Genomic DNA, 144179 nt, shown 5'->3' on the forward strand with positions numbered 1-144179 from the left:
CGTAATATGCTCATATTGCGGTCACTGGTTGTCCAGGGTTGCAAGTTCAGGTCTTCACCTTTCGAGGTGAGTGCTTTCTAACTTTCTGAATAACAAAAAAGAAATGTTTATATATTATTGTGCAGCATGAAAACAGTAATACGAGTGCGATGCACTAAATATCTTGCTGCATTAGTGTTGTCACGTTTGCACTAGGCAAAAACAATACAACATCACCGAGCGAGGTGGCGCAGTGGTTAGCACACTGGACTCGCATTCGGGAGGACGACGGTTCAATCCCGTCTCCAGCCATCCTGATTTAGGTTTTCCGTGATTTCCCTAAATCGCTTCAGGCAAATGCCGGGACGGTTCCTTTGAAAGGGCACGGCCGATTTCCTTCCCAATCCTTCCCTAACCCGAGCATGAGCTCCGTCTCTAATGACCTCGTTGTCGACGGGACGTTAAACACTAACCACCACCACCACCAATACAACATCATCTTGATAGCCTGTACATCTGTAGCTGTCGAAGACACTGCCTGCTGCACCCATTGACATAGTATCAATTCGAAATTAGAATTATACATTAAAACCTTCAGCTGCTGACGGGTGTTGATATATATCAACGAGGACAGGACGAGGACAGGCGAAAATTTGTGCCCCAACGGGGATTCGAAATCGGAATCTCCTGCTTACATGGCAAACGCTATATACGGAGGGCACAGAGGATAGCGCGACTGGATGGACTATCTCGCTTACGCCTCCCGCGAGACCCACATTCTCACCTTATATGTCTACACAACTTTCCATACTTAAAATTTGTGCCAAATCTGAATGGTTGCCTGCCTCTACCTCGGATTTCAAGTGATATAAATAGGAACTAAACTCATTAGCTTGTAATGTTCTAAGTATTTCTGCTCCCAGTCAATGCAGTGGCAGCTGGCGACAGCGCGTCTTTGAAAGGCGAGGTTCCCCAGTGCTGAACATTCACATCGGTTGAGGAAACATATTCTGCCTCTCGCTAGTATAATGGAGAAGTGTCAACATTGTAGAATAGTTTGGCAACTACGTGAGTCGATTTACTTCCTGGTTTCGTTCAGAATTACCTTGGTAAATTCACTCGATGTTTTCTTGTCATTTGATTAAATATTCTGGATTTTTCTCGCTTAAGGGATGACAATGAGCCAGCAAATTCATGGTTTTGGGACCAGGAATCTCGTTCCAACAGGAACTGCAGCTTACTTCGCCGTTTAAGCTGCGAATTCTCTGTTTTAGCCATCACTGGGGGGAGGAGGGAGGGCTGTTTGACAACGCTGTGTGCTAGCTTAGCGGTAAAGTCAGTAAAGTGTTCATCCTTAAAGCAGAAGAATGCGTTAGTTTTCGGTTATAATCTCCCTGGAGACAAGGTTTTTGCTTCTACTATGAAGGAGCCACTAACAGTCAGACCGACAATAAATAGAGAAATCCTTTGACAATTTCTCCCGCATAAGTTTTGAGGCTACCTTGGGTCTATACCCTGTAGATCTAAAGCTGAAAAATTTGCTCAACTACACATTTATTAGTGCCTGCTTTTTCTGCCTCTGTCAATCTTATTGACATAATTGTGGCTCTGAATGGTTTGTTAAGTGGATTTTCTTCTGTATCTAACCCTGCTTCTATGTTCACATACTTTCGTGGTAGTCCTGTAATGATGCTTCAGTATGATTGTGGGTTGCACGTAGTGACAGACTACTTCTAAACCGACAGTGCGTATTATCCTTCTAATTCGTGACAGTGTGGGGTACTTTCTTTCATTAAAAGTCTCCACATTATCCAAAACAGTGTGGCAGTGTTCGAATAGTTTCTAGACTTCACGTCTGTAGACAATATGTCGATATCACTTCGCCTCCTTGCATGCTGATTTAACAGACAGTAGAGCTGTGCAGTTTGCGTAACAATGAGTAGAGATGTCTCGCAAAATCCGTCACTGACTGTACATTGCATTAACAAGTACTTACTTCTCGTTTTTCTAGTTAAAACTTCTCGAAACCTGCCCTTTCAGTCCTGAAGACGATTTTGGTGATAAAGAATCACCTTGGTAGTAGAATGAAATTCTCACTCTACAGCTGTGGGGACGGAGCGTGAGTCGTGCTTGGGTATCTCAGTTGGTAGAGCACTTGCCCGCGAGAAGCAAAGGTACCGAGTTCGAGTCTCGGTCCGGCACACAGTTTTAATCTGCCAGGAAGTTTCAAGAATCATCTTGCCTCACACCTCTTTCAATTTCCTATTCCTCACTAATCTCATGAAGTCTACTGGAAGGTATAATATTGGCAAGTACGAGTGTTCGACGCAAATAGGTAAACGCCGTGAGAACTGCATGTTTGAACATAAAAGCAGATGCTAGCCAAGTCTGCAGACGGTGCTTTTGCATTTGACCATGAACGGCACCTTCCGCAGCGACCTCAAATCCGATGCAAGTGCCAGATGCAGTCAGAACAGAGTTCTGCATAGTTGCGAGTGCATTATATCGGAGCTAAGTGAATTCGAACGTGGGTGCAAATTGTTGGTGCTTCCATAATTAAGGTAGCCACAGTGTTTCGTGTTGCCTGAGGCATTGTACTGAAGATCTTTACCACATATAAGGATAAAGGAAATACATCTTTCACTAAGACACAACACAGAAGAAAGCGTGCAGTGAGTTAGGATGACAGATGGTCATTGAAGAGGATAGTGATGAAAAATAACAGGACGACAGCTTCAAAAGTCACTGCAGAACTGAATGTCGCATCTGAAAACCTTGTCAGCACTATAGAAATGCAAATGGATTTCCATACATAGGGAATTGTGCGGCGAGCTGGAATTCCAAAACCACTCACCAGTGATGCAAGTGCTATAAAAGGAAAACGTGGTGCCGAAGCAACAAAACCAGGACTATGGAATAATGTACCGACTTGTAAGGCAAGCTGTTGTAACACGACCTTGTTATCCTGGACGCTGGGACTGGGACGGAGTTAACATCCGAACTGGTTCCACACACGTTCTGTCGGAGAGTTCTGGGGGTCTTGCTGGCCATGGAAATATCTCAACATCCTGCAGACAGATCGCGGGCACTCGTGCCACGTGTAGAGAAGCACTGACCTGCTGAAAAATGACACCTAGATACTGTCGCACGAGAGGAAACACTTAAGATCGCAGGATGTCCAAGACATGCCGTTGTGCCGTTAGAATTTACTCAATCATTGCTAACCGAGATATGACCTCATATCCAATGGCTCCCATACCGTGATGTTAGGAGGAACACCGCTGTGCTCCCTCAACGCATGAGAACAGTAGGACTTTTCCCCAGGCAACAGCCATACTTGCAAAGAATGGTTACATGAAGTAGTGCAGAACTGCACTTCATCACTGAACACAATGCAGCTCCATTCATCAGCAGCCCTCTCTTCCCAGTCAAGTGGTCACTCCAAGAACTGCCATTTGTGTTGTGGTGTTAATAGCAGACTGCACATGGACTGGTAATTCTCTAGTCAGGCTACTGATAGTCTCCAACCAATGGTGAGGTAATGTTGCAGGGAGTCCGTTGCTTGTTTCGGGATGGCATGTGCAGACGTAAAGGGGTTATGAAGTGGTTAGTTCAAAATATGGTGATCCTACCTTTTGGTAGTCAGATATGGTCAACTGGAACCTTGATGACGAATTCCTATTCAGTGAAATGTCTGGGTAGTCACAGCCAAATGCCTCCCAAATCTGCATACTGCACAATTTGAGCACCTGGCCAAATGAGGAACTACAATAGGGCCCATTTCAAACTCTTTGCGGTGCTCATAATACTGTATCATATGAGTACACGGCATGTGCGTCGTTCACAATTACTACTCAAAATCTAATTGTTTTCACGTCCCTTACATGTCATACCAGCCTAGTAACAAAACTAACGCACTCTAGAAGCCGTCACAGAGACCAACAATTTACATACCCGCCACTGGTGTGTAGGTGTACAGAGTGACACTGATATTCAACCATGTCTTCTGGGTGCTGTTTTCAACAGGTAATGTAGTCGTCTGATAACATTTACTTTTCTGTGATTTATCATGTAAGCAACATTTATGTTTCTAGAGTTCATGTGGAGGATCTCAGACCCTGTTGTTCAGGGTCAATTGCCAGTTTACACCCCGCATCAGAATCTTGTTTGTGTATTTGTATAATTTGTTTTCATCGACTGATGAGCTCACCACACCGATGAACGACATCATTATCTGCATGTGTGCTGCTCAGAGCGTCTCCTAAATCGTTTATATAGATTAACAATAGCAGACAGATTATAACACCTCCCTGCGTAATCACAGAGTCACAGACATTCAGTATGCAATTCTGAAGTTCAGTTTTTCACTTTACTCCAGCTTTAATTGTATCTAATGACACCTATCATCCAAAAGTGCCTTTACTTTCTTTGTACGTCTAATATCTTTACCCAACCCGGTCTTTACTTACATTCATGACTTTATAAGGGATTAGTTATCCCTCGAGGTTTCATATATTTAAATTTTACTTTAAATTTGTGGTAACATGTCCTTCTTGTCATCAGGTAATGTATACCATCTGGCCATAACTGACATTATTAATATTTCTGATTCATCTCTTGATATGCACAAACATTTACGACATCTAGAATATGGTGTGTATCGAACATGTTTTTTTCTTCTTCATACTATTCTAGCGATATTTTTGTGCTTAATTCTTATATCCTCTTGGAAAAAATATCTAAACAGTAGTTTTTTTAGTTTAGGATATTGTCACATTGCTAACATAAACTGTTTGAAACTCTAGTCTGTTTTTAAGATACCTCCCACCATTTTCTATTTTTCAGCTCTTTTTGCTCTTGCAACATCTTCTGCAGTTTGTGGAAGCACTTCACTTCTTTCATTGGTATGTCTATACGACCTTCATTTTCTAATATATTTAACTTGTTCGTTAATGTTTTATGCTACACTTCACTATTCTTAAATAATTTCTCATAAAGTGTACTTTACACTTACTGCTTGATAACTTTTGTTTCCTTCCTAGCTTTCTATCTATTTTTATTTGTACTGCACATAGTACATATTTTCTTATAGTTCTCACCAGAGTTCAATATTTTACCACTTGAAACATAGCAAACTAAAAATTTCACAAAAACCACCCAGAAATGCAATTGGATGACTAAACTGATTTGCTTTCTTGATCAGTTCTGAATGAAGTCAAAATTGCTGAAGTAAAAATTACTTGAGCTCTTCCCATCTGCAGTTGTCATGTGGTGTTCAGTTAAATACTTCATACAAAGAGCACCATGCTTAAAATAGTTTGAGATGGACTGAAAAAAAATTTACTTCCTGCTGACTGGTAAATATTATCCCAATTACTCTATGACATGGTGTGTTTTTACCAGCAATCTATGTTCAGTATTGCTCTATCAGTATCTCATTTACTTCCTTTGTTATACACCACAAACTCTATTTAGTGGGCACTAGCTGAGAAACCCAGCATTGCCCAGGTATTTATTTATTCCAGTCTTATATTAGTCCCTCTCCACCTCTTCCTCTCTCTACCCATTTCCACTTGCCCACTCACCCTGCCCATCTCATCCTTTCCCCTGACTCTATCCACTTCCTCCTCCCCCTCACCTTATCCAGCTCCTCCTCCCCTCTCTCTCTTTATCTACTTCTCCTCCCTCCTCTACCCATTCCCCTGCCCTGCCCTTAGCTCCACCCCTCCCCCTCTCTGTGCATCTCCACCACTCCCCCCTCCCCACTCTGCATCCATCTTCTCCTGCCCCTCTCTGTCAATCTGCTCCTTCCCTCCATCTGTCTCCTCCTTCCACTCTAGTTCCAACTCTTCCTCCCTCTCTTTGTCAATCTCCTCTCCCCATTCACCTTCTTCTCTTCCCTCTCTCCATCCATCTCCTCATACCCGTGTGTGTCTCCTCCTTCCCTTCACTGTCTCTCCATCTCCTCAGAAAATAAACCTGTTTTTATTAAATATGACGTGCTCCCACTATTATTTAGCGACCTTGATGATTTTACATGTGGAATTTCGTGGGAAGCGATTTTTTAAAATTTATTTATGACTAGTTTTGAGTTTAATTTCCTGTAATACACTCCTGGAAATGGAAAAAAGAACACATTGACACCGGTGTGTCAGACCCACCATACTTGCTCCGGACACTGCGAGAGGGCTGTACAAGCAATGATCACACGCACGGCACAGCTGACACACCAGGAACCGCGGTGTTGGCCGTCGAATGGCGCTAGCTGCGCAGCATTTGTGCACCGCCACCGTCAGTGTCAGCCAGGTTTGCCGTGGCATACGGAGCTCCATCGCAGTCTTTAACACCGGTAGCATGCCGCGACAGCGTGGACGTGAACCGTATGTGCAGTTGACGGACTTTGAGCGAGGGCGTATAGTGGGCATGCGGGAGGCCGGGTGGACGTACCACCGAATTGCTCAACACGTGGGGCGCGAGGTCTCCACAGTACATCGATGTTGTCGCCAGTGGTCGGGGGAAGGTGCACGTGCCCGTCGACCTGGGACCGGACCGCAGCGACGCACGGATGCACGCCAAGACCGTAGGATCCTACGCAGTGCCGTAGGGGACTGCACCGCCACTTCCCAGCAAATTAGGGACACTGTTGCTCCTGGGGTATCGGCGAGGACCATTCGCAACCGTCTCCATGAAGCTGGGCTACGGTCCCGCACACCGTTAGGCCGTCTTCCGCTCACGCCCCAACATCGTGCAGCCCGCCTCCAGTGGTGTCGCGTCAGGCGTGAATGGAGGGACGAATGGAGACGTGTCGTCTTCAGCGATGAGAGTCGCTTCTGCCTTGGTGCCAATGATGGTCGTATGCGTGTTTGGCGCCGTGCAGGTGAGCGCCACAATCAGGACTGCATACGACCGAGGCACACAGGGCCAACACCCGGCATCATGGTGTGGGCAGCGATCTCCTACACTGGCCGTACACCACTGGTGATCGTCGAGGGGACACTGAATAGTGCACGGTACATCCAAACCGTCATCGAACCCATCGTTCTACCATTCCTAGACCGGCAAGGGAACTTGCTGTTCCAACAGGACAATGCACGTCCGCATGTATCCCGTGCCACCCAACGTGCTCTAGAAGGTGTAAGTCAACTACCCTGGCCAGCAAGATCTCCGGATATGTCCCCCATTGAGCATGTTAGGGACTGGATGAAGCGTCGTCTCACGCGGTCTGCACGTCCAGCACGAACGCTGGTCCAACTGAGGCGCCAGGTGGAAATGGCATGGCAAGCCGTTCCACAGGACTACATCCAGCATCTCTACGATCGTCTCCATGGGAGAATAGCAGCCTGCATTGCTGCGAAAGGTGGATATACACTGTACTAGTGCCGACATTGTGCATGCTCTGTTGCCTGTGTCTATGTGGCTGTGGTTCTGTCAGTGTGATCATGTGATGTATCTGACCCCAGGAATGTGTCAATAAAGTTTCCCCTTCCTAGGACAATGAATTCACGGTGTTCTTATTTCAATTTCCAGGAGTGTATATGTTAACGACATACACTCAATCACTTGAAAATGGGATAAACGGCCGAAACCCGGGTCGTAATTTAATGAACAACAACACGGTCAAAAGGCTGTGTGTTCATTTAAAAATTATTGTATGACTGTTGCTCAACAACGTCAACAACTGTTACCTCCCTCTCCTTTCTCTCCCCACGTTATCCCTCTCACCCCAACAAGAGTATGGTTGTTCTTACCCCAAATGTATCTCTATCCCGACTTTAACTAATATGTATACCAAATTAAACTAAAATTATTTCAGGGGTTTCGGACAATCTTTGCACCCTTGGCTTTGCTTGGATAAGAACATTTCGGATATACGAGGTGTGATCAAAAAGTAACTAGAATTAATTTCGCGGTCTTGATACATCTAATTATTAATTTTTTTGATCTTGTTGTCACACATATTCCTGATATATGTTTGGACATCAGGCGTTTTGAGCATGTAGGTTACTGTTGACAGTCGAAAAAGTTATACTTTTTTCGAGTGGTCAGTTAATTTTAACTTTCGAGAAAGATGGATCAAAGAATTAGCATTAAACATTGCTTGAAAATGGAATGAAGTGCAGCACCGCAATCGTAATGTTGTCTGTCTCTTTTGGCCAATATACTACGAGTAAGACAAGAGCTTAAGAGTAGTATAAACGTTTCAAAGAGGGTCGAGAAGATGTTGAAGGCGACGATCGCCCTAGCACATCAGTTAATGACGACAGTGTGGAAGAAATAAACAAAATGGTGCTGGAAATTCGCCGAATCACCATCAGAGATGTTGCTGATCATGTCGAAATATCCTTTGGCTGATGCCAAGCAATTTTTTCACATGTTTTTGGCATGAAACGTATGGCAGCAACGTTTGTTCAGAAATTGTTGGATTTCGACCGAAAACGACGTCGGTTAGACATTGCTCAGAAATTACTGAATGAAGTCAACAACCATCCACAGCTTTTAAAAATAGCCCCCTGCCAACGGTTTCTATTCCCGAAGCTGGAGAGAACCATCAAAGGACGTCTTTTTGTCAGAGATACAAACAGGATCGCTAGAAGGAGGTCGACTCCTTAACGAAAATTGACTTCCAGTAGTGCATCCAAGATCGGAAAAAGTGCAGACATAGGTGTATTATATCTGAAGGGAATGACTATTAAGGCGACAAAGCAGATGTTTATGAATAAAAATTCTTTAACAATTCCCGTTATTTTTTATCACACCTCGTATTTCACACATATTTAAAATATTTCACGAGTATTTGTACACATACTTCACCTATGTGTCTAGCGAATTTCGCCCTGCAGTTTAAATTTCACGCAGCTTCGTGTTGTGCATTCAGCGGCATATCTATAGATATATACCGTCTGCAAAATGGTTGCTAGTAATGAAACAATAAATTAAAACGTCAAGCATGATGCAGTAGTTACGCACGCATTCAGTGTTTATGTCATCACACCTCTTGAACTGTGTGTCATAAAATTGCTCTGAGCAATGGGACTCAACTGCTGAGGTCATTAGTCCCCTAGAACTTAGAACTAGTTAAACATAACTAACCTAAGGACATCACAAACATCCATGCCCGAGGCAGGATTCGAACCTGCGACCGAAGCGGTCTTGCGGTTCCAGACTGCAGCGCCTTTAACCGCACGGCCACTTCGGCCGGCTGTGTGTCATAAAATGATACACTACTGGCCATTAAAATTGCTGCACCACGAAGATGACGTGCTACAGACGCGAAATATAACCGACAGGAAGAAGATGCAGTGATATGCAAATGATTAGCTTTTCAGAGCATTCACACAAGGTTGGCGCCAATGGCGACACCTACAACGTTCTGACATGAGGAAAGTTTCCAACCGATTTCTCATACACAAACAACAGTTGACCGGCGTTGCCTGGTGAAAAGTTGCTGTGATGCCTCCTGTAAGGAGGAGAAATGCGTACCATCACGTTTCCGACTTTGATAAAGGTCGGATTGTAGCCTATCGCCATTGCGGTTAATCGTATCGCGACATTGATGCTCGCGTGGGTCGAGATCCAATGACTGTTAGCAGAATATAGAATCGGTGGGTTCAGGAGGGTAATACGGGACGCCGTGCTGGATCCCAACGGCCTCGTATCACTAGCAGTCGAGATGACAGGCATCTTATCCGCATGGCTGTGTCAACAGATGGGGGCGTTTGCAAGACAACAACCATCTGCACGAACAGTTCGACGACGATTGCAGCAGTATGGACTATCAGCTCAGAGACCATGGCTGCGGTTACCCTTGACGCTGCATCACAGACAGGAGCGCCTTCGATGGTGTATTCAACGACGAACCTGGGTGCACGAATGGCAAAACGTCATTTTTTCAGATGAATCCAGGTTTTGTTTACAGCATCCGTGTTTGGCGACTACGCGGTGAACGCACATTGTAAGCGTGTATTCGTCATCGCCACACTGGCGTATCACCCGGCGTGAGGGTATGGTGTGCCGTTGGTTATACGTCTTTGTCACCTCTTGTCCGCTTGACAGCACTTTGGACAGTGGACGTGTTACGACCTATGGCTCTAACTTTCATTCGATCCCTGCGAAACCCTTTATTTCAGCAGGATAATGCACGACCGCATGTTGTAGGTCCTGTACGGGCCTTTCTGGATACAGAAAATGTTCGACTGCTGCCCTGGCCAGCACATTCTCCAGATATCTCACCAATTGAAAACGTCTGGTCAATGGCGGCCGAGCAACTGTATCGTCACAATACGCCAGTCACTACTCTTGATGAACTATGGTATCGTGTTGAAGCTGGATGGGCAGCTGTACCTGTACACGCCATCCAAGCTCTGTTTGACCCAATGCTCAGGCGTATCAAGGCCGTTATTACGGCCAGAAGTGGATGTTCTGGGTACTGATTTCTCAGGATCTATGCACCCAAATTGCGTGAAAATGTAATCACATGTCAGTTCTTCTATAATATATTTGTCCAATGAATACCCATTTATCATCATCATTTCTTCTTGGTGTAGCAATTTTAATGGCCAGTAGTGTTTATTTTTCTTGGTACATTCAGCAGCATATGTAGAAGCTGTTCGCGCAGTGTACTAGGAATAGTTAGAAGCAAAGAGCTAAAAATTAAAATGTCATGTATGATGTGGTAGTTCTTCACGCATTCAGTATTTATGGCGTCATATTTCCTGAACTGAGTGATGTCGACTTCGTAACTTTTCTGGTATATTTCATTGTACATATGAATATTCCACATGTTGGTAACTTGCTTTATGTGAATACCGTCTACAAAATACGTCACGAATACATTTAGTATCAAAGAAGAAATAAATTAAAACGTAATGCTTCGTGTAGCAGTTTTACAGAGTGAAAACCGAAAATGTAGTAAGTAATATAATTTTTCATCATTTTTTTGGAGGTCGTCAGCGAGAAGAAGTTTCGTAGGGGTTTGAAGTTATGTGTGAAGTTTGTTTAAAAGTCTCTCAATTACTGAATAAGTATGGGTACTTTCGCATCATGGGCTACACTGCTTTTTCATCCCCACACCTTTGACACATGGGTGAGTTGTTACCCCACAGAGATTCTTTGCAGACAGGAAGTAACGTGCGTACCAAATTTAGTTGAAATCGGTCCAGTGGCTTAGGCCTAACCTACCGATTATAAAAATATCAGATATAAATGAAAGTGTGTTAGATTGTGTATCAATTACAACGTTAAAATAAAATCCCACGTTCAAATCAGTTAAAATAATCTCTTCTGTGATGATCTTGGTGTGATTCCTAAAACCAGACAAATTCATTTAATTAACACTTGTTTCCCTTGGATGCATCTGAAAATCTCGATCTGATAGAAAATGTAATTCTTGTCGTGAATGCATGTTTACAGCCACCTTAGTTGTTCTGGAAAATATTTATGAGACATCTATGCTGAAAGGCCAGCGAAAATTCCATGCACCATGTATCCTGCTGTTTTGGTCAGGAACAACAATACTTCCAGAATGAGATTTTCACTCTGCAGCGGAGTGTGCGCTGATATGAAACTTTCTGGCAGATTAAAACTGTGTGCCGGACTGAGACTAGAACTCGGGACCTTTGCCTTTCGCGGGCAAGTGCTCTACCAACTGAGCTACCCAAGCCCTGCTCACGCCCCGTTCTCGCAGCTTTGCTTCTGCCAGTACCTCGTCTCCTACCTTCCAAACTCTACAGAAGCTCTCCTTCGAACCCTGCAGAACTAGCACTCCTGAAAGAAAGGATATTGCGGAGGCATGGCTTAGCTACAGCCTGGGGGATGTTTCCAGCATGAGATTTTCACTCTGCAGCAGAGTGTGCGCTGATATGAAACTTCCTGGCAGATTAAAACTGCACTGCACTTGCCCACGGTAGGCAAAGGTCCCGAGTTCGAGTCTCGGTCCGGCACACAGTTTTAATCTGCCAGGAAGTTTCATATCAGCGCACACTCCGTTGCAGAGTGAAAATCTCATTCTGGAAACATCCACCAGGCTGTGGCTAAGCCATGTCTCCGCAATATCCTTTCTTTCAGGAGTGCTAGTTCTGCAGGGTTCGCAGGAGAGCTTCTGTAAAGTTTGGATCGTAGGAGACGAGGTACTGGCGGAATTAAAGCTGTGAGGACGGGGCGTGAGTCCAACTGGGTAGCTCAGTTGGAAGAGCACTTGCCCGCGAAAGGCAAAGGTCCCGAGTTCTAGTCTCGGTCCGGCACACAGTTTTAATCTTCCAGAAAGTTTCAACAACAATACTTGGATTTCATTGTAACATCAATTAAAAAGACTGAAAACAATACTTTAACCAATAATGATTCCCTTATTCTAGTACCCTTACATTAACTGTTTGAGTGTAAAATTTTCAAACTTCAATAAATCTTTTACATAAAGACTTTTTTATTAGTAACCATTTCTTCAATTGTTAGTTTACGTTAACCATTTGTTTCTTAGACAAGTTAGAATCTAATATCAATGCACATCAGCTTACAAATTGTTTATGCTTCAAGTTGCGTCTGTGTTAATACGAAAGTGAAAATGTTATGCAGTATATGGAATTATTGGTGTGTTATCTCCAACAGACTACATATCTTACACTAAGAACGCTCTTACCGTCTACTCAGCTATTTTGTATCAGCGATTTTCTGATGCCTTTTTTTGCCTTCATGATGTAGTACTTCAGGATACTAGCAATATTTACAACAAATTTGCGTTATTTTGCATAATTTCGGAAGTGAATTTAATAACAGAAACAGATAGTACCTTGCTGAGACGACGACTACTACTACAATTTTTCCCAGCAGTCAGTAATTGTCCATTAAATGCGAGGATTGACTGAAAAGAATGCCTCCACCTTCGTATGTCTCCAACAGTTGGCAGCATTGGTAGGCGGCAGGTACTGGCTTGTTCCGTAGCCTCTGCTTTACAGCTCCAGTTGGCGGAAGCCTTAGCATTGAATGGTTGTGCTGTTACAGTGTAAAGCAGTGAACCCTGCGCAGACGGTCGGTCAATGCGATTTAAGCAACGTGCTGTCATTGAATTCTTGACAGCAGAAGGCATCAGCTCAAAGGAGATTCATCAGAGAATGAAAGCAGTTTAAGGTGATTGTGTTGATATGACTCGCCCAGAAAAAGAAATCCAAGTCGCAGCCCTCAGCTGGAAAAATCATGGCCACAGTGTTCTGGGACGCAGATGGTGTTATCCATGTTGATTTTCTTGATCATGGAACAACAATAATTCAGAGTTATAACAATGTACGCTTCCGCGGCCGGTGGCATAGTGATTAAAATTCTTCTGGGTATTATGCCGCGTCATAGCTAAAAACTAACAACAATAATAACCTAAAACCGACGTTTCGGCCGAATTGCAACGGCCTTCCTCAATAATTCAGTGTTAATTCACAACGCTGCTAACTCCGAAACGACGGCTAACAAGGGTCTGAAAGGAAAAGGGAAATGTTTTCCTGCAGTATGACATGCCAAACCACACACTTCATTTGCCATCACAGCAGAACTTCAGAGACATACGCCATCCTCCATACAGTCCAGATTTAGCACCGACTTCCATCTGTTCCCGATAATGAAAGGCGATCAGCGGGGACATCATTATGCTTCTGATGAAAACGTTAAGAGAGCTGTGAGACTGTGTTTGCAGAAACAATGTCGACTTCTCCCGTGACGGCTTCGGAAAATTTGTTCATCGTCGACAGAAATTTATCCAATTGGCTGGTGATTATGTGGAAAGGTGAATATTGGTAATTAAAGATCACATTCTAAGCATTATTTCTGCGTTTGATCTATTAAAATATTCCCATCCAGACCCAATTAACGAAGGTGGAGGAATTACTTTTCATTCAACTTTCTTCGTAGAGTCAATATTTACCTGGGATGTCTTCTGCATCTACTGTCACTTTCCTGTTTGTATCAATGTGGTAAGTCTGGTTAAATGTAGGAATATATGCACAGTCTCCCAACACATTACTGTCAAAGATGATACGAGGAGTATAGGATGTGTTTAACTGTCCCCTTGTGATAAGAAACCAGTGGTTGGAAATAAATAGTTCAGGTAGCACATCTAGATTGAGCAATATACCTGAGGCATATGTTTATAAACTTTAATATTTTGTAACTGCCTACAGAATTGAGACTCTTGGTGCTACCTAGGAAAATAATATGTACTTGGCAGAAATATGCCCACAGTGAAGGTTATCACTGTTCACGACTTACCAGAGGTGAAGCATTTCTCCTCATGAGCTATAGACATACATTTAATGTGTAGTGCAGGCAGGTGTATAGGTAAATACTTTACTACAGGCATCATCCTATATGGATTTATCACCGCGGATAGAGACATACAAGTCAATCACAACACAAAGAACTGGCAAAGTTCTAAACAATGCATTTATTTTCCTGAGATAGAATGAATGGTGTTGGATCATTTGGGAATGTAATAGATGCTCATTAACTTGCCCATGAAAGACAAAGTGGAGCAGATACACATTTGTCATTAACAAGGCAAGAAATGGGCACAAATACCTTGAAACCAAAGTGCAGGTCTTTCATTAGAGACTTCTACCAACTGTACTGATAAAATGTGACCACTTTTAACCGTGGTAGTGTTTCAAATTTCTCTAATGGCTATGGTAGTAATGAAGCAATGCTGTTATGCTATATTCTAAGATCAACAGCAATCACTATTACCTTGCCAGCTAAGTTGTACTGTATCAATTAATAGGACCTTATTTGAAGCCACTTCATTACCATGTTACACCACTCCACTTTCGATATTAATGTCCATGACATATATACTTCTGAATACAGAATTAAAAATGGAGATTATTCAAACTTGGCGAGCGAAGTCACTGGATCTCACTCATGCTATGTATATATGGCTTTAGGAAGTAGTGTGTGTTTGAAATCCCAATAGAAACCAAAGAGGAACTGATTGACACCAGATAGGCTGCCTCTTGCTGCCCAACAGGTGTACATATTTGATGAGCACAGAAAATAAACTGTGTTGTATTGTAATGCATATACTGTGACTAGGAGTGATGACTTAAGCTAGCTCGTCTCAAAGTGTAAATTGCTAATTTTGACTGAGCTTAATTTCCATATCCAACAACTAGACTGAAATCCCAACATAGTTTACACTTGTCTCTGATGAGTACAATGTTGGCCTTAAAAAGAGACTGCATTTAACGGAAATTTTATGTATCACAGAAATGCTACACAATGTCATATAGGTGTGGAATGCAAGTCTGAGAAGTAACATACATTTAGCCTCACCAAGAGCACTGAATTTTACGCATTCTACAGTACCTCCGTACAACTCAAAATCTTATCAAAAAGCAGTGATAACTAAGGAGAGCATCAGTCACTGAAGACAAGTAGTTGTTATTGAATGTTGTATTACCTTGCCTTTCTCCAGGCTGTTACAAGTCTTGCTCATATAATATTGTAATGGTCATAAAAATATCAATCGCAGAACAGAAATTTAGGAAACTGTTCGCAGACACTCTGGCTTAGCCAAACATTTTATTCTACTTATTGATGCGCCTCTTGTTTTAATTTTGTGTTCTTTTTTTCCCTGATAATAAGAAACAATTATAGCTGCTTAAAACTGGTTCAGAATGCATCAGTCAATTACTTTCGCACCACATCCTTTTTTTCCTATCATGTGGATTCTGCATGTGATATGCAGCATTTTGATAGTATTGTCTATGCCATTTTTCTCATGAGAATATTAATGACTTGTTATTTTAATATCGTCCCACTTGTGTGAAAAAATATGATAAGAGCAGCATAAAGCATCCTTGTTTTTCCATTTCTACAAGTAATTACAAAATTAACATAACTTCAAGCTGCATATACCTGAAGCACTCGATGATGATACAACCAACAGTACATATTTCTGTAAACTATTTTGCCCATTGTGTTCATTTTTTTTCTATAATTGATGTTTGGTTGGCATAGCTAGTAGCTCATTTGGCTATTTAATACAGTCTGTCCTACACTTCCTTTCATAACTGGGAAGTGAAAATATTTGTTTGAAATTGTGTACCTACACAGTTACAGTTACTTTAATTTCTCTCTCTTGACATCTGGTGCTACCTTCATTGACCCCAGAACGTGGTCTGTGCAGAACAACTCAACTATTTCAAGTAATATATGGTACTTGAGGTTTTGGTTGGTAATAAAAAGAAGATTTTATAAATGGGATGGTGTGTGTACCATATATTTTTATAAACAATCTACCATACAAAATGTACATGTTATTTCAACTAATATGTATATATGAAGTATGATACATGGGCTGTTTTACAAAAATGCTGTAAGGTAAACTTTTTACACTATTTTATTATATATATGCAAAAATATTGCTAATTTTCTTTTCATAAATTATCTTTCTATGCATAATATATTTCAGTGAGGTTGTACAAAATATTCACATAACAAAAAGCACAGAAGGATCATTTAACAAAGCACTCAAATCATATAAATCAAAATAAACAAACAAACTTGTAATAAATATTTTAATTGTACAAAAAATGACAAAAGCTGTCTTAAATTGTATACAGAACATATATAACTGACTTAGAATTACGAATTGAGGTTCAAGAACCTAAGATTTACAGCTCGAAAGTCTTAACAGAAAAAGAGTCAATGGAAAAGCAACAGTGCAAGACTGGCATACATCAGGTCAGCAGTAAAATAACTTAACGGTACTTTTGTGCATATCCGCAACTTCTGCCTTTAGTAGATGACCTCACCAAAAACATAAATGGTTTATATATATATATATATATATTTATAAATCACATAACAATAATATAAAAACATAGGATTATAATGTACAAAAGGTGAGCAAAATACTGGGTATGACCCACTTTACAAAGGCTGCGAACTCAAACACAGAAACGTCATCTCACATTACTAATAACGCATTTTCTTCTCTTTCCCTTAAACAATTGTGACAACGTTTGCAGGTCAATGCCTAATTGCTCTGCTATCACAAGTAACTCAGCTCATGTTAAGAAACAATTTTCTCCTCTCTTCTTTTGGCAAACTCAACATGACAATGAAGCTTTTACTTTTCTACTGACAAGCCAGTTCACTGGACTTGTTTTCTATATGCACACATTTAAAAATGTGTTGAGAGGAACACGCGGTAATATGCAGGCTATATACTCCATCAAGAATTTTTTCATATACAACTAGAGAATTGGAAAGATGTTCCATTTAAAAAGGAATAGCACACATATTAAGATAACAGGTCAACAGGTATATACACCACATATCGTGTGTCATCATTATTAAAATACTTGTTCCACACAAAGATCAGAAAGTTCCATCAATTAAACTTTGTGCTTTTATATCTGCCTAGCTGTCTATCATACAAGTGACTATAGTTATATGTTAAAAACATGATACATAAGCATATAAGAGATTTCCCACATATGTATACCTATGATGGGGAGTTACAAAAATCATATTTGAAAACACAGGAACATTTTTACAACTTCAAAAAAATCAAGTACACAGATAACCGAAAGTCCCACCTATTTATTATTCAGATACATAACCGTACTACATACATTCTTCTCTAATTATAAGTTGTTATTTGAAAGAAGAAAATATCAAAACCATGTTAACTTAAACAGTAAATCAAATATATATATAGAGTCAAGGTGGCTAGTGTATCAGGAACTATCCACCACAAAGCTCTTATGTACTATGCAATCTTCCAATATTGAATACACACATTCATACAAGAAAAACTCCTGACTGTGCTTTCTCAATTTTGTACACCCTCTTTTTACCTAGTTAAGTACCAATATTTTCATTTACTGTTCTGCCAATTTCAAATGCAACATGAACACAAACAGTCCATGTATGATAACGATGCTAGACTGATGAACTTATTAACGATAATGACTTATAATGACGTATCATGATATGTGAGTATAGTTCCTGTGAACACTGAAGGTGTTCATCCGTACGGTGCACTTCCAGTTAGGCCTTATTCTTATCATACATGAGGACAAATTTCCACAAATCACCTTTTCTTTCTAGCATTTGCTTAACCTCTTTCAATTTTCACCAGTCTGAACAACAAGAAGAAAACAGATTGGTCACCCGAGACAGGTTATCACAGCCAGATAGTAGTTTTCCTCAGAGCACGTGTATTTGAGTATGGCCTTAATATTGCCTGTGGAGCAGGTCTGCAGGCTCTAACAAGGAGTAAAGACAGCAGCCAGTACCGGAACTAGACTCGATCGACATGATACACGCTTTCATAGAGATCAATGTGGACTAAGTGAAACGTGCACCGAAGGGTGCAGCCGAACACATACATCAAGGTTTAAGCTTTTGTAGACGTACGTACATTACAGACAGACGCCGACACGGCGGCTACGAGGAACTCTCGACACTCGAATGCGACATACGAAGCTTTACCCTTGAGCAATGTGTTACCGTTTACAGTCATAGTGCATAAAGACATTAAATTTACAACAAATGGGCTAGTTTAGTTCTTCCATTAAAACAGTGGAAATAACAAACAAATCCCACCATCCAGGGTATCCATACGTACGGAGTTCGCGCAGCAAGCTCACGGAGTTCAGCGTACTGTAAGCTCAAGCACAAATGTCGTAAACAGAAAAAACTGATCTATTAGATTACACTTTGTACATTAAGAATGAATACACTCTGTCGTCCAATATTAGAATTCGTATATAAAAGTAATGTTCCTAAACTAAAAAATTAGAGATGTGCCGTAACATGCACAAAGCAGTCTACTAAGAGAAAATAATATCGGTAAAAAAGCTTAAAACCTGACGTACGTGCAGAGCTTCGTGTTACACGAATACCGTACACGTACGGTACGTAATAAACTGGCGCACAAAATGTAGGCTCGAAGTCGACCGGAGAACGAAATAGAAACGACAAATGCGGGCCGGCAAAAGGACGTCCCGCGCCCGCGCAACAGGGAGGGTCGGTCGTGCCTACATTTTACGCATTACAGAAAGGTCGAGTGAAAGTGAGGACGAGCGTCGGTGGCGTGCCTCTGCATCGTCTAAGTAGTGGCCCACACTCCGGGAGGGCAGTGGCGACGACGGCGGCAGCGAAGGCCGACAGCTCAGCAGTAGCTGTTGTCGACCCACTCGGTGACGCCAAAGTCGGACAGCATGTCCGTCATGTCGGGCGTGCACGAGAACTCGAGGTGCGAGCCCGAGCTGGAGCTGGTCGTGTCGAAGGAATCCAGGTCGTTGGTGAAAACGTTACTAAAAGTGTCCAGGTCGACCCTGAAGTCGGGCGAGATCTGTAAGAGGTCCGTGAGCGAGTCCAGATCGGCGAGGCTCGGGTTCTCGACGGCGCCGTGCTGCTGCAGTTGCTGCTGCTGCTGTTGCTGCTGGTGGTGGTAGTGGTGATTGTGAGACGAGGGCGCGACGTCGGCCACGTCGGGCACGGCCGGGTCACAGGACACGTCAATGGGCTCCTCCTTGATGGTTATCTCCTCGTACTCCATGGGCTCCATTTTGACGGGAGCCAGCAGGGACTTTATGTCTGGCACGACGGCCGGGGACGGCGCCGCGAGGACCAGAGAGGGCAGGCGTGCCACCGCCACGGGCGTCACAAACTTCGTGTCCAGGACGGCGACGGATGTCGTCGACGACGCCTCGTCGTACAGCGACGCGCTCTCTGGCGAGTCGGGGGTGTCGCAGGAGGGACTGGACGGCACTTTGGCGGCAGCGTTGGGCGGCTGCGGGGCGTACTGCAGCAGTGGTGGTGACGGCGGCTGCTGCTGTTGCTGCTGCTGTTGTTGCCGGGCGGCGCGCACCTCTTTGGCCTTGCGGTCGATGGCCAGCTTCACCTTGAGTGCGCTACTGCCGCTGCTGCGACTCAGAGGCGGCAGGATCCTCACTCCGCCCCTGGATGCCGCTCCCGATAGGCCCTCCAGACCGTTGTTGTTGGAATCGTTCCTCTGGGTGGGCACCGACGTCGCAGTCGACGTGACCCCAGCGGCAGCCGCGGCTGCTCCCGTCACCGCCACAGACGTCGCGGCGCACACTGCGGCAGCGCTCTTCTTGCTTTTCTTGGAGGGCGACGCGCTCTTGGGAGGCGGCTTCACGGCCTTCTTGCGCGGCCGGTACTTGTAGTCCGGGTATTCCTTCATGTGCAGCTGGCGCAGCCGTTCTGCCTCGTCGATGAAGGGTTGCCGCTCCTCCTCTGAGAGCATCTTCCAGCGGCGGCCCAGCCGTTTCGAAATCTCCGCGTTGTGCATGTCTGGCTGCTGCTCGCAGATCTTGCGCCGCTCGATCTGTGACCACACCATGAAGGCATTCATGGGTCGCTTGATGTGGTTCGGGTTGTTCTTTTTGGTCTGCAACAATAAAAATAAGGAACACATAAATAAATGCTCCCAACAAGAGGGGCTTGTTTTATTATTTAAATATATTTCTGCTATTAACACCATGACTTATAATATATACATATATTATATACCGGGTGATCAAAAAGTCTGTATAAATTTGAAATCTGAATAAACCACGGAATAATGTAGATAGAGAGGTACAAATTGACACACATGCGTGGAATGACATGGGTTTTTATTACAACCAAAAAATTACAGAAGTTCAAAAAATGTCCGACAGATGGCGCTTCATGTGCTCAGAATAGCAATAATTAGCATCACAAAGTAAGACAAAGCAAAGATGACGTCCTTTACAGGAAATGCTCAATATGTCCACCATCATTCCTCAACAATAGCTGTAGTCAAGGAATAATGTTGTGAACAGCACTGCAAAGCATGTCCGGAGTTATGGTGAGACATTGGCGCCGGATGTTGTCTTTCAGCATCCCTAGAGATGTCGGTCGATCACGATGCACTTGCGACTTCAGGTAACCCCAAAGCCAATAATCTCACGGATTGAGGTCTGGGGGCCTGTGAGGCTAAGCATGACGAAAGTGGCCGCTGAGCACACGATCATCACTAAACGACGCGCGCAAGAGATCTTTCACGCGTCTAGGAATATTGGGTGGAGCGCCATCCAGCATTTTGGTTCTAATAAAAGCCCATGTCATTCCAAGCATGTGTGTCAATTTCTACCTGTCTATCTACATTATTCCGTGGTTTATTAAGTTTTCAAATTTATACTGACTTTTTCATCACCCGGTATATATATGTAAAAATCATTCGTGAAATGTGTGCTGTGTGACAGAACTTTGAAGTACTTTAAATGTTCTACGATCCAACGTGACAATGGTTCCAAGGATAATTTTTTTTAAGCCACAGTCAACACCAGACATGTATCATAGAAAAAGTATTACACAGTGCTAGATCGTAAATTCGTACTTACATATTATAAATTCGTAATTATTCCGACCGTTTTCGGTCTTGACCATCATCCATAAGCTATATGAACGCGGTATGAAGAAAACAAATGTAAAAATGTACTAAGTCACTAAACCAATCTTTAATTGGTCATAGCGAAAGAAAAGTTTCACTGTTTATCTTTCGTAAGTACCAAATTACGTCTACTTTATTGCATGTGCTTTTGAATTCGTACGTTGTTTACATTTTGTTTTCTTCGTTTCACGTTGGTATAGTTCCAAAAGAACGGTCGACGACTGAAAACCGTCGTAATAAAAATTAATTTACAATAGAGCACTGTGTCGAACGGTACTACCACTTATGGTAGTCCTAGCGCGCAAATGTTTTGAATGTGTGTGTGTGTGTGTGTGTGTGTGTGTGTGTGTGTGTGTGTGTGTGTGTGTGTGTCCTGATCTGCTACCAATTTCGATTATAAACGAACATCCTGGGGCACGTGGACGATCTCCTTATCCCCGTCTGAGAGAATCGTCAGTACTGGACAATCTGTTTTAAACTAGTTACCTATGAGGTCAATAATCTGCTTCAAAGAAACTTAGTTCTCGGTATTAACACTTGTTATGAAACCAATGTAAATTATGGTTTGCATCCAATTGAAGGACATTCATTTAACATTTGTTGCTTTAGCAAATAATTCGAAACAGAACGGTATCATTGTTATCTATGAGGGAAGTGATTCGCTTAACAGCTGTCAAAAATATTCATAACTGCTACAGAGCACCGTTTGTTACTACACCATCATCGAATGAAAAATTGTTATATTTAGTAGAGTTAAATTTAATTACTTGCTCCACCTTATGCGCAATGAATGTCTGTGCACGTCTTGCGGGATTATTACGAAGTTTTCAGGTAAAGAAAGTAGTGGTAAATGTTAAACGAGGCAAAGATTAAAAAACATGCACTCCCGTTACTTTCCCTGTATTGTCTTAGGGGAAAAAAAATGCATGAACGACAATCACCAGGGAACACCAGTGCAGAAAAACACTAATCTTTGCCGGACAAGCAATTTGAGGAAAAATTCTCGTATTACCAATGGGACTGCGCAACACCCAGTTCACTTCCTTATTCATTACAGACATCCGCTTAAGAGCTGCGGCTACACCAGTGCAAATGGAGCACACGTTCAATATGCATACGGTGGCGAAACGACGCGGCCTTCAGAAGTTCCAGAGTGACTCCCTCGCCGCCTGAGTATTCAAATGTGCGTACCGCGACCTGTGCTCTTGCTTCATTAGCATCCCATTGCGTAAGACAAAACATGACCTAATTCCATGACCCAATTATTCACAGGCTTATGAAAATGTAATGAGTAGTGTATGCACGTCCTATCCCATCCCAGCAAGTAATGCGTCTCGCGTACCAGACGTGCCGATCCCCCCAGCCCGATTGCGATACGACTTACGTAACGAGGTATGGCAGAGTACAGGACAGGCGTAGTAGCAGCTTGTCACACTTGAGCGGCCGATGTGGCTTCGCGGGATGGGCAGTAAAAAAAAAAAGTTGCCAGCCGAAAATCATAACATTCCCACCTAGCTGACAAGTGTGAGCCATGCCGTAGGAAAGATGTTGCCTTTCATTGATATCCTCGATACGCTATCAACTGGTGTTCCATTTCCTGTTCTATTCCTGAGGATCGTAGAACGCAACCACGCTCGCAACACATTCGTGTACTGGCAGGAACAACTGCTCCAGGCGGAAACGCGAAATTTTGCTACCTGCGATCAACACGTACTGTAGTGTCGTAATATAACGGAGGTTAAATACGATCAACAGATCGTATGTCAACAACGAAACCACAGCCAATCAACGCATCCATACAGTATAGTAACAATAGCCCCGTAATATATGTAATATTCCGCCTTTTGCGACTATAAAAGTGTTATTTACGGTCATGCGTGTTTCGCTTTATTTCAAACCATCTTCAGTGCTCAGATTTTTTGCTTCCTACTGCATTCCTGACAATGTTCCACACGCTATATATATATATATATATATATATATATATATATATATATATATATATATATATTCTTTCTAAATGTCTCCTGTCTTGGGGTTAATACTGGAGAACTTCACAAGGAAAGCTCTTCTCTAGAATCCTAGTAACACGTTCTCAACTATTTTGATACCCAAACGTCTCCCTGTGGTTTGAGACCATCTACTCAAAATGTTCACCTTATGCAATTCACTGCCAGCCTGAGGATGGCAAATCAGAAATTACTTCTGTGACCTTGTAAAATGACCGGCAACGTGTTTTCCTTCTGTTGTTCAATGTTTCAGCTTATTTACTACAATTGAACAAGCAGCCTGTGGTCGAATGGTCGACTTGAGGCCGCAAGTGGCGGAGCACGTTTCGACAGCGCTCATAGCGCATTTCGCTGACCGCGAACTTGTTTTGCTCTCCCAGATTTATTGCGAGGCGTGTGTCAGTCGCTGAAACCTCGCCGCAGCGCTTAGTCAAGCGCAGGCTAAGGTCGCTCACCAAGCGATCGCCGATCGCCGGATAGCTATCGCAATTTCGAAAGGCCCAGGCGGGGAGATAATGCGAGATACAGACACGCAGACCAAAGTATCAATTTCCGATAGTTTTTCCCCACGGAAAATAAACGCACCAATGACTCGCTGCCCGCGTGATCACGTAATTTCAGCTTTTGCAGCAGATTTATGTGTAAACTGATTGCAGCGCGTCACGTCGGCTGACACGTCAAACGTCACGCTATAAATGTTTTCTCCTCGTATGGGCGATACCCCTGTATCGTCAGACTACTACAGACGTGACAGTGACTAAAAATCAAATAACTAAATGTTAGGGTCACAGGTGCTTCTGCAACAGCCTAGCTTAGTTTCAATACACACACACACACACACACACACACACACACACACACACACACACACACACACGATTCTTGAACGACACAGTGACTAAGTAAACACTGCTCGTGACAGTCAAGAGAAGACGCAAGTTCATAGTCACTAACCACCTACGAAAAGCCTTGATTATGTATACTAATGTGCTGCATCTTTTAATACTGTCTCTTCATAGGGGAATAAAAGCAGTACTGCACAACTCTGCAGCATGTGATGACGGAAATTAACACACAGCTAAGGGTGATACAAAATCATGATTCTTGCTCGTAAACCGCCAAAGGAATTAACGGCACAACTTGACCAAAAGAAGTGATCAGTTAATAGGGCTCATCCTGAGGTATCAAGTAATTATCAGTTTGGCAATGGAGGGAAGTGTGAGCGTGAGTGTGTGTGTGTGTGGGGGGGGGGGGGAGGTTTATTAAGATAAGAAGAGCCCTGGGCAGGGTAGACCAGCGTGGGGAGCTGTATTAAATCAGTCTTCGGAATGAAGACCCCAACACCACCACAAAACAGCTACCGTACAGGAAATGCAGTGGAAGGGAAAGGTTTTCCCTGCAAGACTCCAGTTGAGGTATCATTTTCGATAATTATTTCTCGTCTCGAACTACCTTCCAGATTGATCCTTGCACTCTAGATAGGATCGTGTGCTATGTTCAAACTACCCGTAAGTTTAAAAGTACCTATCGGTCGGGAGTGGAATTCAGAACCTTACATTACATACGCACTGCTGGTAATAACTCAGCTATTCAAGTACGATCGTATTTTGCCAACTTTACAGACGCCTTCGTTTACATGTTTCTGGATGGTAGTCCAAGAAATACGCAGGGAGCATAGTTTCGAAAGTGGATAAGAGGAACTGGCAGAGCTGCGATGGCGAGTCGAGACTGAATAAGTCAGTCGGTAATGGCACTGCTTGGGAAAGACCCGGTTCAAGGTTTGAGGTTTGAGGCCTGGTCATGCACGACTGTCTTTCTCTTTTGCGCATTTCTAAAATTACATTGCTTTTTTTATAGGCCTGACAGTATGGAGGCCAACAGAATATAATCTTCACTCCAATGCTCTATTCTAAGAAGGAATGAAGGTAAGGGTTTTGATTCCGTCGACAAGGTGGCCACTGGTGACGTGGCGCAGGCTCTGATTTGGTAACATCCAGGCGTTCTCCTTCAGCGATTCTGCGAAATCATGGAAAAACCTGCATTTGGATGGCTTGACGGTGGCTTTGAACCGCTATCCTATTTAAGGGCACACAGTAATTTTGCATCGTAGATAAGTCACTCGTTACAGACTGAGTACTGGTCTTACTGTGCTAGCCTGGGAAAACAACAGGTCTCTTGTAATAGATTTGAGCTCGAGAAGCGTCAAGAACATCGCTCGTCCGTGTCGAACACGACATAACCGATGCTTCTCGCTGAAGTGCATAGTCCAGGTCGATAAGAGGACACCACCCCAGAATTGATCGAGCAGAACCATGTTGCTACTATTTTGTCCTGTATCTGCTGTGTTGCTACGTGACGCTGAAGGGTACTCGACGCCTCTGCCTTCGGCCTTGCCGAGGCGGCAAGCTGCCAGTGGGTTCGCCGAAAAAACCTCCCGCGCGCCAGCATTTTCTAATTTACCCTCAGTCCGCCGGCCGAGCTCCATCTAAACTGCGATGTGGTGTCAGCTCACAAGGCCAAGCACATTCTGCCTGACAGCCGGCAGTGGCGCCTCGGGATAAACTCCTCTCCAGAGACCCAGCCCCAAAATGGTGGGACGCTTTATTTTCGGCGTATTTTAAATTAACGCGATAGCGTTAACAGCTGGCGTGACGCTGCGGGCTTTCATAAATCTGCGGAGTGGTTAGGCCCTCGCGAAAAACAGAAACACTACTCCGGGCGTGACCTCATTCTGTTCTAGTATTCTCTCACAAGTCGGTTAGGTCGCAGTCGTTTATCTCACTAGCGTTGTAGTTAACCCTAACACACCAGCAGGCCACCAGAGTTAACGAACAGTCGAACGCCCGGTAGTCCAGACTGTACTCCTATTAAAATAGCTCTGTGATTTACATTTCACCGAGTCGAATAGTAAGTAGCCGGCCGCTAACCAATCCCAGTTCTCTCTCGAGCGCCGTGGCTGGCTGTGTTGCCCATTTTGAAGGTACGCGCAGCGCCTTGTGAGGTGTGGCTGGCTGCACGCTGGCAACAATGCCCCGGTACTGCGATCTATCCATCAGAAAGCAATTTTGATCGGAGTGTGTAAGCTGACGTCGCTGGGGCATGTTTTGCTCTCTTACCAAACATATAACGAAATATGTGACATCTGGAAAAAAACTGTAAAAAATTGAGCGCACTGGATTACATCCAGTGAATGGCCATTGCAGACCACCTAAGCAGGGAAAAAACCTGTGTATCAAGGCCATATATAAAATGCCTTATGGCTATTCAGTTGCGGAAATCTGTAGATATTCTAATGTGATAATGCGCAACCGATTTACACTGGAAAAAAAAGTTAGTTCCAATTGTGGCCACCATGTGCAAATCTGCCGCTGTGAATGCAAGGAAGACGTATAGAAATGTCTCCATATATAGCGTATTAGGTCAAACAGTGAGAAAGGTACAACGTTGATTTCATTATTAGCCACCACGTACACTATTTGTTCAACATGAGCACCGGAGACGGCGACGAGATGCTGTGCAACGCCCAGATTTGCATGTGGTGTCCAAAACTGGAACTGAATGTTTTTCCAGCGTGAATCAGTTCCTCATTAATGTATAAGGATACCTATTAAGTTTCACTACTACACCGTAACTGCACCCACACTGGACCTCCGTCAGTAGCTGCATTTTCGTAACAGCCACCTGCTACATGCTCCACAAATTTTAATTGCCTGTGTTCATAGCTCTATGTTTCTTACTATTACAACCATTCGTTCAGTTAAAAGCTCATGCTCTACTGGCAAATACATAAAGTGGATGCCTCAATAGCTGAGCACCTTCAGCAATCGGCAGTAAAGACAATTTTTACAAGAAACATCCGTCACTAAAAATCCAGCCTCCACGGAATTAAATTATCTTCACCTTAACGATAAGGAAAATGCAACGTTTCATCCAACCGTATTAAAATAATATGGTGGGTCAAACACTTGGCGCAACTTCTAGTTAGATAAGAAACAAAAATTTCCACTGGGGCTGCTAAACTGGAATGTATACTCCATCAACGCGAATCACTGACAAGCGTGCAATGTATGTGCACACATCCTTACATAAGCACACTTCCAAAACACCATCGAAACGTACGTTCCAAATTTTGTCCACCTGCGGTTGAACCTGCCATGTTTAAACATACAATGCGATTTTAGACGTATGCTAATGACACGGATGTCTGTAACCACTGGATAGGTTTCTGTGCAGAACAAAGCATTTATTAAAATCTCAAGCACAAATAGTGCTAATATTCATCGAATTTGCCGAGACTGATGTGCGACGAGACAAAGCTACTTCGCACATTCCTTTCCATTTTCTAAAATGCTGATAGATTTATGCTCGTCGTAATTCTACTACGGATGCACAATTCCTTCTCAAAACCTTGTCCTAAGTGAACGAAGAATAAACTTGGTAAGAGCTGTCATGTTTCAGCAAGGCGGCTGTGTTGAAAACCCGTGTCGTTACGGCGAATGTCACCAAAGAAAGAAAAAGCTGTCGTGACGGTGCGTTTCGTAAGGGACGAAATCTGCTAGGAGGCGAGAAGCTCGCACAAGCCACTGCAGCGTCTGGGAAGGTGGGTTTCGCAGGTGAGCTAGTGTCGCGGCAGGAGCGGTCGCCGAAATTTCGTAGCGAGACGAGCGTCTGCGACGACCTTGGCCGCGACTTGACCTCAATAGAGGTCCTCAGCAGTGCCACCAGCACCAGACGGACGCCCACGTCTTCCGCTGCTCACGCAAAACGCCCGTCTGCAGAACCGGCCCGTTGCCACCCGCTCCCACGCGCCAAGTGTACGACCACCGCACAAGGCGAGCACTAACGACTACCCAGTTAGCAGAGGAAATCTCCACCTGGCGAAAATTGGTGCCTTCGCAAAAGGCTACAGCCCATTTCTTTCCCCAGCATTCTCGAATCCGAGTTTGTGCTCCGCCTCTAACGACCCCAGTCGTCGATGGTAAGTGAAGCAGTTGCCTTCAATAGGGTTGGTCTCTCTTTTGAATGTGAAATAATCTAGAATGTTATCCCTCGTCATGCTCCGCTTTAGACGCTTCGACCATACTGCAGTCATCTGCTTTCGGATTTTCTCGTATAAACGGTAAGCTCTGTTTACTCCTTTCCTACGAGATGTAGGATATTCACGATACGAAATATGAAAGTCCCTTGACTGCATGTAGTTATCCCAACAGCGACCACAGACGATCTGTTCAAGTCACTATCGATCCGTATACGTAAATAATTTTGAGCACCAGAACCTTGTCCCTTTGACTGACTTCCAGGTATGCAAGTTCCAAGTTGAAGTCATTTCGGCGGTGGCGTGTCACTGTATCTTTCGTGAATGTAAAAATAAGGAACCACAGGTCGCGTATAATTTATTTATTTATTTGTCTAGTTTCGTTCATGAGACGCGGTATTCTCCGATACTGAAAGCGTGGCAACACGCTGTAGGTTTAAGGTATAGCTTAGCACCATCGTCAACACAACCCTAGTTAACTTTGCCGGCCTGTGTGGCCGAGCGGTTCTAGGCGCTACAGTCTGGAAACGCGCGACCGCTACGGTCGCAGGTTCGAATCCTGCCACGGGCATGGATGTGTGTGATGTCCTTAGGTTAGTTAGGTTTAAATAGTTCTAGGGGACTGATGACCTCAGATGTTAAGTCCCATAGTGCTCAGAGCCATTTTTGAACCTAGTTAACTTTCAATCATCATGTAATGTCTAATTTACCCTTATTTTCGTTGTTTCAGGCCATTTCATATCTCCGCTCCATACAGAAGTAAGTTCTTCGCCACAATGTGGAATATTCTTTTTCCTTAATGTCCTGCCGAGTATCATTATTCCCCACAGCTGCGCTGGAACTAATATCCTTGGCGCATGTACTGGAGTTGATCAAAGATATTTATATCTTTAGCAGGATTTTACTTTTCCTTCCCCCCTGTCAATTTTCACGAAGTACTATCTCACAGACATATACTCCGCCTTGTCTAGATTTACTGCCAGATCCCATTTGCTGTTAAAGCTATCTCAGTATGTTTTCCATATGCTCTTCATCTTGCCTGGTTTATCAGTTAATTACAACCGTTCCAACTTCCCCTACAGGCAGCACTTGTGTTTGCCAAGGTTGGATGTAACGTGTTTAGCGCAAGTGAAAATGATGAGTGCTTGTAGTATATGGTGAAATGTTGTGTTTGTATGGATCTCTCAATGCCATCTAAGGGGTCGCCGAAGGTGAAACTCCCATTCGACGGATGGATCGACATCAACAAGGACCTCCTCAATGTAGTAATTTAACGAGAGAGAGAGAGAGAGAGAGAGAGAGAGAGAGAGAGAGAGAGAGAGAGAGAGAGAGAGAGAGAGAGAGAGAGAGGGGGGGGGGGGAGGGAGGGAGGGAGGGAGGGGGAGAGAGAGAGGTAGATAGATTTGGACGGGAACAAAGGATACTGGTGGAGAATCCTGTAATCAGGAAGTTAACGACCCACGATTTCTCCTCTCCAGCCACTGCCGGCCAAGTACTGGTGACGAAAACATTCATCCACCACCAGGAATGGAACAGGTAAGTAAATCGGGCGCCAGTGCATGTAACTGACCTCCGCTGCGAAGGAGGGCACACACGCGATAAATTAACTGGTTGCTGTTTTACTTATCTGTCCCAAAACATGCTGATATAGTGAATTTTTACCAAGAGGACAGCTATGGCACAAATGTAAGCGAAAGAGCGGATACATACGCAGGCGTTGTCACGTTCCAGCCCGTCAGGGAGAAAGAGAGAGAGAGAGAGAGAGAGAGAGCGAGAGAGAACGCGCATGCTATAGGCAGCATAAATTTGAAAACTGAATAAATCACGGAATAACGTAGATAGAGGGGTACAAATTGACACACATACTTGGAATGACATGGGGTTTTATTAGAACCAAAAAAAAAAAAATACAAATTTATACTGATTTTTTGATCACCCGGTATTTTCAAGGGCTGGTTGCCTTAGTTGCTAGCCAACCTGTCGGGTTGTATGGTTGTGGTTGATGAAAACTTTTCGTTTTAAATGTTTCGTACAGAGCTACGTTGGACATCATCAGACGTTGCGCTCGGTTCCGCCTGGTCTTCCCGACACACTTGCCGAGCCCCAACGGAACCAGGAACACCTCTGAAGATGTCCACCGCAGCTCTGGACGAAACGTTATGAACAAAACAGTTCAACACAACATGACCATACAACTCGAGAGAGTCATCATCAGCGCTTCACTTAACGTTTAGCAAGCGAATCCGTAGATCGTCAGAGACTCTTGGGAGTACTGAAAATCTGGCACTGACCTACCTAGGACCTGTGATGCGCTGGAGGTGGATGTGTCAACGTGATGTTTGCCCTGCAGAAAGGCACCCTATGCCACTTGATCCGTATTCTGCAGTGCCGTGGAAGCCACGAGAAGGCCAGTGCACGAGCAGAGCTGCGCCTGACTCGCGCTGATGGTCGTATTCTGTTATCTCCCCATCTGTTTAACTGCATTACACCGGCGCGGTTTTAGGGCCCCTGACTCAACTTTATATAGCAGGAAGTAAAAATTTACAACCGCGCCGACGGAGACGGCGTTCTGCAGGAGTCCGCATCGGCTGTTGCAGACACGGGGGCGTCTCAACAGCGTGTTCCAGAAGCACCGCGATGTCGATCTGCGAGGCGAAACGAGCAAGAAGATATACACGCGCGCGCGAGCTTTCGATAAACATCGCAGGCAACACCTGCGACAGTGCAAAGTAAAGCGTGACTAGGCGTTTTTCCTTTGGCTATGTCAACGTCGCACACCTGGCATTGGCTCCGGAAAACTTCCCGTGCTCGACAATAAATTTGAATCTACGCAGCACTGAGACTCAAAACAGTGAACAACATTCACCTACTTTAGACTGTTACATCTGACAGGACCGTTTGCAGTTAAGACACCCAAATACACACATCTCCCAGTCCAAAAAGGCCGCGGAAAGGGCGAACGGTACCAACCGACCGCCTTCTCATCCCCAGCCGATGGGCGTCTTTGGATGCTGATATGGGAGGGCATGTAGTCAGCACACCGCTCTTACAGGCGTTATCAGTTTTCGTGACCGGAGCTCCTGCTTCTCAGACAAGTAGCTCCTCAATTAGCCTCACAAGAGCTGAGAGCACCCCCCCCCCCCCCCTGCCAACAACGTCCGGCAAACCCAGCCAAGTGTTAGCCAAGCCCAACAGAGCTTACCATCGATGATCTGACGGGAACCGGTCTTACCACTGTGGCAAGGTTCAAAAATGGTTCAAATGGCTCTGAGCACTACGGGACTCAACTGCTGAGGTCATTAGTCCCCTAGAACTTAGAACTAGTTAAACCTAACTAACCTAAGGACATCACAAACATCCATGCCCGAGGCAGGATTCGAACCTGCGTAAGCGGTCTTGCGGTTCCAGACTGCAGCGCCTTTAACCGCACGGCCACTTCGGCCGGCCACTGTGGCAAGGCCCTTGGCACCCAGATAGAGAGCACATCACAACCTATTGGCACGATACATGAGGTAACTGTTTCTCAAATAACAAATTCGACGATCGTTAATATATTCATGTCCGCTTTGCAAATTTTGGTCCCCTCAGGATTCGCTTTTCTCATCGTGTATATTCATCGTTGGGAAACAGACCACATCACTATAGCGCAATTTCTGTAATGTTGTGCCAGGACAAGTGAGGAGCTGCATTATGATAGACAGAAGAAATTTCTGGGAGTCAAAGTGGCTAGATTAGTTACTTCAAGGTGAGAGTCCGTCATGAAGTGATCTGGCGTACTGAAACGCACTATAGTTGTATATACCAATCAGGCATAGATGATGCACATGAATACAACAGAACACCTTATCATGACGCCCCGGCAAGAAACTTGTACTTCACTTTCTTTCTATCTGGGACGGGCAAGGGACGACGAGAGTTTAACATGAAGGTCATTCGCGAAGGGCAAGCCAACTGCAACTGTCTTTCTCAACGAAACTGTACCGTCGCTCGGCAGAAACACCATAACCACAACGACGGTAGTGTGACTAATTCCGCACCTTCCGAACGCGGATACCAACACCTTGAACACAGTGGACTTCAACCGAAGAAGAAATGTGACGTTTTACGCTTTCCAAATTCTATCACCAAACGCCAAGCGGCTGAATCTGAGTAGCACCTACGGAAACAACTGAGGAAGAAAGTAACTATGACCTTGGTCGTTACTCCACCCACACTTCCGCCTTAAGAGTAAGCCACATACAAGAAAGGACTTTTTGTTTTCTAGGGCATGAAAGCGGCCGTGTTCTCTTACGAGATACGACGAATGGCATTTGCCTTAAGTAATTTAAGGAAACCACAGAATACTGCGTGGCCGGTCAGAGAACGGAACCGCCTTTCTGCCGAATGCTAATCCAAAGTCTTACAACTGCGCCATATCGCTTGTATAGCCACTGGAGGATTTACTCTGTTAAAGACGAAAAAGGTTCTAAAAATAAAGTGAGGATGAAATGGCACAACTCTAGTGACCTCATATAAAGCATAGCTCGGGGGATTAAACTAGCCGATGTGGGGCAAGAAACAACCCGCACACGGCAGAAAGGCTGTCTAAATATTTTTGAATGCAAGAAACGCGGACAACGAAAAAGCAGCTGGACAGAAGCAGCTGCTTACAGCTACAAGCTATTACATATGATTGATGGTGCATGCTGCGGTGATGAATTTATGAGGTTTTTATCGCTTCGTATCAACATTTGTTTCCTGGCTATAGTTGGTGGCGTAATGGTCTGCTCTCTGGCCTGAGACACACATGCCGAGGTTCCAGTCTGATTTAAATGAACGCCGTAACGCAGTTCCCCGTGAATTTCGGCGCCAGGCCAGAACACGTACGTCAAGTGGCCATGGTTGCCGATCCAGACGGACTGCCCCTCCCTGCGTTAGACCAATCGTGATGTGATTCTGCGGTAAGGTCCGGAATCACTCACCTGCTAAAGTGAGCGCCAATGGCGTCCTCGAACGCCAAGGCCGCTACGCTTCGTTACGTCACAGAAACGGCCAGCCGGGCTCCTTGTTATAAAGATAAACGAATATGATCGGTGCCTTCTACATGTATCTATATTATGCAAGACACTATTCACTTCTGGGTCCGCTCGATACCATCGAAGAAGTATGACATCAGGCTTAAGAACAGTAAACAGTTGCAGTTGAAGGAATGACGGAGACCGAGCTATGCGATGGGCTGGTCATGACACTGCATTGGGAATCTCCAAATCCACGCAAGACAGTCCAAATGAATGTTTTCCGCAGTTCAGCAACATCATTCCAGCCAAAATGGATCCTCCTGAGCAGGTCACAACTCATTCCTGTCTCATCCTTGTTCAAACCCAGCTTGGATTCCGTCTCTCACACGCAAATCTGACCCTCCCTCCTTCAGGCGATGGGAAGGAAAAGCTATAAGATCTGTCATATAGGTCTGTCTTGTGCACGATTGTTTAAGATAGACGGGGTCTCATTATGTGAATACCCGTTATTCGACAACATCATAGCGGCTACGTCTTCAAAACTCCCTGTCAGCCTGTGCTATTTCACAATCAGTTACACTAGTCGACAAAATATAAAATATTTCGGGAGTTTATACCATAAAAATGAATCGCAACCGCCACTGTGAACTTTATAGAGAAGCACAGGCATATAGTTGTTAGCTTCGTATGCTGTCTGTGAACGCTGCACTGGGTGTAAAACAGGCACAGCCTACTCATTTCGGATACGTAGAAGTGTATTTCGTGGACGATGACTCAGAAGCCACTGCCACAAAACTCTTTACATTAACCAGGCAAAAACACAGTACAGAATGCTCTGCATTTATCTAAAAAAATTCTCTCATATAAAAATGCCCCAAACCGAACATGCATCAGAAACCCGGATGCGTTGACGTATCTCTGGAAAGCTGCATATGGTTTAGCAATCAAAGAGATAACTCGTATACAGAGTATGGCATAAAATACTGAAATGCCATTGGCTGCAGGGGGGGAGGGGAGGGCGAGGGAGGGGGGGAGGGGGGAGGGGAGGGAGAGGGAGAGAGAGAAACCAGTGGCTGGATTCGACACAGAGAGCTGAGACGAGAAGAATGGGGACATGCCTGACTGTAAAACATGAGGTGTCGTTCACTTGTCAAAGAGTGATGACACGTGAACTGCTGCCAGTAATTTCCCAATTGCTGCACCGCACGTATCTCTAAGACGGCAAACAGCAATCTGGCTTAAGTCGAGTCAGTCTATCTTCCTCTTCCCCCTCAACCGGCCACGATGCGTCCTGTTTCGTAAAGCTGTCAGCATACGGACTGTGCATTCGAACTACGAGTTCGTAGCGTCATAGCGTGTAAAAACAACATTCTGGATGCGTGCCAGTGAGATTGAAGGAATACACGTACGTCACATGCCGTCTTCTCTCTTCAGTGCAAAGGCGCGAGAAGCCATATTGGCTTTCTCTCTCTCTCTCTCTCTCTCTCTCTCTCTCCCCCTATATATATATATATATATATATATATATATATATATATATATAAAACAGAAGGTTGAGAATCTCTCGAAAGCCCATCGTTAAGTGTGTGACTTGTTGTAATAGAATGTCAGGTATTACTGTAACTTGCGAATCACGAAAGTACGCCGTTTCAAGGTAACGGCACATTGAAGATCCATCAAAAACGCATTGTTCTTTGAACAATTGTTATAATCAAATGTTAATTGATAACATATCCATGATTAAAGCTCTCAGGACATGGCAAGAGGCAAAATTTGGTAGTAAATCGTTCACAGTCGGTGTACTCTAATGTTTGAGATGATGTGTTTCTGGTTCGCATCTCATTGAAGTCAAATATTTTTTCCACTAGCCTTCGCGTTTTCTAATAGGTTCTGATACTTTCTTATTAGTTTAGCAGAAGTATGTAATTTTCGAGATGTTATATAAACGCAAAGTACGCCTTTCTGAGCAGTGAATCTGTTCCACTGCCACGCGGGATTAGCCGAGCGGTCTGGGGCGCTGCAGTCATTGACTGTGCGGCTGGTCCTGGCGGAGGTTCGAGCCCTCCCTCTGACATGGGTGTGTGTGTTTGTCCTTAGGATAATTTAGGTTAAGTAGTGTGTAACCTTAGGGACTGATGACCTTAGCAGTTAAGTCCCATAAGATTTCACACACATTTGAACATTTTTCTCGTTTCCACTGGGTTAATCAACAAGACAGCTTGCTCTACATGCAGTAAGATAGTTTGCACTTTTTTGTTTTTCACATCTAGGGATTCTGCTACTTAAAAGTAACAGTGATCAATTAGGAACGACTTTAGGGTTTTACTGAAAAGTAGAACGATGAAATACTTTTTATCTTATGTGGAGAACTATTGTAAATTTGTAAAGCACTATTTGTAATAGAACTTACTGACTGCACATGATAAATTCCTTTCTGCCCTATAACACGTTCATCGATACTGGAACTTTTATTTTGTATACTGAACGCATAACATGGCGAGCATATTTCGAACGAAGCAGGATATGAGCGTTGTAACTGGGCTAACGCAGAAATTTTACGCCCGTCCATTTCCTAAACAATGAGATCTGAGAACCAGATACAGCCGAAATCAGCCGCTGGAGCACGCTGCGATCTCACGTACCACGGCCGCGGCACACGAACCGCATGCGCACGTTGCATCGTTTCCGAGCGTTCAGCAACACGGTCTGCCTTTGACGATGGCTTAAGCCAGCGAGACCAGTACGTTCAGGACGCAGAGTCCTTGATGAACAGCTGGAACGCCAAACTGATGACCGAGCCTGCAAGGTGACGCAGCGGCACCGGCCGCAGCGGCGGTATTAGGAAAGCTGAACAGCGAACTTCCATTTCCGGCAGGCGACGCCCGCTGACCGTGCCGCCGCGGTCGCTGGCCAACTTTCGGCCCCGTGGCAACAGCGAGTTACCCACGCACTTCGCAAAGCGGATCCACCGCCTAAGCGACCAGCCTCTGGCCTATTTCGCCTCTTTTTTTCTCTCATTTCCTTGTAGCGGCAAAAACAAAACATACTTAAATGAGTAGTCATAAATTTGTAATGAGCTGTCATAAATTTCTGGAGTCTAGCTCCGGTTACCAGCCGCGTCATCAGTTTGCTCGCGACGCTTTGCAAAAATAATCTCGATAGGTTCGCCAAGGTCAGCGCGGACGTGCAGCCGGCGCTCCGGACCGACGACACTGGACGATTTATGGACGCTTATGAAGCACGACATCATCTTGTCAAAGCATTCGCGCTGACGAAATGGGGCCACCAAACTTTTAGCAAGCTACTGAAAGCAGCAGTTTCGTGTAGACATTATCTACTGTTATCAGCACGTCAGAGGATAGCGCAAAGTGAACGACCGGGGCGTGTAGACGCGGCTCGTATTGCACGATACGGCATTCTCGGCATTTGTCAAGACTGTAAGTTGAAAGGCCCAAAGTTCACTCCCAGGTTAGTCCTAGTTTCTTTTTTTTGTTTTGTTTTAGCTTAGGCCCTTACTAAACAGCAAAGTAACTGGCAATAAACGACCTTTTTTAAAATATCTGATTGCGTACTGTGGTGCTGACTCGCGTCTTAAACTTTTATAGTGGACTGGTCAAAGACCTTTGACAGCATAACACAGCTCACATCGCTTTTTTCACCTCCAGCAAAAAGCAATCATTGTCAGAGACGCCAACGGCCCTCGTGGTTCAGCGACAGCATTTAACTAAAGCCCCTCCCGGAAAATTGGTTGCTTACGCCAAGTCCTAGATAGGGACAGACATATCCTCTCAATGAACCTCTTCTAGTTGAGGCGCTGCAATGGGTCAAAGGCAGTTTTACTTTTTATCCCCCCCCCCCCCCCCTCCAGGCATTCCTGTTGCAGGTTGCTCATTTTATTCCATTTCAGTCCACGCCAATGCTGGAGACTCTTCTACCGAGGGCCTCTTAACATCAAAGCGTGTATGATAATAGAACATTCTCGTCCTCTTAACACACTAACCGTAGTACTAAACTAACAAAAGAAGACAAAAATATGCAACTGAAACTGTAAAATATATTCCCGGTACTGGTGATTGTCACTGATGAGTACATCATTATAGCGATATTTGGCAAGTCAAGATGGAGACTGTAGTACGATGCGTTCAACCTGAATTCATCCTTCCATGCCAACCGAACGTGGTAGTCCAGGGTTTAGTCCACTGCATTCTCATTCGGGAGGACGACGGTTAAAACCTGCATCCGGCCATCCTTATTTAGGTTTTCTGTGGTTTTCCTAAATCGCTCCACGCAAATGCCGGGATGGTTCCTTTCTAAGGGCACGGCAGACTTACTTTCCAATCCTTTCCTAGCCCGATGACCCTCCACCAAACCAACCAACCAAACAACCTCCCATGTCATCACGTGGAAGTCATTTAACAACCGATTTTTGGCCTGTCTTTGCGGTCTGTTTCTGTCGCTACTGTGTGAAGCTGAAGTTGGAGTTTTATGCCCCACCACCGGAATTACTAATTTAAAACATCCAGCTCGAATGTTTTGTCTATAGCTGATTGAATCGAACGTATATACGATAATCGATGACGGAGAAGCCGAAAGTCTTGGCGCTTTGGTCAACGTATGACTACAAGAAAAACCGACCAGGCCCTTCTGGTAACCAGTCTCAGACAAACACGACCATCTTCAGTGCCATTTGAATAACGCGTGGACCGCAGTGGCTGATTCGTACGTTTTGGTAACTACAGAATCTCCCGAGTAGCGGCTCGATATGTCACTATGTGATCTGATGAAGGTAATGGTTCACTGAAACAGTTTGCCAAAATAAGCAAATATTAGTAACCGTCTAGATTGTTTCTATCATTGCTAAGAAAATGGCTGTCATTCCAACACGACTTAAAAGAAATCGTCAGCGTAAGACATTTTACCGCAGTGTAACAGTCACGCTTGTTCTGTGCCAGTTCAATCTGTCATAGCTTCCTAAACAATTTTTTTATGAAGACCTATCCAGCCATATAATATTCATGGAACAGCATAAGCTTATTGCACTGATTTTGATAGCGCCTAAACTCCGTAGCTATGGTCCGGAGGATTTTTCTTTTTTTCCCCCTAAGTTTATCTCAAGGCCTTATACAATCCTTTCTAACGGGTTGCGCATCAGATCTGTCAACTGTAAAAGGGTGTGTGTGTGTGTGTGTGTGTGTGTGTGTGTGTGTGTGTGCGCGCGCGCATCATGTGATGTAGTTCAAAAAATGTTCAAATGTGAAATCTTATGGGACTTAACTGCTAAGGTCATCAGCCCTAAGCACACACACAACTTAACCTAAATTATCCTAAGGACAAAACACACACAACCATGCCCGAGGGAGGACTCGAACCTCCGCCGGGATCAGTCGCACAGTCCATGACTGCAGCGCCTAGGACGGCTCGGCTAATCCCGCGCGGCTGTGATGTAGTCTTATGTTGTTTTATAATTGTAGGTTTCTGATGTTGATGACTACGACGTTGATGAAGATGATGATGATGTATGGGAGAGGAGGGCCTTGTTGGCACAGAGCCAACCCTACAATGGCACTAAGGGGAAGGGGGGCATCGACGTAACGACTCCATCCGACGGATCGATCACCAGCAGTTTCACACATCCTCACTCCACACGAAACTGCGGAAGGGTTTGTGATCTGAATCTGACCATTGGCTGAAAGTCTGATGATAATTATTTTCAAGCACTCTTCGTAGGTCACGTGATGAGGATGAAAATTTTTTCACTGACAATTGGAACGGGGTACCTACGACTCGTGTGCCGATGCACTCTGGTGCCTCAGTTACCTCGGTTGGTTGCGGCATCGTCGTCTGTAGTCCAGTGACGGAATTGTCTTTCAACAGCAACCATTTAATGCAGTGGTTAGTATCTAACGTAGGATGAAATAGGATTCCATTCCGTGCACTATAGAAGTTAAAAATTTTGATGGAGCAGTAGTATAGAGTCACCTATATCGGATACAAAATGCGGCAGAATGCGAAGGAAATTACTCCACCACGCGCGGGAGGAGAGTGAGTAAACCCACTGAGAGGGTATGGCACGGTGAAGCCGCAGCGTGCATCCGCCCAGCCATTACCTCACCCGGATTTCTAGTTTCTTCTGCTGAAGCACGCTTTCACCAACATAACGAAGGCGTGTTCCGCTGCGCGATATGATGCTAACTGCCAAGTCGCGCTAACTGTTTTCGCCCACCGCCCAGGTCTAAGTCAGCAACCCGGACTTGCGGTTCAATCCTACGAACTGCGAATTACTGGACAGGTAAGGAATTGGCTTCCACGGACTGTGAACGCAGTATCACAAACTTACAACACACAGGAAAAGCTAATGAACACGCACAGCGTTCTTCAGCACTGACTTAAAATACTGTGGTGGACGACGGAGGCTTTATAGCTAGAAAGAGTGCTTCTTACACTGTATCAGAATTTCACTTCATTTTCCTTTCATTTTCATGTTCTAGAGGGTACTGATTATTATCAGATTTAGTGAAAGCTTCTGACAACACAACGCAATTTTGAAGATAACCGATATGAAACGCTGGGGATGAGAGATTACTTACAACGTGAAGCAGTAGTGGAATAAGGAGTGAGGCAGGGTTTTAGCGTATATACGGTGTTACAGAATCTATATACTGGGCTAGTCTAAAGACAGACAAGCAGAAATTTGCAAAGGTAAAGTTCAGGGAGAAGAAATCAAATTTTTTGAGGTTTACGGATGACATTTTGTTACAGAGGGCTAGGGACTCGAAACAGAGGTTGAACGGAATGTATACTGTCTGGGAAAGTGGTTACAAGATGAACATAACAAGAGTAAAAGAAGAGCAATGGAATGCAGTGGAATTAAAACAGGAAACGAGACTCTAGAAAGAAGTACATCATTTTCACTACAGCCGATACTTTCGTCTTGTGAGAATCAGCAACTAGATAATTCTCATTTATTGTTCCGTCTCAGCTGCACATTTTTAATCTAATTACGTGTTTCGATCATTCAGAATGATCTTCAGATCTAAATAGTTGCGTCAGTAACCCTTCTTATCTACTCAGAACCACATATCAGAAACGGTTTTCTGACGCAACTACTTAGATCTGAATATAATTCTGAGTGATCGAGACATGTGATCTAATTAAAAATGTGCGACTAAGACGGAACAATAAAAGAGAATTATCTTAGAATCACATCCATCACTTCTGCTGTTATGGAAGGAAAAAAAAACTGGTGCCGGGCGAAGTAGTGCGGCTACATAAAAGAAATGCAGACTGATGTTTCTGAAAAAGAGGAAATTATGAACATTTAATATCGATTTAAGTGTTAGGAAGTCTTCTCAAGGTATCTGTCGAGCGTCTATTCCTGACGGAAGTGAAACGTGAACGATAACCAACTACCACAAAGAATAAAGACTTAAAATGTGATGCGATGGAAGAATACTGAAGATTACATGGGTAGCCAGAGTAACTATGGGCGAGGCGCTGAATCGATTGGGGAAAGAATAAATGTGTGGCAGGACCAAGGGAAGGGGTCGGTTTGAAGGGGACAACCTGAGGTGTCAAGAAATATTATTCAATTTGGTAATGGAGGGGTGGTGTGGTTGTAAGAAATGTAAAGGGAGGCAGTAATAAGGTTCCCATGGATGTAGGTTACAGAAGTTATTCAGAGCTGAAAAGACTTGCACAGTACAGGCCCCACAACAGTCTTCAGACTGAAAACCACAACGATTCTCTTCACAATTAATAATTTTTTCATAATGCGGGGCTACAGTCATAATATATTTCTTTAAAGTCAGTACCGCAATTAGACTTGTTTATTTACAGTGTTACATTTACACACTCATGATTTCGGCTTGAAAATGCCATTATCAAGTCTTATACATTGCCTAAGACGGAGCACATTGATAATGGCACTTTGAAGCCGAATTTATGAGTAAGTGTAAACGTAACACTGTAAATAAACAACAGTCTAATGGCGGTACTGACTTTAAAGAAATCTCTTTACAATGATGGGGGCGATGTCAGTCGCAAACAGTAATAAGTTTCGAGAACAGCACAAGGGAGGCAGGAACAGTTGTATCGTGGTCCTCTGCAATTTGCCTGAGTAACATCTGCCGGGTTATAATAAGGCGTGCGTATTCACATAGAGATTTGGACAGACATTCCTAGAGAAATTGGTCAGAAAACGAATCGGACAGCCGGGGCGAAATATGGCGGATGTCAGCGGCTCCGGCTCGGGCGGCAGGTGTTGGCACGGACCTCTTGGCGGCCAGGTGGGCCCCTTCGTCCCCCCAGCCCCCCGACGACCTTGGCAGGTACACGCAAGGGCGCGCGTGACGTCGGATGCAACCCGTCAGCCGTGGAGAGCAGGCCGGGTAGCAACGGGTAAATGCCAGCTCTTTTTTCCATCTGGTTAACTCTTCACATCTCTCCGCCCTCTAGTACCACCAACATATACTTTTGACATGTTTGTTAGAGTCGCCATTTTCCGCAACAGAAATAAAACACCCACTTACGAAACAAACCTCATTTCGTGTCCCAGTATCAGTATTTAATACGGTAGACTACGTTTCGCGTTTTTAATTAAATGGTTTTTGTGTGGCTGCCCTCTAATAGCGCACAGCTGTGTCAGTACAAGTCACGAATCCGCCATTAAAAGTTTTTTATTTAAGGAATTGCACTTAATGTCGTTCCACGTAATGATTTCCGTTTTCTCTCATGCTCTCACAGGTTGAAAAATCAGGTTTCACTTCATCTACGAACATTTGACACATTTTCGCGTCTAAATTATTCAGTTTCAGGGTTCCGCATCTCAATCGGTAAAAAAGGAACCCTTATAGGGTCATTTCGTTGTCCGTCTGTTAAGATCCTTTTTTGCCACAGACGGTCAGATATACTCGTATCAAGGTGAAATTTATGTGAAATACTAATGTCTACGGTCCTTTGCCAGTGTAAAAAAAAATTAGGCTGCTATGTCAATGCAGTCAAAAAGTAAGGCTGTTAATGTCACATATATTGATACTCGCAAACTCACTCATCAAAAGCTATATATATATATATATATATATATATATATATATATGCGGAACCATCAGACTGCTAGTCCTACTAGCATTTGTCCAGTTTTTACACTTTTCCAGACCTTGTTTAGCGTGTACTGTGTAACAGCTTCAGTGATGGCCTTGCAGTAAATCAGTTTACGTAACTTTGCACAAGTGATCACAAGAGAGGAAGAAATCGTCAGTGCCGAGGAAGTTTCCAAATATATGCAAAATGAAAACTGTATAATATTCCAAAAGATTCACTGAAGCTGCCTTTCATGTGAAAGGCAAAGCGCGTCTGAGAAACTCCATGACGAAAGAGGCGTCGTGTTTATGAACAATTCTGTTTCCAGAACGAGATTTTCACTCTGCAGCGGAGTGTGTGCTGATATGAAACTTCCTGGCAGATTAAAACTGTGTGCCCGACCGAGACTCGAACTCGGGACCTTTGCCTTTCGCGGGCAAGTGCTCTACGAACTGAGCTACCGAAGCAGTAAAGCTGTGAGTACCGGGCGTGAGTCGTGCTTCGGTAGCTCAGTTGGTAGAGCACTTGCCCGCGAAAGGCAAAGGTCCCGAGTTCGAGTCTCGGTCGGGCACACAGTTTTAATCTGCCAGGAAGTTTCATATCAGCGCACACTCCGCTGCAGAATGAAAATCTCATTCTGGAAACATCCCCCAGGCTGTGGCTAAGCCATGTCTCCGAGACGAGGTACTGGCAGAAGTAAAGCTGTGAGTACCGGGCGTGAGTCGTGCTTCGATAGCTCAGTTGGTAGAGCACTTGCCCTCGAAAGGCAAAGGTCCCGAGTTCGAGTCTCGGTCGAGCGCACAGTTTTAATCTGCCAGGAAGTTTCAATTCTAAGTTTAGTGCCATACTTGTTTTTTTTCCCAGTGCGTGAGCACATTTTTCTTTACTTAGTATTGTGTTTGCTGATTCGAGGCATGTTGCCACTGGGTGATAGGTCCACAAGTGTTCAGTGTTGAAGAAATCGGCTTAATAACAAGGTGTGTGGCTTGAGAATGGGCCCTGCAGGAATGTGAGAGGGGCGAAGTACGAAAAAAAAAATCGTTTAATTCGTTCAGTTTCTGTTGTTGCACTTAATGCAGTCATGGACCATCATCCGTTTGACGGCGTCCGCTCCCTATAATGGAAACAAATAAATTAGAGGTTGAAGGAAGTAAAGACATACTACGTTCGGCTGTATCCAAAGCTGCAACAGCAGTAAGTGAATTACTCTCAACGTGTAGCGTCCTCTTCCTTACAATGACTGCGGCTACAAATGCAATGACACCACATGACACCCAAAACATTGGAAAACATCCTGGCCCGTGGAGAAGGTGATCCTCAAACCATGCTTCTTGAGTGAAGATTTCTCTTGGTGTAGATTCATGACCTCTTCAGGTCACTCTAGGCAAACAAAAGGATACACGTGATCGAGTTTGCCTGTGAGACAAGGTTGACCGATGTATCAAGACCCGATTTGACTATGTACAACACCCTTCGAGCACCTCATACAGTTTTCGAGACGCTCGTAGTCCGCCATCGACGAACGCAAAAGTGCACCGTGGCCTGTTAGTCTACGTGACTTTTTCCAACCTTCTGATGCCCAATGGCGGTGTCGCTCGGTCTATGCTCTGTGACGTAGGCACAAGCAGTCGTGCAGTGACCGTGGTTTCGATGGAATGGCAATTCACCACCGGTTGATGTACAACATTAAACTGACGCGCCTATCCTTAAACAATCCACAACCAATGGTAAACCTTCCACAGTATCGTGCTGCCAACAGCAGCTGACTCTGTCGCTTGAACTGAAGTACTCGAAGTACTCTCTGAACACGGTGGCATGTCAAAAGCCCACAAGATCCAGGCCAGTCGAAAATATTTTTGTTGTTGCTGTCCGAAAAATAGTATGATCAAGCTCTTCACACTACTCTCTCTCTCTCTCTCTCTCTCTCTCTCTCTCTCTCTCTCTCTCTCTCTCTCCGTGCCTTGTAAGGCCAAGCGGAACCGGCCGGCCACCGTGTCATCCTCAACACTGCAAAGCCTCTTCATCTTCAACCTCCATCCTTTTGAGCCAGTTTAAAGTGTTCAAGCTTCCTTCTCCCTCTCTGCAGTGGTAAGCCCCCCCCCCCCCTTCCTTCCTTCCTTCCTTCCTTCCTTCCTTCCTTCCTTCCAACGCCAAACTTATGACTGCTTGAAGCCTTAGGATGTGAGCTGTCAATCGATCCCTTGTTTTAGTAAACATAAAATATTAGAAGTTTCAGTAACAGCTTTTGATGTTCTTTATGTATTTTCTGAATCATTTAAGAGCTCTGAAGGTCTGTCTCCAGAAAAAAACCTAGTAGTGACTTCACATTGGTCGGCCGGTGTGGCCGAGTGGTTCTAGGCGCTACAGTCTGGAACCGCGCGACCGCTAAGGTCGCAGGTCCGAATCCTGCCTCGGGCATGGATGTGTGTGATGTCCTTACGTTAGTTAGGTTTAAGTACTTCTAAGTTCTAGGGGACTGACGATCTCAGAAGTTCAGTCCCATAGTGCTCAGAGCCATTTGAACCGTTTATTGAACTTCACATTGAAACTGTTGTCTCGCTATTGACAACCAAGCAAAGGCAGTTCAGACAAAAATAATTTTTGCCTTTCTACCGTGCACAGTACGTGCAACCACAAACTACTGCAGGGAGATGGGACAGCAAATGACGCAGCGTCACGTCCGACTTTGATTCTGGCGTCGACAGAGTACAGCTGTTGGTGGATGTGCGGCGTATCAGCTACGGTCGCTCTCTAGAGCGCGCGCATATCTCTATCTCTCTCTCTCTCTCTCCGGCAACTCGCCAGCCTCTCTGCGGGCGGCGCGCTGAGGCGAGAACTCGCGGAACCAGACCTTGATGTCACAGTGTAATTGCAGCCGGCACAGGCTTTACGTAACGCGGGAGCAACGACTGGTGCGGCGGTTGGTTCGCTCGCCGGCTAGCTCGGTCCGTCGGTCGGCCGCGGCCCTTCTGTAATTACGGGCTCGCGCCAGCGCACCAGCCGCCCGCAGGGCTCGCTGCCCGCCCTTGACGCGCAGTGCCATGCCCTACCCGCCAGGCTGGGCTGCGGGTGCCACAGATAACCTGCCCTGCCCGCAGTCACGTAATCCCGCACTGCCCACCACACTCCGCCGCGCCTCGCGGTGCTTGCTTTACCGTCGGGGCCGGCAGAACACTGCTCCTATTATTATTAGCATTCCGTCTTCAGGCCACGAGTGGCTTACCGGGACCATTCGACCGCCGTGTCATCCTCAGTGGAGGATGCGGATACGAGGGGCTTGGGGTCAAGAACACCGCACTCCCTGTCGTTATGAAGATATTCTTGACCCAAGCCGCTACTATTCGGTCGAGTAGCTCCTGAATTGGCATCACGAGGCTTAGTGCACCCCGAAAAAATGTCAACAGCGCATGGCGGCCTAGATGGTCACCCATTCACTTGCCGACCACGCCCGACAGCGCTTAACTGCGGTAATCTCACGGGAACCGGTGGAGCCACTGCGGCAAGACCGTTGCCAGAACACAGCTCCTGGAGTATTTTTTTTTCCAAGGAATTTTCACTTCACAACTTTGTAGTGTTTCCAAAAACATTGTACATGGCAAGGAAGTTATGTTTCCAAAAAGATTTTGGGTAGAAAAAAGAATTTTACAAGCCCAGAAACTTCGCAGGAGAATATAATTGCGTAGGCATCCGCGGCCAGAGTCAGTCGACATAAAAGTTTTCTGGGTTTAGTACCGCATCATAATGTAAAAACTACTGCTGCTATTGAAAAACCAACGTTTCGGCCAGAAGATGGCCGCTGCAATCGTTCACAGGAGAAGTTCGGATATCAAGTATTTTAGCGTGAATATTCTTGGTAAGACCAATAAAACGAAAATTATATAAAATAGCTTGTCAAGAGCAAGCACTGACCGCATTACGTAAAGTTTCGCGTTCGACTCCCATTCCAGCACAGTTTTAATATAATGAAAATTTAATTTTCTATTTTGTTTTTGATGGCGTTCGATGTCAACCTAAAACCTCTTTCTCAGTCAGATTATGAACGAGAATAGATATAGAGCAGTCTCAAATTGCTGTCATGCGGTATTCAGTTTAAGAATATTTATTGGCAAAGATACCAAAACGTGAGGATTAATCTCTACAGTAGCGGTTGTTGTTCATCGATGGGAGTTTTTTTGTACAACAAATGTTCAAATGTGTGTGAAATCCTATGGGACGCAACTGCTTAGGTCATCAGTCGCTAAGCTTACACACTACTTAACCTAAATTATCCTAAGGACAAACACACACACCCATGCCCGAGGGAGGACTCTAACCTCCGCCGGGACCAGTACATGACTGCAACGCCTGAGACCGCTCGGCTAATCCCGCGCGGCTCTGTACAACAAGGCGAATAATAAAGATCAGTTAAAACGGTAGCATAGATCAATCTAGCAGCTTTAGACTATTTAGAAACCTGAGCAAAGTTTGACTTTAACCTCTGCCGATCGTATTCCTGCTTAAAAATATAGACTTCAGCTGTCGTTTTATTGGCGACGTATCTTTTCGACAGCACAAATTTGAGACGGTGAGATGTTAGCACTAAATTCACAGCAGACAGCTCCTGTTAACGTTCGTACATGGCTGAGTGAATTCACCCGAATGATCACGCACAATAAAATTAAAAACACTTCGCTAAAACACGAGGACATCAAAATTTGCATGAAATGTTTACACGCTGTCTATAGAAGGGGACCGGAAAATGGCTGGAGGGTAGGGTAGCGCTGTCTCTCTATACAACCCCTCCGTAATGCGCTTTCATTCAGAGGGCGTTCAGCAGAGCTTCATCTGGTAATAAAAGGAGACAGCGTTTTATTTTCATTAGCCGTGCTTGTTTATCAAAAGCCTCGGTGTGCGCTTCTCCCTCTCTCTCTGTCCTAGGCCAAATCCCGTGTGATCCGCTACAGGCCGGAGCGCGGCTTACATTAAACCCCTCTGGCTACTGTGCGCCAGACCAGCGCGGCGCGGCGCGGGCCACAGAAGTCGTGGTGGGCAAATGTCCGCGTGTGGGAAGGGTGTGGTGCGGGGTGGGGCGAACTCTGGCCATAAGCTCAGAGTGCCGCCACCAACATCAAATGAAGCCGAGTAATTCATCCCATCCCTGCCAGCGGGCGCAGGCTTCCAGAACGGCAAACGCTGTAGAATCGAATACATGCTGCATGTGTGTTTCGCAAATCAAAACGAGAGGTTTCTGCGTTTCTGTAGCTTCAGGAAGACTAGAGAAAATCTGCAGATAATACGTCCAAATCCCACGCTAGGGTGGTACACTTTTCACCATCTGTTCGTCTAACCCCAGCAATTTCGAAAGACGGGAGAGGGGAGAGATAGGGAGGGGGGGGAGAGAGGGAGAGGGGGGAGAGAGGGAGGGAGAGAGGGAGGGAGACGGAGCCACGATAATGCAGGAAAATTACGCGAAAAAATAATACGTTTTTGTGCATTTGAACGCGACTGGAAACTATCAGCAGAACTATAAGATAGAAACTTCAGGGCACTAGAAGACTGAAAAATTTCCGTGCCGAACATAACTTTTTTCACTGGCCTTCCGTAGTACCGATGCCTCTGTAACCTCCGCGAGGGAGCACCACGGAGTACTTTTCTTTTGTGCCCGCGCAACTGTCCATCGCATGAGTACGTGGCATTACGTGTACAGGCCGCAAATGCGGCCCCCACCACAGACATCTGTCACTGACAAAGTAATTTTAATTGAAGTACAGCATTACACAAATTGTGCAGACATAGTGCTTATGAAGTCCCATTTTGCTATATGTGCTTTCGATGGGTGTGAAGCTTTGCTGGCCTTACTGGTAAACACGAGTTCCGTGCTTTATTTCATGAACGATACAGGTCTGTCCCTTTTCAAGAGTTTCACAGGGCAAATTTTACGAATGCACGTCAACTACGGCTACTACGAGGAAGAAATATTTAATTCTTTAAACATGTCAATTAATATGCATGATATAACGTACAAGTTACTCCAAGTTTTAAACGTCGTTCGATTTCCATGGCTCAAAATCGCTTTAAATACGTAAATATACGGTTCAGCAGAAATATGAAATAGCGCTGAAATGCACATAACTGTACTAAAAAGAAGTTATTTTCCTCAGTAACTTGGTAACAATCATGCAACGAACAAAATTCAAGTAAAATAAGAAACGTAATCTAATTAAGCTTGCAGGATAAAAAATTTGTCACCCCGTTTTGCGCACACATATGAATCGTTACGCCTTCACAGATGGCGCAGGGTTCGAGTCACGTGCTCAAACGCTCAAGGCAGTAGCGATCTGTGAGGCATTTGTGTTTCAAGCGGACACTGTACGTAAACACTGGTAAATCTGAGGATGTGATGGAGTGGCAAAATGCAACAATCTTATTTGGCTATGCCCACGGCCGTACGATGTGAGAAGCTGCTGGATTTGTTGTTGTTTCGCAGCAGACTGTTGAACGTGCTTACAAACGAGAGGTTTAACAGATAGTGCCACGTAACACGACGTCAGAATTGCGGTCGGAAAAAAAATCCTTACAAAGAGGGACCCGAGAGGAGTTTAGCTACTTGTAAATCACAATCGCTCCTAGACCCAGCCGACACTGCTGCAGGCTATGAATGTAGGTCCATCCCAACATGTCAGGAGAAGAAGACTGCGACAGAAACTGCTTGCAAAGTTCATCGAGCTGGAAGAATATGTTGTTATTCCTCTGAACACTTCCTCGCCGCCGGTCGTTGTGGCCGAGCGGTTCTAGGCGCTTCAGTCCGGAACCGCGCTGCTGCTACGGTCGCAGGTTCGAATCCTGCCTCGGGCATCGATGTGTGTGTTGTCCTTAGGTTAGTTAGACTAAGTAGTTGTAAGTCTAGGGGACTGATGACCTCAGATGATAAGTCCTATAGCGCTTATAGCCATTTGAACCATTTTGAACTACCTCGCACTACTACATCTCGACTTTCAGCAAGATCACCCGTGGGACGTGTTGGGTGTCTCTTGTTGTAAACCCTGTACAGGACTGTTTATGAACGAGTGGTAGCGTTGCCATTTCTCGAAGGGCTCTACTTTTTCTTCAACTTACGACTGCGATTTTATTCAAGTAACACTCTCTAGTTACCAACTGTATGTTTCTGCACACAAACTTTTTCCAACTGAATTACATATGGTTTTCGGTTTTTCTTTTTTCATCCCCTGAGGACAGTAAGGACACAGTAAAATGTTAAAGCTAGAAGGGCACGTCTCGCTAGCTGAAGCAAAACCCTAATTTACAAGAAAATGCTGCTGGTAAACCTTCCGGTTAGAGGTCGTGGTCCATTTAACTCTTCTGTTCCTAATGTTTCGTCCGGAACTGCGCTGAACGTCTCCACGCGCGTTGCTCCTCCTATGAGTTTTGTGGTATCGATAGTAAACAGGCCACATAGTTACAAAGGTTGGCACTACCAAGAGACACAGACGACAGCGCCCTCTAGCCGGTGTTGTCGAGGTCTACGAGCTCTGCGACTGCTTCAGCCCATTTCATCAGGTGCAGACAGCTAGGACACTTCGCTTCAGCTTCGCACCTCATTCCAAGTTATGAATTCTTATTGCTTGAGTAAAGGGGATATAAATTCATACACCAGTACCGACGTGTTTTACCTTTTCCTGATCCAACCCACGACCGCCTTCCAGGCGGGATACAAAAAGTTTGCCGAAGATGTCCATCGCAGTTCTGGACGAAGTCCATCGCAGTTCTGGACGAAAAGTTGGGAACACATGAGTTTCATGGAGGACGACCTTATATCCCGAAAGGTTTGCCAGTAGCAATATCACCCGGTCGTGAAAGCCTTCGTTCTATCGCTATAAAATTACTTTTAATTGAGCAGGAACCAGTTGTGTAGGAAAAAAAAAACAACAACAAAACTGGCAAATGGAGCGTTTAATTTCAGTGAACACCTTACTTCTGAAGACATCGAAATATAGCAAGGTGGAAATGTAGTAAGCGAGTTGGCTAAAGGACAAGGACCGAGGCAGGAGAAGCAAATGGACGCTGACAGACCTTTTAAATGGGTCTATTACAGTAAAGCGACAAGGGGGGATACACGTGTGCTGTTAGCGGCAGGGCGTCGCTCGCGATTGGCCGTACCTCGCGACCGCCGAGTCGTGCCACCAATAAACACGATTAGCGGCCGTGTGCCGCGGCAAGGTCAACCACCTCGCCTGTCAACAGCGTTCCCGGCTCTGGCGCAGCAAGCTAGCTGCCTGCTCGTGTCCTGCCCCAAATAAACACCGCAGCCGCTTCACACAGCCGCGGCGACTGAATAATCCACCATTGTTCCGAGACATAAAATACACAAGTCGTAGCTCCCCGAAATCACAGGCAATATCTTTAAGTCTGAGCAAGTAACTTGGAGACGTGACAAAGTTGAAGGATGTGTGTTTTTACGGCCCCAATGAAGACACAAGAGGCGAAGCGGAGCAAAAATTAATTTGGCTTCGTTCGGAGCAGTAAATGAGCGTGTCCTCTTGGAAGGACTCTTCTCCCAGGCATTAGTTTGAATGCAATAGGAAAATCACGTGACGGATGAACAGACGGGGGATTCCAACCTCTGTGTGCCCGCATGCGGGTCGCTTGTCTCGACCACTGCGTCACCTGACTACGTGGGGGGGGGGGGGGGGGGGGGGGGCAATCCGTGATCCCTGAGGTGATATGAATTCAGAAATCCCTGAGTTGATGTGAAAATAATTAAGCAGTTACAGGTTCGAATCCCATGGTTTGGCTACGTATTCGTATAGGACCGTCACTGGGGAATAACTTATGATTTGCCAAATACTAAAGCTCAATGCAAGAGCTGCTCATATGGTTGGAGGAGGGCAGTGTGACTCCCGTCGACAACGAGGTCACTAGAGACGGAGCACAAGCTCCGATTAGGGAAGAATGGGGAAGGAAATCGGGCGTATCCTTTCAGAGGAACCAAACCAGCGTTTGCCTGAAACGATTTAGGGAAATCGCGGATAATCCTAGTCAGGGCGGCCGGACGGGGTTTGAACCGTCGTCTTCCGGGTTGCCAGGATAATGTGCTAACCACTGCGCCACGTCGCTGTGTCATGTAGCTGGGTTCACGAAGCAGTTATCAGTAAATCAACTACCATAATGAAATCAGAACATCTGGTATTCGCTCGATGTGTTTCTAATATGCCGTTAAGCAGTCCGACAAACTTTATTTTGTATTTTCTTACAAATGTCCAGTTATATTTATGCTTCCGATATTTTTTAACTTTCTACGATAACTGCGTATGATGTGTAGCATGTACAAGGCGCTGCATTTACACGTGCAAGGTATGTATAAATGCGAAACCGTTTATGCACATATTCGTATTATCGCGTACTTTACTCTCTGTACACAGTTTAAAAGCCCCCATCGATCGTGTAGGTAAGAACTATTACAAAATGGTTCAAATGGCTCTGAGCGCTATGGGACTTAACAGCTGTGGTCATCAGTCCCCTAGAACTTAGAACTACTTAAACCTAACTAACCTAAGGACATCACACACATCCATGCCCGAGGCAGCATACGAACCTGCGACCGTAGCGGTCACGCGGTTCCAGAGAACTGTTACACAATAGGTACGCATATGGGGAGGCGCTGTCTTGTTCTTTATGACAGCCGAAGTTTTCGTGTATACACACAGGATTGGTTGAAGCTGTACCATTTCAGCATCATTCCACGCATCGAATTTGACACCTCCCATATGTGACAAGCATCCAACAGATTTTTCGTAGGTTCGATAAAAAATAAAGCAACTATTACAATTATTCTACCGCTACCGCTTGAGCCTTGTCTCGCAGTTACGCAGGGTGAGCCGTCGTAAATCGGATTTGGCATGTTAATGTGTAAGGGGTGGCCGGATGCCCTTCCTGCCGCCACCCAGTACCCCCTGGGATGGAAATAGTGTACCCTAAATGGCTGCGTCGAGTGTAATCCATGGAATAAAACGAAAGTGTTCAGATGTCTGCGAGCCGTGGAACTGAGGCGGTACATGGGGACCAGCCCAGTATTCACCTAGCAGGATGTGGAAAACCGCCTAAAAACCACATCCAGGCTGGCCGGCACACCGGCCCTCGTCGTTAATCCGCCGGGCGAATTCGATCCGGGCCCGGCGCGCCTACCTGAGTCCAGGAAGTAGCGCATTAGTGCTCTCGGCTACCCTGGCGGGTTGCAAAGCAACTATTACAATTATAATCAGGTCATAACGAATGTCAGCGTACAAGATACTAAGATATTAGGATGGGCGAAGTATTCAAAATAACGCAATTCAGGAAGAAATTTCCAATCGTTTGGCGGTTGAGCTATCCGTTCCAAATCAGGATACCAGACATTTTCAGAAGCATAAACTAACCGCTTGTTTTCAAAATTTCGCAACCGTTCAACGAGAGATCTACTAACTCTACAATGACAGTACTAAAGGAAAAACACTGCATGATATATCGTAATTTGGGAAGGGGGCGGGGGGGGGGGGGGGGGGGGGAGTCTTCCCGCCGATGGAAGAAACAACCCTCGTTCCCCGCTATTTTTTTTTTTTTCTTCTTAGTTTTCAAACGCTGTCGAGAGCTCTGAAAGTGCACTGTTATGTATCTGCTTATCACCTCATAATCTAAACGATATCAACGGACAGAATTAGCTTAACACGTCCTCTATCTACCTCGATGGGCGATTTATCGTGGTCGATTCTTCATCTAATCGCATCAGATCATTACACTTAAAGACTCTCTCCAGAAATTTCACTTCCAATCGCTGATATGACTTCGTATCGCACATCAAACTGCTTCATTACGCGTGAGTCTACAAACTTGTATGCTTTTAAAACAAATTTACTATCGTATAACTTCTGTGTGTGACATTACCTTGTACGGGGGTATGCTGAAAAGTAGTGCCTCCAAATGTTTACGTGAAAACCGAAAGCTTCTCAAATAAAACAGAAGTTATTGATACGCGCTATCTTTACCCTTCATGGCTATATATTTATTTCCCAATATAGTCATCCTGGCGATGAACGCATTTCTCCCAACGAGCGACCAGTTTGTTGATCGCGTCACTGCGGAATGTCTGACTCTGTTAACGAATGCAGGATGTTAAAAACCTCTGTGTAATTTAAAAAGCTTTTGGAGTTTTCACATAAACAATTCGGAGGCATTACTTTTCAATAAGCCCTCGCCTAAACGTAAGTCCAAATTTGGCCGCATGTAATATCTAACACAAAACGAAAAGTTTGAACTAAACACTGATGAAGAGAAGTAATTAATTTCTGGTATACGGCGGCACAGATGTACAATAACCAACAGTATTTTCTCAGATGGAATCGCAATAGCTCGCTTCGGTGAAGATCAAAAAACAACCTAACTTCGCGATCAGAGCCATCGCAGGCCTAGACTAACCGAGACTGATATCCCACCCGTTCTAGGCTTGGGAGTCGCTACTTCTCATTCATGTAGCTCCTTAGTTGGTCTCACTACGCAGCGAGTAGCTCGTTCCGAACCTCCCATCACAGATCCTTTGCAGTACCGGGAATTGGATGCTCCGCATGGCAGTCAAGACGGGTTAATGACTCGACTGAGGAGACATGGCTGGTGGGAGGAACCGTTCATGGTCAGCATTATTTATGGAGGGAACTGATAAAATAGTGACGAGTAATGAGGTTTCTATGTAAGCCCTTACAAATGTCTGAAGTAGTACACAATTTTCTCCCGATGTCTAGGTCCAGATAACCTATTCTTGGTACCTGTCTGATTATATTCTAGCAACAATTGATACACATCGTCGAGGTAACATCTGAGGTCTGGCAAAGTGACTCTAAAAACTTTTTTTTGCTTCACGACTAGTTCTATGTCTTGCTACCTTACATCACGCAGCCGTTGATGAGGCAGTCAGTTCGACCGTATATTCACAGGGAAAGAACATGATTAGCTCATGAGTCACGTGTCGCGCTCGCAAACACCATCACAGCTCGAGGCAAACATTCCAGTCGTTTAACTTGGTGAAGAGGTGTTGCCGCATCATCTGCAGTCTTTGATCTCTGCGTTCAGCCAATTACGCCACGCCGGCAGCACCATTTAGACGGAATTCCTGGTGATATATTTTCGCCCTCGTCTGCAGGCTGACGCAAGTTGAAAGCTGTACATTTAGTACCACCCTGATTTCCTAACTTTCTGAGGAAAGGGTCCACAGCTTCTGTAAGAAGTTTGAGCGTTGTCTTATTTGATTGTGGCTGTGTACACAGGATAGAACCACTACAGTTTCTGCACTGAAATTTCTTAAACGTGATTTTCTCCAAAATCTTAGTCGTATGGTATAGCCAGTGTATTAACTGAAGAGCGCCCAAATAATTACCCACAATCTCTACCGAACTACGACACAAGGAACAACTACAGACTGTTCCACAAAATTTTAATTGCCCTTCCGCTGATTTTAAACCTGAGGGCGCCTCAGGCCTTAAGATACGCCCGGGAATGTGTATTCTGCACTTATTGAGGTTAACAACATACGGAATACAGAAATTAGTAACTAACGCAAAAGACCCGCATTTACAGAACCTAAGTGACATCACTTGCCAAGAAACTGATTCTGTGTCATCTCATACCGCGAGTCACGCGTTCTTCAGGGAACGGCTACTTTCCTCCGCCACAAGCACTGCTGAACAATTCAGCTAGATGGATGTGTACGGAAATCGGCAGTTGAGGCGGATCATTCCAGCATTTACTTGAGTAAGGAACATGGCGTCCAGTGTGTCTGTTTAACCCGCGCTGTGGAAACGGTGCGTCACAAACATCCTCTACAAGGCTGTCATGTCCTCTCTGTGTTTCCCCTACGTCATGTATGAGATGAAGCTCAAGCTTCTGTTACATTCACAATCTTGATAGTCAAGAGCGCCATTACTACATAACAGAAGGTTAACGAAATGTACAGTAGAGTGTTAACACAGTACGATGGATAGTGTTTCATTCGGGGCGATTGACGAGGATTTGAACCCAGGTCCTCATGAAAGTGAGTCCAATGCCGTAAACGCTCCGCCCATTTCACGCAGTATGTTCCAAGGCCGTTGTTTACGCGTGAACGCACGAATGCTCAGAACACACACACACACACACACACACACACACACAAACGCGCGCGCGCGCAGTGCGTGCTGGCAGCCTGCGGACGAGCGCGCTAATTAAAACTCCGCCTACCTGTGGCGACGGCAGCAGCTGTGAGCGAGAGTGAGAGTCTGCTTGGAGGAAGCGGAGGTGGGAGGAGGAAGAGGAGGCAGTGGCACGTGCAGCCACTCCACGTGTTGCCAGGGCACACGTGCTGCCGCCGGGATATGGCGCTGCCCGCTGCCCGCGCCTGGCCGGGCTTTTCTTTTAATACCTCGGCGCGCCAGCACCTGTTGGCCGCATTTGATGGCCACGCCGCGGCCGTTCCGACTACACAGTTACGCACTGTTTCTCCAGTTACCAGGGGGTCTCCTCAGGCCGCGAGCAACAGCAACATCTGTTTAAGCAGCCAGTATACGCTCCTTTCTATCCGTTCTTTTGTCAAACAAGCCCGAACACAAATTTTGTCAATGTAACTTTATTTTTGAAGCAGACGCTGTTCGGGTGCACATAAAAGTGTCGGCGGCTCCTCTGCTGTATGCTGCTGCTGGAAACTCGTTTCCGTTGGCCGTAGCCAATGAGAATCGCTGAATCTAATGACTTGTTTCGGCGGAGATACGAATTGCTTACCTTCGTTTTCGACATGGGTAGCGCGATAATGGCGACAACTGATCTGGCTATTACTACACATTGCAAACTTTGTTACTGGCTTTCATGTGTATTGCTGTTTCTCGGCATACGACAGAATTTTTTGGGATACTGTTTCGTACGCAAATGTTGGCTGTGAGTTGGCAAAGCCAACAAATGTGGGATTAAGGTGGTTTAGTAGCGGACTGATCTGTAGCGTAAACGTATGAAAAACTTTGTGGGGTATTTTCGAAATGCCCCGATTTTCGAGGTTTTGGTTAGACAGGGACTTAAGGGAACAGTTTGAATTTTGTAGGATAGCCTGTTTTATATGAAAACATTCTACGCAATGTATTCCGTTATGCCGCCACATCTCATACCCCACATCATGACGACGTCACCGAACAGTTTTCTCACTGTTTCCGCCATCTTCTTTAATCATGTGACTCACGATTCGTCGTTTCACTACCCATCATTCACCGCGCAAACAGATCGCTCCTTGTACTGCCTTGTACGGTGCATTTGGCCAGTCAGAATACGCCTAACGCCTAATCCATGAGTGTTGTTTATTTATTAATTATTATCTTTATTAACACTACAAAATTCAGCGCCAAGGTAATATAAAAATCACGATTATGCGCGATTAAAAACGTGAGCTGTGAAAGGAATTTTCTGATATTTCCGTGTGTATTGTGTAATACCACATAGTTCAATCTACATATGGAAGAAGCCATGACGGATATGAAACGACGGATCAAGTGTGGGATTAAAATTCAAGGTGAAAATATATCACTGATAAGACCCGCTGATGAAGAAGAATTACAGGATCTACTAAATGGAATGAAGTCTATTGAGTACAGGATATGTTAGGACAGGGTAAGTCGAAGAAAGGTGAAAGAAGTGATAAATAGCAGAAGTGGGAACAGCGAGAAACTTAACAGTAATATTGGGGATCACGAACTAGACGAAGTTCCAGATTTCCGCTATCTAGGCAGCAAAAAACCATGATGGACGTAGCAAGGAGGACGTAAACGGAACAGCACTGGTAAAAAGGGTATTCCTCGCCAAGAGAAGTCTACTGGCGTCAAACATAGGCCTTAATCTGAAGAAGCAATTTCTGACAACTTCCATTTGGCGCACAGCATTGTATTTGGTAGCGAATGACGACTGTGGGGAAAACCGGAACGGAATACGGCAGAATCAGCTAGGAAAGGAATATATGGAAAACAATGACAAGAATAACGGCCAGGATGATAGTACACCTGTTAACACATCACGGATTAGCTTCCACGGTACTAGAGGGACCTACAGAGGGAAAACTGTAGAGGAAGACACGAGACGAACACGTCCAGCAAATAATTGATGACGTAGCTTGCTAGTGCCAAGTGCGACTCTGATATGAAAAGGTTCGCACAGGAGAGGAATTCATGGCAAGCCCTATCAAACCAGTCAAAAAGAGTGTTACCTACGTGTTGTACTGTAATGGCACTCGTAACGATCAAGACTGTGAATTTAACAGAAGCTCGAGTTTTAACTCAAGCATGACACAGGTTTTAACACCGAGAATATAAAGTCCTGTGGAGGATGTTTCTGGTGCGCGGTTTCCACAGAGCAACATAAACACAGCGACACTGGATGCCAGGTTCCACACTCGCTGCCCACGTTCGTTACGGCCTACCTCCGCTCGCAAACGGCCATGGCGCGGCGCGTCAGCGACCAGATACGGATCTCGGTCCGTAATGGCGCCGCCTTCGACACTAAGGCGGCTGCAGCCTAGGCGCAATTTCCCGCTGACCTTGCCGAATTAGCACTCATTAAGCACAGGTGTGTTCCGGCAGCTGTAAATAAGAGCCGGAATTATATAACAATTTAAGGACGCGCCAACGTCGAGAGCGGCGGCGGGTAACGACGAAGTCACGTTGGTGGTTACAAATAAATAGCTGCAGCTGCCGTGCAGTACGTTTGGTGACTTGCGACTAATCGTAACTGGCACTGCTCCCCGACCGTTGCGAGCATCTAGTAGCTGGCGGCGGGGCCTCAACCGGCGGGAGAGATATTCGACACCCGGTCGCCGCTCCACCAGATAACCTTGGAAGCCTTTCCAGGCGTTGGTACTGCGGTATGGCCTTCGCGTAGCGGTACACCGATCGGGAGTGGGAAATATCAAATGTTAGCCGCACCGAGGCGCTATATCCCCAGCTAAAAACGGCCGCGCCATCCCGGGTAGACGTATCCTGAGCGTCCGGGTGGTCTGTTGGGGCCACGCAGATAGCGGCTGCTCTTATCTAGGAATAGCGCCCGCGCTTATCTAGGAATAGACCAAAAGTGTTTGGCTTCTGGCGCCGGACCAAGCCGCCGCCGCCCACGCCGTCTCTTCGGCTGCGGCGCACGCGCTGACGGCAGCTCCTTCGACCAGCAGGCAGGCAATAACTGCGTCCCAAAGCCATCTGTCATTCGGCCGCCCCGACGACACGCAACTTGCTGCAAGTCTTACCTGTATCAAGACACATGTCACTGATACGTTTAAGAACATAACTCACTTGTCAACTAGCCAATCATTCTACAGAGCAGGCGGAGTATTTAAGGCATTGGACTCTGCATTCCGTCCGGTCAATCAGTTTTGAATTTTCGGAGCTTCCCCAAAACTGAATAAAACGGACGCAGAGTTCGTTCCTTTAAGAGGACAAGGCCTATTTCTGCGGACAAAGCACAGTCCGGCAGAATTTTTATTTTTGTTTCGTCCGAATTACACCATCTTGGCTCTGCGCACTATGGGACTTAACATCTATGGTCATCAGTCCCCTAGAACTTAGAACTACTTAAACCTAACTAACCTAAGGACAGCACACAACACCCAGCCATCACGAGGCAGAGAAAATCCCTGACCCCGCCGGGAATCGAACCCGGGAGTGGGAAGCGAGAACGCTACCGCACGACCACGAGATGCGGGCTACACCATCTTCTGATCTAAATATTTCTGAGAGTTCACTAGCAATGACTGACAATTAGACGACACACGTCGCCATAAATGAGTCCCAAAGCCGAAAATTCCAAAACGAGGGATCTCGATTGCGCTTTGAACCTAAGATTATAGAACCAAATGGTTCAAATGCCTCTGAGCACTATGGGACCTAACATCTGAGGTCATCAGTCAAATGGTTCAAATGGCTCTGAGCACTACGCGACTTAACTTCTGAGGTCATCAGTCGCCTAGAACTTAGAACTAATTAAACCCAACTAACCTAAGGACATCACACACATCCATGCCCGAGGCAGGATTCGAACCTGCGACCGTAGCGGTCACGCGGTTCCAGACTGAAGCGCCTTTAACCGCACGGCCACACCGGCCGGCGGTCATCAGTCCCCTAGAACTACTTAAACCTAACTAATCTAAGGACATCACACACATCCATGCCCGAGGCAGGATTCGAACCTAGCATCAGCGATGTGAGACGTCTTATTTCGCTACTGAATTTTTTGCATTCTAATTTTTAACTATTACAGAATCTCCAAACATCGAAGAAGAGTTCCGGGTGGTTGGTTCTCTCTCTTTTATTTTATTTATGGTTAAGCAGCAATAATTTTAACCTTTTCCCTCATTATTAGATCTGTTACTGACTACTATTGTAGCTTATACATAACTACTAGTGTTTTAATTCATCACAAAGCTTACTCATCCAAGAAAAATATTTATTACGGGTCCACACATCGTAATCACATGTTCTGACCCCAAAGCTCTCGAAGGTCGTACAATGTCACTAAGAAGGAGGTTCCTTACATAACAATGTTCTTCCACACCTTTTAACAGTCTTCTTCCGAACCCATCTGTGTGCTGCAATGATTATGCTACACAAACGTATCTCCAACGTTCCAGCAGAGCCTTTTAGTGAGGAGGCACTATTACGCAATTTCTAAGTAATGTGAATAATATATTACGTCGTGGAGATAAACAAACACAACGCCGATGCCACAATTTAGATACCGCAACACTGCTCCGATAATGCTGTTACGTATTGGCACTGCCGTACAGCGCAAAAAAATGAAAAATATTTTCCAGAATGAGATTTTCACTCTGCAGCGGAGTGTACGCTGATATAAAACTTCCTGGCAGATTAAAACTGTGTGCCCGACAGAGACTCGAACTCGGGACCTTTGCCTTTGGCGGGCATGTGCTCTACCATCTGAGCTACCGAAGCACGACTCACGCCCGGTACTCACAGCCTTACTTCTGCCAGTACCTTGGAAGGTAGGAGAGGAGGTACTGGCAGAAGTAAGGCTGTGCGTACCGTGCGTGAGTCGTGCTTCGGTAGCTCAGATGGTAGAGCACATGCCCGCCAAAGGCAAAGGTCCCGAGTTCGAGTCTCGATCGGGCACACAGTTTTAATCTGCTAGGAAGTTTCGAAAAATATTTTACTGAGCGGCAGAATTTGAGACGAGGTAAAGGATACATATCACACAAAAAGAAATCCAAACATATTTCCTTTGAGTCCGTGTTACTGAGTAAAGTAAGGCAACTTGCAAGTACATGTACGGTGTGTGTGTGTGTGTGTGTGTGTGTGTGTGTGTGTGTGTGTCTGTGTGTCAAAAAGGTGACACTGTGCGAGGCAATCGAACCAAGTCTAGCACGATGTGGGTTGAGTGATTTTGATTTATGCGTGCATCTGATTTTCTGCACTGCTACAAATTTATTACTTGCAGTCATTACACACCTAAAAAAACTAGCCAAGTATAACTCTAGTACTTTGTACCCCAGCATAGTAATGTTATTTTACAACTGTCACGAAAGAAATTTTTCTTCCTTTCAATAACATCTACGAGCTATATAAAAATGAGTTATTTATGTCTTTAGGAGAGAGAGATAACCACAAGACATCATATTCATGCGCATGTCTTAGAATAACATTGGTGACTACGTCGGTATCGCAGCTTGCTAGTTACTATTACGAATAACAAAACGAACCTGATTCCGTAACCGTCGCACAGTTACAGCGAGAAGCGTGAAAGGTTAGCCTTTCGCAAGCGCCCAGGAAACCCTTCACCGTGAACTTATGCGGTGAATCACGGGATGGAATCGCCCGTTACCATTACCAGTAGAATAATTCGTGAGGATGTCAAAAATAAAGGGAGGGAGACCTTCAGTTTAGGGCACAAGTCGCATACTGCCATGGAGGCCCCAATACCTGTAAGTTAATGGCCCTGCCACTGACCACGCAACATTCGGTAAAGATGGTCCACGAACGGTTTTTGTAATTACGCGACTAATGACTCAAATATCCTACGACCGAATGAGGACTGGGCTCAAGACTTTGGATTTGTGGGTTGATGCTTGCCCATTGAATCTGTTAAACTGATAGACAATATTGTTAACAACCCACAAAGAATATCACAAAATATCTAGCTGAACAATATACTGAGGGAGATTGATGGAGGAATAACTCATGAGGAATAGAAAACATTTGCGTAATGGTTCAAATGGCTCTGAGCAGTATGGGACTCAACATCTGAGGTCATCAGTCCTCTAGACTTGGAACTACTTAAACCTGATTAACCTAAGGACATCACACACATCCATGCCCGAGGCAGGATTCGAACCTGCGCCCGTAGCGGTCGCCTAGAACCGCTCGGCAACACCGACCGGCATTTGCATAATATTTTGCAGTGAATACATAATGTGTTGTGGGGCGATCACCCTGTTGTAGAAATAATTCAGAAGCCAAGATCGCTTAAATACTGTTTACTGGATAACCGGTTTCGACACGCTAAAGGTGTCATCATCGGATCTAATGTAGATTAACATTTATAAATCATTTGAATATAACGTACACAGGAGGCAGACCAGCTGATATTAAAACATTGTCACAGAGATAAAAATTAAAAAAAACAAATGCTCTCACGGTCATTCTATTCCATCAGATATAACTATTTGACACATAACCGCAGCTCGCCTAACAACGGTCGGCATCACACTGTCATTGATACTTCTCTGCCGGCCTGTGTGGCCGTGCGGTTCTAGGCGCTTCAGTCTGGAACCCCGTGACCGCTACGGTCGAAGGTTCGAATCCTGCCTCGGGCATGGATGTGTGTGATGTCCTTAGGTTAGTTAGGTTTAAGTAGTTCTAAGTACTAGGGGACTGATGACCACAGATGTAAGTCCCATTGTGCTCAGAGCCATTTATGTTAGAAATGCTTATGTTGAACCCCAGTACTCCGTTAAAACAATTTCATATGGTGTGATGTAAAAACAAATTTCATAAGGAGAGACAGACAGCGGGGTATTTTTTCATATTCGGATGAAAGGGTCGTTAGATTGGCTAGTGGTTTCAGAATTGAAATTTTGCACTCTGTCTTACACCATGGACTAATGCCCATACAAAATCATCAATTATAAAAGGCTCGAGCACTACCCGTCGGAACAGTCGCGACATGGGTGACCCTGTGGCAGGATATCAGGATGTGCTGGTGTGTGTGTGTGTGTGTGTGTGTGGGGGGGGGGGGGGGGGGGAGCTGATAAATGTTGCGTCCCGGCGGTAATGTTATGACAGTGGATGAGCTGGCGGGCAGAACGGCCGGTTCGCCACCGGGTGCGCTATCGGCCAGAGCCGTGTCTATTCTGGGGACCCACGGGCAGAGTGCGGCCAAGGCGCTGTGCTTAAAGAACACGCACGCGCAACGGACCGTCAGCTTTAACTCCGGAGGCGAAGCGGCGCAGGCAACCGCGCGCCGAAAACATCGGAAACTGTAGAACGCGCCGCGCGGGGAATAGCAAACACCCCCGCAATATCCCGCTACACGCAGATCGGCACGCAACTTATTCTTCGCCGTAAACGTCTTACTTGGAAAGGCGGCTGTGTGTCACGCAGAGGATCGGAAAAAGGAGACGGGTGAGGGCGGGAGGGAAAAGCAAGCAAAGGGCGTGGCGACTGTGTGGGAGGAAGAAGACAGGGGCGTCGGAAGTTGTGAGTTTCCTTTGGCGCCTGCCTGTATGCAGTAAGGGAGGGGCGCTCATGAAATGCAATGCGGGTTCGCGAGATTGGTTGGAACGGCAGCCCTAAGGTCTGCTGGTACAACACGCTGCTTTTTCTTCGCCCTTCCAACGGCCGGCAGGTAGCACGCCAAAGGTTCTTTCGTCTGAGAAGCAGCCCTTCGAACTTGCTCAAGTGAGACGCTGGTGGAGCGTTCTTTATTTCAAACCCCAGACACATCAAACGTGACCAAAGTCGCTCGAACAAGTCTCGACAATGACAATCTCTTTGTTATGCCCTAGCACTGCCGGGGACAGGCACAGGCAAACTCCACAACGCGTGGGTCTGGCAAATTACCTTGTAACACAGAATAAAATAGTTCTACTTGGAGTACTCTGTTTCAAATTCTAAAGGTGGCAGGGGTAAAATACAGGGAGCGAAAGGCTATTTACAATTTATACAGAATCCAGGTGGCAGTTATAAAGGTCGAGGGACATGAAAGGGAAGCAGTGGTCGGGAAGGGAGTGAGACAGGGTTGTAGCCTCTCCACGATGTTATTCAATCTGTATAATGAGCAAGTAGTAAAGGAAACAAAAGAAAAATTCGGAGTAGGAATTAAAATCCACGGAGAAGAAATAAAAACTTTGAGGTTCGCCGATGACATTGTAATTCTGTCAGAGACAGCAAAGGACTTGGAAGAGCAGTGGAACGGAATGGACAGTGTATTGAAACGAAGATATAAGATGAACATCAACAAAAGCAAAACGAGAATGATGGAATGTAGTCGAATTAATTCGGGTGATGCTGCGGGAATTAGATTAGGAAGTGAGACGCTTAAAGTAGTAAATGAGTTTTGCTATTTGGGGAGGAATATAACTGATGATGGTCGAAGTAGAGAGGATATAAAATGTAGACTGGCAATGGCAAGGAAAGCGTTTCTGAAGAAGAAAAATTTGTTAACATGGAGTATATATGTGTCAGGAAGTCGTTTCTGAAATTATCTGTATGGAGCGCATCCATGTATGAAAGTGAAACATGGACGACAACTAGTCTGGACTAGAAGAGAACAGAAGCTTTCGAAATGTGGTGCTAGAAAAGAATGCTGAAGATTAGATGGGTAGATCACATAACTAATGAGGAGGTACTGAGTAGAAATGGGGAGAAGAAGAATTTGTGGAACAACTTGACAAGAAGAATAGACCGGTTGGTAAAACATGTTCTGAGGCATCAAGGGATCACAAATTTAGCATTGGAGGGCAGCGTGGAGGGTAAAAATCGTAGAGGGAGACCAAGAGATGAATACACTAAGCAGATTCAGAAGGATGTAGGTTGCAGTAAGTACTGGGAGGTGAAGAAGCTTGCACAGGATGGAGTAGCATGGAGAGCTTCATCAAATCAGTCTCAGGAATGAAGACCATAACAACAACATATCATTCGGACTTCGAGATCATCGAATAGTTGTGGATTACATGATTTTTATGGATTTTCGATGTGTTACGTTCGCATGGTTTGGCGAACATTATTCTAATGTGAGAATAGCCTGTCGAGTTACACCGTAATCAACGGAAGAACGGAGGTCAGTTCAGACAGAGAACAAGCTCGCAGAAGACAAGAATCTGGAAGAAAACCATCTGGTCACTGTCATTATGCAATTGAAAGAAACCTACATTCCCATCGTTTCAATTCCCTCTCACGCCTTCTTTTACCCAACAGGCCGGGTTCTATAGTACAGCCATCATTTCCAGCTTATTCTAAGCGCAGATATTTATTTCCATCCCCTAGCCGAAGCAAGGACAGCTGTTCGAGATCATTAACATAGCACAGGCTCTTTCTTTTCAAATCACAGAGCGTTGGGTGCGAGGTTAGGGGTCCTTCCTCCAAAATTCAGTTACAAGTGTTGTAAACTTCTCTAGAAACTATTTTCCAAACAGTACTCGCCACTGGAACCAGTGAAAACATTATGAAATCACAAAACAAGGAAATTCACTCTTCTTTAAAAACCGAGCAGTGAATTTCGTGTAAAACGGTATGTGCGGAAGGGTGTCAAAAGCAAGCAACCGGATACGTTATAAAAAGAAAGTGCATCAAACAGATTAGGCACCGAGAGAAGTACGAATCGAGTGGGTTGTTTCATGGCATATGATGGCGAGAAATGCATTTGACGATGGAATGGAAGTGATGGGATCAGGAGCAAAAAATTGCCGGATGATAAGAAGAATAGAAAGAGAAGTCTTCGATGATGCTGGTTTGTGGGGCGCTGAACACCGCCCGTACAAGTTCCCAATCTTTCCATTTCCAATCTCGCCACTTCCGCTGATGATAACAACACAAGCACCCAGTGCAGAGCGAAGGTTACAGTGTGCACGGTCCTAATGGATATCATATGCCATCCTCCTCGGAGACCTGAGACCAATTCAGCCCGAAGGTTTTTAGCGTTTCCAATTGCGCAGCATGCACTTATTGCCCATATAGAACTGACAGAGCAATGGGTGTTTCGCTCACCTTGATTGGACCATTCAAATGAATGCTGCAATGGTATTCTCAAGACATCCACAACCGAATCACACACGAAACTGTGCTCGATTTATCGCTATCTACAAATCGCCATCGCCCAATCGTAACGAGTCTCTCAACATTACGTTAAGTGCCTGAAAAGTTGGGTAGACCAGCTGCAGAGAGAACCGACAGAGGCGGGATCCAGTCGTGACGCGCGAACCGTCGTATCAGCCGCTGCCATGTTGCACAGGAAATTCCCACATATTTCCTGCCGCTGTCCCACTAACATTCCGCGACACCACGCGGTCTCCAGGAAGAGAGCTTTGCTTCTCAGTCGCTGTCCGACACATTTGCGTCCAACGGTCCCTCTCGTGGCAGAGAAGGGAGAGTGTACCTATCACCTATGGGCAAATCGTTACATCATATTTTTCCGGCATAGGAAGTCCATTGTTACACTTTGATTTTATTTACTTATAAATCCTCCACTACGACTGCTTTCGGGATTGCAGCCCGATTTTCATGTGATGCTAGTATGAAGAACATACCATACAAATTTTTGTAAATTACATAAAACGATTATACTGCCATTAATTTATGTAGTACAGTCAAGACATTAATTTATGTAGTACAGTCAAGACGATCTCTATGAGTCTTGGTTATCATAAACTACAGTGTCCCTTATCACTGAAGTATATAACTGCACTCCATGGTTTATATGTTAAAGTTGCTGGCTACTGACGAGATAGTACAATGTTCGATTTCTTTTGACCAACAAAGATTTCTCCTGTGGTGGGAAAATCTGTACAGGGGTCCACTTAAATCGTTTGAAGCCAAATGAGAGAATGCTTGATGAAATATGCAAAAAAAAGAGGCCAGCGAGTTGGCATCAAATTGATGGGCATGCACCAGGTTTCACATTGCCTCGCCGCTGTCCAGGACAATACGCCATCGCTGAAACGGCGAATACCGTCCGAAATATAGGAATCGCCATTCAGTCCATCTGCTGCTGGGATAATGACCGACTATTTTTACGGTGTTATTCGCCTATAGAAATGTCGAACTGAAATCTCGATTGTGTGGACGCTTAGGGGGTGAACAAGGCACTGAGAAAAGCACAAAACCTAGGTAAAAAGTATATCTTCAAATTATATGTATGTTAGTAATGGCAGCTTTGAGGTTACAAGAGAAGCATTATACTCTTTTTAAAATAAGATCATGGTGTCAGCGACGAAACTGTACGAACAGAGCCAATGGCGATTTATTTTCTTACCTTACAGAGGGCTATAGCTCCGTCGGTAATGACCTAGATTTAGATTAACTCCCATTCTTGATTTGGTTCGAGGAACGATCATTAGGGTTTACCGCCCTGAAGGCAGAGACGGAGCAGAAGGTTTGAAGATGCAAGGAGGGGGTGAGGGGGCGGGGGATTGACGTCCCATTGACGAAGCCATTAGTAGTGAACAAGCTAGGTTTGGGAAAGGATGGAGACGTCATCGTCCCTAACTTGTTCAAACAAGTCATCCCTGCAGGTACCTGCTGGAAAACTAGGCAGTTGGTCGTGGATTCGTTCAGCAGCCTGGTCGAAGATTTGGAGGCCGATCATACAGACTGCATGTCGAAGAACATGAACCAACGCGGCGTGTCTCCTAGAAAATATCTGATGAACGCGACGAGCAATATAAGAGAACTATCTTGGGATTTTGCATCCACTGAACACGGGTCGGAACTGAATGGAGTAGAAATTCCCTTTATTTTGTTTCACTACAGCACAGTTCAGTCAATGAAGGCGTTTATGAATGAATGCGTAGGTTCAACCCATTAGAATGGACGTATTTGGCTCAGTGGCCAGAAACTCCCCAATTTATACATGTATTTGTGTAATCGTTGGAGATCGACCAAATTGTAAGACTTCTCTGTCCAACGTATGACAACTGCATCTAGTTACAACTACCGTATTAGATACGGTTGTCATTTCACTGACTGTGAAGTCTGATAAAGCTGGAATAAAAATTATTCTGACTGTCAGATTACAGTGGCGCGAGGAAATACTGTCAGTGGGTAGCCTGTCCTGCTTCGCCGGAAATTTTTAATTTAAAAAAAGGAAAAATGATTCAGCGTAGTAGCTGTATGTCACTTTATTAAAATTATCAATACAACAAACCATCTGCGGAGACAAAAACTGGTGGTAATTACACGTGTGTCTTATCACTAAGGTTGGTTTGTTGTTTCATCGTAACTGCCAGGCTTTAATGAAGTGAAAAAACTACTGAGTCAAATCATTAATTCTCAGAAACATTTAAAAGCTGTAGTTCATGGTATCCATGAAATAAAATGCATTTCTAAGTTATCTGGAAAACAGGCACTATATCGAGCACTTTGCGCTCGACAAAGAACTGCGACTGGCTGGCCCCTAGTAGACTTCGCATCGCTGGAACGTTGGCCACAAAGTTACTACAACCTAGTAGCATTACACTAGGCACATTAAAAACGTGAACTGAAGCGTTGCTAGAGTCAGACCCACGTGCGACCGTTCTGACCGTCGTACTTACGCACTGATTAGCAAGTCGCATCACAGTCGAAATAGTTGCATAATAGAAAGCAAGTAAATGCACGTTTTACTCCATTCACTGACAGCCATATATGCAATTCACACAATTAGGGGAGGGGAACGGATGGGGGGTAACATGCGTTACTGCAACAAAAATTTTGCACATACTTGATCTTCGAAAAACAGTGTACATCTACATTTATACTCAGCAAGCAACCAAATGGTGTGTGGCAGAGGGCACTTTACGTGCCACTGTCATTACCTCCCTTTTCTGTTCCAGTCGCGTATGGTTCGCGGGAAGAACGACTGCCAGAAAGCCTCCGTGCGCGCTCGAATATCTCTAATTTTACATTCGTGATCTCCTCGGGAGATATAAGTAGGGGGAAGCAATATATTCGATATCTCATCCAGAAACGCATCCTCTCGAAACCTGAACAGCAAGCTACACCGCGATGCAGAGCGCCTCTCTAGAAGTGTCTGCCACTTGAGTTTATTAAACATCTCCGTAACGCTATTACGCTTACCAAATAACCCTGTGACGAAACGCGCCATTCTTCTTTGGATCTTCCCTATCTCCTCTGTCAACCCGACCTGGTACGGATTCCACACTGATGAGCAATACTTAAGTATAGGTCGGACGAGTGTTTTGTAAGCCACCTCCTTTGTTGATGGACTACGTTTTCTTAGGACTCTCCCAATGAATCTCAACCTGGCAACCGCCTTACCAACAATTAATTTTATATGATCATTCCACTTCAAATCGTTCCGCACGCATACTGCCTGATATTTTACAGAAGTAACTGCTACCAGTGTATGTTCCGCTATCACATAATCATACAATAACAATGTATTCGCAATACATTACATTTGTAAGTCACTACAGTAGTTGACAAGCCAACAGCAATTAACTTTCTGCTGCCCTGGAATTTCCTCAACGTCTGGTCGACGAACTGATGACATTCTCGGCGTTATCTGCTAACGGAGACGCCGGCCGCACAGAACAAACACGCGCGCAGGAAACTTTCCCACGGTCGCCTTCTCGGAGTCGTACACCATAAGAGGTCGTCAACAAGACACAAATCTGTCAGCGGCCTCGCAGAGACCAGAGGCGTGGAAATGTTTACGCGTCGAAGCGTGCTCTGCACCAACAAGGGCTGCGGCGGCCCGATGAATACTCATGAGGGGGGAGGAATCTGCAAGGCGCGCTTAGCCGGCCGCGACCCGCGGAAATGCCTTTCCCAGCTCCCACCGTACCGCACGCCGGGTCCGGTTTCTCGGCGGAGCAGCATTCACGGACCGGAACAGATAAACGGACCCCGCACTCTAACTGCGAATAAAGGCCGATTCACACTGGACGTCAACGGAACGGAACGTCAGACGTCACCGTGAAAATCGTGGAAGGTTCATACGACGCAGAACGTCAAACAAGACGTCGATTCGCTTTGTCCCATATTACATAATACAAGTTCCTTGACGAATATATTCCTTTGTTTCGCTCCTACATAGCGAAGGACGTCAGAAACAATCTAATTTTTCTCCTCCAATGGAGACGACTTTTTCACTTAAAAACGTCATTCTACTAAAATTGCTCCTCAGTTTTGTTATTCTGGTATCCGGTCATGTACTGTTGAATGTTTCGACGTTTCGTTCCACCGTGTCAAGTATGAATCCATATTGCGCCCTTTAGTAGGACGAGAGTCGTCAGGAGCCACACATACATTACCGCTTGTAAGGTGCAGGTTTTTCTTTACTTCAGTGTTTATAAAATCAGTAGCAACCACGCACAATTTAATCTTCGTTTGCTTTACGGAGAAAGCACTGTAACAGGTTTCGAAATTACATATTCATCCACAGGCGGCTTTCATGTGTGTATCAACAGGCATGGTAATCTGGTTTATATGATAAGTATGACAATGATCGTTCCTGCACGAACACTAACGTCAAAAATGGTTCAAATGGCTCTGAGCACTATAGGACTTAACATCTGAGGTCATCAGTCCCCTAGAACTTAGAACTACGTAAACCTAAATAACCTAAGGACATCACACACATCCATGCCCGAGGCAGGATTCGAACCTGCGACTGTAGCGGTCGCGCGGTTCCAGACTCTAGCGCCTAGAACCGCTCGGCCACCCCAGGCGGCTACTAACGTCAGAATGTAACTTATGAGAAATGACGTTTGGAATATTTCTTTTTACTGTAATTCTCCGGCGGACAGCTTTCACACAGTTCATGATGTTTCCGCGTTGACTCACAGTGGTTTTTATTCGCTTGTTGGGCAAAAAAACAAAAGCTCGTGTGCTGACGCACCTGAGATGAAAACAGTGGCTAGAGGTGTATGAGGGACAAATACGTTTCGATATAGACATACAATCACAAAGACTGCCTTGTACGTAACCACTATCGGATTCCATCGAAATGCACGGGGCGTTTAAATATGCAGCAAATCTGTTAACGAATGGAGAGGTACTGAATCGAACTGGGGAGAAATGTGGCACAACTTGACTAATTGCAGTGATTGATGGGACACTGCCTCCCGAGGCATCAAAGAATCTTCAATATGGTAACGTAGCGAGGTGTTCAAACGTATGTAGGGCGAAATAGTTGTACAAAGATGAAGAAACTTGCACAGGACAGACTCGAGTGCATAACTGCATCAGTCTTCAGCATTCAGTCAACAGAATCGATATCCAAAACGAATTCAACAAGAATCTTCAGATCTTCGGGACAGTGCGACAATCACTCAAGACCATTGTCGGACGCTACATACTGGCAGAGGCGATCAGAAATGCCGCGTCTGCGCCACAGGCGGCTGGGATGAGAACTGGCCAGCGGCCAGCGGGAGGAGTGGAGACGCATCGCAGGGCCCCCGTGACGCAGAGTTTGTGTACGGGAGAGCTGGAGTGCGCGCCCGTGTTTATGTGCTCGGCCCGTTATCTGTGGCGCCGCGGGTATCAACTGTTTGCCCGAGTCGGACGGTCCGATGTCAGCGCCAGAAGGCTCCCAGGCGACCACGACACGCAACACTGCGGCCGCGGGGCATTCTGGGAACGCCACTCGTGGCCAGCCGGCGACGCGAAACTCGAGAAGTTGCGGCATGGACGGCAGCAGTAAGAGCTCTTGCCCTGTCCGACGACGCGTCTGAAGCAGCTGTCCACGATAATGTATCACGTCCTCTCTGGACAACTACAGCACCTACACTTCTAAGCACTACCGGACACTGAGAAGTCATACAATTTTAGTTATTACCACGAAAAAACAATGTTGCGTAATTAATTTTCTGTTTGAAGGTTGTCTGAAGTCCTCGTACAAATGACAAAGCCTCGCTACAGTTTTGCGACACGGCGCTTAAGGATCCAAAACAAAATTCCGCGGCCGCGCGGACCGTGACAAGACGCCCTAACCAGTAGCAGGATCCAGTCCTCCCTCGGGCGTGTGTGTGTGTGTGTGTGTGTTGTCCTTGGCTTAAGTTAGTTAGTTAGTTTGATTGGATTAAGTAGTGCGTAAGCTTAGGGACCGATGACTTCAGAAGTTTGGTCCCATAAGATCTTACCACAAATTTCCAATTTTCCAAAATTCCGCAGCACATTTCAACTGGAGCATCGTGCGGTAATTCGCTTCGTACAGCAGCGGGAATGTTGCAGCTGTTTCAACCAGGGATATGTAGCAGCACTATATACGAGAATTATGAAGTTTTTCACACACAGACAGCTTGAGAAGACTGCTTCGAATACACTGATTGCCTTCCCCCTCCCCTAGCAGCAGTGGCCGGGTTAAAGACTTCAGTCAAGTGTAGCAACAAACTTACCGTAATATACGACACACGTTAGTAGTTGTTGCGTTAATAATCGCTATGGAATTGCTGTGCGCGTTACAACTATTCCTCGGAGTAAAGGATGTCCTTTTACTCATTTATGCCAGGACTACTGAGCGCCAGGAATCTAGCGGACTCATACTGATTTCTGTTCTTCCAGCACTTTTTTTCAGATTCTTTCGATAAAGATTACAGGATGGACATTACAGCTGCTGTATATCGATGAACTGTCGGATCGATAAGTGTATTACTTTCAAATATTGTTCTTTGTGGTAGATCTGAAGTATATTTCTTTTTAAAACAAGGTGAAAAATGATTTTATAAACTCGTACTCCACAGGACTGCAATTTTTTATTTTTTTTTATTTTTTAAATATAGCATGAAGGACTCGCGAGTTGTCCGCCAATGTAAATTTGAAACTTTGGGCGGAGTGCCTGTTGCAGTTTGGACGCCAACGGGAATCGAACTCGAGGTCTAGATGGTACGCCACTGATAAACGTGTGCTCTAGCCGGGCCAGCCTCTACACATTGCAGGTGAAGCGCTGGTGCAGTCTCCGGGCCGTTACTATCACGACTGCTGACGTCACATCGTATAACGCCGCCATTTAGCTGTTGCCGGGCGCGCAGTCGAATCCTCACCTCTCAACGGTCGAGGAGGCTTCGCAGGCACCTGCACGGTGGATGGCCATGCCCCATTTTACAACAACATTGGCCGTCGGGAGCTCGCCTCGTTACAGTAGATCATCATTCACTGCACTGTAAATAATGCCTTAGCTAAAAGTGTATTTCTTAACCTTTTGGATGAGGATGAGTCGACAATTTGACACCATAGCAGCAAATATAAACTACTGAAAAAAATCGTTATCACATTTGACCATCAAACGTACAAACTGTCGAGTTTTTTGCTGGTGATATCATGTCCACTGTTCGCTTCTGATCAACTGCAGCTCGTGCTGTAGTCTAATGGGAAGCGTTGCTGCCTCTAGATCACGGGGTCCAGAGTTCGATTCTCCGTCAGGTCGGGGGCTTTATCCGCACGGGGACTGGGTGCTATTATCATTTCATCTTGGGTCTCCGGCCAATAATGGCGTACGATCATTCCATTTCAACTGCCGCCATCGTTGACCGAAGTCTCAGTTCAGTAGTCGCACCGCTAAGTTCATCACAAAACAAGATTTCGTGTTACACAGTACCTCCTAGTTCTCAAAACAAAATGGCGTTGGAAATAACAGGGTGTCGAGTATAGACTCCTGATGAAATCACACGTGTGCTAGTAGCAAGGGTCCTACAGTAAATGCGCCAAGGAAATCAACAAAACTCTTTTGGCAGAGGTGGAGTCTGAGAATAGCGCTAATGTGCCGCCGAAAATAGTTGCGTGATGGAACACGGACATTCTCAAAGATACTGCTCTGGTGGTACTTATTCTCATACGAAAACATTTTGTTGCCGCCCTCCATCAGAGCGAGGAACATTATGACAGAATGAGAAATCAAGAGCTCGCACGGTAAGTTTTAGGTGTTCGTATTTCCGAAGTGTTGGTCGAGAGTGGAACGGTAGAGAAATAGTCTGCTTGTGGTTCGATGGATACTCTTTGCCACGCATTGCAGACTAAGAAATGTGGAATTCACAACTAAATGGTTATTCCTGTAAGAAATAAGGCACTTCAAAGCGATTTTCTATCACCACGGACACGCAAGTGTGCAGTGGCTGCTGACTGCAAGACAGATGCGAACTACTTTTTATCGGTCTGTGGTGTACACACCTTTAACGTAGACAGTGCCTTCAGAGTTTCGGTGATGTGAATACCAGCCACAGAACGAGGTGGTGAAATGTGGAGGCGGAAGACGGCAGAGTTGTGGCGGTACCGTCGCACGAGCGTTCCGCAGGATAAGGGGGGAACAATACGACGAGGCAGCGTGGAACGGAACAAGGCAACACAAGCCTGCGGCAGGGGTCTCGTGTGTCGCGGCATCTCGAGGCGTACCGGGACCTGGCTGGCACAGCGATATATGCAGCCGCGCGCGCGTCCTGGTAGCGGGCGCACATCGGAGATCCCTGCGATACGCCGTGTAGTATTCTCGTGTGCCGGCCGCCGGTAGAATGCGCCACGCGATGGCTGTAGTCGCTGCGCTGAACTGGCGACCTTGTACGGTGGCTGCATTCGCCACACACAGCAACTCGGCTGTTCTTGTGTCCGTCCGAAGGAGAGACCAACTGGCACTGAAGATATGGTACAGGTGCTCACGTCTCTTCTGCGCCTAATGTACACGTACTCCGAATCCCATGCTGAGTTTTACGGGAAGGTATCGTTGAGAAACTATAGGAAGGAACAAGATAGTTTAGACAACACTTCTAGATGGTCTTATATATGACAGCTTGCTCTAAATGTAGAAAAATGTACAAGACCATAACGTCCGAAAACAGAAGCAGTCGTGTGCTGTTTCATACAGTCAAGTCGATTAAAAATGGTTCAAATGGCTCTGAGCACTATGGGACTTAAAATCTGAGGTCATCAGTTCCCTTGAACTTAGAACCACTTAAACCTAACTAACCTAAGGACATCACACACATCCATACCCGAGGCAGGATTCGAACCTGCGACCGTAGCGGTCGTGCGATTCCAGACTGAAGCGCCTAGAACCGCTCGGCCACACCGTCCGGCAAAGTCGATTAATTTCTAGGTATACGTATACAGTATATGCAAATTGAAGCAACGAATAAAAATTTGTACCAAGACTGGAATTCGAACCCGGGTCTCAAGCTCACTAAGCAGATGTGCTAACCACTGCACACGCTACAGTTCAGCTGTCGCTTTGCACGACTGCAACCACTTCCCTACCACACATCCATCCTGTGTCCAAATTCCCCTTCACGCGTCAGCCGAAGCGGTATTCCCTCTAAACGTGAAGAGCATAGCAAGTGCGAAGTTGAAAAGCAGTGATGATGATCAAGTCCCATACTCCGTGACGGAGCGTAGGGGAACGATGCGGGAGACCCGCACCGCCGTACTAGGCAAGGTCCTAGCGGAGGTGGTTTGCCATTGCCTTCCTCTAGCCGTAATGGGGATGGATGAAGATGAAGACGACACAACACCCAGTCATCTCGATGCAGGAAAAACCCCGACCCTGCCGGGAATCGAACCCGAGACCCCGTGCTCGGGAAGCGAGAACGCTACCGCGAGACCACGAGCAGTATGAAATGGAATGAGAACGAACGGTCGATAGTAGCGAAGACGAATGGAGAACATCAGTTTATTGGGAGAATATTAGGAAAGTGTGGGTCATCAGCAAATAAATCGCGTATAGTACGATCCATTCTTGAGTACTGCTCAAGTGTTAGGGATGCCCACCATGTCGGATTGCAACATCGCATCATTTGAGACGCGGGCTAGTAGATTTGTTGCCGGCAGGTTCAATCAGCATGCAAGTATTACGAAGATGTTCCGTGAACTCAAGTCGGAATCCCTGGAGGGAAGACGACCAACTTTTCGAGGAGTACTTCTGAGAAAATTTAGAGCTGACTGCAGAACCATTCTATTACCACAAACGGTCATTTCGACTGTGGATCACGAAGATAAGAAACATTCAGGCTCGTACAGTGGCATATAGACAGTCGTTTTACTCTCATCTGTGAGCAGATCAGGCAAGAAGATTCCTAGTTGAGGTGCTAGGTACCCTGCGCCACGCACCATACGGTGGCTTTCTACGCATGTACATTTAGACGCACAGCCCACTGACACAGTTGTATTTAATCTCTGTAGAAAATTTCTCACTGCCATATCTGAATATTCTAACAAATTCTAAATACGTTGATCAGTAATTCCTCTGATGACAATAAGTACCCTGGAACGAACGGATGTATTGTAATTCATCATTACGAAAGTAAGGTGCCAGATCGTCATTTATTCGAAGAATCAACATGTAACACTAACGAGGGAAGCTCCCCATCGCACCCCCCCCCCCCCCCTCAGATTTAGTTATAAGTTGGCACAGTGGATAGGCCTTGAAAAACTGAACACAGATCAATCGAGAAAACAGGAAGAAGTTGTGTGGAACTACGAAAAAAATTAGTAAAATATACAAACTGAGTGGTCCATGCGAAGATAGGCAACATCAAGGACAATAAGAGTCAACGAGCGCCGTGGTCCCGTGGTTAGCGAGAGCAGCTACGAGACGAAAGGTCCTAGGTTCAAGTCTTCCCTCGAGTGAAAAGTTTAATTTTTTATTTTCAGTTTATGTGACAAACTCTTGTGTTTACATCACTTTTTTGGGGGTGATTATCACATCCACAAGAAAACCTAAATCGGGCAAGGGAGAAGAATCTTTTTACCCATTCGCCAAGTGTACAAGTTAGGTGGGTCGACAACATATTCCTGTCATGTGACGCACATGCCGTCAACAGTGTCGTATATAATATATCAGATGTGTTTTCCTGTGTAGGAATCGGTTGACCTATGACCTTGCGGTCAAATGTTTTCGGTTCCCATTGGAAGGCACGTTCTTTCGTCTACTAATCGCACGGTTTTGCGGTGCGGTCGCAAAGCACAGACACTAAACTTATTACAGTGAACAGAGACGTCAATGAACGAACGGACAGATCATAAATTTGCGAAACTAAAGAAAGTAAAATTTTCAGACGAGGAAAGACTTGAACCAAGGACCTCTCGTTTTGCAGCTACTCACGCCAACCACGGGACCACGGCGCTCGTGATCTCACATTCTCCTTGATGTTGCCTATCTTGCGCATGGACTACTCAGTTTGTATATTTTACTAATTTTTTTCATAGTTCCACACAACTTCTTCCTGTTTTCTCGATTGATCTGTGTTCAGTTTTTCAAGGCCTATCCGCTGTGCCAACTTATAACTAAATCTGAGGGGGGTGCGATGGGGAGGTTCCCTTGTAAGTTCCTTCGAAGCTTGTTCTACAACAATGTAAAATACAGCATTGTAAATAAAGAACAGTAATACGCCATATTGGGAACGCTTGCTACACGACGTAGGTTGCAGCTTACTCAAAGGAATAATCCTGATATCTCACCTAATTAAAAAAAAACTGAAAACTCTAGGGCTCTATGGCTCGGCATACTTCACAATTACTTCTCCAACATTAGTACCTAAATTTACCTACGGAACATTAAACAGAAAATATCGCCATCCCTCTTTCAAAAATTCCCGTGGATATTCTTGGAATATCCGTTTCTCCATTTATGACTTGCGACAGCAAACTGCAACGGTTGGTATAACGGGATCAGCCTTTGAACCTATGGGCTCTGAATATATGTCCTGGTTAAGGCTCTCCATCGTCTCGTTCACAACCTATAGCGATCTCAGTATTGGAAGAAAGAATGAAGATCAGTGCTGTACGTCCCCAAGGTTCAGTAAATCTACTTGTGTTTTCTGTGAATAACTGACGTGCGTGGCAGTTGGGTACAATTTACTAAACGTTTCTTTTCGTCCGTTTCAAGAATGGAGCGTGGGAAGAGTAAACTATACGTAAATCGCTGTGCGACGTGAAAAATATTAACAGTTCCTGAGCTGAAAAATTGTTGTAGAAGTTTCCCGCAAAGGTTCTCGCAAGATGAAACTTGAACAATACTGTAATATTGGCCGCCTAACTGCTTGGCAAGCAATGTCATTTACAAGGAAACTTGAGAAAGATGCGGAAGGAAATTAGTCGCGTGGTTTCCAGAGGAACCACCGCGGCACACATCATAATGAATTTACGATAATTGCGCAATAATTTAAATTAAATGACTGGTCCGCAAATCCAAACCAGTCCCTCCCGAATTAAGTCTCAAGCGCTTTTAACCAGCACGCCGTTCCTAGCGGTCATTAAACGACTACCACACGCCAGATATTTAGGAAACATGTTATATCATTACACGGTGCGAAACTAGGAAAAACAATCACGAGGAGATTACTGGATTATCTGCGTACAAGATGCTGATCGCGAAACAGGAATATTATGTTTCAACGTTATAGTTCCCGCTATGGCTGAGTGATACAGTTCAAGGTGAAGATATAACATAGGCTCCAGCGTAGGTCTGTGACTCTCAGAAGTACCTTCGGCCAACTTATACGAGTTCTTGTCGGCTACACTAGACTTTCTCCAGTAGTGCGAAACACGCGTGTTAACTTGGCATACTGTTGCGAATTAGAGAATATTCGTGAGGCACATTCACAAAGAAGAATTTACAGTTGTAGGAATCGGTCATAATACACTGGAAAGACAAATGAATTATAGATATTAGATGCCACTAGGCACTGACTTATATCAGTGGGGCAAGTTGAAAATTTGTGCTTGACCGGGATTCGAACTCGAATCTCTTGCTTGCTAGGCAGATGCGCTGACCACAACGCCATCTGGACACAGCGGCCAGCACAACCACACGGACTACCCTAGCCTGCCTCCCGTCGTACCCAAATTCTCAACTTATTACACAAGCTACTGATGTAGTGCCCCTTCTCATTAGCCTCATTACACGCAGGATCTTGCCGATTTCCGTTAAGATTTCGAGCTTTGTCGTTGGTCGTCATTGGCTTTATTACTTTATTATGTGCGTGCTGTCTCCGCTATGGTGACTTGCGTGGAAATAGGTTCGTTTCGTGTAAAAAGTGTGTGTGTGTGTGTGTGTGTGTGTGTGTGTGTGTGTGTGTGAGAGAGAGAGAGAGAGAGAGAGAGGATTTTTCTGGTGGTGTTGCCCTGCTTTGCTTCTTTGATGGACAGTGCAGTCCCGCAAATACAGCAACAGAAAAATAACATCTGGCACGGCGGGCAGGCACGAGCTTTCACATCCTTCCTTGAAGAAAGCCGCCATTCGGAAGGAAACAGGACAGGGGCGGGCCCACCATCCGTCAAACGCGCCAGACCCTCGCCGCTATTGTCTGGCCAGCGCAGCACCTAACTGCACCGCTTACTTCTGCCTGTAAAGCAAGGAGTGGCAAGGAGCTTAGTCGGGTCAGGCATTGTCAAGCCCTAAGGCCCTTTTGGCTATTCAATGGATGGCTGAGGGCTCTCCTGTCGAACTCGTGGCCGTCGGGGGATTTCCGTAGCACCAGTCTGGGCATAGCTTTTCTTCGAAATTCGCTTGTTACCACTTCTTACTCGAATTCCTTTTGAACGTCAACGTCTCACTGCGCCGCCATCCTATGGTATTCCAGTACGAGACTGCCCTCTCTCTGACTGCGAGCGTAGTTTATTAGTGTTGCAAAGGAAATATTGATTTGAAACTGAAGTCGCTTAGACTGACTGGGTAAATCTGTTGGTATACGGGGTATGCGAAGTCTTGGGTCTGGGAGGATAGTAGGCTTCAGGCAGAATTTGATGGATTTAATCTGCGAACGGGTAGGATTACGAATTTTCGGGCGATTCAAAAGTAGTAGTAGTAGTAGTAGTAGTAGTAGTAGTTGTTGTTGTTAAAACCGACTGCCAGAAATAAATCTAAAGAGCGAACTGGTGTGTATGCAAAGTATGTTTAAAAATTATACATAAAGAGAAATAATATACATGGAAGAAAATTTGTGTAATGGTTTAAATGCCCTGATATCGTCGTTAAAACTGACTTCGAGAAAGAAAATTCAGCATAGCTCTATTCTTTCTAGCATTTGGACTGGGTTGATTTGGTGGAAGAGACCAAACAGCGAGGTCATCGATCTCGTCAGATTATGGAAGCATGGGGAACGAAGTCGGCCGTGCCCTATCGAAGGAACCATCCCGACATTTGCCTGAAGCGATTTAAGGAAATCACGGAAAACCTGAATCAGGATGGTCGGACGCGAGATTAAATCGACGTTCTCCCGAATGTGAGTCCAGAGTGCTTCTAGCAGTGTTTCAATAAAAAAACCTATAGAGCGTAGTTTAAAAACATATATAGCCTATGCCCGTCTGAGCGTTTTTTAGAGTACTGTGCAAAATTTGAAGTAAATCGACCAAGAACTTTTGTCTATGGCCATCAAAATTTTGTTAGTGTGTAGTGTGTGCGGAAATTTGAAGTCAATAGGCAAAGAACTTTGCGAAATTTTTGCTGACAATGTTTCTTCCTTATATCTTAAATTTACATCATTTTTATCCTTGCTCAATTTGTGCTCTCTATTCTTGAGCCAACGAACGCGATCTCGGGAAGCATAAAAGCGATTGGAGAGGTTGAGAAATTCAGCACAGAAACCTGCTTAATTGCGAGTAAGTGAGGAGAGATGCACCAGTTATATCGGACATATACGATGCCATTCATGTAAGTGAGCTGTTCCAGTAAAAAAAAAAAAAAAAAAGCGAGGAATAAATTAAAACTTGGTAAACGAAGAGTAGACTTCTTAGACCTCAGAAACGCTGTCTAAATAGGTAAATAATATGACTATCTCTGCTAGAAGAACCATTGTATCGTCTCTTCGCCTATTCACCAACTATACGGCAGAAAGAAAAAGAGAAAGGGCAAGAGAGAAACCAGATATCCCACGTAAGCTGTAGCAGTGTAGCTAAGCAGCGGACTTTTACTACGGCATCGTCAAATTTCAATATACGTCAATGTCTCTGACGATTATTCTAAACAACCACAATTTTAGTCATGCCTTCTTGGCACTGTTGCAAAATGAAAATGAACAAAAATAGTTTCAATGTAGTTCCCCGGAACTTGTGCACAAAAAGTTGTCCGCAATTTGAAGGTCGGCTTCAGACAAAACAGACCACCTTCTGCATCCTTGCCTTCCATTGAATCACCCGACCAATTACTGAGGAACTTACAGTTCAATGTTGAAACTGAACAGTAACTTGGTTTTTCCACAGCGCACCGTCAGGGTTTGCGAGTAATAGTCCGTACAAAACGATAGCAATAACACGTATATGACTGATAATAACATGCGTACATTTACTTTTAATACGTTCCAGTGCGCAAATCACAATAGAACTGGATGAGAGGTCTCAAAAATTACCCTAACCTCTTCAAAAAACACCTCATAAGGTGTGTTTTGGCACCATGCTGTCATCTTCAGGAGCGCCGAACAAAAGAAAAAACTCCCTGCTTTCAAGAAGTATGTATCTCTCAGCACTTTTTCCAATATTCGCGCAATGTAACTTTACACACTTTGTGAGGTAAGCTGGACACGTACATGTATGTAGTTCCCTCATATTCGCTTCAAGCAGCTCCTGTGCGACGTGTCAGTGTAGTAGTAACATGACGCTACGTATTCACAGAAATGTGATGGTGGTTTTTTTCCTTAAATAATTCGTATGCTGCAGCTGAAACGTACCCTTCCGCAATTTCGTGTAATAAATGTGGCTACAGCACATACCTGGAAAAGAATATGCCAGGAACTAAGTGTGGTGCGAACACTCCGGTTTGGGATCGGGACGCTCATAAATCATTTCGTCACAAGCAATACCGAAGAAAACGTAGCATCATTTAACCCAGAAATCAACCACATCGAAGGGGAGTAAACTGTGCCACTTTATAAATTTACCCGTGGATGGAATTTGTTGATGCTTTCGTTGGTATTGCGAGGTTTATAAAGTAACACTTCTCAGCCGCAACTACGTTTTTCTTCCGGTTATTAATTGGCACCAAACGTTTCTGCAGCATGCTGTCATCAGGTGTATAGAATGATTCGCGATGACTAACTTGACACACTGCGCGGGAGATGCTCGAAGTGGAGGAGTAAGCAGAATCATTTGCGGTCGGTCATCAGCATTTCCTGTACAGTCTGTCAAGTCATAGTGAGCGTATAGTGCAGATTCCCGTGAAGTGTGAATATTTCATGGACCTGACGATGGGAGCACGATGCTGCAACGCGCGGCCCCGGTAAATATTGGAGATTGGACGTGACTCCGGCTGAGGTGGTGGTGACTTACCTGACCCATTTATAAAATAAGTCTTGAAGTTTCGTATATCAATGTTGCTCGTGGCTCGACACCAAACGGGATGCGAGAAGTGAGAAGCGTTGAACGGTACAGCTGCGCTGTGTGGTGACAGATGGGCGAACAAACGAACAGGCGCGACAATGCGAGCTGCGAGCGCTCAGCTGGCCGTGGCTGTGTGTGTGTGTGTGTGTGTGTGTGTGCCAGCTGAGCTGCACTTTCTTTTTTATGCCGGCCGCGCAGACAGCCGGGCGCCGCAGTCGATTCGCCAAGGGTTTTCGCAACAGAGGCAGCGGCGGCGGCGGTGCCAGTCACGCTGCTACGGTAACGGTGAAGCCGCAGATGCGACGGGATGACGAGCGCGACGATGCCGAGAAGTGGCGGGTGAATGAGCTAGCGGGGAAAACCGACGGGGCCCACAGGGGGTACTGCACGCTTCTCCCAAGGTCGAACTCGGCGCTCCGGTACGTGTGTGAGAACTCGTGCACCGCTAACTTACGTAATCTTCAGAACCATCCAAGGTTCCTGCTCGACTTCTGTCTAGATCACTTACTTTATTTATTCACATTATTTCATGACATGTTTCAGCTAGACATTATCAGACACTGTGTTTTAAACAAAAGAATAACAAGTGTTGCACCGACGGTTAGCAATAGTAAAAACTCACCCACCAAACCTAGAACTTGCGCCGAAGCGAGGCAACTGCTAACTCGATTCGAAACATCATGCCAATAAAAGCGCTCGCAGAGAAGCGATTCTTAATCACGAGCACATAAAATGAACAGTGCGAAAGTGTTACGTTGGGCGTGCCTGAAAATAAAGAGTATGTTGCCCACACTCGTAATATCTACTTTTTCATGTTAGTTAATGAACGTAACCAGACAAGAATGCAAGGAGGGTTTAAAGATGCAAGGAAGGTTAAAGTTAACGTCTTGTCAACGACGAGATCATTTGAGGTGAACCACAAGCTGGGACTGGAGGAAGAACTATCTTGGCATCTGCGTTAAGCAATTTACGGAAGCTACAGAAAACCTAAACCCGCGCCGGCCGACGTGACCGAGCGGTTCTAGCCGCTTCAGTCCGGAACCCCGCTGCTGCTACGGCTGCAGGTTCGAATCCTGCTGCCTCGAGCATAGATGTGTGTGATGTCCTTAGGTTGGTTAGGTTTAAGTAGTTCTAAGTCAAGGGGACGTCAGATGTTAAGTCCCGTAGCCATTTGAACCTAACTACGACTGGATGTTATGTACTCTAAGTTTACGCAGACCTGCAGAGGAAAAAACTATTATTATAATAAAATAGGGGAAATCAGAGCTCGCGCGCAAATATACTTGCGTCCGTTTTTCTCCGCGCTGATTAGCGGAATAGCCATGTAGATGTAGGCTGCGTATACGGAGAAACATCAGCTGTATAATCGAGTAACTACAATGAAAACGCTTGCCGAACAAGGACTCGAAAGCGGATTTCTAGTGTTACGCGAGCGCTCGCCATAACCACTTTGGCTATCTGCGCCCGACCCACAGCTAAACCCAAAATTCCATTTGGCATCATTTAGGCGTCATAACCAGCACCCGTACACTTACTGTGATTCCTGTACAGGGGGCGACATTTTTATAGCGAGACACTGCCTAGTGTCGGCGCTTAAATACGATATTGCAGTACCTGTCTTGTTATGGATTACGATGCGTTCCTTCGGAGATGCAAGCATCATCAAATTTTTAAACACCACACACACTGCAGTATCTCATATAAATTTGATTCGCCAGATAGAGATCTGCACCATTGTCCTACAGAATTCGACTCCAATGTTTCCCCAATGCGCTACCTAGCTCACTGACAACACAAGCAGTTTTCCGAGTATCGTAGAACAGCCGCAGACAACTCAACCATCTGGTGCAATGTGGGCAGATTTTTCTTTTTTTTCTTGTTTTCTTTTTTTTCCACTGAGGTGCTTCCATTCTATTGCAAAACCGTTCATGACTCTTTCACGGCAGCGTCGTTAACATAAAGGTATGACGAAGCGGGGTCCTTTACCTGCATTAGTATTTACAGTTAACATTGCACAAAGTGGGGCGAAAAATGGTCGAAAGACAAATTTAAAGAACTTCAACAAAGTCATAGTTCTGACACCGTGAGACGCACATTTGTGTTAGGCATCTGATACAGCATGAGTAAAATACAGTCTGTATTTCAGCAGAATCTACTTGGTATGGGCAGCTCATCATTAGTACATATGTGAAACTACTTTCAGAATAAGCGAATTATTTATGGTGGGAACAAGACCGTTTAGAAACGACCTATTAGCGACAACAGTTCTGAAGGTTATAATTTCCTATTTAATATTTTTACGAAAAATAAATTGTAATTGTATCAAATACCAATTATTCCTAATTAATCCCCAAATATAGCCAATCAGATCGTTTCAATCCAGGCAATTACAGTAACAAAGTGAGGTAGAATATGATGGAACATGGCCCAATCTCAGACACTGAACTCCAGAACGGCGGAAGGTCAGTGAGAAAATACCAATAGTGAAAACGATATTTAACGTAATCCGGTCTATCGATTCGAAAGCAGGAGGTCACACAACGTGGCGGCGATCTGGCCTACGATCATATCGCACACGTGGCAGATGAGACAGAACATTACAACAAAAGATATTGCATGACCATTTTACGGGATTTTTTTTACAAACGCAGCTATTATGTTAGTTGAACACTGCGACTGAGATGAATAAAGGTTTCCAGAAATAACAGTCACAATGATTCTTCAATTTTTATTTGCGGTAATCGGTTGCAAATCGCCTAACGTCTCAACGTCTGATGATGTGTCCCTTGGTGATTCGAAACTAGTCATGGTAAACAAAAATTGAAGCTTCACTGGCGGCGGGTGGTTGCAGTTAATTCTGGAAAGCGATGGAAAAGAAAATCTGAACAGGTCAGATACATAACCGTAAAGGCCAAATAGTACACTGCAAGTTGGTATATGGACAAAAATTTTATGAAGTACGGAAGACATAATGAGATGAGGATGCAATTTTTATTATTTGAAGAAAATTCGTGAATGTCTAAATGGATGAAGACCAAGGAACCTCTACATTGTACTATGCCTTTAAATTGGCGTTCAAACCAAGTTCATAGATTAAAATGACCTGTCGATACGAGGAAATTCGGAGAATTACTTGCAATCTCTTTTATTGTGTATTAATGCAAAAGAATGGTCTAATCATCCCATGGTTTTCGCATTCCAGTGCCCCCTAAGCGGGTATCAAATTTCCAGTGCTGGTCCTTGGTATGGCAGGCCACAATCATCGCAGCCTACAGCGTGCCCCTGCTACTTATGCAACCCACCGGCATGGAAACCTAACAACCCATCCAGGCGACTCTCCTCTCCCCGTAACAGTGGACTCCACTACTGGAACACAACTTTACTCAATACACGCCAATATCTATTACAACTGTTACGTTCTATGAATAAGCACTCGGTTTTAAGTTTGTGGCTATCGACCCTCGTGCCCGACAATGGAGACTATTTCGATTAGCGCTGGTGACAATCTGGAGTTCCATGTTTATTACTTAAATCTACCCGATCTCCTTTTTATCACGGCCGAAAGCGCATTTCTGTGCTATTATCAATTCCTAGTTACAACTACAGACGAGGCCAATTTTCGACGATGATCTGTGTGAAATTGTGCTGAACAATGCGTGTATCGAACAGAATACATAAACTTTTGTTCCCGAAGTACTGGCAGTGGAGTTGGAAATACGGTACTATGCTGAGGCCAATATCGGCAGCAATGAGCAAAGGTACAAGGGACCAGCGATGTGATGTAGTCGACTGCATTCAAAGATCACTGAGCTCTCCTTTTAACGTATATAATGTGGTACATACCTTCAATTACGAATACGACTGCTTTTTACGGAACTCTTTTTATTGACCAGAAGGTTTCAAGCGAGTATATCCACTGAGCGATGACTGATAAGAGCAAGAACACCACTGACACGAGTTCGAATCCCGGTTACATCTACAAGTTCCCTTCGTCAAAGTGAGTTGTGACAATGTACATGTGAGGTAAGTACATTCTTCTCTCGTTGTTTCATTTTCGACGGGGTAATAATTATGAACGATGCGTTGCACTCTCAGAAGTCGTCCCGATGTGCATGTCTTCCTAATTAGGACGCACACTTATAATTAGATAAGTCTCTCTAGACGTCGTCTTCGATAGTGATAGCACACACTGAAATCTTATTTTCTTCTTTGGCTTGTGCCTTTGTTCCGCATGGCCACAGCGTCGGCACGCTTAAGAGAGAAATTAGCGTGGTTAGTTCAAGGGGTGGCCGGATGTTCTTCCTATCACCACCCCAAAATAATGATGATGATGAAAGGATGAGGACAACACAGACACCTGTTCCCCGGGCAGAGAGAATCCCCAACTCGACCGGTAACTGAACCCGGGATCCCATGATCCACAGGCAGCACTAGACCAAAAGCTGCGGACATACGGAATGATATTCATTTCGCTTAGATCGTAATATATGGCCAGTGCGTCGCGTTCAGTGGTTAACGTCCGCGTCGTTTCAGGCACCAGATATACTATTTGTTACAGATATACTTCCACATTTCTGATTACAACGATCCTTACGAATAAAATTACGCCTAATTATAATAGCTCAAGGGTAATGAAATGACGAACGACGTTAGGTATGTTATTACATTGTTAAAAAAAAAACTTCGTTGATCTTTTAGGGAAGCCTGTATCCAATGTAACTTCGGAGAAAGTCTTTCATAATTTTTTTTAAAATCTTTGACGGGGCGTCACACCTTAATAAAATGCAGTTGCGATGGCCTCGCTTTTGTAAGAGATCTGTCTAAGAAATATCTTCGACAAATCTTTACATGGTTGTTTTTCGTCCCGTCGACGGCGGAGTTGCTGCCCTAAAGCTGCAGTCCTAGCCTCACGACGTCAGTGACTAAACGCTTCCTACTGGATATACTGTAGTTTACTGTTAAGCACGAGCGGTTGTACAATTGTCTGTTCCTGTAACATACTTACAAACAACTAGTGAAAGGTAGTTTTTCGCATACAGCTACACCGTACATGCTGCTCTGCGGAAAGCGATCAAGATGGTCAAGAGAGACTAAATACACCACAGAACCTCGCAATAATAATTGGGCACAACAGATAATACGAAATTAATAGCAAGAGTTTTTCCTGAAGCCGAGCTCACCAGATACTGAACACTTCGCGAAGGTTGGGATTAATATTCGTTGAGCACAATTTGTTTCAAGTAATCAAAGTAAGTAACTGAGAAGTCCTGATTGTCGGACGCGGATTTGAACCACTTCCCTTCCGAATAATAGCCGGCCGGAGTGGTCGAGCGGTTCTAAGCGCTACAGTCTGGAACCGCGCGAGCGCTACGGTCGCAGGTTCGAATCCTGCCTCGGGCATGGATGTGTGTGATATCCTTAGGTTAGTTAGGTTTAAGTAGTTCTAAGTTTTAGGGGACTGATGACCTCAGATGTTATGTCCCATAGTGCTCAGAGTGTGTGTGTGTGTGTGTGTGTGTGTGTGTGTGTGTGTGTGTGTGTGTATGTAGACTGAAAACCTGTTTGTTGGACCTGTCTTCTTTGAACCGTAATGTGCTTCACCCAAGTTCCTTTTCTTAAGGAGCCGATCAGCTGAAACGCTCCACAGTGAGATACGTCAGGAATTTTTCAATTTTTGCCTTGTGCATTTCATACCAAGACTCGCTTGGACAATACTGCCGGACAATCAGAGCGCGGAACAGGTACGGACCGCAAATGAGTCATTTTCAGTTGCCAATGGTCGCGCGAAACGGGGAAAAAAAGTCGTTAACGCACGCTGCTGCGGGGTACGCTAAGCAGCTCACAGGTCCAATCGTTGGGAAGGCTGTAGAAGCAGATAACGTTCGCGACGTAACGGACACTGTCACGTTCAGGCTGTGCGGGCTTTTCACTGCAGCACTTCAACGTTATCAACTACAGCAGCGAGCGGTGAAGTTCTCCACGGGCGAAAACTTATTTGGCGGCACGCGCAGTACCTCCTAACACAACGTCAAAACGTTATTAGCGCACACACAAACTAACGTAAGAGACAATGCAGTAACATACTCGAGGCACACTCGTCATGCAAGAAATAATTTTTAGAGTTTATGGTGTACGAGGAACTTACGGAGGACCCTATTCACATGTAATAATGTTACTCCATACTCTACCACTTTGGATCACCTAACGTTGTGTATAAATGAGAAAGGAAAGTACGTCAGTACCTGAAGGTATGAACTCAAGTCTTCCAATCGCGTCGTGACTTAAATTTCGGCAACTTTTTACACAGTGCATTTTGATAACAGTGTGTGTTAGCAACTTAGTGGCCTTGTTATCACCTACAGCTGCTACAAACGGTTTCGATTTGTTCTTCCGCGGCACGAGAGTTCTAGCGGCAGCATACAGCACAACGTGAAGAAAAGTGATAAAACTGCAGACCTCGCTGGGCGTAAGACAAGTACCATCACTAACTGTAGACTGTTGCCCTCTCGTGACTGTTCCGTAAGCGTATCATTACAATTATATATAAATAGTTCACACAACGCTAACACGTAAAATGTCTTAAACACCTAAGATTCGCAATTATCGCTTCAGAGAGAGATTATATATCCAAGTACGAGGGATGCAATCTGTTCAGCTTTACTTTAAATTCATCGCTGTTTTTCTGGCAGTCGGTACTAGACAGCTGAAATGTGACAAAAGGATGTATTTTTTCACTAACCGTCTAAAATAGTAAATGAATTATCAAATTATAAGATAACGCGTAGGTTACTGTATACGTAGATCTTCGACAGAATAATTACGACTCCGCCAGCTAACTGAACCTGTATGGAAGACGAATGTGATATCAGACTTAGAATTAACTTTGAAATTGTTTGCCTTGGATTTGTGCTTTCGCTGAGAGAGGCAAACGCTTTTGCAGTCTTCTATAAACGCTTCTTATTCACTGTCGTCGGTTTCGACCGAACAACCGTAACAACGTAATGGTGCTTGGGAAGCGCTTTATGAAACACTTCCGAACATATGCAGTGTCACTATTATATATGAGTTTCTTATCTACTTTTAGTCGAAGAATGACACGCAATGTCACCTACGAACAATTTACAGTTACGACGCCTAATGGTTCCTAAAACGTCACGGAAATGATCTGATTTCACAATCAGCATAAGCGATACTACAACTTCACTCAAGAATCTGAGAACCTAAGCTCCTACGGAGAACGCGATATTAAATACGCTAAAACGGCCGATTTCTGCGCCATAGCAGGCCGGTGTGACCGAGCGGTACTAGGCGTTTCAGTCTGGAACCGCGCGAGTGCTACGGTCACAGGTTCGAATCCTGCTTCGGGCATGGACGTGTGTGATGCCATTAGGTTAGTTAGGTTTAAGTAGTTCTAAGTTTTACAGGGCTGATGACCTCAGAAGTTAAGTTCCATAGTGCTCAGAGTCATTTGAACAATTTTTTCTGCGCCTTAAAGTTTAGGTCATTTACCAGTGAAGTACGCAGTGTGCTACAATGATGTGGCTACGAAAAATTTATTCCTACATCACAAACGAGTGTTTATAAAATTTCTTTTACTCACTTAACTGAAAACGTCACGATACACCGGCTGTGCATTGAACATTTTAGCAACGTACACTATACCAAACGCGCCGAATTTCAGATTTGTCTGTAACACACCGACGCATCGAAACCGTATTTTCGTTGCACTCAAATTTAATCAAGATTACCAACAATGCAACCTTATTGGCACGGATTGTAGCGCAAAAATGATCAAGAACGCGAGATGGGCGAATGGTAACGGCGACATTTAGAACGTAGTCGGCAACGATGTGACTTGCATCGTAATCTTGTGTACCGCTTTTTGTAACTTTGTTGATTCACGACAGAAACGTGTCGGAAGAAGTTAGCGGGCTGCAGCGTTACGTTCACCATCGATACTTTTTGGTGTGGTTCAAGAGAGCGAGTATTCTGCGTCTCTTACGACTCTCTACAAGACCATACTTAGTTTCTCACGAGCCTACCGATCCTGAGGATGGACAGCGAAGAGGGCTCACGAAATAACGAGACAGTAAATGGAGAAATGCGCTCATGAGGTTTCAACCTAGCGCGAGTTCGCCGCTAAGATTGACCGCCAGAGCTGCGCAAAGCCGCTGGACGAACTATACGCGGCCGTTCGCCAGTAGTTGGCCGCGTCCTCTGCCTCTTTAGGCGCCCTCGTCGGATTATATACGAGACGTGCAAGGTGAGGTCCGGCGCGACTTGGCGCAGAGTCTTTCGGCCTTCAGCGCGGCCCTTCCTCATCAACGCTCTCTAAATTCGGCGCCCGCGAAGAACCTCTCACACACACACACACACACACACACACACACAGAGAGAGAGAGCCCGCTTCTGTAATCTTAACTCTGTCCACGCCTGGCGGATGTGTGCGCGCACTGGGACGCGGAAGTCTTAAGACCCTAAAGTCCTTGGCCGACGTCCGCCAAGGCCCGAGCGAACGCGCGCGCAACCACACAAGCGCGGGACTTTGGCGTGCACTTTCACTACAGCGCGCGAACAGACACTGAAGCAAACGGAGTGGATCAAAATATTATAGGACACATACGATTCTCCTGGCACGGTCGCCAGAGGCTGAAGTGTCGGAGTGTGCCTCCCTCCTCACCTTCCATCACTGTCTTTTATAAAAGTTTTGGTGGAAAAGTATTCCCAGTACATGAAACCATTCATAAGAAAAACTGACTTGCGTTTTTATACAGTATACATCGGGTAAACGCGAAAGTAACGTCATGTTAGCGCTAGTTATACGAACCAGAACTGCAAAATAAATTCGGATAATCAATGTTGGTAACAAGTCCCAAATGAGTGTTCTACCTGTACATGTAAACACATACCCGAAAAACGCGTGGGAGCGACACTACGTAACTTCTTCCGTCACCACGTCTATCGCGAACAGAGTTCGGACGCTAAACGTAAGAAAAACTTCCTCACCAGGTGAACGACATGCAAATTGGTCTGCGGGATCTGAGAAACAATTGCTTGTCTAATAACTGGCGAGTTACCAAGTAAACCTAACGGAGACGACGAACGTATAACGTCTTCGTACGAACTAACGACGAAAAACCTACACTACGCTAAACCCGGAATTTGGATGATAAAGTCACAAGACATGATACATGTTTTCGCAGTCCTAAGCCATTTTGCAAGCATTTCTTGTTGTATACGACTACTACTAGGTATCTCACGAACCACTCATAATATCAAACGGGAAACGGATGAAAATTCGTCAGCAGACGAGCGATACACCCACCCGCCTTTGACAACATCAGTGAAAACAGTTCACGAAAGTATTATAGATCAATCAATTAAGATTCGGAACATGTGCTAAACAAATACGAAGTCCGCACTTTGAAACGAAGAAATTGTTCGCGACGTATCACATGATCGAAATGACGCTAAACATGAAAAAATTACAACTAGATGCACAAGAGATTTAATAATTTATGGGGTTTTGCACTGTTAAGCAAGCCTTGTCAGCACGATGGAAATGTACAGTGCACACAACGTAACTTTTCAACACGGACTGAACGAGGTATTCAATCACTGTTCTACCTAGACCAGTTTAGAATGGTGAGGTCGGATGCCCTCCGTTGACATGTCCAAACCAACAATGATTGCCGAACTACAGATGTTTTTGGTGATAGAAGTGTTTACAGAATCCTATTTCACTCAGTTCATGAGTCTGACAAAATACCAAGCTAAAATGAACAAAATATTTCTCTCGTTACTTCTTGAAATCTACGACGTCGGAGCTGTCAGGCGACTCACATTTGAACGTTACGTCGCGTCAGCGCTGCGTCAAGTTTTTCGCGCGCTGTCTTCGCGGTTCGGCGATGATTCAATGAGTCTGCAACGTCCACGGCAAAAAAGTACGAAGGCGGGGAGAAACTGGCTATATCAGGCACTAAAGCAGCTTTCCGAACTTCCTGACGACTCTAGGACACACCAGTGACAGACAGTTCCCCGTTTCCCAACAAAGCACCAGTGAACTACTTTAGATTGAAAATAAGGTTCCACAAAGTTAGCGAAGTACCACAGTACCTTCAGTGTGACTGCGTGTCGACGCGTTATTCAGCGTTCCTATTTGCTTTGGACGAGAACAACGAATTTTACGCCATAGCAGAGAAGTTTCGCGAAGAGCAAATGCTTTTACTGTATTCGTAACTAAATCCTACCTTACAGAAATTATGTTCCTTGTTGTCGACGCCAATTGGATCCATCAGACATGTAACCTACCGTCTCACCTCTCGAGTTCTGACAATTTAAATCACATTCGAATCGTAAAGATGCATAGCGTGACGAACAACAGGCTAAACAGCGATTTTCTCCGAACGAATACACATTTCCAAAAATTATTCCAATCACTCTTCTTCTTCGCGACGTAGTTTTTTAGTTTCCAATCAAGTCTACTACACGCACATCGTTGCAATGCCAGTTCCCAAGAGAGAAAGCAAGAACTTAATAAATGACGAAAATGGTGCCGAACACCGCGAAAATTAAATGCTTCAACTCAACAATGATCCACAATCTTTCAGAAGACCAACAGAGAGATTACAAGCACTAAACCGCCAAGACAAAAATCGCCTACGATTAGTGAATCTTCATTGTTGACCACTACTGTAATCGTCTTTGAAAATGTAAGTCTAAACCCACAAAACGCATTGTATTCCGTTGGCTCGTTTCTGTTGTAAACACACCACTACGAACACTGCCGTTTCAAGAAGCAATCACCTCCGCCTCAACAATACGCACCCGCAACCATCGAAAATCGGCTTTAGCAACTAAAATGATGGTGGACCCAGCGGTACATAAAATGTTAAACTTTGGGTGCCATTGACTTAACTCACCTGGGTGGCATCTGTGTACGGTGTGGAAGAGTCCTTGTTGACAAGCTGGGACCCGAACATAGGTAATCCACTCGACGTGGGACTGTTGGAGCGACTGGTATCGCTCTGCTGCTGGGGCACCATGGTGCTCGCAACAGGCAGCCGAAGTGGGCGCCTCTCAACACAAAACACTAGGGGCCAGAAAATGAGGCCTGCTCCTCGCCAGTTCCGAGGAGTCTGAATAATTTCCCCGATGATGGGTTACCTACGTGCTGGCAGTATTCAAACTCAAATTAATAAAAAAAAAAAATAAAACAACAACTCCGGAGCCCTCGACTTCACGCGACACTTGGACTATGGAGCAATCACGCTAGCGGGGTTCGCCCGTCAAACTCCTGGCCACACGCACTCATCTATACCACCTTCCAACCTCTCCGTAGTCAGTATGCACTGTGACTGGCGCTCCCGCCGCGTGCAATTGTTGATATCTGGCTTGTAGCTTCGAAGCAGCCTGTGACGTAGGCAGCGAGCGCCCACCAATGGGAGCGCGGGAGGTGGAGTCTATCTGGCGCCGCGACGACGCGAGGCAGTAAGAATAAAGCTCCACAATTCGCTTGGCTTGTGGATTCTCCAAGTTTAACCATTAATAGGAGCAAGATATATGTGTCCAACTAACACTGAATTTGATCATTTGTAACTCTTTTGGATTTAGTGTAACCTAACACTCCGTAATTGTCTTTTATATGAATCAAAAGAATTTCAAAACTTGCATTTCCGGCGAAAAACCTATTACTTCGCTTTATAAAGGTGACTAATATCTTAAAACAATCTTGCGCGATAAAAAAAATCCACCCTAAGATGGCGTTAGTCACATTAGTACAAGTTCAGCGCGCTGCGGAGAGATCCTCACTCGGCGACGGCCACAGCTGAACTGCGGCTTTATTCCACACGGCGGCGATACCCGTAGCGGCGCCGAGTCTCCGCTGCTCTCTAGCTAGGTGGCAGCACCATACAAGCGTTTGAAGTTCGACTAGAGGCTATGAGCGTGAAAGAGAAGAACTGCAGTACGGGGCGAGCCGCCAGCGAGTGAGGAGTGGCTGCGCTGGCTCCGGGGAAATTTGCTTTCTACAAGTTTCGCGGGAATCTTTCTGCAGTACACAATATTTTTGCTTTACTCATAAACATTTCTGGGACACTGTAAACGCCTGTTTGCGAGGTAGAATGTTTTCAAAGTGTGTTTGTAATGAGTATTGAGCAAATTAGCTTATTACTCGGTGTTAATTTCTTTGTGAGAGACTGAAGCGGATAATAATGTTATTAACGCGATCTTATATGAAGAAAAATAAACTGCAGTAGCTCCGCCCTTTTTGTCCAGGAAAATATGCCAGCGTTCTAGTAAACACTCACAAAATAACCTTGTGCCTTAGTAAGAGCGTCTGACTAATGCGATTTAAGATTTTGATCACGCAAGCGACATTACTTCTTGGAGGTAAGAAAATCATGTCTACAGGTTCGCCCCGTTAATAGCATGGGGAGAGTGGCAAATATTAAGTTCAGGTAGCGTGTGAAGATATGCTCTTTGCTTAGATTTATACGTAAACGCTTATTCTCAAAATGTTTCACAATGACATTTCACGTGAACTTCTGTTTCGGTGACGCTAGGAATATAAAATTTGCTGTAGTCCGAACTGTTCACAGGCGCTCTACTAGTCTGTGATGGCAGCTGACAGTATTACACGTCACTACAGGAGTCCAGTAGTAAAAATTATTACTTCAGTGTGAGAGTACAGACGTTCTCTTTTGAGCTGTTCAACAGAATAAATACTTATTTCGAAGGCAAAGGCAAATTGTCCCCGATAAATAACACCTTATAAAGAAGTGTACTTCTTTTGTCTTTGATTACGTAACCAGAGTAAACGATAAGCTACCTTCACAACTCAATTTTACGTCTTGTCCAATGCGTGAAATTTAGGTGGTTCACTCTCGCCAGGAATTTCTTACATAGACTTGGAATACACGAGAAAACTCCCAATTACACACTTTCCTTTTAGGCAAGTTAGATACCAATTTTGCTTCTGTTGAAATAAAGTTTATAGATTTTTCGTAACAGAGAAAGTTCAGTCAAACTGCCTCACAAGGAAAGGTTTACGAGTAAATTTTGCTCCAAAAGGATTTCGGAAAAAAAAATGACGATAGAGTACTTGGCGCAGGAAACTACGATAAGCATTGTGAGAGCTTTTGGAACCATAGAAAAACACACAATTTCATGCCTGTTTACTAACAGCGGATGAACACATTTCATTTTATTAACAACATACAGCTTTACTTGCACAGTGGGTTGATAAAAATCACGCGCTGTGGATCAAAACGCCCTGTCTGCGTAAATCCTCTGTTTTTAAAAAAACTACAGTAGTGAAACATTTTGTACGACCATTATAAAGTTATTCACGTGTAACAATATTATGATGTGTTCAAGATTTTGTAACAACGCTGGTATCATTCAGTTGGATGCACTTCCGCCACCAAGACGTTGATAAATTGTTCTTGGTGCCGAGCTTCAAGATAATTTACGTCTGATATTGTATAACGTATGTTTCATACCGAACAGCAATCCAGGAAACAAAAAAATCACCAACATTTCTCGGTAGTACATACGAAGAGTGAATTACAGAATCTCTGCCGTAAGATTAAAATTAAAGTCTTCAAAACGCGTGAAGGGGAAAAAATTATAAAACCTACATGTAGCAGTTTTAGCGTAACATGAAACTATGTTTTCGTTCACAGATTTTCGGAACATGTCCAAAATTTGGATCATGAGCTGAGGTTATTAAAGCCGCTCTGTATTCTTTCGTCATTATCTCCAACACTTAAAATTCACACCAATACGTTTTCTTTTAAGTCACTTGAAAACCACGTTGTAGGTAACCCATGCATTTCTGACAAACAGATTTATTGTACTGCGCATACCACAACCACTGCTAGACACTTACGCTACCTCATGTGTTACCCTATAACGTGGTTTACAAGTGACTTAAAAGAAAACGTATTGGCGCACATGCACTCAGTCTCCTTTTTCAAAATGAATCTTTATTCATAGATATCCCAGACCTTCTGCTTGTGCTAATTATCTTTCATTATGATGATCATTATTAGTAATTACATTACAAGTGCTTGAAAAAGCTGCTAACAATGTGAATAACGAAGTTGTCTTCCCACTGCAAGGCTGCAAATTCGTCTACAATCAATAACTGTCTTATTCCAATCCGTGTATAAAAATGCCTACATCGTTCTCAGCGAAGTTGTGTAACTTTTCATATCCGAAGTTTTTGCGTAACTTCATCCACGATAGCAAACTTCCACAACAGAACACAATTATATTGCTCCAGCTACGTCAAGCTTATTATAAAAATAAATAAATAATTCTAAGTGAAAACCGTTGCCACTTGTAGCTGCTACAGGATACATCGTTGTCCACTTTTACGTATCATGTATAAGACTGGTGGGATGCAGATGTCTGGAAGTGTCCTCCGTGAATTTGGTTCAAACCTAGACGCAGAAATATTCACAGGAATCAGTTTTAGTTTCTTATGTAGTTCTTGACTGTTATCTATCAAAGGACGTAAGCGTCTGTGCAAGAGAGTGGGGGGGGGGGGGGGGGGGGTGGCTTGGCGGGAGGGGGGCAGATGCCACTTCCCCACCTGGAATATGGTGCACAGAGTATTTTGTTCATCACAGAATTCTCACACGCTTCTACAAGTGATTTCCTGTGATTGTTCTAAGCCTCTTGTTCAGACAGCTGGAAATAATACGTATTTATATATATAAAAAGGCAATATTAGAGGTTTTGCCTTCCCCGTCCTGCTCCACCTTTGGATAAATTTCTGTGGACGTCCGTGCCGAAGGTGATTTAGTTTTAATTTTATGCAATGTGTAAAGAAAATCGGACTCCTGATCCTATGCAACTTCCGACTCTTATCTCATACATCCCCTCTTTGAATTTTTTGACTTTTACGTTTACAGTACGAAGGAGCTATGACCATGTATCTGTAATTCTAACGTTGAACATTCTGCGTTTGTGCGGCAGATTATTCCGCTGCTGAGTATCCTTGCACAGTAGACTGCACAAAAAAATGGTTCAAATGGCTCTGAGCACTATGGGACTCAACATCTATTGTCATCAGTCCCCTAGAGCTTAGAACTAGTTAAACCTAACTAACCTAAGGACATCACACAACACCCAGTCATCACGAGGCAGAGAAAATCCCTGACCCCGACGGGAATCGAACCCGGGAACGGGGAGCGAGAACGCTACCGCACGACCACGAGCTGCGGACTAGACTGCACGAGGTAGTGGCAAGCGCAACAGATAATATGTGTGTGTCATACTGAAGGTGTTGGTTTTGCGCTTGTTTCTGTGATGCTTCTTTTCATTACATGTTTCTCGTGGGTTGCAAATCATTCCTCAGGAACTGCTTGTAATTAGTTCTATACTCCTACAGGGAAACGGCGGGAGACCGTCTTGAGTTTAGTCTCTGGATACATGCTATAGTATGCTCATTAAGTTTGTGCCTATCTAGAAACACGGACAACCGGTGATACTCGAAATACGTCAGCCGAATGACATTATTTCCATATACAGAGATGCCCGCGCTACAGCTGGATTGAGCAATGACTTAAAAATAATGTAGTTACTTTCGTTCAGACTTCGAAAAGGAGGACAGGTGAGTAATATGTTCTGTGTTGGAGTTATCCGCGCAATACTGAGCGACACGTTGATGAAGCTGACTGTGCATTATCACCTTAAGTCACGCTCCACTGTAACATGTCGTGTCCTTGTATTGCTTCATTTGTTTATATAGTCGCACTTGCATATATAACCACAAGCACGAAAAAAGTTCCATTAGTCTCCACGAAAATTGGTTATCGCCGTGCACGAACCGTAATTTTGTGTACAAAAGGCAATTGAAGGAAGCAGAAAGTGGGTAACTAGACACAGAAACACGAATACGTTTCTTCATTTCTTATATTTGTTGTCGTACCTAAACAATGATAATACATAGTTTCTGCCCGTACGTTGTGTTTCAGAAACATATTCTCTTCTGCAGCTTATCAACATAAATATCAATGTATTCTGTCAACACGTGGCTATCGTAATTCCTAAGAAATAAAACTTACGATGTGTTTCACGTACTTTACTATCTTCTCACTGTGGAATTACGGAACTGTATATCAGTCTCAAGTAATCCACATTTGCATCATATACTTTGCTAGCATTGCGATTAGGATTTCTATTTGTACACCTTCGACACTAAGACTTGACTGTGGAAAAAACAGGAGCAAAAAATAAGCAAATATATTTGTTTAATTACCTCGAAGATTGATGTCTTTTTCCACCAACACCAGAGCTTGCCGAGTAAGTGATTAATTCCGTAGTATTTACTAAGTTAATTACCACTGCAGTGGCTCTGAGCACTATGGGACTCAACTGCTGTGGTCATCAGTCCCCTATAACTTAGAACTACTTAAACCTAACTAACCTAAGGACATCACACACATCCATGCCCGAGGCAGGATTCGAACCTGCGACCGCAGCAGTCGCACGGTTCCAGACTGCGCGCCTAGAACCGCGAGACCACCGCGGCCGGCTACCACTGCAGTAGCTCACTTCACAGATAACAGTAAAATACGTAATTTCGTCACATCGCCTGCCAGCCTAAAGATGGGAGCAGGTATTTTGTTAAGTGTCATCTTCCACAGCTGCCGTTATTGGCGAGATATGGACTTAAGAACGGCAACGACCACTACATGGAATGACGCAAACAAGCAAACCGGTCTTCAACCCGAAACATGGTGTGAATACCGCAATGCCGTATTAGTTATGGTACAAGCGGAAGTGCTATGTCCACCTCTTTCCCTAGCGTTCCTTGAACTGACCAACAATATACGAGTTTGCCAAATACCAGACTAGCTCTGTAACTGGATTGAAGAGTTCGTAGGAAATAGGATGTCATTCTTACTGCGGACAAATCTTCGCACATAAAAGTTACGTTGGGTGTGATTCCAAGGGAGACTTATAGGAGTATTACTGTATATATGACCAAGTGAGTGAGGCTGTTCGCTGATGTTACTGTTGCATACAGAGACTTTGTAGCGCTAGAAGTAGTATCAAAATGCAAAAAGACAGATGGGATTTTCAGTCGACCACCAACAACACAACTGCGAACGATTGCACACATATAGGCGTAAATATCCATTGTTATGTGATTACACGATTGCAGAACAATCAGTGGAAGCAGCCAAATTCCTTAAGTATTTGCATGTGGACAGAACGACGCAAATTGGAAGACGCCATAGAACGAATTGTAAGAAAGGCGGATGTCAGGTTAAGTGAAAGAAGCCTCAAGAAGTGTAATCCATGAAGGAGGTAGCTTACACCGATGCATGTTTCTCAACACACTGGCAGTTTTTTTTTTTTTTCTGCGTCATCTGTCTTCTGACTGGTTTGGTGCAGCAGGCCGCTGATACCACTCTTGTACCAATCTCGTCTACGTTCTCAATAATTTGTTGAATGTACGAATTTCCGTATTCCGCTACAGTTATTATCCTCTGTAGCTCCCATTAGATCCACGGAAGTTCTTCCCTGATAGCTTAACACATACCGTATCATCCTGCCTCTTCCTCTTGTCAGTGTTCGCCATACGCCTGTTTCTTCGCCAATTCTGGTCAGAACCTCTTTATTTCATACCTCATCAGTCCAACTGATTTTTCAGCATCCTTCTAAAGCACCAACTGTCAAACGCTTCGCTTCTCTTCTTTTCTGATTTATACACACTGTAAGACTCACTACCATACAATGCTGTGCTCAACGTACTTTCTCAGAAGTTTTTTTCGCAAATTAAGGCCTATATTTGATACTGGTAGACTTCTTTTGGCAAAAATGCCCGCTTCAGGTGTACTGGTTTACTTATGTGCCCTTCCTGCCTCGTACGTCGCGGATTTTGCTTCCAAGACAGTAGAATTCTTTAACTTTGTGTACTTCGTGGTCACCATTTAAAGACAGGTTTATCGTTAGTTTCCTTTCTACTACTGCAAATTAGTCTTTCGTCGGCGTACTCCCAGCCCTTATTATGCATCGTCACCACGTAGGATTACTGAAGGAAGTAGGGAAGACCCTAAGAAGAGCAACGTGTTTCAACTCAGGGCAGCTTTATTAGCGCTAAAGAGTTACGGACAAGCTGATTCATCTCCAGTGGCAGACTCCACAGAAAAGGCTGTATGCATCAAGGCTGGTACTGTTAAAACTCTTAGAGCGTAAATTCATAGAAGGGTCACCCAGTATATTCCTTCTACGCACATCCAACGGAAGGGCCTCGAAGGTAAAATGAAAGACAACTGAACTCTTATGGATACTTGCCAACAGTCATTCATTCGTCACCACTGGAACAGGAAAAACGGGGGAGGGGGGGGGGGGTTTGATACAAAACATCCTCCACCGCACATCTCAAGTTATTCGCATACACCCTTATTCACGTGCACAAATCATTGCCAGAGATGAATAAAGCAATAACTGACAGGAAAGGCCAAATATTTACCGAACCCCGGACCTCTGACACTAGTCCACCGAACATACGGATCAAGACTAGAGCAGTGAATTCCGTAGAAGTCTTCACTCCATGATGTACGCAGAATAACGACTACTAGCTAGCATTAAGAGCCCCATCTAGAGGAATGAGGAGGACAGGCAGTTATTGGCGTCGCAAATGCCATAGAACTGAGCACAATGACCAGAAGCGATTACAAAATTTTCCATGCAGCGCTCTGGTTTCATAAGACAGTCACTGCCACTGGCACTGGCAAAACGTGTTGCGTTGTTCGCTGTGTGACCACTAGGCGGCTCCGAGGCGGTGTTCTGAGAAGCGTGCTGTGTCCGTACACGCCATCTGATAGCGACACGTGCTCTGGTAACTTCCAGGACGCAACGCTGCCGTTACAGCTTCAGGACCTACGTAAAGGCAATTCTCGTCTTGGATGTGTGTTCGATTGCGCGGAGCACTGCCGAAGGCGAAAATATTGCCCGAACTGCTGGAACAAACACGGCGTGGCAGAATCCGCGTCTATGTATTACTCCTGCGAGGTGCCGGGGCAAGTAGTGCATTTAACACTAAATTCTTCTAGAATCTACATATGTAAATGATGCTCTAAGCCCCCCCTATTCTAACTCCGACTTTTGCTGTTGCACATGGATTAAAAAATATACGCGAACTGACTGTAATCAACCCTGCAAGTGGAGTAGAAAAGAGTTTGGCACCTGCAATAATTTAATTTGATAAATAAGTTAAATAAAGGAAGGTTTCATTAACGTAGTGAGAAATGATGGGTTGCTCTACCGATTAACAGAATGAAAGTTCTGTCCAAAATAACAATATGATTTATTAAGACTAAACACAAAATAAAAAACAAAAACACATGAAACATTTATAATACATCAAATTGGCTCAAATTGGATACTCAAACAAATGCTGTGAAGGTGAAGTTGTCCCTAAACTAGATTGTGAGGTTTATGACGAAGTGGTATGTGGAGCCAATTCCTTGCCACTCAAATCTTAAGAGAGACACACAGCTAACCCAACATTAATTGCTGCTATTCAAGACAGAACAAAGTTAGAAAAAGACGAACAGGCGCGCTCTGCTGAGCTCTGATTATCACCTGAGAAAATCCCTATCTGCCGGTGCTGCGGACATACATTACCAAACTGTCTTCTTAACTGCCAGAACACGATCTGGCGTACCGGAGGCGATGGCTGGTTGCTTCGACGTCCTCGACCGAAAGGCGAGAGCCGACTACCTAGAGCACCCGTACAGGCCGAACACACAACATTCCCGCCCCCACGACAGTGGCCGTGGTTAAACGTTCCAATCAGCAACTCGAAAACCGGCGGAAAATTCCACTCCATTGCCGGAGCACTACCATTCCACCAATGGCGATTCTTGGCGCCAATTTCTGCGCTGATTTTGCTACGTCACGGAGCTATGCCCTGAGCAAGCCAATCACAGTTACTATTTTGCAGAAAGCGCGGGAATTTTCCCGCCACAACTGCTTGGGTACACAAGTCATTCCCACGCCTCGCTGGTAGCCCGCCAGAAAGTGTTTTCGCTAAGATTCTGCGAAGTAACGGAACCTCTAGCCCAGCCGCTACTTCAGACCCCTCCGGGCGTGTCTTTTGACAATGTCGGTGTCTGCAAAGCATTCACTCGACTTCCTCACACCCGTCGGCTTAACCTTTTCCAGATCAGCGGAGCCCGCCTGTCACCGGACCACCCGGGTGACGAGAGACGCTGTGTGGGAAGTTTGCGTGTGAAGGAATAGCGACTTTTCACTGCATGCAATTAGAGAGGAAAATCGTAAGATAGAAATATGAGAGAGGGCTCATGCCACCTCTCACTCCGCAAGCCATTGTATAATACTCGATAGAGGGTACTTCGCACCAGCATTTTCTGTGTTATTCCGTATACTATTTGGCCAGTTAGAAACACCTCTGTGCGCACTCTATAGTTTCTGTTGCCTTATTCACGTGATCCCTGCGCGAGATACAGTACGGAAGTAAGGAAGTTCTCTCAATCTAGCGATCAGGATTCATCCGAGACCTCAAAAACGCTCTTGCTTTATTCACAGAGACAGCAGACGCAGATAAGCACGTAAATTACGTCTTCTTCTTTGACATTATTATGGTAAAGAAACAAGTAACGAAGTCATCAAGATTGTTTTTAAGACCCAAGTGCTTTACTAGGTATGGTCCTGTTGGATATGGTATGTTACTGTCTTCCCCCGGCCTTGAACTGACGCACCCAAACAGTTACAGGAGGATCTATAGTGTTACATGGATACCGAATCACTATACAACTCTGCATTTTTGTCTCAACCAGAGATGAAAGATGTGATTAGTGACAGATAAATATCCTAGGATCGTCTGGGTTTCGAAAACGAAACTTTTGCATTCGTTATCTAACACTGTACCACCAAGCCATCGAGTACCAGCGATGAAGTAAAGAAAGCGAAAGGTTATCTATAACATACACAAAAAACAGACAGAGGATATCTGGTACACTTTCGTGTGGACTAAAATTTTACTGTCGTATTGGGGCGTGTCTGTTAGACAAACTCTGGAGTAATATCTATGCACTCTTACAGCGAATCTGCCTTCCATTCGTTTTATCTCTGAAGTGTTCTAAGTACTTCATGTAACCTGTTAGTATTATCGCTCAGTACTTCCCTGATGTGACATTCTCCTGATTTTCGGTACTAGAGGCATACTATAGGAATCTGATATAAGCATTACACTGAGGTGGCTGAAGTCAAGGGACAGGGATATGAACGTATAAAGGTGGTGTCAGTATTGCTTATTCAAGGTATAAAAGGGCGGTGAATTGGCGGAGCTGTCATTTGTGCTCAGATGATTCAAGTGAAAAGGTTTCGGTCGTGATTATAGCTGCACGACGAGAATTAATGACTTTGAACGCAGAATGGTAGTTGGAGCTAGACGTTTGGGACAGTCCAGTTTGAAAATAGTCAGGGAATTCAATATTGTGAGATCCACAGTGTCAAGAGTGCGTCGAAAATACCTAATTCCAGGCAATATCTCTCACCATGGACAACGCAGTAGCCGACAATCTTCACTTTACGACCGAAAGCAGCGAGGTTTCAGCAGAGTTGTCAGTGCTAACAGACAAGCAACAAGCGTGAAGCAACCACAGAAGGAAATTTGGGGTGACACCAGACGTCAGACGCGAGTGCCTTCGCTAACATCACAACATTGCTTGCAACGTCCCTTCTGGACTCTTTAGCATATCGGTTGTAGCCTAGAAGACTGGAAAACCTTGGACTGGTCAGATGAATCCCGATTTCAGTCGATAAGAGCTGATGGTAGTGTTCGAATCTGGCGCAGACCCAGTGAAGCCATGGACCGAAGTGGTTAACAAGGCACTGTGCAAGCTGGTGGTGGCTCCATAATGGTGTGGGGTGTGTTTATATGGAATGGACTGGGTCCTCTGGATGTTCGGCTATTCAGTTACCATTTGCCGCCATTCATGGACGTCATGTTCCGGAACGTTGTTTTAACGACAGTGCGCCGTGTCACTGGGTCACAATTATTCGCGATTGGTTTCAAGAACGTTCTGGACGGTTCGTGCGAATAGTTTGCCTACGCAGATAGCCCAACATGAATCCCATCGAACATTTGAGATACATAATCGAGAGATCAGTTCGCGGAGAAAATCCTGCACCGGCAACACTTTCGCAGATATGGAAGCGTATAGAGACAGCATGGCTCAATATTTTTACCGGTAATTTCTAAGAACTTGTTGCCGGCCAAAGGGGGTTCGAGACGATATTAAGAGGTGTCCTATGACTTCTGTCACCTCTGTGTATATTGCCTTCTACGGAAATTTCTTCCAAATCTTTTGCAATCCCCTAGTAACACCTCACTACGAAACTTTCTTATAGACAACACCGTGATCAGTGAACTAGCGGATAGATCTGATGAGTCTATCTAATAAATCGCTTATGCATTTTCGTTTCAACGAAAAATCGCCGTTCAATATAGTGTAACAGTTTCAGTCTGTTACTCAAAAATTCATTAAGCCATTTGCATACTTATGAAGATATTGTGTATGATACTTATTTAGTTACTAATTGACTATGTGGTGCTGTGTAGGACGCCTTTTGGTATTCTAAATTTGTCTGTTCTCCTTCATTTACTTCTTGTATGAACAGAGCAGGATTTTTTTTTTCTTTCTGTGTCCGTGTTGGCAGTAAACAGAACGGAACGATGTACTTTCCGGTATCATCCAATAATTTTTTCCGATACTCGCGTGGTAGCCGCAGCAAGACTGATTAGCGAAAGAGCTGCGAGAACCTACCATGTGTCGCTGTGCATTTTGCTTTCATTGTCAGACTCTCCCTACAAATTCCAATTTCCGTATTACATCTCGTGTAACAACTCAACGGCCTGAGAACAACGCAGATAATTCCGGGAATATCATAGGAAGAAAACTGACAACAGTGACACTAGTTTTTATCGACTGATTTGTTTCACCGAATGTAGTTTCGGCACTAGAGAAAAAAAAAAATGTAAAATTTGTACAAGAAATCCTCGCTGCCGCCTGACGACGGTCTTAAGCGCTGAATACGTTTGCTAATCACACTTTCCTTTAAAAAAAATAGTGAGGCTGGCTGTAGTTTTCTTCCTCGTCAGTATTTAGGTTCTTATGAACATAAAACACCTAACCTGTACAGCAAAATGAATGGTTGCCTTGCATTTTGCTACGCCACTCAGATATCCCTGTTGTCCGTTTTACATTGAGTAAACCATCTAAAATCCTACGTAACAGTTCGACCTGCGTTTCTGCGGGAGCTGCATGCTCCAACGGCTATTTTTATGTAACTTCATGGACACGTCACAATTTATTTATTTGTTTTTGAATGAGTCTTCTGACTGGTTTGATGTGGCCCGCCAAGAATTCCTTTCCTGTACCAACCTGCTAATCTCAGAGTAGCACATGCAACCTACGTCCTCCATTATCTGCTGGATGTATTCCAATCTCTGTCTTCCTCTAAAGTTTCTACTCTCTACAGCTCACTTTAGACCGTGGAACTTATTCCCTGAAGTCTTAAAGGATGCCCTACCATCTTGTCCCTCCTTCTTGTCGGTGTTTTCCACCATATTCCTTTCCTCGTCGATTCTGCACAGAACCACCTTATTCACTACTTTATCGGATTGGGGGACAGAAATGAAAGAGGAAGCCGCCTGGTCGAATTTTGCACAGAGCACAACATAATCATAACTAACACTTGGTTTAAGAATCATGAAAGAAGGTTGTATACATGGAAGAACCCTGGCGATACTAAAAGGTATCAGATAGATTATATAATGGTAAGACAGAGATTTAGGAACCAGGTTTTAAATTGTAAGACATTTCCAGGGGCAGATGTGGACTCTGACCACAATCTATTGGTTATGACCTGTAGATTAAAACTGAAGAAACTGCAAAAAGGTGGGAATTTAAGGAGATGGGACCTGGATAAACTAAAAGAACCAGAGGTTGTACAGAGATTCAGGGAGAGCATAAGGGAGCAACTGACAGGAATGGGGGAAATAAATACAGTAGAAGAAGAATGGGTAGCTTTGAGGGATGAAGTAGTGAAGGCAGCAGAGGATCAAGTAGGTAAAAAGACGAGGGCTAGTAGAAATCCTTGGGTAACAGAAGAAATATTGAATTTAATTGATGAAAGGAGAAAATATAAAAATGCAGTAAGTGAAACAGGCAAAAAGGAATACAAACGTCTCAAAAATGAGATCGACAGGAAGTGCAAAATGGCTAAGCAGGGATGGCTAGAGGACAAATGTAAGGATGTAGAGACCTATCTCACTAGGGGTAAGATAGATACCGCCTACAGGAAAATTAAAGAGACCTTTGGAGATAAGAGAACGACTTGTATGAATATCAAGAGCTCAGATGGAAACCCAGTTCTAAGCAAAGAAGGGAAAGCAGAAAGGTGGAAGGAGTATATAGAGGGTCTATACAAGGGCGATGTACTTGAGGAAAATATTATGGAAATGGAAGAGGATGTAGATGAAGATGAAATGGGAGATATGATATTGCGTGAAGAGTTTGACAGAGCACTGAAAGACCTGAGTCGAAACAAGGCTCCCGGAGTAGACAATATTCCATTGGAACTACTGACGGCCGTGGGAGAGCCAGTCCTGACAAAACTCTACCATCTGGTGAGTAAGATGTATGAAACAGGCGAAATACCCTCAGACTTCAAGAAGAATATAATAATTCCAATCCCAAAGAAAGCAGGTGTTGACAGATGTGAAAATTACCGAACTATCAGCTTAATAAGTCACAGCTGCAAAATACTAACACGAATTCTTTACAGACGAATGGAAAAACTAGTAGAAGCCAACCTCGGGGAAGATCAGTTTGGATTCCGTAGAAACACTGGAACACGTGAGGCAATACTGACCTTACGACTTATCTTAGAAGAAAGATTAAGGAAAGGCAAACCTACGTTTCTAGCATTTGTAGACTTAGAGAAAGCTTTTGACAATGTTGACTGGAATACTCTCTTTCAAATTCTAAAGGTGGCAGGAGTAAAATACAGGGAGCGAAAGGCTATTTACAATTTGTACAGAAACCAGATGGCAGTTATAAGAGTCGAGGGACATGAAAGGGAAGCAGTGGTTGGGAAGGGAGTAAGACAGGGTTGTAGCCTCTCCCCGATGTTATTCAATCTGTATATTGAGCAAGCAGTAAAGGAAACAAAAGAAAAATTCGGAGTAGGTATTAAAATTCATGGAGAAGAAATAAAAACTTTGAGGTTCGCCGATGACATTGTAATTCTGTCAGAGACAGCAAAGGACTTGGAAGAGCAGATGAATGGAATGGACAGTGTCTTGAAAGGAGGATATAAGATGAACATCAACAAAAGCAAAACAAGGATAATGGAATGTAGTCTAATTAAGTCGGGTGATGCTGAGGGAATTAGATTAGGAAATGAGGCACTTAAAGTAGTAAAGGAGTTTTGCTATTTGGGGAGCAAAATAACTGATGATGGTCGAAGTAGAGAGGATATAAAATGTAGGCTGGCAATGGCAAGGAAAGCGTTTCTGAAGAAGAGAAATTTGTTAACATCCAGTATAGATTTAAGTGTCAGGAAGTCATTTCTGAAAGTATTCGTATGGAGTGTAGCCATGTATGGAAGTGAAACATGGACGATAAATAGTTTGGACAAGAAGAGAATAGAAGCTTTCGAAATGTGGTGCTACAGAAGAATGCTGAAGATTAGATGGGTAGATCACATAACTAATGAGGAAGTATTGAATAGGATTGGGGAGAAGAGAAGTTTGTGGCACAACTTGACCAGAAGAAGGGATCGGTTGGTAGGACATGTTCTGAGGCATCAAGGGATCACCAATTTAGTATTGGAGGGCAGCGTGGAGGGTAAAAATCGTAGAGGGAGACCAAGAGATGAATACACTAAGCAGATTCAGAAGGATGTAGGTTGCAGTAGGTACTGGGAGGTGAAAAAGCTTGCACAGGATAGAGTAGCATGGAGAGCTGCATCAAACCAGTCTCAGAACTGAAGACCACAACAACAACAACAATCGGTCCATCTAATTTTCAGAGTAGTTCTGTAGCACCACATCTCAAATGCTTCGATTCTCTTCTGTTCCGGTTTTCCTACAGTCCATGTTCCACTTTCTTCCAAACGTACAGTCTTAGTAATTTCTTCTTCAAATTAAGACCTATGTTTGATACTAAGCCAAGAATGCTCTTTTTGCCGGTGCTAGTATGGTTTTATGTCCTCCTTGTTCCGTCCGTGATAGGCTGTTTAGTTCCCTAGGTAGCAGAGTTTCTTAATTTCATCTAATTCGTGACCCTAAATTCTGATGTTGAGTTTCTCGCTGCTCTCATTCCTGCTTTTTCTCAAAGATTTCGTCTTCCTTCGTTTCATTCTCAATCTATATTCTGCACTATTACGTATATCCTGTAATTATTCTTCACTTTCACTGAGGATAGCAATGATTATGCAATATTCATGTGCCATCAGCAATGTCGATGGTGCTTCTAACGAAGATATGTCTCCCGAAGTGCTTCTGCGAAGTTTCCAATGTGGGAGACAAATACTGCCGGCAGTTGTGGCCGAGCGGTTCTAGGCGCTTCAGTTGGAACCGTGCGACCGCTGCGGTCGCAGGTTCGAATCCTGCCTCGGGCATGGATGTGTGTTATGTCCTTAGGTAGGTTAGGTTTAAGTAGTTCTAAGTTCTAGGGGACTGATGACCTGAGATGATGTCCCATAGTGCTCAAAGCCATTTGAACCATTTGAAAAATACTGCCACAAGCAAAGCTGTGAGGGAGGTTCGTGGGTCTTAACTGGAGCTCATTTGGTAAGAACAACATTGGCCACGGAAGTTCTGGGTTCGACTCATGACTGACACACAGTTTTAAGGCGATTCACATTTGAAGGAACGTTGCGTAACGTCAAAAAGTTCCACACTGCATTTCAAATGGTGGTATTCACACAGGCCGTCAAAGGTAAGGAGATTCGTGTCATGTCACGTCATGTCACCATCAAGGCTTGTCGGAGAGACAGTTTTGACATGGTGGTGGTGGTGGTGGTGGTGGTGGTGGTGGTGGAGGAGGAGCGAAGTTTGCCGTCGGCTGCTAACATCGGAAGTTGACCTATTTTCGCCGTGCTCACTCAATGTACCCCATCCTTTTGTCTCCCCACTGAGTGTTCTTCCATAAGCAAGGCCAGACGTCTGAATGTGAAAAATGATTTAGGTTTTACAACAGAATGGAGCTGACACGTAAACTATTTATAAATAGGAACATACATTGATGAAGTAATTTATTAAGTGAAAAAGTCAGCTCTATTGAAGCAGAAAAATGCAATTGTTTGTGATTTTATTTGCTACGTTGGAAAAAAGAACATAATGGGTAACATGTTTCCTTATAAACACTGTTTGCAGTATTTGTTCTTATAGCTTTCCGCTAGCAAATAAATTTCGATGTTTGGAAGGTTTTACCTCTCAGTAATTTACCATAGAAAATTCATCACGAATATCAGTTATAAAGTTTGCTTTGGCTAATAATATACTTCATCATTGTTAGTTTCTCAAGTTCGATACCACGGATGGTATCGCGTAACCTCACATTTACCGCTCGGTGCTGGGCTGACAGAACTGACGTCACGTCCGGTGTGAATACACGCCGATGTTGAAGTGACGTGGCGTCCCATTCCGTTGACGTCTAGCGTGAATCGGCCTTTAATCTGCCATGAAACAGCATACACACTGCTGCAGAAAGAATGATTAATTCTGGCTACCTTTAGGAGTATAAATTTTTATCCAGGGCACTGAAAAATTTAGCGAGAATTATGAAAGGAATCCTATGTTGTAACCTCTCCGTGAAATTTTAAAAAAATCAATATTAAGTGAAATTTTGTCTTCCCACAAAACTGAATAATAATAAATGAGCTAAGCGTAACCTCCTTGCAAAATTAAAGAATAATAATGGCCCAAATGTAAACTCCCCACGGTAATAAAACTCAATGATAATAAAATGTGCAAAAATCTTAAGCCCCCACAAAATTAACGTTAAGATGAACCTGATAAATTTTATGAGGGCAGCTGCGCTGACCTTCGGCCCTGTGCAATAGTTAAACCTGAACACAAAAACCAAAATTCTTACCTCAGTAAACTGCATCTATATCTGCTCTTATTTTATGGCACAGCTCCGTGCAATGCTGGCCCATGTTTAATTTTGATTCTTGGAGGGAATGCATGGGAAATATTATTTAACTTGTAATGAATCTTTTTGTTTAAAACAGTTACTTTAAAAGAAAATTATTATTGGGGCAATTATTGAACAAATTAATTACAATTAACATGTGTTATTAGCTGAGCGCAATGCTGCTTCATTACCTTCGATAACAATATACCTCGTCCAGAACCGTGACCAGAGACCCATGTCGACGCCCGCCGACTCCTCACACACAACTTCCGCCTGAGTCCAACTCACAACTGCAACTGAACCCTTGCGCAGTCAAGCGCAGACTAGCAACGATAAATAACTCTCTGGTCAGAGATTCTGTCATGCCTCGCCATCGCTGTTAATGAATACACTGAATACATACGTGTTTCAATGTAAAATGGTTTTCTTTCGGTGTTTTAAGTCATTGTGTTCTCGATGTATTCCACGAAATTAGTTTTCGCCAAGCTCTAGTGGTTTCAGTTGAGAGGCACCCACATGCCTCGCTCATACTGTGGCATCAAGCAGTCAGGCCTGCAAGATGAGTGGTCTGCCAAGGGAGTGGATTCATTCTTATTTGTCGAGTAACATGAACTCTAGTACTCACAATTAAGTTACAAATTATTCTCCTGTATGAATATTACGCCACGGAAACGCAATTCTGACTATTAGCAATTTACACAACTCTGACTGTTCACTACGCACTGGCAATACCACATTTTCTTTTTTTTTTATTTAACGGCTTTTATCAACACGTGGCCATCGCACTGAATATGAATGGCGCACACGTTATAAATTCTGGATATCATGACAACATATAATTCAAAGGAAAAGGCCACCAATCTTTTTCTTTTCACTATCTTACTTATTCCGATAAATTCTATAACCTAAACACACAAATTCTATAACCTACAACAATAACACATGAGAAATTCCGCCCAGTGGGCATGGCTTTACATTGGTGATTCTCTATCTTATGGTCTCGTAATTATTTAATGCTACAGTGCACTTTCTGGATAGGATGTTGGATCTTTTTTTTTTTTTTTTTTTTTTTTTTTTTTTTTTTTGCTATATCTCACCCTTCGACTCTCACAACCATCACACGAAACTTTCCTCCAGACCGAGCGGTACAAAAGGATCATGTATAACCCACTACCTCTGAAACTACCTTGCTACTCTCCCATGCAAACCACACATACTTAAATTACATGACATACACCACACTGTAACATGGAATACAACATAAGGAATAGTCACAACATTATAATCACATCACTTTCGGCTTTGCCACTTCAATTAGTATTCATCCCAGTTTCACAGGACACTGCCCCACTTCATAACGTTTCTTTCCTACTACGAACTCTGGACGATATATGCACGTCTTCCTGTGCAATGTAAGCCAAGTGGCGTTGCTGGATAGACGGCTGACTCACCTTGCTTCTCTCTCAGAGTATTATAGTTTGAATCAAGCGTCACTCGGAAACATAACACGCAAAGTAATATTAAGAACACATTCATCACACACGCGAGTCCTCAACTGATACCATGGACGAGTACTTCTCTTTATCCTTTGTCTTATACACAGATTGAGGCTCACACAGTAATCACCACATAGAAGTACTCGTCTCTAATTTCAAGTCCTGCACACGCCATTTCTTAAATATTTCAACTTATAGTACACACGCTAGTAATTCAGCGTAACTTAAGCACTCGGAAGTATTTCAACTTATTGCTACATGTGGTTTCATTGTGACCGTTGGTCACTTCCGAAGATTACTATGATCCCATTAATATTACCTGCCTGACATTTAGGTCTCCCCACAAAAGTTCCTGAAATAAAGAAATTATTATTCTAAACTACTCTTAAGTATTTCACATGCATACCATGTCTCCACTCTTTTGTCTTTACGGAGTACACCAAAGACAGGTCTTACCAACACTAGATCCAGCGGCAGAGTGCTAAAACATGGCCGTTCTTCAGGTCCTCTCGCACCTCTGCCGAAGTGGGGGAGCACCTTGCTACCGTATTGGTCAGCCACATTTCAGGCGCTCAAAGCTCAGGTAAATTTCATCTCTTTGGTTCCACCAAAGGTGACCCAAGTACCGTCTCAAAGATGATCATATATTATCATTCACTACCTGCGGTTATCAGACGACCATACATTCATTCATTTCACAGATCTCACCAAACTGGATGTAGGGATTTACTTTGTGGGAGTGCACTTGTGATCAATTAAATAAATAAATTGTCATTCTTTCCCACACTGGTATCCGGCTTCGGTGTATTAATTGAAATTGAGTTATTATTAGAAAAAATATGTTGTTCTGACAAGAATAACGAAGAATGTTGCACCTATTTTCAATGTCGGGCGGTACTGTACCCTTTCACAGTCATGCCTCGAGATTTTATCTGAGTCGAGAGAGTTGTTATACAGATCTCGAAAGGGACTTTTTGTCAGTATGATGTTCTTGAAATATTCCACGAAATTAGTTTTCGCCAAGCTCTGGTGGTTTCAGTCACGCCTCGAGATTTTATTTTAGTCGACAGAGTTGTTATGCAGTTCTCAAAAGCGACTTTTTCTCGACCGTAATTTCCAATGCGGTTTGTGTACGCTCACAAACGAGCTTGCACATTACACGGAAAGTGCTCCTCAACTTGATTTGCGACCGTAGCTCTTCCCAGCGCAGCTATCGACTGTAACAGCGTTAAACCAGTTAAACATTACGCAGAAAAGCGCTTCGGCTCGGGAATATATAGTGCGGTAACTCTTTCTTTTTAGCATTGTACCGACACTGCAAGTATTTCACTGCGTCTATTAAAACGAATATTTGTACCCTTCTTCATATGTTAGCGATGCTGGTCTCTCTGTAATATACATTACACTGAATTGCGAGGAAATCAGCCAGTGGCGCAGATCTTGCAATTCATTGCTTCGCATTGCTTGGCACGTCCACAAAATCGAACAAACCAAATTCATTCCTGAATGAAGAGAGGCCTTATTTATACATAATTTGAAATATTTCAGAATCTTCAAGAAAACACGAAGGCGAATATATAGAAGTGATATATGTTGATTTAGTCTGTGTTTCCGAACTTATGATGTCCATCTTACGACTGTCAGAAGGCTTTTACCACCAATGTCTTTTACCAACATTTTATTACAACAAATTGTGCTATAAAAAGGCCGACACTGTCAATTTTCTTGTTTACAGCAAACACTACGCGGTTTTGAAAAATCTGCAATGCATCGATGTCTTGAAATATCATGCTTTCATACCAAGTAAGTTAAAATGCGAAAAGCCTTATCCGCCATTTCAATCTGACAAATCACTCCAAAAACGAAGCGTTTTAGAGAGATCGTCAAAGTGCAGGTGCTTTGGAACATCATATATTCGTAGCACGTAAAGCCTTTCTCACACGAGATGTAAAAGCTGACGTAAATGTGGAGCTGTACGAGATTTGTGACGTCAGTTCCTGTAGTAATAGACGGCAAATCATCGAGTAAAACTGAAGTGATATCAGGTGTTCCCCAGGGAAGCGTCCTGGGACCTCTGCTGTTCCTGATCTATATAAATGACCTGGGTGACAATCTGAGCAGTTCTCTTAGGTTGTTCGCAGATGATGCTGTAATTTACCGTCTAGTAAGGTCATCCGAAGACCAGTATCAGTTGCAAAGCGATTTAGAAAAGATTGCTGTATGGTGTGGCAGGTGGCAGTTGACGCTAAATAACGATAAGTGTGAGGTGATCCACATGAGTTCCAAAAGAAATCCGTTGGGATTCGATTACTCGGTAAATTGTACAATTCTCAAGGCTGTCAATTCAACTAAGTACCTGGGTGTTAAAATTACGAACAACTTCAGTTGGAAAGACCACATAGATAATATTGTGGGGAAGGCGAGCCAAAGGTTGCGTTTCATTGGCAGGACACTTAGAAGATGCAACAAGTCCACTAAAGAGACGGCTTACACTACACTCGTTCGTCATCTGTTAGAATATTGCTGCGCGGTGTGGGATCCTTACCAGGTGGGATTGACCGAGGACATCGAAAGGGTGCAAAAAAAGGGCAGCTCGTTTTGTATTATCGCGTAATAGGGGAGAGAGTGTGGCAGATATGATACGCGAGTTGGGATGGAAGTCATTAAAGCAAAGACGTTTTTCGTCGCGGCGAGATCTATTTACGAAATTTCAGTCACCAACTTTCTCTACCGAATACGAAAATATTTTGTTGAGCCCAACCTACATAGGTAGGAATGATCATCAAAATAAAATAAGAGAAGTCAGAGCTCGAACAGAAAGGTTTAGGTGTTCGTTTTTCCCGTGCGCTGTTCGGGAGTGGAATGGTAGGGAGATAGTATGATTGTGGTTCGATGAACCCTCTGCCAAGCACTTAAATGTGAATTGGAGAGTAATCATGTAGATGTAGATGTATTTCATGATGAGGAAGCACTACAGCTGGTGAAACAAGAAATAAACTCTGCGGTATTTCGGCAACGTGTAAGGATACGTTTGACGAATAAAAAGCAGGGGCACACACTATGTCGCAAGCAGAGCTTGGGAGACACCATATCGTATTTCGTCGTTTTCAGTTGAAATCCATATTTGGTATTTTTTACGTCCTATGAGTATATGGCGTTTCAAGGCACTAGCGCATTGAGAATGTCGAAAACGCATCGTTTCAGGTATCATTAGTTGTAATAGTGTAATGGAACACGTCATACTGGTGGTTAAAGGACGTTCGTATTTGTTTATTTTCGTATTACAAATTGAGAATTTAGAACGTTTGCACTTCAAGACAACAGTACATTAAATGTACATCAAAAACAATGTTGTTAACACTTTTGTAATTAAGTGTCATTTAATAATATATCAGGAGATCGTAAAATACATGGTCTTTTCTCTTATGTTATACACGTTCCGTGTACTGCAGTGGATAGAGGCTCTGAGTTATAAAGTAATGTGTAGCTGGCTGGTCTCATGTTCTACCAAAAGTAAATGAATAAAAATAAAAGACAAATTATTCAACTACGCTTTTTCTAAAACTTTCTGGCACTTACTTATTAATTCAATAGAAGCATGTTCTGTAATACTCAGTTTCGTGTAAATATAAGAGAGCTCTTTCTTAGGAGTGGGTTTGTTCGATTTTGTGAGTATGCCAAGAAATATGGACAATGAATTGGGAATTGCTTTCTACATCACTGCCCAATCAGATCGCAATTCATTTATTTAGCTTATTTATTTATTCAAGCACAAAACGTTCCAGGATGTGGAATACATTATTCCTTTAGAAATATTGTTTAAGATTGACGCAAACACACTTACATGAAGTACAGAAAATGTAACAGTAATATTGCAGCAAATAATTTGTTTGGCTTTATCTAAAAGAGTGTTGCACTACTTCCAGTAGGATATTTTGTACTTCGTTCTTTCAACTCAAAAATATGTTCTAGGAATTCTGCTATTGAACAGAAACAGTCATCAAGTAAGAATTAGCTTACAGGCTTACTAAAAAGTGAGAATGATTAATTATTTTTTACCTTTTGTGGAAGACTATTGCAAATTCGTATTACACTATTTGTAATGTAATTTTCATAAGCTTGTGTTGTTACTGATTGAACATGAAACTTTCCTTTTTGTCTTATAACATATTCATGGATATTGAAGTTTTTGTTTATGTACGAGGTATATACGAAAAGTAATGAGAGTGACAACACTGCGAGCAATCTGGCAACACTGTGTTGTTCTGCTTGTGTAGACCGGTGTGTTCACCTCTTCCAGATGCTTAGTGCAAGTTTCATCTCCGTACAGCCAGCATGTGATTTTTGTGAGCACCATCGGTGAAGTTGTGTTTCTATTGTGTGTTACGAAAATGGAACAGCGGGATTTAGAGAAACGCTATGCAATCAAGTTATGTGTTAAATGTGGGGAATACGCGATTGTGACCTTTGAAAAAATTGAAGCAGGCCTAGGGGGAACATTTCGTATCAACAGCGCAAGTTTTTCGCGGCACAATTTTTGGAAGGTCGAGAACACACTTAAGATGAACCTCGCTCCGGGAGACCAACTTCAGAAACTGACGGAAACGTCGAACCTGTACGTGCTCTTGTGAGATCAGACCGGCGTTTAATAACAGTGATGATGGATGACCTGTTAAACACTTTTACCGTACATCAAAGTTTGAACGAATTTGTGCACATGCGAAAGGTTTGTGGCAAAATGGCGTCGTAAAACCTCACAACTGAGCAGTAGGTCAATCGAAGAAACGTATACATTGATCTCCTCGTGAGGGATGACCATGAATGGTTCAGTCGTGTGCTCACAGGTTACAAATCCGGATTTCTCTGCACATCCTGAGACAATGCGACAAAGTGGGGAGTAGCAAACAGACATCTCCTCGACCGAAAAAAGGTCGTCTAAGGAGTTCAAAGATCAAAAGAATGCTGTTTTGACACTAGGGGTACCGCGCATACTGATTCTGTTCCTCTGGTACAAACTGTTAAACAAGTGTTTTACAGAGATGTTCTTGAAAGGGTGAGGAAAAGTGTGAATAGAGTCCCCCCCATCAACCTGATCAGAATCCTTGTGACTTTTTCCTTTTCCCGAAATCTGGAGAACATCAAAAGAAAGTGACAGACATGTTAAAGGGCCTACTAGTTGAAACCTTTCAGCGCTGCTACGAAGAATGGGAACAACTCGGCCATTGTATAGAAGTTGAAGGGAACTGCTTTGAGGTGGGCAGTATTGTTGTTTGAAAAAAATAAAATAAAAACTTTGGCAACAAAAAAATCAGTCTCATTTTCTCACACGTCTCGTATGCTACAAACCGAACAGCTTCACTAGCCTATAAATTAGCGAGCAAATGTTTGTTTTAATACAGCTAACGAGGGAATTTTAACGCCGTTCATTTTCGTAAAAAGCTGCGTGAATTGCGAGCCAGATACAACCGGAACTGCCGCTGGAGAGCGCTGCAGTCGCAGATCATGATGAGGAGCACGTTCCAAGTGACGAACCAGCTTGATTTACAAAATCCACCAAATGCAACCTTGAACTGCAAAGGATGCAATTAAATATGGCGTCTCCTAAACTCTGCTTGTGACTTAGAAAGCGATCTCTTACCTCAATCTCCACGCTCCTTTCTACAGTGTGGAAGTCTTACGTGTCTACAGGCTGACAGTTATTGAACTATATGAAAAAAAACGTAAACTAGTTACAAATTACATCGTGCACACACTTTACGCAACATGAAAACGTCACTATAGATATTCGGATTTAGCTTACGACGTGTTCGATATGCCTGCCATCATTGGCGATGATGTGGCGCAGACGAATAGCGAAATTCTGCATTACCCGCTGAAGTGTCACCGTCGATGCTGTCGAAGACCTCCTGTATGGCTGTTTTCAGCTCAGCAATGGATTTGTGGTTATTGCTGTACTTGTCTTTAATGCAGCCTAATAAAAAAAAGAGTCGCATGTGTTCAGATCCGGAGAATATGGCGGCCAATCGATGCCCATGCCAGTGGTCCCTGGGTACCCCGGAGCCAGAATGCCGTCCCCAAAGTGCTTATCCAGGACATCAAACGCTCTCCCGCTCGATGGTTCAAAAATGGCTCTGAGAACTATCGGACTTAACATCTGAGGTCATCAGTCCCCTAGAACTTAGAACTACTTTAAACCTAACTAACCGAAGGACATCACACACATCCATGCCCAAGGCAGGACTCGAACCTGCGATCGTAGCGGTCGCGCGGTTCCAGACTGAAGCGCCTAGAACCGCTCGGCCACACCACCACTCGATGGGGTCGAGCTCCTTCTCGCATGACATCTTGTCGAAATCAGGGTTACTCTGGATGAACCCTCACGTACCGTTCGATAATCGCTGCGCCATCAAGGAATATCGCACCGATTATTCCGTGACTGGAAATTGCGCACCACACATTCACCCGTTGAGGGTGAACAGACCTCTCGATCACGAAATGCGGATTCTCAGTCCCCCAAAGGCATCAGGTTTGTTTATTGACGAACCCAACCAAATGTAAGTTGTCTTTGCGGCTAAACCAAAACATACATACCATGCAAATTCCCGTCATGCCCCGCGGTCTAAGGTGCAGTTTGTATGTCCCAACGCAGACCGTTCAGAAGTTACGACGACTTTATTTTATATTTAATGAAAGTCAGTTCCGCCATTAGATTGTTGTTTATTTGCAGTGTCACATTTACACTTACACAATCACGATTTTGGCTTCAAAGTGCCATTATCAAGTGTTTCCAGTGTTATATAGTGCCTAAGATGATATATTGAAATCATGATTGTGTAAGTGTAAATGTAACACTGTAAATGATTTGATCCATTATAAATGGTTCTGAAAGCCTGCTACTGTGAACACAATAGGTTTATTTATAAATAACTCATCTGCTACCAGTCACGATTTTCTTTATTTTATTTTACGCGCTACGCGTTACGGGAAATGATTCCCATTTTCAAGTGCGTTTTTTGTGTTTGTTATGTCATTCCTATGTGATGTTGTCGATGTGAGAGATTCTGCTTAATTTTGTTGACTAAGTTTCCTTATGGTCCATTTGTGCAGACACACACACACACACACACACACACACACACACACACTGAACATCACACACACACACTGAACATCACACACACACGCTGAACATCACACACACACGCTGAACATCACACACATCACACACACACACACACACACACACACACACACACACTGAACATCACACACAACTTGTACTCTTTGAAACATCCAAAACATTTTACATAAACGAAACAGTGCACAGATTACCTGTGTCACTGTTTCGTTTATGTAAAATGTTTTCGATGTTTAAAAGTGTACAACAAGTTGCGTGTGATGTTCAGTGTGTGAGACTCTGCACAAATGGACCACAAGGATACTTAAAGTCAACAAAATGAAGCAGAATCTCTCGCATCGACATCATCACATAGGAATGACATAACAAACACAAAAAACGCATTGAAAACAGGAATCATTTCCAGAAACGCGTTGTGCGGAAAATAAAATAAAGAAAACCGTGACTGGTAGCAGATGAGTTATTTATAAACAAACCTAACACTGTAAATAAACAAGTCTAATGGTGTTACTGACTTTAAAGAAATGTATTATGACTGTGGCCCCGCATTATGAAAAAAGTTATTTATTTCATCTAGTTCAATAATTGTCACCCTGTACTTTTTTGTCTTTACGTGTGGGAATGCTCCGCGACATTAAATTCCACGTTGTTACGTCGGGAAAGTTTGTCCACGTTCGCTTTCACGTGTCGTGTGGTAACGGCTTCACAGCCGCGCGGCACAGATCGGTTACACAGCATTGGGCATCGGCTAAAGCGGCTCCCGCGATCGCGTTATCTAGAGGCTGCGGTGGCGGGCGAACCACTCCCTGCCTCCCAGCTGTACCCCCGTCGACCGTTGAGTCGTAATGAGCGCTGGCTGCGTTTTCCCTCTGCTTCGCCTCCCTTCCCTCCCCTCCCCCCGACTGATCCTCGTGATAAATAACGCGCGCGTCCCTAGCTCGCCTGCTCGCTCCCTCCCCCTTCCTCCCACCCTCCGGGTCACAACCCGGCTCCGGGTTCTCACGCTGTCGCCTCGCAGCTGACATCTGCCGCTCCCGCTATTACTAGTTCTAATAATACCACTAGTCCATCACGTCAAGTCACAACTGAAACAGTTACGCAATCAACACAGCACACTACTGTCACGACGTTGTTACGAACTCGAACGACTGTTTCCACGCTTTGTTACGTCCGTTTTACTACAGAGCGAACGAATAGAAGTGAGCGAGCATAAGGCAACGAGCATTCGCTCTTGTGTAAACGGCGTTCGGTCGCGCTCGGTTCGCACACGCAGGTGCTCGTTCGTGTTCTGCAGGTTTTCGGTGTTCTAGCAAACCATCAAAGGAAGTTGGTGTACTCTCCGATTCTGCGATCACTGCACTTAACTGCTGTTTAGCTAGAGAATATCTTTTGTTATAGTCTTTAGTTGCGCAAACGATGGAGTAGCCAGAAGAGAAGTGAACATTGCTAACGTCATAAGATCACGTGAACCCGACAGGTACAGAGGGTAAAATGTAGAAGAAAAATAAATGCGCTTTGCAAAGAACGACATTCCGGTCGTACTGGAGACGTCACTGAAATGTTCAAATGCTTGTGCCGAAAATTGTTTTCTGCCAAATCACACTCATTGTAGTTCACTCCAGCCGTTGAGATGAAACATATCAATCTGGTTCTATAAATAATTAAGGTAAACTATTGCGTCGGTCTTCCCATCTGAAGAGGTTCGTGGCGGCCGAAACCTACAATTTCTTTTTGAAATTGTGTGCGACTGTGCCATAAAATAAACGATTTTCCAAACAAAAAATTACGTCTTGTAGAAGATCGTCGAAGCTCTCCAAGGGCCAACAAGGGGAAGACGATAAATTCATTATTTGCTCTCAAGACGGGCGAACGATTTGAAGAGGCTCAAGTTTTTCTATTTATTAAAAATGTACAGCCGTTCCTTGAAAGTAACATACGAATTCGCATTATTATGTAGATTAACATAAAATTAAAAAATATATATACAAAAAGGCTCATTCTCGCGCCTTTCTTTCCCGGTAGCTGAAATTACATCACGGTTGTATCACATACTTATTTTAGAACTTCGACCATAAATGTAATAGACTGGCCCTGACGTCATTTTCGTGGCTCCAACATCTCTGGGCTGAAGTCACGTGAATGTTGGCAAAACATGGTTGTTTCGTGTTGCGCTTATGGCTGTACTCGGCGTTTTGTCGGGGAAATGGCATTACATTTCACGTTTGTTTCTATGATAGTGCAGATGCGTTTATTGAAATCTGCTGAAGTGACTTTTATATGTTTTTTACACTTGAAATAGAGTATCACGTAAATTAAAGTGTTGAAAGTTATGCCTGTAAAGTCAGACTCATATTACATTTTGGAAAGTATCTGTGATAATCCGGTTACAGCAGTAAGTACAATCGTTTCTCGTTCCTACTCGTAGGTTCCGTAAGGATGAAAACCGAAGGCAGCTTTGGATACAGGCCCCGAAACGGAAAAACTTTAAGCCATCTGCACATACGCGCCTTTGCTCGAAGCACCTCGCGGAGAAGTGTTTTGATAGGTTAGTTATTATTTACAATGTATATCTATAATTTTTATTTACAGTGTCTGTCATTTTTAAACCTAGGCTCCAAAATTATTTTCTGAAACTGCAGAGTCTCACCTTTCATCTAAAATATAATTTTTTTAAACTGATAGTTTAAACTTTTGTAAAAATAGTGGGAACTGAACCTTTGAAGTGCACCTAAAATTGATGCTCTAAAATGGACCTGCTCCTAAAGTAAACAATTTTGACACCTATAGTTGACATAATTCCCATAGCCCATTTTCTTTTATAAGTGACTAGAGCTCGAAACGTGGCGAATACAATGTTTTAAAGTTTTGACACGAGCCCACTCTTATTGTTTAAAAGAATTTTAACGACATTTTACTATAATTGATAGTTTATAGTAATTTCGTCCCGCTGCCCACCAGAGTGGCGTTCGATGTTAAAAAAAAATGGCTCTGAGCACTATGGGACTCAACTGCTGAGGTCATTAGTCCCCTAGAACTTAGAACTAGTTAAACCTAACTAACCTAAGGACATCACAAACATCCATGCCCGAGGCAGGATTCGAACCTGCGACCGTAGCGGTCTCGCGGTTCCAGACTGCAGCGCCTAGAACCGCACGGCCACTTCGGCCAGCAAAATAATCCGAATAATACAGCTTTGCATCGTAGTTATAACTTGAGTTGCTTCGTGTGAAACATGCGCGCCGATTATTAGAGAGGAGGAAAAAAGAAACTAAGAGTTCGTAAGGTGGGCAGGTGTTACACGTTCTCTCACACCCAAACCTCCAGGTGTCAGACACAGCTCGGTAGCACACGTCGTGTGTCTATAAAGTATCAACCAAAACACCGATTTAGTTCGGGCTGTGTGCTGTAGTCCAGTAGAAGATGCGTAAACGGTAATTAGAAGTAACAGCAGAATTACAGAGTATAGGCAAACCCTGAGATTCCAACGTATCTATGGTAGGTGAGTTGGTGGAGCGTCGTATAGTTGTACTAAAGGTCACGAGCTCAATACCCACTGATGGCGATGTTTCGTAACAGATTAGGCGTGAAATTGTTGTACGGGAGAACATTTTTCTGCCATGTAAAAGGACGTTTAAGAGTTTGTAACAATGTTCTTTTGGCACTGCTATCGCTTCGTTAGCTGAAAGTAGCAAATCTATAGTGTACATTTGTATGGACAGGTGTGGTGTTATCTATACAGACGTACGCTATAGGTTTGTTACTTTCAACTAACGAAGCGAAAGCAGACTGCCAAAAGAACATTACTACAAGCTCCGAAACGTCCTTTTACACGGCGGAAAACTGTTCCCGTATAACAATTCTGAGCGTAAAAAAAAAAAAAAGCCACCTTAACACGACAATCTGACGTCTACCAACTCACCTAGCAGAGAACTTCACATTCAGAGCTCACAGATATGGTTTGCCTGTACTCCGTAGTTCTGGCGTTACTTTTAATTACCGTTTAAGCATCTTCTACTGGACAACGCACAAACTAAATCGGTGTTTTGGTTGATACTCTATAAACACACAACGTTTGCTACCGATCTGAGTGTCTGACGTCTGAGGATTTGGGTGTCAGACGCGACTGTCTGTAGGTACAACCGAATGGTAGTGAACACCGGTGAATTGTCTGCGAATGCTCATTCGACTGCGTTCGCTTCCATCCGATACCATGTAAAAGAGATGTAGGGGATCGGACTGTTGTCTACAGCCGTACATTCACGAACTGGAAGGAAGGAACAATCGTCGCATCGCTTGACTTGGGAAGAACTGTAATCAGCACTGCCGAATACGCAGAGGTTACTAAAGTCATGTGACAGCGATGTGCACACATCCAGACGGCCGCAGTACCGCGTTTAGAAGGGCAGTGCATTGGCCGAGTTGTCATTTGTACTCACGTGATTCGTACGAAGAGACTTCCGAAGATAGCCGCACGGCGGGAATTAGAAGACTTCAAACGCAGAATGGTAGTTGGAGCTAGATACTTGGGATATTCCATTTCGGAAACCGTTACGGAATTCAACATTCCGAAATACACAGTGTCAAGAATATCTCGAGAATACCAAATTTCAGGCATTACCTCTCATCGCGGACAACGCAGTGGCCGATGACCTTTCCTTGCGATCAAGAGCAACGGCGTTTGTGTAGAGTTTTTCAGTGCTAACAGACAAGCAACACTGCGTGAAATTACCGCAGAAATCATTGAGGGACGTATCCGTTGGGACAGTGCGGCGAAATTTGGCGTTAATTGGGCCGTGGCGGCAGACGATCAACGCAAGTGCCTTTGCTAACAGCACGACCTCGGCTGCAGCGCCCCACTTTGGCTCGTGACCCTACCGGTTGGATCCTAGACTCGTGGAAAACCTTGGCATGATCAGATGAATCCCGATCTCAGGTGGTAAGAGCTGATGGTAGAGTTCGGGTGTGGTGCAGACCCTACGAAGCCATGGACCCAAGTTAAGATCAAATCGAAACTGAAGAGTTTCCTCATGGGTCACTCCTTCTATTCCGTCGAGGAGTTCCTTGAAAAATTAAGATGATTCTCATTGTGTTGCTGATAGCGTTTGCTTAAACTTATGGACTGATTTTCTTTCAAGTTAATTAACATTTGTACCTGTTATTACTTTTTATGTTGTATGTTCACGTACTGACACGTTCCATGACCTTGGAGATTTGCTCCTCAATTTGGTCCTACAGAACTTGACATTTAAATAAATAAATAAAATCAATGCATAGTGCCAGCTGGTGATGCCTCCATAATGGTGTGCGCTGCGATTACAGGGAGTGGATGGGTATTCAGGTCCAATTGAACCGATCATTGACAGGAAATTTTTAAATTCGGCTATTGGGAGACCATTTGCAACCATTCGGGATTTCACATTCCCAAACAACGACGGAATTTTTATGGATGACAGTGCACTGTGTCATCGGGCCTCAATTGTTTGCGATTGGGTTGAACATTCTGGTCTATTCGAGCGAATGATTTGGCCACCCATATAGCTAGACATGAATCCCATCGAGCATCCATGCGGCATAATCGAGAGGTCAGTTCACGCACAAAATCCTGCTTTAGCAACACTTTCGCAGTTATGGATATTTATAGAAGCAGCATGACTCAATACTTCCACTAGTGACTTCCGAAGATTTGTTGAGTCCATGTCACGTTGAGTTGTTGCATTACGCCGAGCAACAGGTCGTCCTACACAATATCTCGAGGACTTTTGTCTCTTATTTACTATAACAGACTAAATTTAAGGAAGGTATAAGACAACGTTTTTCAGTGTAACCGTTGATATCAAAATTGTGTGACGAAGAAGCAGTGCGCAAAATTAAGGACTGTCTCCGTGTAGAAATGGTTTGTTGAGGATAGAAAATGAGAGTGATATGATTCACTGATGGCTTTGAGGTTGCCGTCAAAAGTGAACAGGAATCGAGCCGGGTGAATAATAAAATGCAACAGGTACTACCAGATAACTATGACAAGCACACAAACAAAATGAACACACTTTAAAAGGTACTAGTGTGCACAGGATGGTGGGAAAGCTAGAGAGCTAAATGTAAATCTAGAACATGAATTCTTAAAGAGGACGAATCTTGCTAACTAGAAAGTAAAATAGATAAAGAGGGAAGATGCAAGCGTGACATCGCAGCAAGTATTGCACAGGCAATATTTAACTTGCTGTAAAGTGCTAAAATATGAAACTCAAGACCTGAAATACACTCCTGGAAATTGAAATAAGAACACCGTGAATTCATTGTCCCAGGAAGGGGAAACTTTATTGACACATTCCTGGGGTCAGATACATCACATGATCACACTGACAGAACCACAGGCACATAGACACAGGCAACAGAGCGTGCACAATGTCGGCACTAGTTCAGTGTATATCCACCTTTCGCAGCAATGCAAGCTGCTATTCTCCCATGGAGACGATCATAGAGATGCTGGATGTAGTCCTGTGAAACGGCTTGCCATGCCATTTCCACCTGGCGCCTCAGTTGGACCAGCGTTCGTGCTGGACGTGCAGACCGCGTGAGACGACGCTTCATCCAGTCCCAAACATGCTCAATGGGGGACAGATCCGGAGATCTTGCTGGCCAGGGTAGTTGACTTACACCTTCTAGAGCACGTTGGGTGGCACGGGATATATGTGGACGTGCATTGTCATGTTGGAACAGCAAGTTCCCTTGCCGGTCTAGGAATGGTAGAACGATGGGTTCGATGACGGTTTGGATGTACCGTGCACTATTCAGCGTCCCCTCGACGATCACCAGTGGTGTACGGCCAGTGTAGGAGATCGCTCCCCACACCATGATGCCGGGTGTTGGCCCTGTGTGCCTCGGTCGTATGCAGTCCTGATTGTGGCGCTCACCTGCACAGCGCCAAACACGCATACGACCATCATTGGCACCAAGGCAGAAGCGACTCTCATCGCTGAAGACGACACGTCTCCATTAGTCCCTCCATTCACGCCTGTCGCGACACCACTGGAGGCGGGCTGCACGATGTTGGGGCGTGAGCGGAAGACGGCCTAACGGTGTGCGGGACCGTAGCCCAGCTTCATGGAGACGGTTGCGAATGGTCCTCGCCGATACCCCAGGAGCAACAGTGTCCCTAATTTGCTGGGAAGTGGCGGTGCGGTCCCCTACGGCACTGCGTAGGATCCTACGGTCTTGGCGTGCATCCGTGCGTCGCTGCGGTCCGGTCCCAGGTCGACGGGCACGTGCACCTTCCGCCGACCACTGGCGACAACATCGATGTACTGTGGAGCCCTCACGCCCCACGTGTTGAGCAATTCGGCGGTACGTCCACCCGGCCTCCCGCATGCCCACTATACGCCCTCGCTCAAAGTCCGTCAACTGCACATACGGTTCACGTCCACGCTGTCGCGGCATGCTACCAGTGTTAAAGACTGCGATGGAGCTCCGTATGCCACGGCAAACTGGCTGACACTGACGGCGGCGGTGCACAAATGCTGCGCAGCTAGCGCCATTCGACGGCCAACACCGCGGTTCCTGGTGTGTCCGCTGTGCCGTGCGTGTGATCATTGCTTGTACAGCCCTCTCGCAGTGTCCGGAGCAAGTATGGTGGGTCTGACACACCGGTGTCAATGTGTTCTTTTTTCCATTTCCAGGAGTGTATATTAATTAAAAAGTGAAACATGGACAACGGGGAAGACAGATATCAAACTACTGGAAACTTATTCATAAGATATATTAATGAAGTTATAAATGAATACTCGCGCCAACGAGGAAAAAAAAAGACCGCAATGATTCGAAGAAAAAGAATGTTTGGGCACTTATGAAGACATGAGTAGTTGTTGAATATTAAAGGCTGATGGGGTCATGGAAGGACAGAATCTCCGTGTAAGGTTTGTAGCTTATTTTTGGCATTCCGTCAGAGTGGTGTGAGTTCTCTTTTCATTCGATGAGTCGCGCATCATACTTGTACACTGGGTATTTTTAAGCGAGAGGTCTTTAATAGCCTAATAAATACTCGGTACGTTACGCCACAGAGGTTCTAAGTACAAGCAATGTGCTCTTTGGTTTTGCGATCTTTGGTTTTCAGCAGTATTATCACTGCTTGTGTAGCTAGCATCCGCGAGAATTAAGTGGGAGTGTATGGCGTCGGTTACGCTGCTGTGCGGTGGGAGAATAACTAGCAGAACACAAGAGATGCAAACGCAGAGAATGCTGTTTTTTGGAAATCCGCTTTTTTTAAAGGTGGATTTTAAAAGTGTGAAGATATTCAGGTAACGTTCCCGCTGCATTGCTTGCTCGCGCGTAATTTATGGCGTGTTTGCGAAAGGCAAATTTTTAGGAAAACTTTCCTTTACTGATTGGAGTCTATTAGTTTCATTGTCGAAAGGGGATTAAACAAAATTATCCGCTCATCTGTCTTGGACTCAGAGTTACAGATTCTCCACTCCTTTACCATTTCAGTAACGAATGACGTGGCACAGTACTATTTCTTTTAGAATTAAATGTTGTAAGGATCGTTGTGATAGATAAAAGTCAGTTTCACATTACAGATTTGAAATGCTGATCTCTGCTATATCATTCAGTAAGTTCAGTTTTTTCTACCGTTCCCTTGCTAAAGCTTTATAATTGTGTTAGCGGAGCACAGTTGCTCAAAACTTCATGTAAAGTGTGTTTAGTATAGCTGCCTTTCCTTGCATTGCACTTGGGCAAAGGTTTTTTTTAGCTGTTTTGCTGCTGCGTTGTATTTTAACGTTCACCACTTTCGAGCAGTACCGATTTTATGTTGCTACAGGGTAAATTACGAAAGTGTGTTAGGGCTAGTTTAACATCACTGTTAGGACACAGTAAGATTAGTTACAGTCGAGCATTGCATTACAAACTGTCATCGGGGTCAGTTCAGTTTAAGTTTAGTTCCGATCTCATTTCTTATTCAGGCATCCTCATTCTTACAGTGCAGTGTTAATATGTTCGCGTGTGTGTCATTCAGTGTCCAGAGGTTTATTTGGTTAGTTCTGATACGTAAATTTGAAGCGCATTTTAACAAATGCATTTGGGGCATTTATTCTTTCAAAGTTCAGTTTGTGATTTCATGCAGAATTTTTACTCTGTTAGTTCTGTGTGAGTATTGTAAGATACGCAAAGTGACGTCAAGGATTGTAGCACTGTTCACTGCACGGCGCAATATGGAATTTCACGGGATAGCTTCTTTAGTATACAGTTTTAAGTTTTCTAATTATTTTTAGCAAAAGTTACACAAATTTCAGGTTGAGTCTTGCAGAGAAGATAACAGCAACCAGTCACTTTTTATATGAACAGCGCCGTTACCGGTTTCAAACCGAGAGTTAATCATTTGACTACTTGTTTCCGTTAAGACACATTGTTGTTACTTAGTACTTGAATCGATTGTATAAAATTCCATTTGAACCAGTTCAAAAAGTGAAAGAAATTAACATAATTAAAACCATAGCTTTAAATAATGGATACAGCCCTCTCATAATAAAGTATCATAAAAAATCCAAAGACTTTCATGCTGCTCACCAGACAACCATGCAGCTAACACAAGATACAGAAGAAAACAGCACAGAATATGTTGCAAGATCTTTCTTAGGGAGCATATCCTACAAAATAGGCAATCTATTTAAATACACAAACGTTAAGATAAGCTTCCACTGAAACAACAAACTTTAGCAGATAGCAATTCACAACTTAACGAGTAATAACCTCCCCACATATAAAAAAAATCAGGCATATAAAAACTCAGCTGCCAAAGCTGCTGCTCCTATTATGTAGGACAAACTGGGAGAAGCTTTGAGACTGGCTCAAAGAGCATATAGATGCCATACATTTGAACAACATATCGAAATCCACATTTGAATGCACACAATTCTTAACAATCACGGAATCAAGAACAGTGAGGACCATATTCAGGAATTGCGTCGTGTTCAGAAAGCTAGTATTCTGAATTTGCTTAAAGAGATTGAAATATATGCACATAAAAGCAAATCACCACGAATCTTCTCAATGAACAAGCTGAGTTAGCGAATCCAGCTTTTCTCCAAAATGTCATTCACTTGCTTCCCAGTTTAAAATAAACACTACTCCCTTTGATAACAGCCGGCCGCGGTGGTCTAGCGGTTCTAGGCGCGCAGTCCGGAACCGCGCGACTGCTACGGTCGTAGGTTCGAATCCTGCCTCGGGCATGGATGTGTGTGATGTCCTTAGGTTAGTTAGGTTTATGTAGTTCTAAGTTCTGGGGGACTGGTGACCTCAGATGTTAAGTCCCATAGTGCTCAGAGCCATTTTGAACCCTTTGACAACAACAACAACAACAACAACAACAACAACAGCAGCAACAGCAGCAGCAGCAGCAACAACAACATGTAGACACTAACCCAACATGAAATAGTGCATAAAGTATAATAGCTTACTTAGTCACTCAGTACCTTCAACTATTTATCAGAAAATTTTAATATAATGTCCAGTGTTAAAATATTTATTTATGTACATCTGTCCCCTATCATTTACTTTGCTTCCAAAATATACCATAGATATTCATGATGATATTCCAGTAACATTATAACAAACTGGTTGATTCATTTGTTTATCTTAATTTTAATCAGTTCTTATTTAATATAAATTGTAAGTAATAGTATGTTTGCAGTTTGGAAATTTTTATTGTCACAGCAAATATATCTGAGTGAGAAAGTTATTGGCATTTTAAGGGTTGTGGCATCGCCATCTTTGCATACATTCTTTCATGTGGTGCAACTTCTTGGTGTGTGAGTGATGCTTTAGACTATATCTATATATAAGTGCTTCATATAGCCTTCGCTGCTGCATTAACACAAGCAGTCAGCACTGGAACGTAATGACGTGAAATTTTTGACATAAGTAAAGAAACTTCCTGGCAGATTAAAACTGTGTGCCGGACCGAGGCTCGAACTCGGGACCTTTGCCTTTCGCACACTCCGCTGCAGAATGACATCATCATTCCGGAAACATCCCCCAGGCTGTGGTTAAGCCATGTCTCCGCAATATCCTTTCTTTCAGGAGCGCTAGTCCTGCAAGGTTCGCAGGAGAGCTTCTGTAAAGTTTGGAAGGTAGGAGACGAGGTACTGGCGGAAGTAAAGATGTGAGGACGGGGCGTGAGTCGTGCTTGGGTAGTTGAGTTGGTAAAGCACTTGGCAAAGGTCCCGAGTTCGAGTCTCGGTCCGGCACACAGTTTTAATCTGCCAGGAAGTTTCATATCAGCGCACACTCCGCTACAGAGTGAGAATCCCATTCTGTTTGACATAAGTAACCAAAACGTTTTCACTTTAATAATTTGTTTACATCGTTTAAAACCGGTGTTGAGGCATAATTACAGTTAAATAGACATTTTCTCTCATAATGTTTTGGTTGTAGGGTACCACCACCCCAAGCAAATTTCATGATATGGGGGAATAAAAAATGGAAACTAATGTAAAATAACGAAAATGTGTCTTAACATGAACAAGCCGTGTGATGAGGAACCTGCCAGTTCGAAATCGGTAGCCGTTCTAACTGTGTAAACAGACGGCATTATAAAAAGTGGCAGCTCACTGTTATATCCTCGGCAGGAATCAAACCACATTTTGTACACGGCCACGGGCTCATAACGGCAGTTCTCGGAAAAACAGCATTATACGGTTTCAGATGGATTTAGCGACTCTTTTCGTCAGATAGCGTACACGTAAGCACATCATTTGCATTGTTGAGTTAACAGAACGTTCACATTACAATACATACACACTCGAAAGTTAAGAATAGATCAGTATACAAAACGAAACAAAACATTTACAACCGACGTAGACGTGAGTATATAGAACGGAAAGGCGGTGATGGATGCAGCAGCTGTGCTGAACTCAGGTTGGCAGCTGACTAGTGACAGGGATGGGTAACCACATGAAACCAACCTAAGTGTTTGTGGCATCTAATTACCTGAACGTGGCTGTATGCTCTTCCATTGGTCACTGTCTACGACAGTGTTGGGTTCTGGGTGAAAGAGGCCTACTTCAGTCTGGAGATGATGGACTGGTCTCTCCCTGACCGTGATAATGAGTTGTGGCGGGAGCCTGTATGGCTGGCATACAGGGTGAAAAATTTCCCTATGACGGCTGGTGTTACCGACATCCGTTGAAGAAATAGTATTTCACTTTCTGCGAGGAGGCAAAACTTTATAGAAGCGTTGTAAGCAGAAGCAGGAAATGACTAACGAAATCGTCTACATTCTGCTCCTGATTCTGACTGGCTGATAGGTCTAAAGGTTAAATAATTTCGTCGGGTGGTCTGGAGCTCGCGAAATTGAGGACTCGACCGGCAGCCCTCGTGCAGTTCTAATGTAAATGTACGTATATTCGTCAAGGGACAGTATGGTGTATGGTGGACGGTACCATTCACTAGTATTAGCCATTTCCCTTCCGTTTCCACTCGCAAATGGAGCGAGGGAAAAACGACTTCCAATGTGCCTCAGCACGATTTCTAATCTCTCTCATCTTCGTGCTCCTTAAACGAAATGTCTGTCGGCGGCAGTACAATCTTTCTACCGTCAAGTGAAAATGCCTGTTCTCTAAGTTTTCTTGTTAGTATTTCGCGGAAAGAAAGTAGTCTTGTCTCCAGGATTCTCATCTGAGTTCACGAAGCACCTCCGTAAGATTCGCGTGTTGATTACGTCAACCTATCTGGTGGGGCCACCAAACACTTAAGCAGTATTCGAGAATGTGTCGCACAAATATTCTATACGTGGTCACCTTTACAGATGAGCTACATTTTCCTAATACTCTCCCTGTAAACCGAAGTCTGCCATTCGCCATACGTGCTCGTTCTACTTCATATCGTTTTTGAACGCTACTCCTAGATACTTAATAGACGTGACTGCGTCGAGCAGCTCACTACGAATACTTTTCTCGAAAAGCCAACTCTTGGGGCATCTGGGGTAGAGATTGTGTTTTAAAAGTGGTTATCAGTTTCCGGAGTCTGGAGTTAGCGATACTTCGTGATGAACGGGGTTGCCTTTCCGGTATGGAAAAACTATAAAGCATTCGGAAGTGCGCTCCCATGCTCGGGCGTCGAATTCTGCTTCGGTATTTTCCTGTTCATCTCGAGTGTGTTGCTGACTAGAGCGTGGGCGTTTTCGGTAAAAAGAAGCCTCCGAGCAGCGCTTGCAGCCGTTGAGGTGGCTGGATCTGGTTTCGATGAATGTGACACTCGACTACGATTAATAGAAGCCAATAAATTTTATTTGGTTTTGTGAAAATTTGAGTCATGGTTGTTTTTGCGTGTCTCTTTTCCTATTGAAAGTCAACTGCATTACTTTTTTGTTATTGCGGCGCTTCCCTGTGAGAGTTGCTATTGGACGGTGGAACCGTGATTATGTGTTAGCGGTGTACAGGCCTATTCCATTCTAGTGGTCCGGTGTCGAAATCTTTTCAGGAAGTAGATAGCTACAGCGGTTTTAATTATCGAGTTAGGAGTTGGGAGAGGCGTAAACTAGTATAGGTGAGGCTGGCCATCTTTATTTAGACCGAATTTTTATGTGTAGCAGCGCAGAGAATTTATCCGTATCTGCCAGTAAACGTTTCCAACAAAATCCGCGGAACAGTACGTCACGTCACGTAACGTCACGTCACTGGTGTAGCGCTCCGCGGATCGCCACGAATGCGCGGATTCAGACCCTTAGCGCAGATGTGACTTGGCTCGACGCAGCTGAACTCTGGAGCACGGACCAAAGGAGCGTTTCACATCGATGACTGAATAACAGAAAAAAAAATCGGCCGCGTTCTTTTCAATCGATGATTACCGTAAGAGATTTAAGGACAACCAGTCAGCCTAAATCTGGGTCTCCAAGCGGAAAACTGAACTTGTGCGCTCTGGAATGCGAGGCCAGTGTTATCCCCGGAAGGAGGCTAGAAACCTTGGAGAGGCCAAGTGAGAAGGTACTTACTCAACATAGCAAACCGAGGTATCAATCGTAGTCGGAACTAACATCCACATCTGCACTACTGCTTGTAAGAAGTGGAACAAACAGAAGCAATGGTCTACAACACGTCGCGAGAAGAGGGCGTGTAGAACAGTGGGACTACATAACTGATTTAAATGACAGATTGGTGGCGTGTACTTAGGCCAACAGTGCCCTATTTTGTGTGGCTGGACAGGTCAGTGTTACGCAACGATCTGCAGTTGCGGAGCCGTCATACGAAGTGGAAACGTTCAACATGTAAGTAGCCTGTTTAGGTTTGTGTGTTGGTAATGCCACGTAGCGCTCTATATGAAAATCACTGACTGTGCTGTGTGAAGTCTGTGGCTGGTTGGTATTGTTGGAATAGTCGCTGTTGTAGTGTTGGGCAGTTGGGTGTGAACAGCGCGTAGCGTTGCGCAGTTGGAGGTGAGCCGCCAGCAGTGGTGGATGTGGGGAAAGAGATGGCAGAATTTTGAGAGTGGACGATCTGGTTGGTTGGTTGGTTTGGGGAAGGAGACCAGACAGCGTGGTCATCGGTCTCATCGGATTAGGGAACCATCCCGGCATTTGCCTGGAGTGATTTAGGGAAATCACGGAAAACCTAAATCAGGATGGCCGGACCCGGGATTGAACCGTCGTCCTTCCGAATGCGAGTCCAGTGTCTAACCACTGCGCCACCTCGCTCGGTGGACGATCTGGAGGTGTGTCCATCAGAAAGAGTAAATTTCTAATACCGCATATCATGAACTGATTATATATATGTGATGACTATTGAACATTATTAAAGTAAATACATTGTTTGTTCTTTATCAAAATCTTTCATTTGCTAACTATGCTTATCAGTAGTTAGTGCCTTCAGTAGTTAGAATCCTTTATTTAGCTGGCAGTATTGGCGCTCGCTGTATTGCAGTAGTTCGAGTAACGAAGATTTTTGTGGGGTATGTGATTCATGAAAGGTATAGGTTATTGTTAGTCGGGGCCATTCTTTTGTAGGGATTATTGAAAGATTGCGTTGCGCTAAAAATATTGTGTGTCAGTTTAGTGATGATCAGAATAAGTGAAGAGAGTAATGTCTGAGTACGTTCAGTTTTGCTCAGCTGTTTGAAAATCAAATAACGTAGATGTTTATCAGCACAGTAATTCATTAATTTTTCTAAGGGGACGTTTCAAACAAAGTGCCACTGTGCCTCCCCGACATCACAGTGCGGAATTTCGGCATGCGAGTACGTTCGAACGAGGCGGAATCATTCATCTCCGGGAGGCGGTTTTGTACATGCAGTTGCTCACCGCACAGCACACCCAAGCCCGCGAGCTGCTGCTGCCGCATTCGACGCGGCCGCCCGGCAGCCCACGGCTCTGCGCTGTCAAACTCGGCTGCAGCCCACTGCACTGGCCATGTTGCGTCACAGCGCGGTCAACGATAACCAGTCGAGACACCCTACCAGGGAGGGGACCCATGCGATTCGCGACACGCCGAACGTTACTGTGCGGCATGCACTTTCCCACTGCAACGTCGCCTGCCCTCACTGAAAGATTTTTTATTCACGGACGTCTTGCTCGCGTTTGTTACATCACTGAGTGTGTTTGATGATGACTTTAGGTGTTACTTTTGTAACAAGATATTGGATTTTCAATACTGATGACTACCCGTTCCAGTCGAGACTGGCAGACAGTAATGTGTTATTAAAAAAGTGCGATCAAGACACTTGTGAAAAAGATAATATATTTTCTAAATACTAAATTTAAACATAAGTTGAGGTTGGAATAAAAACAAATGGTTCAAATGGCTCTGAGCACTATGGGACTTAATATCTGAGGTCATCAGTCCCCTAGAACTTAGAACTACTTAAACCTAACTAACCTAAGGACATCACACACATCCATGCCCGAAGCAGGATTCGAACCTGCGACCGTAGCGGTAGCGCGGTTCCAGACTGAAGCGCCTAGAACCGCTCGGCCACAACGGCCGGCACTGAAATAAAGTTTCCAGTTCTAACCATGCTGCTCAATAATAATTTGGAAATTCCAATTCTAACCCTGCTGCTCAATAATAATTTGGAAATAAACTGAGTTCCATTTCCTTTAAAAAAATCAAAACCAGGCTGTAGATCGGTGTAAGTAAACCAAACATACACAATATAATGTGCAATGAGCAACGAAAACGAAACTTAATGTCCGAGAAGAGTTTGAACATACTTTTTCTCTTATTTGTCTCGGATAGTTTTTCTATGAATAAAAATAAGGAGCTTCAACACTGTCCGGGTGTAAAAGTGGCTGTCTCACGTTGAAAAGAAAACAGGCAGAACTAAAATTTCTTTCAGATGCTTATACACACAGCATTTTTCTGGCGATCTTCTCAAGGTTCGGAAAATTTTCCTGCTCGTTTTTGCGGTACTATCCCACACTTTCTTCCATTCTCCAATTGAACATGCCCCTTCCAGTTTTTTTCTGATTGGAAAAATACAGAAGCTCTTTAACACACCGCATATTAAATCCGCCCCAATGTGACCCCTATTCTGTATATGGAAGTCTGTTGAGAATAAAGCAAATGCTCTGTTGTCAAAGGCGTTTTAACTATTTCATCTCCGTCAAGGTCGCTAACAAATTCTATCGAGCGAACTGATAATGTATTCTCGTATTGTGGGCTATCCTTCGGGCGAGGGAACATCGACTCTGAAGCTGTGACGCCTAAACTGGAATCTGTCACCGACCTTCGTTTCGACTGAGAGTCGTCAGTACCCTTTGGGAGTAGCGACTGAGAAGCTGCTAACATAACAATAATTTGATTGACCTTCTGTCATGACTTTATGTCTCTTATCTTCAGGTATCGTTTTTAAATGTCGAAATGGAGGTCACAGGAAAGTTGCTACTTCATGGCTCCTCTGAAAAAATTAACTTCTCCTCTAAGTGTAATTTGAGGCGTTTATGTGATAGTCCTGTTCCAGAGACGTCTCTAAAATATGGTTAAAATGGCTCTGAGCACTATGGGACTTACAATGTAAGGTCATCAGTCCCCTAGAACTTAAAACTACTTAAACCTAACTAACCTAAGGACATCACACACAACCATGCCCGAGGTGGGATTCGAACCTGCGACCGTAGCGGTCGCGCGGTTCCAGACTGTAGCGCCTAGAACCGCTCGGCCACCCCGGCCGGCAGAGACATCTCTGTCCTGGGGCCCCTGATTCGGAGATCATGGAAGCAGTCGGTGCAGTGTAAGTGATTAGTCTCGTTCTAATTCCTTGGACACCTCCTACGGGCTGGAAAAACCACCATGTTTTAAAAACTATAAAATAAACGATAACGTATTAGAATAACAGGAACAGAATAGCATACATACTGTGCGAAGAGAAACTGATTGATTCATCAGCGTGATGTCAATCCCATCAACTCGAGCTATTTCTCCCTTCTCAGAGAGCTTTTCGCACAAATTCGAACACTAGCTTTCTACCGATTCCAGCATTGTCAGCCGCGCATTTCAGCAGTATCGGTGGACAGTTTCAGGGATCTGTTACTAGTATAAAGCAGACCACTTTTATTTGCGTAACCAACGAGCTTTCGCTGTAGTAAAAACTCTGAACTTATGGACAATTGCCGTATATATAACCTGTATTAAAAGAATTTCGTAGCATTGTGTTCAGCAGATGGCAAGAATAATTCAGTCAAGAATAATCGCTCAGTGCAGGTACAGTGTTGGCACATTGACCAGTCGTAAATGTATGTCTTTCAAAGCAGAATCGTGGTTACCAGTAGACATAAATCGTCTCAACAATTCTCTTCGAATGTAACTCCAGTTTTTGGCTCATCTGGAAACTGGGTTGGAAACAAATCACGGTATCGGAAAGTCCAGTCAACATGATAGTACATGTCAGATAACGGTTTTTTTCGTTCTGTATGTCCACATGTCTGTAGCAACCTTTTGTTCTGTGGTCAATTACTCCAGGCTTAATTACATCTATTAGACTTTTACCACTTTCTGTCGTATGCCGCGAGACAGATGTGGGATGAGGTGTAATAGTGTTTGCGGATAATTTTCCTTAAGTAGCTCCAGGGTCGACTGAACTTGAAGGGGGAGGGTTCCTGTGGCGTCCGACCAGCCCACAGAACGGGACAGAAAGATGAAGAAAAAGAAGAAAACAAATCTGAACAAAATCCAAAAGACCTTACTCTCATATATCTCGTACGACCTTACGTCTAGCGTACGCAGAGCCATGCATCTATCGACCGTTATCTCCTGAGCAGCTTTAGGAAGGCTTTTCTCGTTCACACAAGACCTTTATTAGACACACATGGATGGTGAGAAGTGTGCAAAGCACAACTTGACCCTTCAGCAAGAGCGTAAATTTCGTTGCACAGCGAACAGCAAACAAAACCAACGTTTTTCCCATCGCCTTACACTATAAGCTTAAATACCGTCCAAACTGAACTTTTAAGATTCGTTTCAGACTGTGTGGTTTTATATTCATCAACGATTAGTTTTTCTTTTACTTCCCTTTTACTTGACAAGCTCTCCCTCCTCGGCAAACCACGTTTAGTTTCCGAGCTCATTTCGTGTGTTAGAAAAATTTGAAAAATCGCACTTCTCCACTAAGGACTTCTCTCTTCTCCGCTAGTAGACCTTAGCTCGCAACGGCGGTCAGTGCTACCACGAGCTCGTAGGCCGCAGTACACAAGTTACATGCGCGCGGTACTGGCCCGCCTGTGCAGTGACGTCACGGGCTAGCTTAGTCCAGTGCGGCCGCAGCCCGCAGACAGGACTTTCATGCACGACTATGGTTCTGTCATTCCATGACCCTGTGGCTTCTACAGGGAACGCTGCAACTGTGAGGCGTATGTGGAACCAGTAGAGAGAAGAGGGCCGCACGCAGCGCCGACAGGGTACTGGACGACACATCACCACAGCGCGAGATCACCGCCATCTTGTCCGCTTGGTTGTAACTGACAGCAAAGTTTCGTCTACAGTCTTGGCGCGGCGTTGGATCACGCAGTCGTGCGTACTGTACTGCTGAGCGGCATAGCGGACAAACGCCAAGTGTGATGGTTCGGGGTTCGATTGCCTGTAACACGCGAGCTCGCCACCTACGTCTTAAGGGCAACGTGAACAACTATCGAGACATCAGGGAGGTTTTACAGTCCGAGGCACTGCCCCTCTTGTAGGCTGTTCCACATGCCATATTTCATCAGGTCAACGCCCGCCCGTATGTGGCGAGGAATGTGCAAGTCTTCTGCTACTGCTTCTATGGCCTGCCCGTTCACGCAACACGTCACCCATCGAAGACGTCTGAGATATGGTGGGTTATCACCTTGTTCATTCAGGTCCTCCTGCAGCTTTGACGCCTTGTGGACGCGCCCACAAACCGCGTGGCGGAGTATTCCTCAGCAGCATATTCAGGTGCTCTTCGATTCCAAAGTGGGACGTCTAGCGGCTCTGCTTCCAACACGTGGTGGCGCTACTCGTACCGAATTTCTGGAGTCACAATGTATGTAAATCTAATCTTTTGTGTAGAATCACGTCCCAAATTGGTGGCTTATATTTCATTGTGACCATGTCGCTTGGGCTTTGTGTTTCACATTATCCAAGCAGTTGTGTACATCTATACTCTGCGAAGCAGAGAGAAGTATATAGTGGAGGATACGTTCCGCTGTACCAACTATTAGGCCATTTTCCCATTCCATTCACGTATTGAACGCGGGAAGAATGACTGTTTAAATGCGTCTGTGCAAGCTGTAATTAATTAAATCTTGTCCTCAAGGGTGTTGTAGTATAGCCCTAGAGTCATCAATTAAAGTCAATTCTTAAAACTTTGTAAGCAGGCTTCCTCGGGACAGTTTACGTCTATCTTCAAGGGTCTGCCAGATCACTTTCTTCAACATCTCTGTATCAGCTTCTCACGTGTTAAACAAAACTGTGACCATTGATGTGCTGCCCTTCTCTGTATATGTTTAATGTCGCCTATAAGTCCTCTTTGGTATGGGTCCCACATATCTGAGCAGCATTTTAGAATGGGTCTTATGAGTGATTTGTAAAGTAATCTTCTTTGTGGACTGATTACATTTCTCCAGTATTCTGTCAATAAACCGAAGTCTACCACCTAATTCACCCACGACTGAGCCTATGTGATTATTCCATTCCATATCCCTACTAACAAGAGAAACTCCCCATCGTACCTCCCTCGCCCCTTACATTTAGTGGTAAGAGGACCCAGTGGACAGCTCGTGAAAAAAATGAATACATATCAAGCATGAAAACAAATGGTTCAAATGGCTCCGAGGAATATGGGACTTAACATTTGAGGTCATCAGTCCCCTAGAACTTAGAACTACTTAAACCTAACTAACCTAACGACACCACACACGTCCATGCCTGAGGCAGGATTTGAACCTGCGACAGTAGCAGTCGCGCGGTTCGGGACTGAAGCATGATAACAGGAAGAATGTGTACTGAACTGTGCAAAACAAAGCAAAACAGAAACAGTGAACGGCGCAAAGATAAGAAGTGCAATGTAGCGCTGGGCGCAATAGCAACTGCGTCGTGGTTAAGTGGCCACGATGTTGAATGCCAAGCGGGCGAGCCGTATACAAACTCTCCACGTATTTTTTTTCTCCTTTGTTCGTTGTGTTCAAATTTGTGTTGTGGTGTAACGTCCTTTTACAACACGGAGGTGTAAGGAAGGGACCTATAATGACAGTTGATTCTGCACAAGAACTCTATTAGCAGCCGAAAGGGAGCGGCTTTCGAATGAGAACCGTAAACGTTTGATGACAAGGCGACAAGTCAACCGAATCCTTCACCGGAAATGACGTCTGGAGTGTCATAAACGGCTTTAGTAGAAGTATGTGTGTCATATGACAGGAATCTCTTACCGATGGACCAAATTTGTTCGCCTGGTAAGTGAATGAGGTATGCTTCCTTGCCCGATTTAGGTGTTCGTGTAATTGTGAACACTCCCAAGGAAATGATGAAAACATAATAGTTTGTCACATAAGCTGCAACAAATGAACTTAACAGTTCCACAATCACACAGTTTCTCCTTGCTCAGCTCGTGGTCTTGCGGTAGCGTACTCGCACGGGGTCCCGAGTTCGATTCCCGGCGGGGTCATTTCCTGACTCGAGATGACTGGGTGTTGTTGTGTCGTTTTCATCATCATTCATCCCCACATAATTCATTACGGTCGTAGAAAGGCAATGGCAAACCACCTCCACTAGGAACTTGCCTATTACAGCGGTGCGTGTCTCCTGCATCGTCCCCTACGCTCCCCGGATATGGGACTTCATCATCATCATCTCCTTGCTCTGTCAAAATATACGTTTCTAACATTTTTGAGGCTGCGTTTCGTTTTCGAAGTTTTGACTCTTGAATCCCTTCGTTGTAACGTAGTTCACACCCGGTTATTTGTTGTTTTAATTTCTGTGAGATGTCTATGTGGTATCTCGCCTTCTCTCACCGTTCATCACATTTGCTTTTGACGGTAACGTATTCTTACCACATTACTCGTATTCTGTAACCAATACGTAGTGTGATAATTGCCAATACTACGGAGAACAAACATTACACTGACCGGATGGACAATTCATGACGTAAAAAAGAGTAGCGGGTGCAGGGGGGAGGGGGAGGCAGAGAGTTTTGAACACGGCTCGTCCGCTTGTTAGTCCAACGGCGTAACAGCAAAACCACGACGCCGCGACTGCTCTACTTCGATCGATATTGCACTTGTTAATGTTGGACCGTTCACCATTTCTATTTTGCTTTTTTTTCCACAGTTCAGTAGACCAGCTTCCTGTTTTATGCTCGATCTGTGTTCAGTTTTCGACGGGCTATCCACTGGGCCATCTTACAACTAAATCTGGTGCGATAAGAAGAGTTTCCCTTGTACGGTAAATGTTATACCTAGGTATTTGTGTGAGTTAACCGATTACAACTGTGACTCACTAGTACTATAGTCAAGAGTACTGCGTTTTTTTTGTTTTGTGAAATGCACAATTTTCCATTTCTGAACATTTAAAGCAAGTAGAGAGTCGTTTGTATCACTTTGAAGTCTTATCAAGCTCTGACTGAATATTTATGCAGCTTCTTTCGGACATCATCTGCAAAAAGTCTGAGGTTACTATTAACACTGTCCGCAAGTTCATTAATATGCAACATGCATACTTCCCTGTGGCACACTCGAAGTTACTCCTATATCTCCATCCAAAATAACCGGCTGCGACTTCCCTACCAAAAATTTCTCAGTCGATTCAAACATTTCGCAAGATGCACCATATGATCGTATTTTTGACAATAAGCTTAGATGTGGTACTGGGTCAAATGAAGAAACACTGTGTCTAACTGAATGCCTTGTTCCAAAATTTTCATTATGTAATGTGAGGAAAGTCCGATCTGTGATTTGCATGATCGACGTCTTCGGAATCTATGTCGGTTGGCATGAAGGAGTATAATTTAGTTTCGTGACTAATCAGTAATCCAGAGTAAATTATCAAAAATGGCTCTGACCACTATGGGACTTAACTTCTAAGGTCATCAGTCCCCTTCAACTTAGAACTACTTAAACCTAACTAACCTAAGGACATCACACACAACCATGCCCGAGGCAGGATTCGAACCTGCGACCGTAGCAGCAGCGCGGTTCCGGACTGAAGCGCCTAGAACCGCTCGGCCACAACGACCGGCTCAAAATTGCACTGTTGCGCATTTTTTGAAACTGAACAAAATTTTAACTTAAGACAGTGGCCTAGAGTAAGATAAGGCAGTTGCCGTGCAGCTGTTTATTCCGGATTTTGTGTTTCAGCACTTTACTTTCTTGTAGTATGCCAACAGAATAGCAAGCTATATAAGTTTCAGTTTCTGTTCGCGAAATTAACTATCCGTTGCTGCCTCCGGATGTGTGCTATCAACGTAATCGTAATTTTATCCAAGTTGGACGAAGAAGAAAGAATAGAAAAATGCTTCACAGCCCAAACCATACAGTAATGGCAACTAAATACGCTGTCAGTGACAGCCATTGTGGTAAAGATTTATTTATCATGCAACATGCACAAAATACTTAACCGTATATGGTTGCCAATTTGCAGTTGTGTGAGAGATTATCACGCGGTCTCTGCTGAGTGGCCTGTTGAAAATATCCACTCAAGGAAAATTATTGAGCCAAGTGCTATTCTACGTAATTGTTGTTATTGGTGCAGGGCGCCACGAACACCCAATCGTGTAGGTGGCCACACACGTTGCTGAAAGCTTGACAGGTATGAATGTTCAAGCATTTTGTGCAAGAATGCACAAATCGTTCTCTCCCCCCCCCCCCCCCCCCGTGCAACCCTATTCAACAAGCTACACAGGGTGTGTGTTTAATACGTCGATCTCAGGTGAGGACGCAATCACGCTAAGCGTGACTGCATTTGTGAGTTAAGGAAAAAACAGAAAACGTGAAATGTGCTCTAAGTTCATTCCTCATTAACTTATCCTATAAATTGAAGACACATCCACGAGACTGTTACAATTACCCAATGATAAATGAAGAGATGTTTGAACCTTTTGTCAATCTCATCTTCCTTAAACGAAAGCCGAGATACAGCTATGTGAGGACCTAAGAGAGAGACAACCCACTGAGAGGCCGTGGCACATTATTCAGCGGTCCCAGCGGTGCCACGTCGTAGTATTACGTGTCATGTTTCGGGAAGTTATTCTGCGGTTATTTCGAAAGTGAGACAGTCTGTCTATGGTTTTGTAAGCTATACGGTTGCTGAGTTTCTTTCCGGAATCATGTCTGCCCTGTCCTTAGAGTACAAATGCACGCTCATGTCTAAAAAAGATTGGTGTAATTTTTTTAAAAATATGTTCTGTAACTATACAGCGATTTGTGTACAGTAACGCACTTGTTTAATTGTTTCATACAGTTCGCTTCATCCAAGACATCTATGGCAAATACCTTGGCACTTTTTTTTCCTCTGCCCTTCAAACCACTACCCTTCCTTCGACTTCGAAGAAATCTGTCTCCAGATGAAATGAAATGAAATGAGCGTTTGGCGTCATTGGCCGGGAGGCCCCTCGCGGGGCAGGTCCGGCCGCCATATCGCAGGTCTTATTACAGTCGGCGCCACATTGGGCGACCTGCACGCCGGATGGGGATGAAATGATGATGAACACAACACAACACCCAGTCCCTGAGCGGAGAAAATCTCCGACCCAGCCGGGAATCGAACCCGGGCCCAGAGGACGGCAATCCGTCACGCTGACCACTCAGCTACTGGGGCGGACTGTCTCCAGATGAGCGGGTGTTAATGGTTAATCTTAACCAGACGTACGCAAACATAGCATTACCCACATCCTGCGACACCTCACTTTAGTGAAAACTAACCCTTATGCAGAGATGGCAGTAGACCTTTTGAGTTGGCCATGTGGGTGTGGAGGGGCTCCACCTCTTTAAAAAAAACCTTAAGTCATATGATACTCGGAGAGTTTTGTGAGGATGGAGAAGCCTAACAAGAAGTTGCATCATACTGTGTAAGATTTCCGAAACGTCAGGAGCATAAGATCTTAAGTATTTTCTTTTTCATTGAAAACTTAGTTGCTGGTTGGAAGGTATGGTGGAGAACACATTTTTTTATGATTCAATTTTCAACAGTTGCAGTAGGCATTACTCCAATAATAGTTTTTGTTGCTTTCTGGAAACGTCAAACGAAGTATCCTTTTCATTAAATTGATACTGGAAGCGGGGGGCAGGAGAAAGGGAAGGAAAGAGAAAGAATTCGTGATGTCAGCTGCATCGCGGCTTTATGCGAAGTCAGCGGCGACGCGTGAAAATGTGTGTCGGACCGGAATTCGAACCCAGGGTTTCCTGCTTACTAGGCGACTGCGTTAACCAAAGCACCACAAGGACGCAGTGTTTATCCCAATTGCGCAGACAATTTCTGTACGCCACTCGGCCGATCCACATTCCCACCTAATACCATCTATTCGCAGTCCCCATACATGTCGTCCTTGCTCGCTACTTTGAAATGCCTGCAGAATGTTGAAAGTGATTGTGCATTCGCACTGAAAGTGGTGGGTTCATTAAGTAACCAGGAGATCCCGGGTTCGAATCCCCTCCATCTTCAGTTTACATAGTATATATCACAGCTGCAGAATCGGCGAGGTGTCTGTTCTTTCGGAAACGTCTGAAAGAACAGACGCCACACATTCGTATGAAAGAACTATTCTTTTGCCTTGGGAAGTATGGGTTAAAGACAAAAAGGTTTGTAATTTCTCGTGAACTTGTTATCAATTATGACTTCATATTATTATAGCAGCCCTATGTATGCAAAGTATGTAGTGCAAATTACTCTGTGAAACAGTCTTGGTATTCTTTTAAATACGAAGCGTCGTTTTC

The 144179-nt window shown here is 44.3% G+C and overlaps 1 protein-coding gene and 1 non-coding gene across 2 annotated transcripts; one reads left to right on the plus strand and one right to left on the minus strand.

The window, feature by feature from the left end:
* Positions 1-16228: 16228 nt before the first annotated feature.
* Positions 16229-93348, minus strand: LOC124615392 (transcription factor Sox-11-A-like). The gene is made up of 2 exons (XM_047143219.1): positions 92912-93348; positions 16229-20380 (listed from the first exon to the last, which is right to left on the minus strand). Exons 1-2 carry the CDS (start codon positions 93032-93034, stop codon positions 19136-19138), a joined length of 1368 nt encoding a protein of 455 aa, XP_046999175.1. The 5' UTR covers positions 93035-93348; the 3' UTR covers positions 16229-19135.
* Positions 43252-43326, plus strand: Trnas-cga. The gene has a single exon. It is a non-coding gene; the product is annotated as a tRNA-Ser (tRNA).
* Positions 93349-144179: the final 50831 nt, after the last annotated feature.

The sequence above is a fragment of the Schistocerca americana genome, chromosome 5 (genome assembly GCF_021461395.2).
Source record: "Schistocerca americana isolate TAMUIC-IGC-003095 chromosome 5, iqSchAmer2.1, whole genome shotgun sequence".
NCBI classification, from domain to species: domain Eukaryota; kingdom Metazoa; phylum Arthropoda; class Insecta; order Orthoptera; family Acrididae; genus Schistocerca; species Schistocerca americana.

Coding starts and splice junctions, on each gene's coding strand:
- LOC124615392 (XM_047143219.1), bottom strand. CDS start 93,034: ATGGTGCCCCAGCAGCAGAGCGATACCAGTCGCTCCAACAGTCCCACG. Junction 20,381..92,911: donor CGTACACAGATGCCACCCAG/GTGAGTTAAGTC, acceptor TTATTGTTGCAG/ACCAAAAAGAACAACCCGAA.